Genomic DNA, 144,179 nt, shown 5'->3' on the forward strand with positions numbered 1-144,179 from the left:
ACACCAACTTTCTTTATTTTTTCCTGTGGGAAATTTGCAAATATGATGCTATACACTGAAAATCAATCACTCACATTTTCCACTAAATACTGAGAAATAGTAAAGCAGCCATTAGAATTTTTAAGGTTATTTCCAAGCATGTATGTATGGGTGTATAGGTATAATACAGCCTTCAAAAGTACCCTTAGTTCTTAATATTTAATATTTGAGAGAAACTAAAAAATGTTATCATGATGGCTTTAATCTATAAAAAATTATTGGTAAAACTAACAGGTGGACGACTTTACTTGTATTCTCCTACTCTAATGAGCACTGAGGGAACATGGCTATTATTCTGCTTTTGACTGATCAAAAAGAGTGCAAAACATCTACACTTTATACTTTATTTAAAATTAATAAAACAAACACAGTTATAGGTAAATGACAACTCAGTACATTTAGCTGTATAATATAAAAATTTACATATTCACAAGCACATAGCTCCTTCACTGACACCAAACATTTTAGTCTACGTAGTCAAAGTCTTCTGGAATTCCAAAATTTTTATCAATTTTATTTTCTTCGAACCCAAATTTTCTTTTGGCCCAAGATTTTATTGCAAATATGTTATCTATAAAGAAAATTGAGAAATATTTTTAAGAATTGAAAACATAATCACAAAACATTTCAAATGTAATTACATTCAGTTTTTTTTTTACTTCTATTACTTTTAGAAGTATCAAAATAAGGAGTTTTCTGTATCTTCAAGAGTAGCAGCAATTAACTTCAGAAGAAAGAAAAGATTTAATGATTATTTTGAATAAACAGATTTCATATTAAAAAATTCAGTAAATTAGTTGCCACTAAAGAATACCTGACTTAAAGAATAATCCAAAGCTAGGGAGAGGTTAATGGTGCCTCTTCCACATTTCCACAGCAGAGGCAGGATTCTGTTACCTCAGGAATTAGAGTTGCTCCTGTTCCCAAATGGAACCCCTTTCCCTCCCCGACAGAGAGAAGGGCTTCCAGAGAATCAGGCCAGGGAGAAGGGGTGAGGAGGAGGGAAGGGATTCTCTTAAGACTAAAAGAGGAACAGATATATCCTGAATGTCTTCTAGGGAATTTAAATGCAGTTTACCACTGAAAAAAATGTTACATCTATATAAAGGGATTTATCCCAAGGAAATAAATTGTGTACAAAGATTTATGAGCAAATCTTCATCCCAGTGTAACAAAAGAAAAAAATAAAAGCAATCTAAATGTCTAATCAAGTAGAAGGGTGTCAATGCATAGGCAGTGAAGGATGCAAGGCAGTACCAACGTGCTCACAATGGCTGCACTGAGGGAATGCGAATGACGGTGAGTTTTCTTTTTTTAATTTTACACATTCTCTTTAATGTACATATACCATCTTTATAATGAATATGTATTATAAATACAGAAAAATAATGGTATACAGTTTTCTGGTTCAGATTTCTATAAAACATTAAGCACTGTGTTAGTTGTGATAATGAAATGAAGGGTTAAAGTAGGTTCGTTTGTTGTGTTATTGGCCGAATTATCACCTCCCCCTAATTCATATGTTGTAGTCCTAAACCCCACTACCTCAGAATATGAGGTATGTATTTGGAAATTAGGTCTTTAAAGAGATGATTAAGTTAAAATGAGCCCACTGGGGTGGGCCCTAATCCAATCTAACTGGTGTCCTTACAAGAAAAGGAAATGTGGATACACTGAGACACCAGGGCCAGGCATTGGAAAGACCCCGTCAGGACACAAGGAGAAGAAGCCAAGGAGAGAGAGGCCTCAGAAAAAACCAAACCTGCCTACACCTTGAGTTTGGACTTCCATCCTCCAGAACTGTGAGAAAATCAATTCCTTTATTTATACCACCTGGTCTGAAGTATATTGTTATGGTACCATTAGGAAATTAATATATGAAGTTCGATCACTCTTAAAAATATTGTTTTAGGAAGTTTAATTCCAAGTATCAAATATTGATAACTAAATGTTTAGAATGAACATTTAGTTATGTTTGCTGAGGTGAATACTACTATATCAAATAGAATAATGTTAACAAAATATCCTCATTTCTTTAAATAAAGAGTTATAGGATATCAACCGGTATTAAAATAAATATTTATGTAATGATCTAAACCAAACCTCTACTTTGCAGAAGAACCTAAGAGAGAATACTAATAGCATGAGGTACTCTAGAATAATCTGTTTAATTTGATTAGTGTCTGCACAACCTGTGCAATCTTGACAGTCACAACCAAATATTTATAGAGGGCCCATTGCTACATAAGACAGCTATTAAGTGTATTACAGGTATTCCAGAACATAAAGAGCCTATGCCTTCAAACTGACACAAGAGTAGAGAGAGAAAAATCAATTTATCACTAAACAATTCCAAAGTGATATGTATGTTAGAGAGAAAAGATCAAGTGTTATGTGTACAGCTTGCAGAATAGGCTCCAAGAATACAGAAAGATTTCCAGAAAACAAGAGGACAGATGCAATGCTGTAGGAGCCTTGGAGGAATGTACTTCAACCCGGGATCAGGAGGGAAGAAAACAAGGCACCATAGTAAGACTAGAGCCTCTGCAGGAAGGAGTTCCTGGTTCATGTGAGGGCAAGGAATCATTTTATTATAAACCTTCAAAGATTCAGAACAAACAAAAGAATAAACAGGGCTTCCCTGGTGGCGCAGTGGTTGAGAGTCCGCCTGCTGATGCAGGGGACACGGGTTCGTGCCCCGGTCCAGGAAGATCCCACATGCCGCGGAGCGGCAAGGCCCGTGAGCCATGGCCGCTGAGCCTGCGCGTCCGGAGCTTGTACTCCGCAACGGGAGAGGCCACAACAGTGAGAGGGCCGCGTAGCGCAAAAAAAAAAGGAATAAACAAATGAAAAGCCTCTTTATACAATGCTTAATGGACCAATTCAAAAAGACTCTGATTAAATATGTCCTTGGGCCACTCGATATCTGCCTTCAAGACAAAGTTACCCGCAATCTTGATAGTTCATCCCTGTCAATTAATTTTTCTATTATGTGGAAATGTTTATGAATGGATAAAAAAATACTTTTTTTTTTAAAGAAACAACCTTAAGACTGGTAGAATTCATATTAATTTATATGGTGGCAAACCCAAGATATATACAGGAATAGGATGGGCAATATCACATGCATGAGTCTACATTAGGACCTCACAACATCTTTCCCCCTTCACTCATTAAGATGCCTCTCACACAAAGTCGTGAAAACTCCACTATCTTAGTTATTAGGCAAGGTTTTATATAATTTGATAAATCACTTTTAAAGTTACTTAATGTCACAAAACATTTAGATGTTATATTTCTAGTTATATTTATACCCTGAGGTAACTTCTCATTCTATAAAATTGAAATACTGAATTACTGAACAGTAACTATGCTCAATTTAAAATACATTTTAGGGACCTTTTCAGTATAAAGAAACCAAATCTTAACTAATAATTACATAGCGATCTTTAGTTATAAGTACTATTGATGTTTTCTTTTTGTTTGTTTTGAAAACAGGAAGGTTTTCTGAAGTGTAATTCGTTTTAACTCCATGATTTTTTCATAACACTTTTATGTTGGAAGGAGCAAGTTGTAAACTTAAATGGAAATATGGCTCTTAACAGCTGTTTCTACTGTTCTGAAAATATCATCCTTCCTATATGATTTTAAAAGTTTCAGGTTCGGGGCTTCCCTGGTGGAGCAGTGGTTGAGAGTCCGCCTGCTGATGCAGGGGACATGGGTTCATGCCCCGGTCCGGGAAGATCCCACATGCCGCGGAGCGGCTAGGCTCGTGAGCCATGGCCGCTGAGCCTGCGTGTCCGGAGCCTGTGCTCCGCAACGGGAGAGGCCACAACAGTGAGAGGCCCACGTACTGCCAAAAAGAAAAAATAAATAAAAGGGCTTCCCTGGTGGCGCAGTGGTTGAGAGTCCGCCTGCCGATGCAGGGGACACGGGTTCGTGCCCCGGTCCGGGAGGATCTCACATGCCGCAGAGCGGCTGGGCCTGTGAGCCATGGCTGCTGAGCCTGCGTCCGGAGCCTGTGCTCCGCAGCGGAAGAGGCCACAACAGTGAGAGGCCCACGTACCGCAAAAAAAAAAAAAAAAAAAAGTTTCAGGTTTTTTCTCAGCTAATAACACAAGGGAAAAAAAAGTTGTTCACATTTTTTTCATTATAATTTTCGAAGTTTATGATCAACTGGAAAACATGAAAGGATTTTTTTAAGAGACAGGGAAAAGAGGAGTATTTGTTTATCAATGTGTCTAATGGTGTGCTAAACGGCTTACAAACTGTTTTATTTAATCCTCCCAAAATGTGAGGTAGATATTATCCACATTGAACAGATGAAGAAGCAGGGTCAGAGAGGTTCAATAAATCACACAGCAAATAAGGAGAACAACCTGGATTCCTTTGAAAGTCAAGTTCCTCCCACTATATACACAGGCTGCCTGTGCCTACTGTTTGCTAAGCTGCTTTGTTAATTAGGGGAAATCACTTTCTGACTCGTCTTATTTTTAACCTAAAAATCCACTTGCCTTTTTTCTTACTCAAAATTTTATATTTCTCAAACCTATATATCACTGTATTTATTATTTATTTATACTTTATTGGACACACATTTCATTATTCTCTTTTATTTAATGTTAGTTTGCTGTTTTTACCCTCCTCTGTTCTTATCACTAAAGCATTACACTATTTAGGAAATAACTGTAATAAATAAGACTGCAATTTTATAGGAAACAAAGGCCAGTTATATTGATTTTATCAGTGTACTTAATTCTAAAATAGACAAGGAAAAATGATTCTTAAGTTTTCTGTGAAATACAGAGGTCTGGACATGGAATCAGGGAACTCTGGCTCTAATCCCTGTTCTTCCAGCGACAAATCACCTTTGACTTAAGGCAGCTACTTCAAGCTTTCTCCATCTCTGTGTCAATGCAATCTTATCCATACTGTCCCACAGAAACAGAATAAGGGTAACACATATAAAGGCATTAAAGACTCTTACCAGGATGGAAATGTTCAATTACCATTATTTTATAATTAAATACTGAAAAAACATCAGTGTAACTTCCAGACAGGTTTTAACAATAATCATACTTGTATATAATTCACAACAATCATTATTTATTAACCTTCTTCTAAATTTTAAGACACATAGATAATGCCTCATTAGTTCCCATTTCTTAGAATATACCTGGTATAGACCAGAGGGTGTATCCATTGGCAAATGGATTAATGAGGCATTTACATGAAAGCAGGTACACAGAGAAGACTACCCCGTGTGGTGGGTGAGAGCTTGGACTCTGAAATCTAATTCCTGTTCCACTGACTAGCACCTGTGTGACTGTGGGTTCCTAGTGGCCTCAGCTTCATCTCTAAAATTAGGGATAATAATCCTATCTACCTCATAAGATTGTTGTGGAGATAAAATGAGAATGCACCACAGACACGCTTTAAAATGCCTGGCTCATAATCAGCCCTTGACAAATGTTTGCGATTATTATTATGAGCAAGAAGACAAATCTTTAGGATTGCATGAAACTCTTAAAAGTTGTATCATGAATTAATATATAAGAAGGTTAAGTGATTAGCCCAAGTGATTTATCTGGGAAAAGTTACACAAAACTTAAAGTAATCATTGGTTTTACAAAAATGCCTTGCACTTTACAAAATGACTCATAATAAGACTTTAAAAATTCCTTAAGTAAATGAAATGATTTAAGATATAAAAACTTGATTAATACATACACTGTCAGAAATGTCTTTTCTTGAACTTAACCGGGCACAATAGCTCCTGTATTTCATATCATAGTAAGTGTACAAGGGTTTGACTAGTTTATCAGGGCCACTGTAATACATACCAGTCCATCTGTTAGCAGCTTCCTTGGCCACTTCATTTGCTTGACCTGAAAAAAACCCAACCATATATATATAGATTCATCTTTTTTGGAAAAAAAAGCTCAAATAGTGACACTGTATCTCACAAACCTGCTCAACTTCCCAAGGAAATTTTAGATAGTTGCAGTTATATTAGTCATGAATAGAAAGTCAATGTGAACAATTTCCCTTTCCTAAATGTCCACTATTATTGTACATCCTGTTTAAAAACATGTTTAACCGATATGTTTCTCAAATAATTTATGCCAGAAGAAGATAAACTAATTTAAGTTTAATGATAAGCATTTTAGTGTATACATATTAGACAACAATAAACTTGACAATACAATTTTAATGGCCATACAGTAGCCCTGAAGGAGGAAATATTTACTTTATATTTAATTATACTTCTTGCTATTAAATGTTATCTGTAGCTATATGATGTCGTTCAAGTTAACCTACACAGCACATAACAATGCCATGATCACCTGGGCATAAATAGTATTCATAATGATAGCATTTATTTATTTATTGAAATACAAGTTATATACCACAGAATTCACCATATTAAAGTGTATTATTCAGCGGTTTTTAGTATATTTACAAGGTTGTACAACCATCGTCACTACCTAATTCTAGAACATTCTCATCACCCAAAAGGAAATCCCATTTGGAGTCACTCCACTTCCCCTTACCCCCAGCCCCTGGAGACCACTTATCTACTTTCTGTCTCTATGGATTTGCCTAGTCTGGACATTTCATATAAATGAAATCATATATGTCTGGCTTCTTTTCACTTGGCACAATGTTTTCAAGGTCTGTCAACTGTAGCATAAATACTTCATTCCTTTTTACTGCCAAATAATATTCCATTGTATGGATACACCACATGTCGCTTAGTCACTCATCAGTTGATGGACATTTGGGCTGTTATTACTAATATGAATAATTTAACAATTTTTGTGTGAACATGTTTTCAGTTCTTTTGGGTACATACCTAGGGGTGGAATTGCCGGCTCAAATGGTAACTATACATACAACATTTTGGGGAACAGATAACTTGTTTTCCAAAGTGGTTGCATCAACACACCATTGTAAAGCAATTATACTCCAATAAAGATGTTAAAAAACAAAACAAAACAAAAAACAAAGTGGCTGCATCATTTTCACAATCCCACCAGCAATCTAAGAGTTCCAACTTCTCCACATACTCACCAATAATTATTTTGCCTTCTTTTTATTACAGCCATCCTAATGGGTATCTCATTGTGCTGTGATTTGCATTTCCCTAATGACTAATGATGTTGAGCATCTTTCCATATGCTCATTGGCCATTTGTATATTCTCCTTGGAAAAATGTCTATTCAAATCCTTTGTCTGTGTTTAAATTTTTTTTTTATTGTTGAGTCATAAGAGTTTTTTTAATGTATATTTTTGATATTGGACACTCGTCAGATACAGGATTTGCAACTATTTTCTCCTATTCTATGGGTTTTCTTTCCACTTTCTTGACAATGTACTTTGACACACAAAAGTTGTTAATTTTGATGAAGTTAAATTTATCTACTTTTTCTTTGGTTGCTTGAGCTTTTGATGTCATATCTAAGAAAACTAGGCTACAGAGACACACATCTATGTTTTTTTCTAAGAGTTTTATAGGTTTAGTTCTTACATTTAGGTCTTTGCTCTACTTGAGTTAATTTTTGTATACAGTGTGAGGTGGGAGGCCGGGTTGATTCATTTGCATGTGGATAACCAGTTGTGCCCAGCGTCCTTGGTTGAAAACACTATTTTGTTCTGATTGAATGGTCTTGGTACCCTTGTTCAAAACCTTGTTTACTTCTGGATGCTCAATTCCATTTCATTAACCTGTATGTCTATTCTTATACCAGTACCAAATTGCCTTGATTACTCAAGTTTTGTAGTAAGTTTTGAAATAGGGAAATTTGAGTCTTCCAACTTTTTTTTTCCCCAAGGTTCTTTTGGCTGTTCTGGGTCCCCTACATTTTCATATGAATTTTAGGACTAATATCAATTTCTGCAGAAAAGAAATTGGAATTTTGGAGGTTTTACAGTTAATCGGTAGACCAATTGGGGGATATTTCCAACATGACAACATTTAGGTCATTCAATTCATGAACACAGGATGTCTTTCTATTTATATAGGTCTTTAATTTCATTAAATGTTTTTCAGTTTTCAGTACAAGCCTTGCACTTCTTTGATTAATTTTACTCCTAAGTATTTTACTCATTTTGATGCTACTGTAAGTGGAATTCTCTCTTAATTTCATTTTCAGGCTGTTTATTGATAGTTTATAAAATACAAGTGTTTTTTATATATTGATTTTCTATCTTGCAATCAGCTGACCTCACTTGTGAACTCTAATAGTTGTATCTTGCTGTTGTTGTTGTTGTTTTGTGGATTGTTTAGGGGTATCTATCTAAGATCATGTCAACTGCAAATAGAGATAGTTTTCCTTTTTTCTTTTCAATATGGATGCTTTTTATTTCTCTTTCTTACCTAATTGCCCTGGCTTGCATTTCCAGTACAGTGTTGAACAGAAGAGGTGAGAGTGCTTTGGGGAAAGCATGCAGCATTTCACCATTCAATATGTTAGCTGTTCTATTTACGATAGGCAGGACATGGAAGCAACCTAAGTGTCTATTGACAGATGAATGTTTAAAGAAGATGTGGCACATATATACAATGGAATATTACTCAGCCATAAAAAGAAATGAAATTGAGTTATTTGCAGTGAGGTGGATGGACCTAGAGACTGTCATACAGAGTGAAGTAAGTCAGAAAGAGAAAACTAAATACCGTATGCTAACACATACATATGGAATCTAAAAAAAAGGTTCTGAAGAACATTGGGGCAGGACAGGAATAAAGACGCAGACGTAGATCATGGATTTGGGGACACGAGGAGGGGGAAGGGTAAGCTGGGACGAAGTGAGAGAGTGGCATGGACTTATACACACTACCAAATGTAAAATAGATAGCTAGTGGGAAGCAGCTGCATAGCGCAGGGAGATCAGCTCTGTACTTTGTGACCACCTAGAGGGGTGGGAGGGAGACACAAGAAGGAGGAGATATGGGGATATATGTATATGTATAGCTGACTCACTTTATTATAAAGCAGAAACTACCACAATATTGTAAAGCAATTATACACCAATAAAGATGTTAAAAAAAAAAGTTAGATGTGCATTTTTTTTTTGGCTGCACCACGTGGCACGTGGGATCTTAGTTCCCCAACCAGGGATGGAACCTGTGCCCCCGGCATTGGAAGCGCACAGTCTTAACCACTGGGCCGCCAGGGAAGTCCCAGCTGTGCATTTTTTACAGATACACTCTTATTAGACTGAGGAAATTCACTTCTTTTCCCAGTTTGTTGAGTGTTTTTTATTACGAAAGGGTGTTGGATTTTATCAAATACTTTTTTATTGAGACAATTATGTGGGGTTACCTCCACATTTATTCTATAAATGGGCTGCATTAGATTGATTTTTGTGCTTTGAACCAACCTTTCATCCCTGAGATAAATGTCACTTAATCAGGGTGTATAATCCTTTTTATATACTGCTGGATTTGATTTGCTAGAGCTTCATTGAGAATACTTACATCTATATTTGTAAGCAATACTTAACTATAGTTTTTTTTTCTTATGAAGTCTTTGGTTTGGGTATCAAGATAATACTGACTTCAAAGAATGAGTTAGGAAGTGTTCTCTCTTTTCTAATTTTTTTTTAATTGAAAAGTTACTTCTTTAAACTGACAGAATTCACCAGTGTAGACTTGGCTTTTCATTGTAAGAAGTTTTTAATTTCTAACTCAGTCTTTTAACATGTTATACATCTATTTACAGAGTTCATTTCTGCTTGAGATAGTTTTGGTAACTTGTATCCTTCTAGAAATTTGTTCACTTCATATAACTTATCAAATTCATTGACATACCACTGCTCATAGTATTCCTTTATAGTCCTTTTTATATCTGTAAGGTCAACAATGATCCTTCTCTTTCATTCCTGATTTTAGTAATTTGAATCTTCCTTTTTTCCTGGTCAGTCTAGCCAAAGTTTGTCAATTTTGTTGATCTGCTTAAAGAACCAACTTTTGGTTTTATTGACTTTCTCTTGTTTTTCGATTCTCTAGCTCTTTTATTTCTGTTCTAGTCATTTTATTTCCTTTCTTATATCTGCTTTGGGTTTAGTTTGCTCTTCTTTTTCTAGTTTATTAAGATAGAAGGCTAGGTTTTTGTTTTGAGAATTTTCTCTATTTTTTAACATAGGCATTAAAATATTAATAAATTTCTCACTGAGCAATGCCTTCATTGCACCCAAAAAGTTTCTGTATGTTTTCATTTTCACTATCTCATAGTATATCCTAATTTCCCTTGTGATTTTGTTTGAGCCATCCCTTTTGGGAGTGTGTTGATTAATTTCAACATATTTGTGAATTTCCCAAATTTCCTTCTGTAATTTATCTCATAACATTCCACTGTCATCAGAAAACATACTTTGTATTATCAATCCATTTAAATTTATTGGGACTTAAGCTTAACATGTGGTCTACCTTGAAAAATATTTCATGTGCACTTGAGAAGAATGTGTCCCCTGCTGTTGTTGAATGTTCTATAGAGATTTAGTTGGTTTGTAGCATTAAGTCTTCTAATTTCTTGCTTATGTTCCATCTTGCTATTCCATTCTTTATAGAAAATGGAGTATTTAAATTTTAAACTATTATTGTTGAATTGTCTATCCCTTCAATTCTTTTGGTTTTTGCTTATGTATTTTGGTTCTCTATTGTTAAGTGTATATATGTTTGTAATTGTCATATCTTCTTGAAGAGTTGATCCTTTTATCATTACAATTATAAACTGTACTTCTTTGTCTCTAGTAACAAGTTTTGTCTTAAAATCTATTTTCTCTGGTATTGGTTTAGCCACTCTAGCTTGCTTTTGGTTATTGTTTTCATGGAATATCTTTTTCCAGCTTTTACTTTTACTGTATTTGTGTCCTTGAGTCAAATGTGATTCTTCTGTAGATAGTATATAGTTTATGTGTTTTTAAAGTATTCTGCCAATCCCTGCCTTCTAATTGGAGAGTTTAATCCATTTACATTTAATACATTTACTGACAAAGTAGGATTTACATCTGCCATTTGTTATTTATTTTCTATAAGTCATATGAATTTTTGTTCCTCAATTCTTCCACAGTTGCTTCATTTTATGTTAAACAGATATTTTAGTGTATCAGTTTAATTCCCTTATTTCTTTTACCAAATATTTTGGGGATGTTTTCTTAGTGATTGGCCTGGGGATTACTATTAACATCTTAATTAGAATGAATACCAATAGTACACAAAAGTTTTGCTCCTATGTAGCTCCATTCCCCTCCCCACTTTTATACTGTTATTGTCACAAAATATATTTTATACATTGTGTGCCCAACAACATGTTTATCAGTATTGCTTTATGCAGCTGTAATTTAAATCAGATAGAACATAACAGATACAAACAAAACTACACATATACTGTCCTTCAGATTTACCTATGTAAATCTATTTTATCGCTTCATGTTGATCAAGTTACTGTCTAGTGTGCTTTCACTCCAATGAGAAGGACTTCCTTTTTTTTTTTTAAGGGCAGGTCTGCTAATGACAAACTCTTTCACTTATTTACCTCAGACTATCTTACTTTGCCCTTCATTTTTTAAGGAAAATACTTCTGTATATAGAATTCTTGGTTGACAGTTTTTTCTTGCAGCACTTTGAATATGTCATCTCAATGTCTCTGGCTTCTATGGCTTCTAATAAGAAAAAAGCTGTTAATCTGACTGAAGATCCCTTATATATAATGAGTTGCTTCTTTCTTATTGCTTTCAAGCTTCTTTTTATCTTCTGACAATTTGATTATGGTGAGCCTATGTGTGGATCTCTTTGAGGTTGTCCTAATTGGAGTTTATTAAGCTTTTTGGATGTGTAAATTAATGTTTTTCATCAAATTTGGGACATTTTCAGCCTTATTCTTTTGGCCCTTTCTCTCTCATCACTTTCTGGGACTACCATTGTGAGTATGTTGGCATTCCTGATGCCACACCACAGGTCTCTGAGACTCTGTTAATGTTTCTTCACTCTTTTTGATTTCTCTTCCTCAGATTGGATTATCTCTATTGAACTATCTTCAAGTTACTGATTCTTTCTTCTGCCTGCTCAAATCTGCTGTTAACCCTTCCAGTGAATGTTTTACTTAATTACTATAGTTTTCAGCTCCAGAATTTTTATTTTGTGCCTTCTTAATAATTTCTACCTCTTTATTGATATTCTCTACAGTAAACCCCCTACATATGAAACTTCAAGTTGTGCACTTTCAAAGATGTGAACATGTGTTTGCATGTCCAATCAAGTAAGTTAGTTCACATATCTGGCGTACACTGTCACGTGCATGCATCCTCTACAAGTGGTTGTGCTTTTGTGTACTTTACTTACAGTACTATATAGAGTAAAATAGTACAGTATCTTTATTTCAAGCCAAGGATGCCCAGAAGCAAGCGTAAAAGCAGCAGTGATGTAGCTGGTACAGCTAAGAACTGCCAAGCGATAACAATGGAAACAATAGTGAAAATAATTGAGAGAGTGGAATGAGGCAAAATGATGGAATTGGAGGCCCAGAGAAAGGATGAAGAGAGACAAGAGGAAGAAGAAGTAACTGAAGAACTGTAGAGATTCATGACGCAGGATATGGCAAGGGGATTTTCTTTATTTGAGGAGGCACTGTTAGTTTTTGAGGCACAGGACCCGAATGTTAAAGCAGCCATTCAGAATCCAATCCAGTGCTACTGTGTCAACTATGATGAGAAAAAAAGAGCTATGACCCAGACATCACTGGATCGCTTTTTCAAGAAGGTAGACAGAATTGAATCCAGCAAGGAACCAGAAACTGTGCCATCAACTTCAGGCGTGAGTGAAATTGCAGCTCGCCCTCCGTCTCCTATTGCTGACGATCCTTCAGCTCTACCAGCTCCCTCCTCCTCTCTCCCTCATCCAGTCAGTAACTCTTCTTGCCTGTTCACTCGATGCCAGCCCCTGTATGCCAGCTGTTGTACTGTACTACTGAACTTTTCAAGTACTGTAAGATTAAAAATGTTTTATTTTTTGTGTTTGTTTTTTATGTATTATTTGTGTGAAAAGTATTATAAACCTATTACAGTACAGTACTTTATAGCTGATAGTGTTAGTTGGGTACCCAGGCTAACTTTGTTGGACTTAGACCAAACTGGACTTACGAACATGCTCTCAGAACAGAACTTGTTCGTATGTAGGGGACTTACTGTATGTGGTGAGATATCATTCTCAGACTTTCCTTTAGCTCCTTAGACATATTTTTCTTTAGCTCTTTTAACATATTTAAAATAGCTGATTTAAAGTCCAAAATCATGCATGAGCCATATTTTCTTGTTTCTTTTCATGTCTTGCAATTTTTTGTTGAAAACTGGACATTTAAACTAATAGAATGTTGCAACTCTGGAAATCAGATTCTTCCCATCTTCCCAGGGTTGCTGTTGCTGCTACCTGTAGTTATTGATAATTTAGTGATTTCTCTGCACTAATTCTGTAAAGTCTATATTCTTTGTTATGTGTGGCTACTGAAGCCTCTAGTCAGTTTGCTTACTGATCAGCCAATGACTGAACAGAAGTTTCCTTAAACACCTGGACTAAATCTTCAAGTCTTTGCTGAGAGTCTGTGTGTGTGTGCTGGGGCAGGTTTCAACAATACTCAGGCAATTTACAACTCTGCTTTAGCCTCCACTTCTGTACAGAGTGTCAAGGTCAGCGAGCAGTGGGAGATTAGGACCATCTCAGGTCTTTTCTGAGAATGTGCACAGCCCAAGGTGTGCATGTGGCATTCTAGATTTCCAGGAATATACTGATTTCAAGGCACCTATGAATATCTCTTTTGGCCTCTCCTTTTAAACTTTTTGGTTAGTGTACTCTTTTCTTTAACTGCTATTCATCACCCAAGACAGCTATGAAGTTAAAACTCTTGCCTGTAATTGTTTTAGACAAATACTCCCCAGGAAGACGCTGTTAGTGATGGCATACTCCAAGTCAGGTCAAAAAAAAAAACCAATCCTTTCTATTGGTGGCTTTTAGGGAAGCACCAGAGACGCCAAATAATGACAATTCTTTGGAGTGAGGGTCTTAAAGAGCTCCAGGTCCATTCTATTCCCTTGATGCCAAGAAGGCAAGGCCATTATTTTTCAAGATTATTGTTGAGCTGGAGAGTAGGAGAGGAGAATAGGTCAAGTTAAACACCACAAAGCTTGCTCTTCATGCAGAGATCAGGCCATTTTTCTTGAACAGACAATTCTTCATTCAGTTTCTAAAATTCTGGAAAAGTTGTAACAATGGAATGGAAGTATACATTTTCAAAGGTCCTCACTCCACCATTTTCATTGTCATCTGGGCACTTATTTCTAAGAAAATCTCTTAAGTACTTCTAAGATTTACTCTCCAAACCCTTTATTGTGAGAATTCAGTTTTTACTACAACTTATTTTACCTGTTCTCACTTAAATAATGTTCAGAGTAGCTAAAATAAAAATTTATTATTGCTTTTACTTCTCATTTCTTGGATATTTGCAACTAATCTTGTTAATACTTGTTTAGTGATATCAATAATTCAATTGACATGATGAAATATAAATATTTCCTGCAGGAATTATTGAGAAATAAGAGATAATACATAGTTCTAGCTACATGAACATAAGGGTTACAGCTATTATCAGCAGAAAACTTGTTTCAAAATAAGCGATGACGGACTTAGAGATAAGCCTGATTATTATAATTTGGGTACTATAGCCATATTATTAAGAACCGAATCCTATTAAATTTGTGAAACTCATAATCCTTTAATATAGTATAATCTGTTCTGCAATAACACATGGCCAAATCCTATGAAGCCCATCAGTATCAAAAAGCACATTTTAATAAAAACAATAATCTTGGGGGGAACCTTCAAGATGGCAACGAGTAAGACATGGAGATCACCTTCCTCCCCACAAATACATCAAAAATACATCTACACGTGAAACAACTCCTACAGAACACCTACTGAATGCTGGCAGAAGACCTCAGACTTCCCAAAAGGCAAGAAATTTAAGGGTAAAGATGGAGACCAGAATTCAGGCAACCAGTATAAAATTATAGTTGCAACTTCTATCTCAACTATGCTATTCTACTCTCCAGAAAACACACCATCCTTAACATACTTGAAACGTCTTCCTTCAAGTTTTATTACCTTTCTAAGAGGTGATGCACTTGCCAAAATTGCCGCATGATTCAGAGGTACAAGGAATATCAACATCTGAAGTTACATGCTTGAAATGAGTTTTCCCACTTCATGAATTAGTCTGGCATAATTCTCTACTCTTAGTGATTTTCAGTACCTCAAGATGATCCACTGGCTTACGATCACAATCAGTATATTTCAGAATAGTTTTGTAAGTCTAAATAAGAGGTTTTAGTCATTTCTGTGTGGACAGAAATCATCAAATTGTGAAAAGGACTAACAATGAGAGGTCACAAGTGGAGGTGGTATCAGTCAGGGTCATCTGCCCAGGGAAAGAGCTGTGGAAATACAATGGGGACCACAAAGTGAAAAAGCAGAAGCCTTCACTGGGTATGGCTAAGAGCTATGGGTCCCTAGACAGAAAAGGGAATGAGGCGGGTAAGCAAAGAGTTGGTACTTCAAGAAAAAAGTCCAAGAATTGCACAAAACTAAAATCAGGAAGGAAGGTAGAACCAAGTAAAAGTGATAAATGAAGGATCATATTTGGTTACTGTGAAAACAGAATTTCCATGATCAACTGCTAGAGGGCATAGCTATGCTGATCCGGAAAATAAACCACCTGAAGGTATTAAAAATCTGGGTAAGAAAACTGTTCTTAAAATGCTCTTTCACAAGAAAATGCTCTAGATAGGATACACACCATTTGATGTCCTCTTTAACAAGCAGTCTGTGTCTCCTTTTAAAGGTGAATCATGAGCAGCCCTCACTTCCTAGTAGTGAACTCCTAACTTGTCTCCTGCTGCTTTGATGTGCTTGTGTTCACTGAGGGTCATTTGATATTAGTTAAAACTTTAAAAGAGATTAAAGTGCTTAATTTTGTAGCACATTCAGTTAGTACTTTCTTCTGCAGGAAGATGATAAATGAAATGAATCCATGGGCAGCACGAAAGAGCTCACATGTCTCCCCAAGTACTTAATTCACAGACAATGACTGGCTCAGAGGGTTCTTCTGCCTCCACTTTGCTTTGAAAATCACCCTGGGTAATCAGCTGAACCAGGGCTACTACATATTATCTAGGCCGTGCATGGACTACACGTACTTGCATGGCATCTCCTGGAGTTGTGCAAAGCGGAACCTGTCTCTAAAATTAAGTTTAACTTTAGATTATACTAACTGAACTGCTTAAATTTTTTTGTAATTGTAAAGAATACCATCAAACTTAATTGTAACCAAACTGTTCTCAGGTTAATTTAAAAATACCAAATATTTTCAATTTCTCTCAAAGTCTTCAATCCCATACTATAATATCAGTTTTTCTAGATGTTTCACTTGATAAAGTTTCCTAAATGAAAAGACGGGCTAAAACAGAAGAATATGAGGAAAGTTATGCATCCTTTTCTAAGCAATTAAATGCAGTATCTTTCATTTCCTCAAATATTCAAAATTCTATCTTTACATAAATGTAAAAAATATACTGAAAATGAAGCTTTGGGGACTCTGTTTTAAAAGTAAGGAAAAACATCATTGGAATATTTAAAAAGCAAGTCAACACACAGACTACTTTTCTGCAACCTGTAAACTCGTATTTTTTGGTATTACTTTTCCTAGAAGATAATGGTGGATTTCTTTCCGGAGTCAAGGTACTTGAGGCCAACTTGTTCTCTGACTTCTCGGTTTCCTAAGCCAATATTTTATGTCTTTATCCTGCTACCCCACTGACCGTCCTTAGTCTGGAAATGCTCATAATTTCAAAGTTGTCACTGTTCAGTGCTTTAACATTAAGGCTCCTTAATGCAAATATTAATGCAATATTAATATTATTAAGGGCTTTATTTTCTCATATACATGGAGAATGGTTACCAGGCAACCAGAAGTATAAAGTATCTTTGTTAGCAAAGTTAAAAACCCTCAAGGTGTAATACAAACTTACGTATTTCTTCCACAACTTGCGGGTCACATTCTTTGTATTTTTCTACTTCGGCCTTTAGCTGTTCCCTTTGGTCTCGAAGTGAAGAAAGCTCTTTTGCTAGCAAGGTTCGCTCTTCCTGTATTCAAAATAACATTATGTACAATTAAGACAAACAAAATGCCATAAGTTTATACATTTTATAAACATTTGATTTTCTCATAACTGACACGCATTAGGTTTTGATGATATTATATATACATATACATATATATTTATAGTATAAGAACGAACTCAATTCTCATTTTTCTCTGCAATCTCAATTATCTTATATATATGTTAACTGAATGGAAATTAATATGTAGAATGGAATGCTCATAAATAGATGAGAGGTTACCAACTATGTGTGAACTCAAAAGAGGACTGTCATCACATTAGGAAAAAAATTATACCACTTCTTGGGTAGTTTCGCAAGATTGTATCTATATATATGTAAGTAATATTTTATGGCAACATCAATTATTATAAAATTTTCCTCGAAAGTGTTCTAGATAATTTTCCAGACTTCAAGGATGATTAACCTTTAAAAATATCACAAATAACAGAACTGTAGCTTGTGACCTCCCATCACTTTCCTTTAAAGGTAAACCAGAATAAAGCTTTTACACAAAATGATCCAATAAACACCATTTGAAATTTCTAGCCACAGTTTTCACTAACAGGTAGAAGTAATAGTGCTATCGGTATTCAGTTCATATGTGTGAAAAATAAGTCCAAATAAAAACCAAATACTGGAAAAGGTTACGGTACAGAATTACAGGAAAAGTCTGAGGCAAAACCAAATAAGAGTTCAAACTGCCTGATGGGACTTGTTTAAGGTTCCTTGCTAGCTTGTATTTTTGTACTTGTATTTTTCTACTTTTGCCTTAAGCTATTCTTCTTGGTTCCAAGTGAAGAAAGCTACTTTTGCTAGCAGTTATATAACAGAATGCATGTACAGACCTCCGAAGTAGCAGAGTCCAACAGAACTGTGCAATGATAGAAATGTTCTAGATTAGTGTTCTCCAATGCAGGAAACTACATAGGGATACTACATAGAGATACTGAGTACATGAAATGTGACTGTTACTGAGAAACTGAATTTAATCGTATTTAATTTTAATTCAAATGTAAATTGTTACATATGATTAGTGTATACCACATTAGCATAGCATAGGAGAGATTTAAAAATAACTGCAATATAAGATGATCATTATTTGCTATTAACACCCAAATTATACATACTCCACAGTGAAAAACAAGAGGAGAAAAAGCTAATGAAGACAGGAGAAGCAGGGTGGTGACTATCTGTGTGAATTCAATGACAGCTCTCCAGATACCCTGAGTTGGGAGCCTGGTTATTAGCACCAAGACCTTTGCCAAATTACTTAACCTTTTTTTGCTTTCAGTTCCTCAAATGTAAAAATGCACATAGTAATAGTAGCTACCTCCTTAGACTGTTGGCAGGATTCAATATAGAAAATGCGTTTGGAACAGTACCTGCCTGGCTCATAGTAAGCAGAATATATATGTTAGCTATTTCTTTTTCTTCATTACCATCATCAGCAGTATCATCATCACCATGAATAATATCTAGTAGATAGAAAAAGCTTTCAGATATTTCTGAAAACTTGTGACTAGTGAACTCAGGAACACAAGAGTTCATCTTTCTCAGGAGTCTTTCTGAACTACTATAATCTGATAGCTGTAGGTACCAACTGGGTTTGCTAGTGGGTTTTTTTTCCTAGTTTCAGTGGTTACAGTGGACTGGGCAACCTTCAGCAGACTGGCTGACTACTTTGGGGCATGAACATGTCACCATTAGTTGAAGGTGCTTCTACAAGTTATTGCCAAATCAAAGGAAAAAAAACAGGATCAGATAAAGAGGTGGTAATTGCTGTCAACTGAAGAAGAAATAGAACCGTTTCAGGTTACGCCCAGAACTTACCTTCCCTTAAATATTCTTCAGCAATTACCATTCTCCAATTCCTATCTGTCACTGTCCTGACTATTCACATGAAAGAATGTATGTAAAATAACTCTGAAAAGCATAAAGCCATGTAAACCTGTGATGTATTCTTTTCTATTGGGTTGGCCAAAAAGTTCGTTTGGGTTTTTCTGTAAGATGTTACGGAAAAACCCAAACGAACTTTTTGGCCAACCCAATACAATGTGACAAGTTTTTGAGTCTCTTTCACAAGTGGTACAAATAGAGGTTGAGATGAAATGCTTAGAGGTTCATGTTGATCTTCAACATTTTTTCAAGTCATAAGTCCATACCTGAGATAATGATAAAACTAAAAAGTAAAGTGAATTTTTAAAAACCCCTAACATTTTAAAAAATAAAATAGTAGGTCAAAATTCATGTAAATAATTTAGAAATATTACAAGGCCATGAAGACACTGTATTGATAGTTTTCTTTCTTTCTTTAAATTTATCTATCTATCTATCTATCTATCTATGGCTGCATTGGGTCTTCGTTGCTGTGCCTGGGCTTCCTCTAGTTCCCGCGAGTGGAGGCTAATCTTCATTGTGGTGCTCTCATTGCGGTGGCTTCTCTTGTTGCAGAGCACGGGCTCTAGGCATGCGGGTTTCAGTAGTCGTGGTGCGCAGGCTCAGTAGTTGTGGCTCTGGGGCTCTAGTACTCAGGCTCAGTAGTTGTGGCACATGGACTTAGCTGCTCCGTGGCATGGGGAAGAGCATTGGCAGGCGGATTCTTAACCACTGCACCACCAGGGAAGTCCGATAGTTTTCAATTTATTCAGTGCCAAGACTCTTAAAAAGCTGACTCTTAAAAATTTACATAAACATTTATATAAGGCTTACTTTGTGCCAGGCTCTCTTCTAAGTGCTTTGCAAATATTAGCTAGTTTAATCACACAATAACCCCGGGACATAGATTTTATTATTCCCCATTTTACAACTGAGAAAACCAAGAAGAAAGAGTTTAGGAGACTTTCAAACCCAGGCAGTCTGGCTCCAGGGTTTATGCTTCTATGCTACACTGCTATACACAATATAATACAATAATAATAAATCTAGATTCACAATTAGGGAATCCTACCGGGTCAAATGTTCACAGCCTTTGCTGTGACTCACTTCTTTTCTAGTGGGAACAGCATCCTCCTCACAGGAAGCTCGATGCTTTTATTCTTCTATTTAGAATTGACATTATTAAAGAATCTACAGATACAAACTTACCGTTTCATGTCGGCCAATTTTAGCTTTCTCGATGCTTTTCTGCAGGTTTGCGTGCTTTTGGTTTCCCTCAGATAACTAGAAAATTGAAACAAATAAAATGGTTTGCTAAGATAAACTTGCTTAACATAAAGTTTATGAATCAAGAAGACAAAATGAGATTTGTCTTCAGCCCAAGTCAGTATAACAAAAATGTCAAAGACTACGTTGGGAACTAAGTTCTCTAATTTGAAGAAAACCAAGTACCATGAATCATTAGGGCAGACTGAAAAAAAAAGGTTTAAAATATTTCTTTTTATACTATACAAAAAAATGTACAATATGCTTTCAATCTTTTCTACAGTCTTGATTTATTAGGTTCCCCGCCCCCAACACAAATAACTTGAGGTATATTATTTAGTTAAAAACTTAACTTGAAAGTTAAAAAAAAAATCTGTTTTATATAAATTCTCTCTTCACATTTCATTTCACTTCTGACGAAAGTCTTGTTTGAAACACTCTATACTGTTTCTTATAGGCTGGTAGTACTGTGACCTGTTTCACTAGCATAGAATCAAAAATGAACACATCACTGTATACTAAGTTCTTAGAGAAGAAAAAATCTATTAGATTGTTGCCAATTTTAGGCATGTTTTACATACGTTAAAAGTGAGCAGTTTAAGCATTTTATGAAGCTTAGAAAGTAGTAAGTTATATTGTAAAAGGATTAAATAATACAAGCCTAAAGAGACCTTAGATACAGAATATTCATTAGCATGTGGTTGGGCCCACACCAAAAAGGACTGGTTAACTTCAGAACATTGCCTCCCCATCTCAATTTTATTAATCTCACCTGGGCCCAAGATTAAATAAATAATCACAGGAAATTCTCAATACTAAATTCTCCATCACATTTTTTGCTACATAAACTAGTTAGAAATTTTAGACTCATTTGATTGGGTAAGGGCTTTTTAAAAATATATTCCACTCCTCACTCACTCTTGAGTTATGAGCATTTGGGAAATAATTAACGAACGGATGAGTAATTTCCTTTGGCTGATTCTAAGAAACTGACGTTTCACCATATGACCTTGTTATATGTAGAGGGTGAATTATATTTAGATACCCTTTTTTTCTTAAAAATCACAAACAGTAACTTCAAAAAGTTTGTAGCTTTACCCTGACTTTGGGAAATGTTCCACTTCTCAATATGCACAAAGGGAACATTGTCAGTTTTCCTTTAATGGCTCTCTAGTCCCTGATTCTAATCCATAGCATGAACAAGATCCATCTATGATGCCAAGAAGACACCACCACCAAACCAGTTATACCTCTTCTTGAGAGTAATTATCTTCCTAAGTTAAAAAAACAAAAATCTGCTGTAGAGTTAAGAGCCAAAATAAGCTTTAAAGCCCTAAATTTAGCAAAGAGATCTTGTTCTTTAAAACAAGGGTTCTCACTTATAAAATAACACTCTGTTTAAAAGGTTAATATTCTACCCTGAATGACCCACCCGAAGTAATTAATAAATGCATGTAACATCTGAATTCAGGAGTAGAGAATTTTCCAATGAAAAAATACACACATACATTAGCATAACACTTTTCCATTACAAATGTTTTTAAAATAAACAAGTAGGCAGATGTTACCCAAAAAATGAAGAACTATGTAAAAATTAGCCAATAATTAATGGACATATATCTTAATTCTATTAATGAAGTGTCTTCCAGGTATTGTATGTCTGCTTGTAATTATTTACAACTTAAAAGCATTTGAAAGAGCTAATTCAGGAATTCCTTAACTCTGAAGATAACCTTATGTATTTTAAATGTGATTTCATGACTCTCATTTTAAGTATCTTGGTAATGGAGGGAGGCACAATCTAAATGAAATTATCAAATGAGAAGCTTCTGCTAGTTATCCTAAGTACTGAAACAATTTGCTTCAACTCAATAGTGAAGGCTTCTTGGCTCTGTTTAGTTCTTAAAACCTCAACTACTGGAAACAATGAAAGCAACTCTTCTGAGGCAGCCCATGCTACCAGTTTTTCATCTACATATCGCTTAGAAGCAATACTGCTATAGTTCCTAACACATACCTTGGAATTAAACCAAATCCAGCCCTCAAGTGATTAAGAGCTGAAATTTTCAGCCACTCTATAGGTATTATCTAAACCACAAGTTCTAAACTTTAGCACACATCAGAATCACCTGAACGGCTTGTTAAAACACAGGTTGCTGGGCTCCACCTCTCAGGTTTTGAACAGTAGAGGTCTGGGATAGAGCCTAATAATTTGCATTTCTAACATGCTTCTGGTTAGGGGCACCACACTTTTGAGAACTACTGGACTACACAAAAACCTGTTTTCTTGCAGTAACAAACCCAACTAAAACACACAAGATATTAATATATGGGAGAATATTACCTAGTTCATCAGCAAAAATGAATTATTGCTAAATACTGTAGTCTGAACTAGAAACAAAATATCTCAATATTTCTGTCACTGAAAGAAATACAAAAGTTCACATTTACAAAAATAGAAAAAGAAGTGATACTCTATAGTTAAGAAAAGTATTCACCACAGGATTCCTTTAAAGAGCAAACTCTCTTGACACATTTCTATAACATAAAACAAGAACCAACTATATATTAACACTGTAACAAATCCATTTCCAACTTTCACTAAACAAATAATAATTTTTAAAACCAAGTAACTCAGAAAAAACAGCAGCAGCAACAACAACAAAAATGTCTTGTAATTAGTAAGAACAGGATTTCATCTTTAGACTTGAGGAAGGATCTGACACAATGCTTCTCTTTAATGCATTCCAGACCACCTATACAGATACTCAGGGTTCAGAAACATAATGCCAATGTTTTCTAAAGAGCTAATTCACTGCCTGGAGGAACTGCCTATTCAGAAGAGGAACAGGAAGATTGATTCAAGCTGGCTGCACTGGAATTCTGATTTGCTCCTTTTCAGAAATAAAACAAATTTCAAAGCATTATGAAAAAAATATAGAGTTTTCATAGGTGGGAAAGAATGTCAAGGAACAGAGGATGGGGAAAAGAGGTAATAGCAAGAGAAACTGAATCAGTCTACTGCTTTATCAAAACCCATGTACGGTATGTTATGGAAAAAAAAGGTTCTATGTCTTGTTTTTCCTTAAAAAAAAAAAAAAAAAAGCAAGGCAGTATAATTTAAGATTTCATATGTTTAAAAACTCTTATTAGTGTATCTACAATTTTAAAATTTATTTTTTAAGGCAATATTCCATTTAGGAATCAATCATAAGGAAACAATGGACACTATAAAGATGTATTTATATATAAAGATGGGAGCTATATAATTGTCTTAACAATAGAGAAATGTTAAATCATTATTTCATAGTATGGATGTGTCACAATTATGTAGCCAAAGGAAACGTTTTAAAAGAACTTTTAATGACACAGATACAGAACAGAGTTTTTAAAAAGCTGGAAACAAAAATGTCAATACATTTGAGAGCCTATCTATCGCCAAAAAAACTCAACCCCCCCAAAAAACTGCAAGAAAGTGCACAAAACTTAACAAATGGTTACCTCTGTATTGTAGAACATACTTATAAATTTTCTATATTATGAGCATAGATAACTACTATTTAAAAAATCCTTTTCCTGGGAAAGGGGGTGGGGGAGGAAAGGAATAGGTGAGGGAGATTAAGAGGTAAAAATTTCCAACTGCAGAATAAATGAGTCATGGGTATGAAATGTACAGCGTGGGGAATATAGTCAATAATTATGTAATATCTTTGTACGGTGATGTATCACAACTAGAGTTATCATGGTGATCAGTTTGAAATGTACAGAAAAACAGAATCACTATGTTGTGTAATAGGAGCTAACAAAGTATAGTAACTTACGGAAAAAGAGATCAAATTTGTGGTTACCAGAGACAGGGGTTGGGGGGATTGGATGAGGGCAGTCACAAGGTACAAACTTACAGATATAAGATAAATAAGTACTAGGGATGTAATGTACTACATGATAAATATAATTAACACTGCTATATGTTATATATGAAAGTTAAGACAGTAAATCCTAGTTATGACAAGAAAAAAAATTTTTTTTCTATTTCTTTCATTTTTTATCTATATGAGATGATGGGTGTTCCCTAAACTTACTGTGGTAATCACGGCATGACGTATGTAAATCAAATCATGCTGTACACCTTAAATTTATACAGTGCTGTATGTCAATTATATCTCAATAAAACTTGAAGAAAAAATTATTTTCCCATTATAAGCAATATATGAATATATTTTCAAGAGATTAAAATGAGTACATTTTTGTTTTAAAAGACTCAAACAATGCAGAAGTATTTAAACAAATTCCCCTTTGCTCTCCACCTCTGCACCATCACCACTACCCCCCTCCTAGGGAGGGACCCCTATAAAGTCTAGGGGGCATCCTTCTTGTCCCAATTGCTTTGCTTCATATACTGATATGATCAATGTGGAGAACATGTCAAAACACACATGGAATTATCCTTTATGTTTCATGTCAACATATTTTCTAAGGTCTACTTCATTTTCTAAAAAATAGATTTTATTTTTTAGAGCAGTTTTAGGTTCACAGCAAAATTGAGTGGAAGTTAGAGAGAGCTCCCATATAACCCTTGCCTCCACATCCACACAGGCTCCCCCAATCATAATTCCCCAGAGTGGTACATTTGTTACAACTGATGAACCTATACTGACACATCGCTATCACCCAAAGTCCATAGTTTTCATTAGGGTTCACCCTCGGGGTTGTACATTCAATGGGTTGTAACAAATGTATAATGACATGTATTCATCATTATGGTATCATAGAATATTTTCACTGCCCTGAACATCTTCTGTGCCCTGCCTATTAATGCCTGTCTCCCCCCAACCTCTGGCAACCACTATCTATATAGTTTTGCCTTTCTAGAATGTCATGTAGTTGGAATCATACATTACATAACCTTTTCAGATTGGCTTCTTTCATTTAGTAATATGCATTTAAGGTTCCTCCATGTCTTTTCATGGCTTGATAGCTGATTTCTTTTAATCATTGAATGATATTCCATTGTCTGAATGTACCACAGTTTTTTTATGCATTTACCTACTGAAGGACATCTTGGTTGCTTCCAAGTTTTGGCGATCATGAATAAAACTGTTATAAACATTCGTATGCACATGTTTTCCACCCATCTGGGTAAATCTCAAGGAACGCAATTGGCTTCTCTGTACTGCTACACTTATCTGTCTATTCTTACACAACTAGCAAGTTTTAATTACTGTAGCATTATATTTTGATATCTGATAGGGAAAATCCTACCCCATTGTTCTTCCTTTTTAAATACTTCCTTGGTCTTTCTTGTAGTTTCTCTACTACATGAACTTGAGAATTATCCATAAAAATCCAGTGGGATTTTGGTTAGCATAACATATAAATGACATAAATTGATGTTTTTATAGTTGAGTTTACTCATTCATGAATATGTTGCTCCATTTACTTAAGAGTTCTTTCATGTCCTTCAGTAGAGTTTTGCAATTTTCTTCATGTTTGCCTTGCCCATTTCTTGTTAGGGTTTAATACTGGTTTTGGTGCTGAGGGATAGGCAACGACCCCAGGCCTAAGCCTATCACTGTATGAATGCTCTTCTTCACAGTGGTTGATTTCAAGTGTTGAATCAGGATAAGATCAAAGTCTTTTGTTCAATGGTTGTGGGAAACAACTTTCTCCTGCCCTCTGGATTGTAAACTGTATAGCTACAGGGAAGCAAACAAACCAAATTACTGCTGGCAGCCATCTTAGAACCATGAGGAAAGCCAACTTGAGGACAAAGGCATTACACAAAAGGCAAAACCAAGAGAAACAGAGTCAGAATCTTGATTAAAGTATGCCTGAAGCATGCTCTACTTTTGAAATATTTTAATTTAAATGAGCCATTAAATCAATCTCACCTTTATCATTCATACCAAGTAAACTCAGTTTTTCTACCTTTACCACAGTAAACACTGTAACTGTTACAATGGATAAAGCTTTAACAATAGTCTATTTCATACAGTGCTGGCCAGCTATGAAAGCTGTGAAATATTTTGGAAGACATCAAATTTAAAAGATTCTTATTCCTCTATATTGGGTTATAGAACTAAGTCTTCAAGAATAGGAATGAGTAAAGTAATATATACCAGAAGGCTCTTCATTCAATAAACATTTATGAAGTGCTCACTATACACACAGTTACAATACTATTGGCTCAAACCTTTTCACTAAATAAATATAGTAACAAATAACTCAAGACATGTATGAGCACTGAATGTCTGTTGAGTATTTTTGAAATATTTTCCTTATGCTACAAGACAATGCTCATTAAAAGATAACACTCCATGAAGCTAGTAAAAATATAGCATATTAATATTCCATTTAACCAGGAGATCAAATTTCCAGCAAGCCAGCCCTGTGGAACACACTTAAGAACCTGAGAAAAGTATATCAGGAATGCTAAATAATGGACACAGGAAAAACATGGGAATCCCATCAGGAAAGCAACATAAAGGGAAAGTGAAGCCACTCAGTAAGTGCACACTTGAGGAGAATTCAAACACCCACACATAATAACTGCTGAAGATGAGATCATGGTAATCAAACGTTACAGTGTAAAGAAACAAACTGTTAGAGCAGTGCACGACAAACAAGAGATTAGCATTCCTTCAACTAGAAATATCAGGAATATGTTCAATAAGGTTCAAGTGATAAAAGGAGAAACAGAAAGCTAAAGAAATTACAAGAAGAAAAAAGCAAGATTTGAAAATCAACTATCTGAAAATGAACTATTGTAGATGAACTATTTTTAATTTCTAGGAAGCAGTAAAAAATATTAAGAAGTAGTTAAGAGATAAGGAAGATATAAAAAGAAGTTCCAACAGAAGCCTTCTGGTATCGTGAGAATGAAGTTAGAAGTTGTGACTATAGTCAAAGCCTTATGCAGAATCCAATTAGAAGTCATTCAGATATTTTGAAAGCCAAAGCCATGCAAAATCCAAATGATACTGGGAGGGAAGTTAGATACAAAGTTATGGAGGAACAGACTCGTCAGACATGAGAACAGGGTTCTAATATGACAAACTCAGAAATGAGGGCTAAGTAGTAGGGGCTACGAATTGTCTGCCAACTTCCATTTTTTCTTAGTAATAGGACCTCAAACAATAGTGAAAATAAATAGGAATTACTATCTTTCAGTGCTGTGGGCAAGAATATGTCCTAGATAGGGAGTCTGTTAAGAAATCCATCTGAGAAGAAAACCCAAAATCCACTTGGTGGAAGGGCAACCCTGAAATTATTTGGAAGACAGAAGTGTTTAACAAGTAAACTTTTTTTTTTTTTAAGACCATACTTCATTCAGATTTCTTTTCCTTTTTTTTTCCCCTAATTTTATTTATTTATTTATGGCTGTGTTGGGTCTTCGTTTTTGTGCGAGGGCTTTCTCTAGTTGCGGCAAGTGGGGGCCACTCCTCATCGCAGTGCGCGGGCCTCTCATTATCGCGGCCTCTCTTGTTGCAGAGCACAGGCTCCAGACGCGCAGGCTCAGTAATTGTGGCTCACGGGGCTAGCTGTTCCGCGGCATGTGGGATCTTCCCAGACCAGGGCTCGAACCCATGTCCCCTGCATTGGCAGGCAGATTCTCAACCACTGCACCACCAGGGAAGCCCCAACAAGTAAACTTTTTTAAATCAAGGGGAGATTTAAAATTAATTATAAAGATGAACAGATCTGTATTATTAATATCTTTGTGTTAAGAAATAACCTATACATATTTTGCACTGTACTCATAGGGTAAAACCATAGGAGCAACTTAATTCCTCCCCCCACATCTGCCATTTTAGAAACAGCTCAGTGAGGGAAGTACTTCCTCTGCCACTAAATGAAGAGTTGGGAGTCCCATGACGTTTTTCATCACTCTAAATCAAGATCTACAATTATTTTAAGTTGCCAAACAAAGCCTTAATTCAGAAATTAGAATGTCTAACATAATAATCAATACTTCAAATCTTGATTTAAAGGTAAGACTTCTCTCCTTTTCAGCAACTGCTGGCTGCCGGTGGGTTTTGCTGGAAAGGGTGCATCGTCCTTTTCTCTTTCCTGGCCTAGAGTTTCTGTCCTCCCTTTAGTCCACTGACTGAAGTTTCTGCCTCCTGTTCCCCACCTCTACCAAGCCTGGAGAAGGGGAGAGAGAACAGAACAAGTAAAGGGGACCCAAAATATCTTACTGTTAAGATGTCTCAGCGCTCTCTGGGCCTGACACGTTTGCTGAATTCTTGCATGGCTGTGCTCCTAGGTTCTTTGTAGTAAGAACCCAGGGTTCCACTATCTGTAATCTCCATGATGCAGAAGACATATTTTATTGCTCTGAGGGCTACACAGCATTCCCGCTCACCGTCCCCCTTCCCTAGCTTGCCTTCTACCCACTTCCAGCCTGGTTTTTCAGATTCATTACACACACACACACACACACACACACACACACACACACACACACCACTCTGTGTTAGGTTTCAATGCCCTCTGGAACAGAATGTAACGTGCCTCCAGATGGGCTCTTTTTCTCTCACTTTTGAGTGTTGGCTCACATGTAGTCCACAGGGGCATTCATGTATGCAAAAAACTCCAGGATTGCTGACCCATTCCTTACTTTTATGTATTGTAATAATTGACAGAATCTACCAATAGATCTACATAGATGCTAAAATCAGCAAAATTACTTTTACATAAGGAATTGCTTGTTTTCCTATTGTCTCTCAAGAGCACTGGGAAATGATATGCTCACATTTCACTCCTAACGTTTATGAATACTTCTTGTGAGAATTAAGACTGTCCACTATTGAAATTTCTAATACAAATGTTAACTTAAATACTACTTAAAATGTTTTGATCCAATAAGTTATTCAGTTTAAGTAATTTAGTTTCATTAGAATCTACTCACTGAAAATACAACAAATTATTTGCTAAGAAGCATCAGTTAAAGAGCTAAAGTTAAGCTCAAATATACGTTATAATAAACTTCACCTTAAATTTATAAAGCCAAAGAAAAAGTCATAGAGACAACAGTGCTGAGAAATAGTGGCTGAATAAAGTAGCTGCCTTTAAAGGGTTCTTTTTAAGAGAATGATGCTCTTCTTTTTTTTTTTTTTTTTTTCCTATTTCTGCCTCTTATAGTGAAAAGATTCAAGAGAACTTGGATTTTAAAGAATTAAGAAAGCAAACGAAGGCCTTTTCTTCCACAGCCTAAGCAGCTTTAGCAGAATGAAGAAAGCAACCTAACACATTTGGATGGTATAAACCAACTCAAGAGCTGAGAGCAGCCAACCAAACTAAGATTTGTGGCAAGTTTAAGTGTTAGAAATTACTGAAAAGGTAAAAATGTATTTAACTTTAAAAACTATAATAATTAACAAAAATTTTAATTGAGGTTTCTTTGTATCCAATCGAAATTTTTAAAAAAGTTATAGACTAGGAAATTTATGGTTATAAATAAATATAAATACTAGGGAACCTGAACAAAGCCCTATATTTGAATCTGATGAAATGCAGGCCTGGAAGTTCAGACCCATGCCCTTTGGTCAAGTAAGAACCATACTTTAAACAAAAAAAGCACCCAACTAATAGGGTTATTTTTGTGAAACTTCTAAATATATAAAACAGCCAGAGACATTATGGACACTGAAGTATTAAAATGTACAAAATACTGATATACTTTTTGAGGGCAAAACAAGACAAATGAAATTAGGGCTATCCCAGGAAGCTAAGGATATATATGACGTTGACACTGCCACCACTTGGTGGCATGACACGAAAATTGTAGGTTCAGTTTTTTGTGAAATAAGTCTTTCCAGGTTGGCTGATTTGGGGAGAAAATAGTTATGAATGAGAATAGCTGTCACAAACCTGTAATCCATATGAAGCACAGAAGAATGTTTTGGGTATGGTATTAGGGAATTCTATATCTCTGGAGTCAGGTTTCTCAAACTCATCCAGCAAGTAAATCCAACAGCAAAGGAGAATAATTACTGGGGGAAGGTTCAGAAGCCTAGCCCAAAGCTACCTACTACAAAAGCAAAACAAACAAATATAAAAAATAAATCACTGAAATCTTAAGTTCTATGGTAAAAATTCCTGCAAGTTTCAAGTTGTAATATTAACTATTATAATTTTTATTATTTAAAATTATTTACTAATAAAAATCCTGTCTACATACTTCCCCCACCTACCTACAATTTTTGAGTCACTCAACCTCAACAAATATATTTAATTCTTGATTATCTGAGATGGTGGAGAGAATAAAAACATTCAATTTAAAAGACATGACTTTTAAGTGTTTAAAGATATAATTTTGCAGATCTTTTTAGTTGCCTGTCTAAAGCCTTTTGTTCTTTGTAAACAGAACTCCAACTTTGTTCAGATTGGGATGGCAGTGTGCTCAGAGAGAATGGGTCCCCTCCCATTTAACAGGTCCCAGAGGTTAAACTATGATGGCTTACCCTTCCAGCATGAGCATGTATCTCAGACTTGGCCAATGAGACAGTAAAGGGAAGCCTATTAGGGAAAGGGGGCATTCTGGGATTTTCCTCCTGGATAAAAAGAGAGAGATGTGTAAGAAGAAAGCCCATCATTATTCCTGCTTTGGACACTGTCATGGGAAGATATAGCTGCTGTAGTAGCTATGTGCATCCAAAAAGGGAAAGCCAAAAACCATCAGAGAAGCCAGTCCAGTCCTCTGATATCAATGTGTTTGGGGGGAAGGCTCCTAGACCAAGTATACAATAGTTAGGACTGAGACTAGGCAGTGCTGTATTGATTTACTCATTCATTCAATAACATGTATTTTGTTTCTGTGTGTCTCAGTAACTGCATTCCATGCTGGGGATAAAACATGGTTAAAATATCCCTGCTCTCAGAATGTCTGCCGTGGTAATACGGCACATAAATACTTCACCCTATAAAAGAAATATATGTAAGAGAGACAAAGCACAAAGTAGTACTGAACTTGCTGAGGAGGGGGTAAAAACTTCCCAGAAGAAAAAACTTCTGACGTAGGTCTTAAATATCTCTGGTTAATGGACAGGCTGGAATTTGTTAGGTGGACAAGTAAAAAGAGCCAGCCAGGTGCAGCATGTGAAAACACAGAAATGAACAGCATTCAGGAAACAGTGTAAACAATTTGGTTAAACTGATGCGTAGGGTTGTAGAAGGGTAACAACAGGTTATTAGTCTGGCCAGTGGCAGGAGCTAGATTACAGAGAGCCTTAAAGTCAGGTTGAGGAATCTGGACTTGTTATTCAGGAACAGGAAACCATCCAAATGGCATTAAAAGACACTACTACAGCAGATGGAAGAAAGTGAAGACTGGAGACAGGGAGTTCAGTAAAGACACTAATTCAAAGTTCTGAGCCAGAGATAATGAGAGTCTAAGCCAAGACAGTAGCAGTGAAGATGGAGAGGAAGGGAGAGATTTGAGAGATATAACTATGTTGAATCAGAAGAGTTTGGAACCCACTGGGTGTGGAGAAAAGGGAGAGAAAAAAAAAATCTAAGGTAACTACCAGGTTTCTGGTTGGGGCGACTAAAGGGATAGTAGTTTCAGAGTCTATAAGACACCGAGGAGCAGGTTTGGGTAAAGAACTGAGTTTTGAACGAACTGAATGTGAGTTGCCTGCCAGCCATTCAAGTAGGGATGTGTAGTGAGTAGCTGAATACACAGGTGTGGAGTTCAGTGCAGAGGTATAGGCAGGAGATAAAACCAGGGAATCAGAAGTATACAGGTGGCAATGGAATCCACAGGAGTAGGTGAGACCTCCCAGAAGAGTGTGCAGAGCTAGGGAAAGGAAGTGAGGATATAAGGCTCTGGTCCAGTCTGTGGGTCCTTAGTATGTCAAGACTGGCTGCCTGGCTTTGAGCGCTTTCCCCCCCATTTCAAAAATGTTAACAGAAGACATGTATTTACTTAAGATGGGGCTACAAAGGCTAGCTAAAATCTCAGGATTTAAATTCTTCTAAATGGTAATTCTTCAAAAATGAGACTCTAATGGAAAGAATAAACTCAATTAGGGAGACTGGAGTATTATTTTAAAGCCTAGATTTATATCAACTAAGTATGTTAGCACTAGTTATTTCACATCAATTTTGAAAAGCTTTCATTGGTGTCATATGTATCTCTAGTTTAAAAAAATGGGAAAAAAATAACTTAAAATGCAATGGGGAGCAGAAATAAATAAAACAGAGACTAAGCAAAATAGAAAAGATCAATAAAACTAAGAGCTGGTTCATTGAAAAGATAAACAAAATGGATAAACCTTTAACCAGACTCATCCAGAGAAACAGAGAGAGGATTCAAATAAATAAATTCAGAAATGAAAAAGGGGAAGTTACAGACACCACACAAGTACAAAGGATCATAAGAGATTACTATGAATAATTGTATGCCAATAAAATGGACAACCAAGAAGAAATAGATAAATTCCTAGAAACACACAATCTCCCAAGACTGAACCAGGAAGAAATAGAAAATATAAATAGACCAATTACCAGAAATAAAATTAAATCAGTAAAAAGAAAGAAAAAAGCTTCCAACAAACAAAAGTCCAGGGCCAGACAGCTTCACTAGGGAATTCAACCAAACATACAAAGAAGAATTAATGCCTATACTTCTCAAATTAATCTAAAAAATTGAAGAGGAAGGAACACTTTTGAACTCATTCTATGAAGCCAGGATCACCCTGATACCAAAACCAGACAAAGACACCACAAAAAAAGAAAATTATAGGCCACTATCATTGATGAACATAGGCACAAAAATCCTCAATAAAATATTAGCAAAACGAACTCAACAACACATTAAAAGGATCATAAACCATGATCAAGTGGGAGTTATCCCAGGAATGCAAGGATGGCTCAATATCCACAAATCAGTCAATGTGATACACCACATTAACAAATTTTTTATTTTAGTTTTTTAAAAATTTATTTTAATTTTTAAATTTTTGGCTGCATTGGGTCTTCGTTGCCGTGTGTGGGCTTTCTCTAGTTGCAGCGAGCGGAGGCTACTCTTTGTTGCGGTGCATGGGCTTCTCATTGTGGTGGCTTCTCTTACTGCAGAGCACAGTCTCTAGGCATGTGGACTTCAGTAGTCATGGCACGTGGGCTTCATTAGTTGTAGCATGCAGGCTCTAGAGCGCAGGCTCAGTAGTTGTGGCGCAAGGGCTTAGTTCCTCCACAGCATGTGGGATCTTCCCAGACCAGGGCTTGAACCTGTCTCCTGCATTGGCAGCTGGATTCTTAACCACTGTGCCACCAGGGAAGCCCCACATTAACAAATTGAATAAAAATCATATGATCATCTAAACAGATGGAAAAACAAAAGCTTTTGACGAATTCAACATCCATTTATGATAAAAAATCCTCTCAACAAAGTGGGTATAGCGGAAACATACTTCAACATAATATAGGCCGTATATGACAAACCTACAGACAACATTATACTCAATGGTTATAAGCTGAAAGCATTTCCTTCAAGATCAGGAACAAGACAACAATGCTCACTCTCACAGTTTTCATTCCACCAAAAAATTGTTAGAGCTAATAAAATAATTCAGTAAAGCTGTAGGATACAAAGCTAATATAAAGTATCTGTTGCGTTTCTATACACTAATAATGAACTATCAGAAAGAGAAATTAAGAAAACATTACCATTTACAGTTGCATCAAAAAGTGTAAAACATCTAGGAATAAATCTAACTAAGGAGATAAAGACCTTTACTTGGAAAACTATAAAACACTGACAAAAGAAATTAAATGCAAAATATACCATGCTCATGCATTGGAAGAATACTGTTAAAACGACCATTCTACCCAAGGCAATCTACAGATTCAAAACAATGACTATCAAAATACCAATGGCAATTTTCACAAAACTAGAACAAATAATTCCAAAATTTGTGTGGAAACACAGAAGACCCCAAATAACCAAAACAATCTAAAGAAAGAAGAACGGGGCTTCCCTGGTGGCACAGTGGTTAAGAATCTGCCTGCCAATGCAGGGAACACGGGTTCAAGCTCTGGTCTGGGAATATCCCACATGCCGCGGAGCAACTAAATCCTTGAGCCACAACTACTAAGCCTGCACGTCTGGAGCCTGTGCTCCACAACGGAAGAGGCCACGACAGTGAGAGGCCCACGCACCGCAATGAAGAGTGGCCCCTGCTCGCCGCAACTGGAGAAAGCTCTTGCACAGAAACGAAGACTCAACATAGCCAAAAATAAATATAAATAAATAAATAATTTTATTAAAAAAAAAAAAAGAACGAAGCTAGAGGTATCATGTGCCCTGATTTCAAACTATACTACAAAGCTACAGTAATCAAAACAGTATGGTACTGGCACAAAAACAGACACACAGATCAATGGAACAGAATAGAGAGCTCAGAAATGAATCCACACACTTATGGTCAATTAATCTACAACAAAAGGGGCAAGAATATACAATGCAGAAAAGCCAACTCCTCAATAAATGGTGCTGGGAAAATCGGACAGCCACATGTACAAGAATCAAACTAGAACTTTCTCACACCATATACAAAAATAAACTCAAAATGGACTAAAGACTTAGATGTAAGACCTGATATCATACACCTATCAAAAGAAAACACAGACAATATGCTCTTTGACATGGATCTTAGCAAGATATTTTTTTGGGTATGTCTCCTCAGGCAAGGGAAACAAAAGCAAAAGTAAACAAACAGGACTACATCAAACTGAGAAGCTTTTGCACAGTGAAGGAAACCATCAACAGAAAAGGCCACCTATTGAATGGGACAAGATATTTACAAATGATATATTTGATAAGGGGTTACTATCCAAAATATACAAAGAATTCATACAATCCAACATCAAAAAACAAACAACTCGATTAAAAAATGGGCAGAGGATCTGAACAGATATTTTTTCCAAAGAAGATATACAGATGGCCAACAGACACATGAAATGATGTTCAGTATCACTAATCATTAGAGAAATGCAGATCAAAGCCGCAATGAGATATCACCTCAGACCTGTCAGAATGGCTATCATCAAAAAGACAAGAAATAACAAGTGTTGGTGAGGATGCAGAGAAAAGAGAACCCTTGTATACTGTTGGGGGAAATGTAAATTGGGGCAGCCACTATGGAAAAGGGTATGGAGGTTCCTCAAAAAATTAAAACTAGAACTACCATATGATCTAGCAATTTTGCTTCTGGGTATTTTTCCAAAGAAAACAAAATCACTAATTCAAAAAGATATATACATTCCTATGCTCTTTGCAGCAATAGTCACAATAGGCAAGGTACGAAACAACCTAAGTGCCCACCACCGCTAGATGAATGAATACAGAAGATGATACATACACACACACACACACACACACACACACACACACACACACAGGAATATTACTCACCCACAAAAAAGAATGAAATCTTGCCATTTGCAATGACACGGATGGATCTAGATGGTATACTAAATGAAATAAGTCAGAGAAAGGCAAATACCATATAATTTCACTTCTATGTGGAATCTAAAAAACAAAACAAATGAACAAATATAACAAAACAAAAAAGAGTCATAGATACAGAGAAGAAACATGTGATTGCCAGAGGGGAGCGGGTGAGGGACGAGTGAAATATGTGAGGGAAATGAAGAGGTACCAACTTCCAGTTACAAAATAAATGAGTCATGGGGATGAAATGTACAGCATGGGGAATTTAGTCAATAAAAATAAAGATAAAATGGGGCGCTTCCCTGGTCGTGCACTGGTTAAGAGTCTGCCTGCCAATGCAGGGGACATGGGTTCAAGCCCTGGTCCAGGAGGATCCCACATGCTGCAGAGCAACTGGGCCCGTGTGCCACACTACTGAGCTCACGTGCCACAGCTACTGAAGGCTGTGTGCCTGTAGCCCATGCCCTGCAACAGCGGAGGCCACTGCAATGAGAAGCTTGCGCACTGCAACAAAGAGTAGACCCCACTCACCACAACTAGAGAAAGCCCACGCACAGCAATGAAGACCCAATGCAGACAAAAATAAATAAATTAAAAAAAATTTTTTTAATAAAATGGGAATAAAGCAATAGAGTCATGAATCTAAAACATAGCCTAGATCAGTGGTCCCCAACCTTCTTGGCACCAGGGACCAGTTTTGTGGAAGACAATTTTTCCACAGACCAGGTGAAGGGGGGATCATTTTGGGATGATTCAAGTGCATTACATTTATTGTGCATTTTATTTCTATTATTATTACATTGTAATATATAATGAAATAATTACACAGCTCACCATAATGTAGAATCAGTAGGATCCCTGAGCTTGTTTTCACTTGCCACTCACTGATAGGGTTTTGATATGTGTGCAAGCAACTGATTTATTATGGCCTCTGTGCAGTCAAACCTCTCTGCTAATGATAATCTGTATTTGCAGCCACTCCCCAGCGCTAGCATCACCCCCTCAGCTCCACCTCAGATCATCCAACATTAGATTCTCATAAGGAGCATGCAACCTAGATCCTTCACACGCGCAGTTCACAGTAGGTTCCTATGAGAATCTAATGCCACTGCTGATCTGACAGAAGGTGGAGCTCAGGAGGTAATGCGAGCGATGGAGAGTGGCTGTAAACACAGACGAAGCATCGCTTGCTCGCCCGCTGCTCACCTCCTGCTGTGCTGCCTGGTTCCTAACAGGCCATGGACCAGTACTGGTCCGTGGTCTGGGGGTTGGGGACCCCTGATCTAAGGGAGTAAGTATGGAGAAGAAAACATCCTTTAGAATGATTCTTGAAGAACATGAAGTGGAGAGAAGAAAACAGTAGGTAACGAAAGCAGAATGGTCAGAGAAAGATTAATTATCAAGAGTAAAGAGCTCTAAGAGACAGTCAACCTCATCAAAACTGTTAGAAGGAAGGGGTTACGAAGAGAGTCAGGCAGAAGAATAGCACTGAAGGCATTAAGTGTTGGCACTAAAAGTGCGAAATTCCAGAGACGAAACTGAGGCAGCAGGCGTCAAAAGCAAGACAGAATTTGATACCTCTTCTCCATTCTATAATAGTGCCTGCTCGGTTCTCTTTTGCTGAACACGCGTTAATTAATTCAATTTATTTACAGTCTAGTCTTTGCACTAAAATATGAATTCACCGAGGACAGGGCTATGTCTTAATCTTTTTATTTCTAGCACCTAGCATGGTGCCACAGTACATGCTGAAGGATGGTGTGTACTTCACAAGAACTTGCTGAAGGACCGAATGGCTCCCCATTTTACTCGGGATAAAAACCACGTGATAGTATGGATGGCCTTACATTGCCTGGCCACCTTCCCACTTTATCTCTCTGCTCTGAGGTCTACGACTCCCTTTCACTTATACTCACTCTATCCAGACTGGCCTCTTTGACGTTTCTTAAACTTACTGGGTATGCTGGTGTCTTGAGGCCTTTGTGTTGGCTGTTTTCTCTGTCCAAACGTTGTCTCTCTCTGGATGTTTCTCCCCAAGATATAGTCACAGGTTAACTCCCTCTCCTCCTTCAAATCTCGCTTTCTCAAGGTCTACTCTGACTACTCTATGTTAAATCTGCACCCCACCCCCCAACTCTAGTACTATTTAAAAATTTTTTTCATATACCCACCACTTTTTCATACAATACATAGTTTGCTTAGTGATGTTTATTGTTTGATGTCTGTCTCCCTCCACTAGAATGTGAGCTTCACAAAGGTAGGGATCTTTGTCTGTTTTGCTCACTGATGCATGACCCAAGCACCCTGAATGGTGCCTGGCCCAGAGTCTGCTCGATAAATAAACACATGAGTCACAGTGACAGACAGAAAATGAGAGTCTGCCAGAAGGTGTGGTGATGCTTTCTCAGCACTGTGAGTATCTGAGGATATTTCAAATTCAGATACTGGAAAAATCGAGGAAAGGAAGAGAAAGCTGGTAAGAAAGAAGCGACGGAAAACACATAGACTTGCCATAGGTGTGACCAAGCACAGGTGGCCTTGGTGAAGAAAGTAGGGATAGGGGAAGTAGAAAAATAAATGAACATCTGTATGTGAGAAAGTTTGAAAAGCTGACGCTCTCAGTCTTTTCCATCAAGTAGAATGCAATATCAAAATTCCAAAAAGAACTGGTAATTTTACTTAAGAACTACAAACAGGAAGTAGCTTTGTAATTTAGCTTATTAAAAGGAGAAATGAAAAGTTGCCAACTGTTTACCATTTTTATATATATGTGAACATTGTGATATCAAATGCTACAAAAATAAAAGTTCCTTCTTATCTGGAAGAGATACTAAAAATTATAAATCAAGAATGGAGTCATTAAAATGTCTAGTGGTGACTTGTAATCCTTACTGAAAATTATTTGAAGAGGTAATATCCGATACAATAAAGATAGAAAGAACTTCCACTGAGAAAAACTGGCTTGATTTTGATGTATATTACTTCCCACAGTTTTATTTCCTAAGAAAAGTCCATTTTGGAACATTAGTTAAGCATAATTATGGAAGTTTATAATGTGATTATGCCATTAGGTGATGAGCCTCTGGCTTACTACACAAAAACAATGGAATTCTTGTCTCATTAACAAAGGGATATGGAGCTTTGACATGGGAGAGGTAAATATAAAACTTTTTTTGAGAGAGAAAGTTGCACTATCTTCTATGAAACAAATCAGTTTATTTTAATAAACTGAACATAACCTGATAATCCTAACTAAAGAAGCAAGTAATGTCACTTCAAAAAACTGTCACATTCTTCTTCATTTTCTTTTTTCTTTCTTTATGTAAATAAAAACAATGACGAGCAACAAACTACAAATGAAACAAGCCATACAGTCTCTGTGTACTCTCCACTGTCAAGAGTCACTTACCTGTTATAATAGCTACCAATGACTGCCTTTAGAGTGCCAGGCCTGTAGAGGATGCAGTATATACACGACCTCATTGGAGGTTTTGATATTGCCATTTTACAGATTAAGGAACTGAGATCCAGAGAGATTAGGTAATTTGACCAGGTAGTAAATGGCAATATTGCTGGTTTCATCCAGGTCATCTGGATACCAAAGCCTATGTTTTTCACAGAGAATCCTGTTCCTCTGGGCATCATACTAATATATTAAATTTGTTAACTTTCTAAATACAAATACACAATGTCCAGAACAATTTCAAGGGAGGCATCTCCAAGGGGAAAAAAAAAACTATATTTTGAGCTATAAAGCATATACTTAGCTAATACTAATCCTTTGTTTTGTTTTGCTTTTGGCCGTGCCGTGCGGCATGTGGGATCTTAGTTCCTCGACCAGGGATCAAACCTGCGCCCCCTGCATTGGAAGCACAGAGTCTTAACCCCTGGACCACCAAGGAAGTCCCCTAATACTAATACTTTGAAACAAGGGATTAGAATAAAATGGTATTTTTGATCAAGAAGAACCTTTCAATGTAGAAACTAAAATTTCTAAAATAAATAAGAGCCTCTGATATTTAAAAAAATCTCAGCAGACAAAATGTGAACACATATCAATGAAAATATATTTGTACATCAAAAATAGCAAGAGATTATCTATACAACAAATAAGATACTGGCCAAGTATCTCCCTATTTCAAGGATATATAAAAACACAAATATTATTTTGTTGATGCCCTGCATCACCCCTACAACCAAACGGGAAAAAATCAACGATAAAGCAGAGCATTTTCTGTATAACCCATGTATTCACAGGGAATAGGCTGCATAACCATTAAACACTTTTATCTGATCAATCGTGCTGCAGTTACAGAATTTATACTCTCACAAAATAACATCCTATTTATAACACTATGCCTGCAGCCAACCCTTTTGGTTGACTGACTCATCTAAGCCATCCCCAACCTCCTTCCTCCCTTTTACCCACTTCCACTCCTAGTCTCCTCTACAGAGAGATGTGACACTGTTTCGCTCTATAGATGTAAGCCAAAGTCTGTTGGAGAGCTCTGAGAAAGCTTTTGTTTTCCTGCTAAGAGAGACAGACATTCCAGCAGCTTCCCTTTCCCCTCTTCCATACCATCCCTCAGATATGACAAGAGGAGCCGTGGCAGCCATCTCATGACCATGATGGAAAGGCCAAGAGGACCACAAAGATGCGGACATACCACTAAGCCACCGATCAACATTAACAGATACCTACCTCTAGACTATATGTGAGAAAAATAAACTTCCATTTATTTAAGCCACTGTTAGTCAGATATTTCATTATTTTTAGACAAAAGCATTCTTGATCAAACATACGACTTTCAGGCTAACAAGAACATGGTTTAGAAGCTGGTCAGTTGTCTGATGTGTTCATTCATTCATTTGTTTACATGGTTAAATGCCTACTTTACATCAGGATTTAGTAGTAGGTTTTGGGGACAGAAAGTTGAATACGGCTTTTAGCTTGAGACACTCACACTCAATACAAGAGGGAGATGTGTAAATAAGACAAGTGTGATAAATGCTCTAACAGAGCATGAACAAACTTCAACTACAGCACAAAGAGGAACCACGAGATTTTTTTCTTATTGTTGTTTCAAAAGTCAAAGTCTAGGTTTAAGTCAGAAAAATATAAGACCAGCCAGAACCAGTCCTGTACTGTCCTCTTCAAATGAAAAACTGAAGGCAGGAGAGTCTAAGAGGAAAGGAAGAACATTAGACACTGTTGAGGGTTTCTCATAAGGGCCCTTAGCTACCCTCTCTGGCATTGTAAGATTAGCTACAAATACAGAGAGAGGAGTACAACTAGAAAACCTGGAGGGTATAGGAACAGAGAAAACCTACCACTTCCTGTCTGGAACCCTGGGAAGAAGCAGCCTCACAGGTACTGTCCACACCATCATGGCACAGGAGGTGCAAAGAAGCACTCTTGCCTCTGTTTTCTGGGGCAGAGTGGGCCTGGGACGACGACCAGCTGGGCAATTTCACAGTGCACACGCCTTATGTGGCCTCCATACTGCCAGTGGAAGCATCTTTCTAAAATAAGGTTCTGACGGTCTCACTTCCTACTCAGAATTCTTCAGCTTAGATACACAGAGCCCTTCATTATCAGGATCTGCCTACCAGTTTAGCTTTGGCTCATGCATCCCTCACGCACAACTGAGTGGTACAAAACAACTCAAGATTCTCTCATACATTATGTAGTCTATACACATCTATCTGGTCTTGGCATATAATAACAAAAGCTAAAGCACTTACTATGGATTAGTCATTGTTGTAGGCAGTTATATACAACACATTTAATTGTCACAACTACCCTGTGAAGTAGGAAATACTACGACCACTTTATAGATGAGAAAACAGAGGCACAAGAGGTTTCTAGTAAATGGAAGAAGTTGGATTTGAATCTGCAGAGTCTGGGTCTAGAGTCCACTCTCTTAAACCACTGTGCTACACTGCCTTAACATACAGGTCTCTGTACTCAGAATGCCCTCACCCTCAACTCCCTTATGGACTCCCATACATCTTTCCAGAATGAACTTAAATGTCTCCTTCCTTAAAGCCTTAAAGCCTGTAAAGCCTTTCCTCAGCAGAACTAACCTTCACCCTCGGCCATCCTCTTCCATGTTGTACATTATCACACCATATTGCAGAGATTTGTTGACATGTGTGTCTCCTCACTAGACTGAAGTCCTGGAGGACAGGAACTACCTAATTTATCATTATATCCCTCTCATTAGTCCCAATGCCTGCCATAGCAAGCATTCACTAAACATTTACTGAATTGAATGAATTTCAATAGAGGTAATGCCTGTTTTTATTCAAAACCATTTCAAGCTGTCCACACAGCCCAAGAGTGGACTTGCTCTTTATCCACTCAGTTTTACCAATAAAGAATTCCATATACTGATGGTTCCCAACTTGTGATGGTCTGACTTACAATTTTACAACTTCATGATGGTGCAAAAGCAATCCACATTCAGTAGAAATTGTATTTGGAATTTTTATCTTGTCCCAGCTAGTGACAGGCAGTACATACTCCCCGTGATGCTGCATGCTGGGCAGCAGTGAGCAGCAGCTGCCCGGCAGCCACGCCATCACCAGGGTAAACAACCAACATGCTTACAACCATTCTGTACCCAGACAATACTTCTGTTTTTCACTTTCAGTATTCATAAATTACATGAGATATTCAACACTTTACTATAAAATAGGCTTTGTGTCAGATGATTTTGCCCAACTGTAGGCTAATGTAGGTGTTCTGAGCCCTTATAAGGTAGGCTAGGCTAAGCTATGATGTTCGGTGGGTTAGGTGTATTAAATGCATTTTTGACTTGCCATAGTTTCAACTTCCCATGGGGTTACTGGACGTAAGCCCACTGTAAGTGGAGGAGGATCTGTACTCATTTCTAAAAACTGGTAAAAAGGGTTTTTTTTTAATTATCCTGAGAATCTATTAGTGTCTCCCAAAACCCATACACTGTGTCTGAAATCCGACTCAGTGTGGATTTCAAAATGTATCATAACCCGACTCCTAGAACATCTGTCCCCCAAACTATCTTCCACTAGTAATAAATAGGTTGCAAACCAGAACTTGGTGAAGAACTAAGGAAGACCTCAGCAGAGCAAGAAAACAAAGAGTATGATTTCCGTAATTCTGACCCTTTAAATTTAAAAAATCAGTTAAAAACTGCTACAAAGACTTGCTGCAGCACTAATGAAACTCTCTGAATCAGTGGACTGCTATCAAGACTAACTTCATATCTTTTGTTTCCTCTAATTCTCATTCACTTCCAGCCTTCAGAGCCATAAGAAATAAATGTCTGTTGTTTATAAGCCACCAAATCTGTGGTATTTTGTTACAGCAGCCTGAATGGACTAAGATAAACTCTTAAAACTGTCCCTGGCTGACTGTTCAGTAAATTCTGGCTACCGTTACCAACAACAGCATCAGTGGCTCCCTCTGTTCCCCTCAGTAATCTCCTCCATCCATCTAAATCTAGGCAACTTTCAGCTCAAAATAATCATTTCTAAGAAGTCTCCCTTAACTATATACACTTTTTTTCATAAAAGCCAATTAACGTCTTTTCATTAAAACTTAATTAACTATATAAGGTATTTATCTTGCCTTACCAAGTAAAGTATAAATTATCTAAATTCTGTCCATATTCTATTATTTTTATATTGCTCAAAGAACTTAGCACCAAGCATGTACAGAGGCACACAGTGAATATCTGTAGAAGCAGTTAATAAAATCCACACACAGTTGATGGTTTATTTGCTATCTTAGAAAATGTTAAAGAGAAACATAAATTATAACCATGAGGCTTTTTAGACTGTCTTTAATAATGATCAACATATACAACCTAAAGGCAAGAGAGAAAAAAAAATGTTTCTTGATTTAATTTTCAGACTTGCTACAAGAATGCCCATTCTCAAGAGACAAGAACATTCCTGTACATAATTGGAATCACTGGCAGAAGCAAAGCAGAACAGAATGATAGGAAAAAAAAAAGTAAGACCTCCCTCTCTCTAATCTGGAAGTAATTAACAAGAAACTCAAAAGAAGTTAACATTTTACTTTGGCAATATGTTGACCAAACTGATCTTTCAGTGCACTTGAATTTGGAATCTGCTTCAATTCAAAATTAACTGAGTGACTTCTATCTTTATATAAATCCCACCATCTCTTGCAGCGTTTTTAATCTCTATCACTCGTTCAGGCAGTCAGCCATATAACACTTTCCACTCTTCATTTTACTATTTCATGTGTATATATCTTATCTTCAGCACAGGTTACAGGTTCTTTCTTAATAAAGCATGGATCTTGATTTCTACTTTTTTGAATTACCTCCAGTACCTGGTAAAATATTTTGCACATAGTGGACCCTCAAATATTTGTTCTAACTGAACAAATAAACTTACAGTGTATACTCCTGGGTGAGTACTGATTTAGTCAAATCTCCAGCCACTACATAACTGAGTGCCTATGTACACCGGCACTTTACATATACCACTTAATCCACTCAACCCTTTGAAGGAGATATAAACATTTTTTTACAAATTGGGAAACTTTAAAGGTTTCAAAGAGCTTAAGAAATTTTTCCAAGATCCTTACAACTAGTAAAAAGTGAAACTGTGATTTCAATCCATGTTTGATTTCTAACTACTTCTCTTCCCATTAAGCCATATTGCTTCTTTAAAATGATGAGCACCCTTCAAAGCCATGGTTGAGGGGCATAGTATGATACTGACATTCCCTCTCAAATTTCAGTGAGAGAATAAAGTAGGTTTAGGCTGGTGAAATGGTACTGAGTTTCTTTTTGAATTTTTGAATTTTACTTTATTTTTTATACAGCAGGTCCTTATTAGTCATCCATTTTATACACATCAGTGTATACATGTCAATCCCAATTGCCCAAATCAGCACACCACCACCACCACCACCACCACTGCTTTCCCCCCTTGCTGTCCATACGTTTGTTCTCTGCATCTGTGTCTCAATTTCTGCCCTGCAAAATGGTTCATCTGTACCATTTTTCTAGGTTCCACATATATGCATTAATATATGATATTTGTTTTTCTTTCTGACTTACTTCACTCTGTATGACAGTCTCTAGATCCATCCACGTCTCAACAAATGACCAAATTTCGTTCCTTTTTATGGCTGAGTAATATTCCATTCTACGTATGTACCACAACTTCTTTATCCATTCATCTGTCGATGGGCATTTAGGTTGCTTCCATAACCTGGCTGCAATGAACATTGGGGTGCATGTGTCTTTTTGAATTATGGTTTTCTGTGGGTATATGCCCAGTAGTGGGATTGCTGGATCATATGGTAATTCTATTTTTAGTCTGTGAAGGAAATTCCATACTGTTCTTCATAGTGGCTGTATCAATTTACATTCCAACCAACAGTGCAAGAGGGTTTCCTTTTCTCCACACCCTCTCCAGCATTTGTTGTTTTCAGATTTTCTGATGATGCCCATTCAAACTGGTGTGAGGTGATACCTCATTGTAGTTTTTTCTTTTTTTCATTGTAGTTTTGATTTGCATTTCTCTAATAATTAGTGATGTTGAGAAGCTTTTCATGTGCTTCTTGGCCAACTGTATGTCTTCTTTGGAGAAATGTCTATTTAGTTCTTCTGCCCATTTTTGGATTGGGTTCTTTGTTTTTTTAATATTGAGCTGCATGAGCTGTTAATATATTTTGGAGATTAACCCTTTGTCCATTGATTCGTTTGCAAATATTTTCTCCCATTCTGAGGGTTGACTTTTCGTCTTGTCTATGGTTTCCTTTGCTGTGCAAAAGCTTTGAAGTTTCATTAGGTCCCATTTGTTTATTTTTGGTTTTATTTCCATTACTCTAGGAGGTGGATCAAAAAAGATCTTGCTGTGGTTTATGTCAAAGAGTGTTCTTCCTATATTTTCCTCTAAGAATTTTATAGTGTCCAGCCTTACATTTAGGTCTCAAATCCGTTTTGAGTTTATTTTTGTGTATGGTGCTAGAGAGTGTTCTAATTTCATTCTTTTATATGTAGCCATCCAGTTTTGCCAGCACCACTTATTGAAGAGACTGCCTTCTCTCCATTGTATATCCTTGCCTCCTTTGTCATAGATTAGTTGACCACAGGTGCATGGGTTTATCCCTGGGCTTTCTATCTTGTTGCATTTATCTCTGTTTCTGTTTTCGTGCCAGTACCATATTGTCTTGATCACTGTAGCATTGTAGTATAGTCTGAAGTCAGGGAGTCTGATTCCTCCAGATCCGTTTTTTTTCCCTCAAGACTACTTTGGCTATTCGGGGTCTTTTGTGTCTCCATACAAATTTTAAGATTTTTTGTGTTAGTTCTGTAAAAAATTCCACTGGCAATTTGATAGCGATTGCACTGAATCTGTAGATTGCTTTGGGTAGTATAGTCATTTTCACAATGTTGATTCTTCCAATCCAAGAACATGGTATATCTCTCCATCTGTTTGTATCATCTTTAATTTCTTTCATCAGTGATTTATAGTTTCCTGCATACAGGTCTTTTGTCTCCCTGGGTAGGTTTATTCCTAGGTATTTTATTCTTTTTGTTGCAATGGTAAATGGGAGTGTTTCCTTAATTTCTCTTTCGGATTTTTCATCATCAGTGTACAGGAATGCAAGAGATTTCTATGCATTAATTTTGTATCCTGCAACTTTACCAAATTCATTGATTACCTCTAGTAGTTTTCTGGTGGCATCTTTAGGATTCTCTATGTATAGTACCATATCATCTGCAAACAGTGACAGTTTTACTTCTTCTTTTCCAATTTGTATTCCTTTTATTTCTTTTCCTTCTCTGATTGCTGTGGCTAGGACTTCCAAAACTATGTTGAATAAGAGTGGTGAGAGTGGACATCCTTGTCTTGTTCCAGATCTTAGAGTAAATGCTTTCCGTTTTTCACCATTGAGAATGATGTTTGCTGTGGGTTTGTCGTATATGGCCTTTATTATGTTGAGATAGGTTCCCTCTATGCCCACTTTCTGGAGAGTTTGTATCATAAATGGGTGTTGAATTTTGTCAAAAGCTTTTTCTGCACCTTTTGAGATGATCATATGGTTTTTAGTCTTCAATTTGTTAATATGGTTTATCACATTCATTGATTTGCATAGATTGAAGAATCCTTGCATCCCTGGGATAAATCTCACTTTATCATGGTATATGATCCTTTTAATATGTTGTTGGATTCTGTTTGCTAGTATTTTGTTGAGGATTTTTGCATCTATATTCATCAGTGATATTGGTCTGTAATTTTCTTTTTTTGTAGTATCTTTTTCTGGTTTTGGTCTCAGGGTGATGGTAGCCTCATAGTGAGTTTGGGAGTGTTCCTTCCTCTGCAATTTTTTAGAAGAGTTTGAGAAGGATGGGTGTTAGCTCTTCTCTAAATGTTTGATAGAATTCGCCTGTGAAGCCATCTGGTCCTGGACTTTTGTTTGTTGGAAGATTTTTAATCACAATTTCAATTTCATTACTTGTGATTGGTCTGTTCATATTTTCTGTTTCTTCCTGGTTCAGTCTTGGAAGGTTATACCTTTCTCAGAATTTGTCCATTTCTTCCAGGTTGTCCATTTTATTGGCATAGAGTTGCTTGAAGTAGTCTCTTAGGATGCTTTGTATTTCTGCGGTGTCTGTTGTAACTTCTCCTTTTTCATTTCTAATTTTATTGATTTGAGTCCTCTCCCTTTTTCTTGATGAGTCTGGCTAACGGTTTATCAATTTTGTTTATCTTCTCAAAGAACCAGCTTTTAGTTTTATTGATCTTTGCTATTGTTTTCTTTGTTTCTATTTCATTTATTTCTGCTCTGATCTTTATGATTTCTTTCCTTCTACTTTGGTTTTGTTCTTCTTTCTCTAGTTCCTCTAGGTGTAAGGTTAGATTGTTTACTTGAGATTTTTCTTGTTTCTTGAAGTAAGCTTGTATAGCTATAAACTTCCCTCTTAGAACTGCTTTTGCTGCATCGCATAGGTTTTGGATCGTCGTGTTTTCATTGTCATTTGTCTCTAGGTATTTTTTGATTTCCTCTTTGATTTCTTCAGTGATCTCTTGGTTATTTAATAACGTATTTTTTAGCCTCCATGTGTTTGTGTTTTTCAAGTTTTTTTCCCTGTAATTCATTTCTAATCTCATAGCGTTGTGGTCAGAAAACATGCTTGATATGATTTCAATTTTCTTAAATTTACTGAGGCTTGATTTGTCACCCAAGATGTGATCTATCCTGGAGAATGTTCTGTGCGCACTTGAGAAGAAAGTGTAATCTCCTGTTTTTGGATGGAATGTCCTATAAATAACAATTAAATCTATCTGGTCTACTGTGTCATTTAAAGCTTCTGTTTCCTTATTTTCATTTTGGATGATCTGTCCATCGGTGTAAGTGAGGTGTTAAAGTCCCCCACTATTATTGTGTTACTGTCCATTTCCTCTTTTATAGCTGTTAACAGTTGCCTTATGTATTGAGGTGCTCCTATGTTGGGTGCATATATATTTATAATTGTTATATCTTCTTCTTGGATTGATCCCTTGATCATTATGTAGTGGCCTTCCTTGTCTGTTGTAACATTGTTTATTTTAAAGTCTGTTTTATCTGATATGAGTATTGCTATTCCAGCATTCTTTGATTTCCATTTGCATGGAACATCTTTTTCCATCCCCTCATTTTCAGTCTGTATGTGTCCCTAGGTCTGAAGTGGGTCTCTTGTAGAAAGCATATAGATGGGTCTTGTTTTTGTATCCATTCAGCAAGCCTGTGTCTTTTGGTTGGAGCATTTAATCCATACATGTTTAAGGTAATTATCATATGTATGTTCCTATGACCATTTCTTAATTGTTTTGAGTATTTTTTGTAGGTCCTTTTCTTCTCTTGTGTTTCCCACTTAGAGAAGTTACTTCAGCATTTGCTGTAGAGCTGGTTTGGTGGTGCTGAATTCTGTTAGCTTTTGCTTGTCTGTAAAGCTTTTGATTTCTCCATCGAATCTGAATGAGATCCTTGCCGGGTAGAGTAATCTTGGTTGTAGGTTCTTCCCTTTCATCACTTTAAGTATATCATGCCACTCCCTTCTGGTTTGTAGAATTTCTGCTGAGAAATCAGCTGTTAACCTTATGGGAGTTCCCTTGTATGTTATTTGTTGTTTTTCCCTTGCTGCTTTCAATAATTTTTCTTTGTCTTTAATTTTTGCCAATTTGATTCCTATGTGTCTCGGCATGTTTCTCCTTGGGTTTATCCTGTATGGGACTCGCTGCGCTTCCTGGACTTGGGTGGCTATTTCCTTTCCCATGTTAGGGAAGTTTTCAACTATAATCTCTTCAAAGATCTTCTCGGGTCCTTTCTCTCTCTCTTCTCCTTCTGGGACCCCTATAATGTGAATATTGTTAAGTTTAATGTTGTCCCAGATGTCTCTTAGGCTGTCTTCATTTCTTTTCGTTCTTTTTTCTTTATTCTGTTCCACAGCAGTGAATTCCACCATTCTGTATTCCAGGCCACTTATCCGTTCTTCTGCCTCAGTTATTCTGCTATTGATTCCTTCTAGTGTAGTTTTCATTTCAGTTATTGTATTGTTCATCTGTTTGTTTGTTCTTTAATTCTTCTAGGTCTTTGTTAAACATTTCTTGCATCTTCTCGATCTCTGTCTCCATTATTTTTCCAAGGTCCTGGATCATCTTCACTATCATTTTTCTGAATTCTTTTTCTGGAAGGTTGCCTATCTCCACTTCATTTAGTTGCTTTTCTGGGGTTTTATCTCGTTCCTTCATGTGGTACGTAGCTCTCTGCCTTTTCATCTTGTCTATCTTTCTGTGAATGTGGTTTTTGTTCCACAGGCTGCAGGATTGTAGTTCTTCTTGCTTCTCGGTACTGAGTTTTTGTGTGTGTTTGTGTTTTTTAATATTTATAGCAAATGCCAAGTGATATCAATCTTTTATGAATGACATATCAAAATCTCACTCTGCAGTGCTGAGAACAGAAGGTATAGCACCTACTGCCTATGACTTTAACTGTGACTTCTGAGCAAGTGTGTGAGATTAAGCTTTGACCTCCAGCTTGTACATGGGGCTGCGAGGATAGGAGTATGTCACAAAACACACTGGAAGCCAACTCTCAGACCAGTAGGGAAAGGAGTATATTGACAGCAACTAATTAGAACATCTTATCCCTCATTCAGGATAAACAATGATATTAAGTTCACTTATTAAAAATAGATTCACTACACTAGCAAGAATCTCTTGCTTACTTTTTATGCCAAACTCCTTCACTTGCTAAATAGAGATTATGTTAAATCCAGAGGCTAAGAAATGAAAAGCATACATTTGGCCATATTATCTCTGGTTTACAAAGTCAAAAAAGAAATGCTTAATCAGCACCTGTTATGGCTAGTTTCAGGCATGAATAACTGTCTGGAAGAAGGTAAAAAACAATACCAGAGCCGGAGGAAGATGGCGGAAGAGTAAGACACGGAGATCACCTTCCTCCCCACAGATACATCAGAAATTCATCTACACGTGGAACAACTCCAACAGAACACCTACTGAATGCTGACAGAAGACCTCAGACCCCCCAAAAGGCAAGAAACTCCCCACATACCTGGTTATTCTGAGCCGGGTGGATGAAAGGCTCTTGGTGCTGCAGCCAGGAGTTAGTGCTGTGCCTCTGAAGTGGGAGAGCCAACTTCAGGACACGGGTCCACAAGAGACCTCCCAGCTCCACATAATATCAAGCAGCGAAAATCTCCCAGGGATCTCCATCTCAACACCAGCACCCAGCTTCAGTCAACGACCAGCAAACTACAGTGCTGGTCACCCTATGCCAAGCAATTAGCAAGGCAGGAACACAACCCCACCCATTAGCAGAGAGGATACCTAAAAACATAATAAGGCCACAGGCACCCCAAAACACACCACCAGACGTGGACCTGTCCACCAGAGAGACAAGATCGAGCTTCAACCACCAGAACACAGGCATTAGTCCCCCCCACCAGGAAGCCTACACAACCTACTGAAACAACCTTAGCCACGGGGGACAGACACCAAAAACAACGGGAACTACAAATCTGCAGCCTGCAAAAAGGAGACCCCAAACACAGTAACATAAGCAAAATGAGAAAGCAGAAAAACACACAGCAGGTGAAGGAGCAAGATAAAAACCTACCAGACCTAACAAATGAAGAGGTAATAGGCAGTCTACCTGAAAAAGAATTCAGAATAATGATAGTAAAGCTGATCCAAGATTCTATTTCCCAGATCCAAAATCTTGGAAATAGAATAGACAATATGCAAGAAACAGTTAACAAGGACCTAGAAGAACTAAAGATGAATCAAGCATCGATTAAAAACACAATAAATGAAATGAAAAATACTCTAGATGGGATCAATAGCAGAATAACTGAGGCAGAAGAACGGATAAGTGAGGTGGAAGATAAAATAGTGGAAATAACTGATGCAGAGAAAAATAAAGAAAAAAGAATGAAAAGAACAGAGGACAGTCTCAGAGACCTCTGGGACAACATTAAACGCACCAACATTCGAATTATAGGGGTTCCAGAAGAAGAAGAGAAAAAGAAAGGGACTGAGAAAATATTTGAAGAGATTATAGTTGAAAACTTCCCTAATATGGGAAAGGAAATAGTTAATCAAGTCCAGGAGGCACAGAGAGTCCCATACAGAATAAATCCAAGAAGAAATACGCCAAGACACATATTAATCAAACTGTCAAAAATTAAACACAAAGAAATCATATTAAAAGCAGCAAGGGAAAAACAACAAATAACACACAAGGGAATCCCCATCAGGTTAACAGCTGATCTCTCAGCAGAAACTCTACAAGCCAGAAGGGGGTGGCAGGACATAATTAAAGTGATGAAGGAGAGAAACCTGCAACCAAGATTACTCTACCCAGCAAGGATCTCATTCAGATTTGATGGAGAAATTAAAACGTTTACAGACAAGCAAAAGCTGAGAGAGTTCAGCACCACCAAACCAGCTTTACAACAAATGCTAAAGGAACTTCTCTAGGCAAGAAACACAACAGAAGGACTATACCTACAATAACGAACCCAAAGCCATTAAGGAAATGGGAATAGGAACATACATATCAATAATTACCTTAAATGTAAATGGACTAAATGCTCCCACCAAAAGACACAGAGTGGCTGAATGGATACAAAAACAAGACCCATATATATGCTGTCTACAAGAGACCCACTTCAGACCTAGAGACACATACAGATTGAAAGTAAGGGGATGGAAAAAGATATTCCATGCAAATGGAAATCAAAAGAAAGCTGGAGTAGCAATTCTTATATCAGACAAAATAGACTTTAAAATAAAGACTATTAGAAGAGACAAAGAAGGACACTACATAACGATAAAGGGATCGATCCAAGAAGAAGATATAACAATTGTAAATATTTATGCACCCAACATAGGAGCACCTCAATACATAAGGCAAATACTAACAGCCATAAAAGGGGAAATCGACAGTAACACAATCATAGTAGGGGACTTTAACACCCCACTTTCACCAATGGACAGATCATCCAAAATGAAAATAAATAAGGAAACACAAGCTTTAAATGATACATTAAACAAGATGGACTTAGTTGATATTTATAGGACATTCCATCCAAAAACAACAGAATACACATTTTTCTGAAGTGCTCATGGAACATTCTCCAGGATAGATCATATCTTGGGTCACAAATCAAGCCTTGGTAAATTTAAGAAAATTGAAATTGTATCAAGTATCTTTTCCGACCACAATGCTATGAGACTAGACATCAATTACAGGAAAAGATCTGTAAAAAATACAAACACATGGAGGCTAAACAATACACTACTCAATAATGAAGTGATCACTGAAGAAATCAAAGAGGAAATTAAGAAATACTTAGAAACAAATGACAATGGAGACACGACGACCCAAAACCTATGGGACGCAGCAAAAGCAGTTCTAAGGGGGAAGTTTATAGCAATACAATCCCACCTTAAGAAACAGGAAACATTTCGAGTAAACAACCTGACCCTGCACCTAAAGCAATTAGAGAAAGAAGAACAAAAAACCCCCAAAGTTAGCAGCAGGAAAGAAATCATAAAGATCAGATCAGAAATAAATGAAAAAGAAATGAAGGAAACGATAGCAAAGATCAACCAAACTAAAAGCTGGTTCTTTGAGAAGATAAACAAAATTGACAAACCATTAGCCAGACTCATCAAGAAAAGAAGGGAGAAGACTCAAATCAGTAGAATTAGAAATGAAAAAGGAGAAGTAACAACTGACACTGCAGAAATACAAAAGATCATGAGAGATTACTATAAGCAACTCTATGCCAATAAAATGGACAACCTGGAAGAAATGGACAAATTCTTAGAAATGCACAACCTACCAAGACTGACTCCGGAAGAAATAGAAAATATGAATAGACCAATCACAAGCACTGAAATTGAAACTGTGATTAAAAATCTTCCATCAAACAAAAGCCCAGGACCAGATGGCTTCACAGGCGAATTCTATCAAACATTTAGAGAAGAGCTAACACCCATCCTTCTCAAACTCTTCCAAACAATATCAGAGGAAGGAACACTCCCAAACTCATTCTACAAGGCCACCATCACCTTGATACCAAAACCAGGCAAGGATGTCACAAAGAAAGAAAACTACAGGCCAATATCACTGATGAACATAGATGCAAAAATCCTCAACAAAATACTAGCAAACAGAATCCAACAGCACATTAAAAGGATCATACACCATGATCAAGTGGGGTTTATTCCAGGAATGCAAGGATTCTTCAATATACGCAAATCAATCAATGTGATACACCATATTAACAAGTTGAAGGAGAAAAACCATATGATCATCTCAATAGATGCAGAGAAAGCTTTCGACAAAATTCAACACCCATTTATGATAAAAACCCTGCAGAAAGTAGGCATAGAGGGAACTTTCCTCAACATAATAAAGGCCATATATGACAAACCCACAGCCAACATTGTCCTCAATGGTGAAAAACTGAAACCATTTCCACTAAGATCAGGAACAAGACAAGGCTGCCCACTCTCACCACTCTTATTCAACATAGTTTTGGAAGTTTTAGCCACAGCAATCAGAGAAGAAAAGGAAATAAAAGGAATCCAAATTGGAAAAGAAGAAGTAAAGCTGTCACTGTTTGCAGATGACATGATACTATACATAGAGAATCCTAAAGATGCTACCGAAAAACTACTAGAGCTAATCAATGAATTTGGTAAAGTAGCAGGATACAAAATTAATGCACAGAAATCTCTGGCATTCCTGTACACTAATGATGAAAAATCTGAAAATGAAATCAAGAAAACACTCCCATTTACCATTGCAACAAAAAGAATAAAATATCTAGGAATAAACCTACCTAAGGAGACAAAAGACCTGTATGCAGAAAATTATAAGACACTGATGAAAGAAATTAAAGATGATATAAATAGATGGAGAGATATACCATGCTCCTGGATTGGAAGAATCAATATTGTGAAAATGACTCTACTACCCAAAGCAATCTACAGATTCAATGCAATCCCTATCAAACTACCACTGGCATTTTTCACAGAAGTAGAACAAAAAATTTCAAAATTTGTTTGGAAAAACAAAAGACCCCGAATAGCCAAAGCAATCTTGAGAACGAAAAACGGAGCTGGAGGAATCAGGCTGCCTGACTTCAGACTATACTACAAAGCTACAGTAATTAAGACAGTGTGGTACTGGCATAAAAACAGAAAGATAGATCAGTGGATCAGGATAGAAAGCCCAGAGATAAACCCACGCACATATGGCCAACTTATCTTTGATAAAGGAGGCAGGAATGTACAGTGGAGAAAGGACAGCCTCTTCAATAAGTGGTGCTGGGAAAACTGGACAGGGACATGTAAAAGTATGAGATTAGATCATTCCCTAACACCATACACAAAAATAAGCTCAAAATGGATTAAAGACCTAAATGTAAGGCCAGAAACTATCAAACTCCTAGAGGAAAACATAGGCAGAACACTCTATGACATAAATCACAGCAAGATCCTTTTGGACCCACCTCCTAGAGAAATGGAACTAAAAACAAAGATAAACAAATGGGACCTAATGAAACTTCAAAGCTTTTGCACAGCAAAGGAAACCATAAACAAGACCAAAAGACAACCCTCAGAATGGGAGAAAATATTTGCAAATGAAGCAACTGACAAAGGATTAATCTCCAAAATTTATAAACAGCTCATGCAGCTCAATAGCAAAAAAACAAACAACCCAATCCAAAAATGGGCAGAAGACTTAAATAGGCATTTCTCCAAAGAAGATATACAGACTGCCAACAAACACATGAAAGAATGCTCAACATCATTAATCATTAGAGAAATGCAAATCAAAACTACAATGAGATATCATCTCACACCAGTCAGAATGGCCATCATCAAGAAATCTAGAAACAATAAATGCTGGAGAGGGTGTGGAGAAAAGGGAACACTCTTGCACTGCTGGTGGGAATGTGAATTGGTACAGCCACTATGGAGAACAGTATGCAGGTTCCTTAAAAAACTAAAAATAGAACTACCATATGACCCAGCAATACCACTACTAGGCATATACCCTGAGAAAACCATAATTCAAAAAGAGACATGTACCAAAATGTTCATTGCAGCTCTATTCACAATAGCCCGGAGCTGGAAACAACCTAAGTGTCCATCATCGGATGAATGGATAAAGAAGATGTGGCACATATATACAATGGAATATTACTCAGCCATAAAAAGAAACGAAACTGAGCTATTTGTAATGAGGTGGATAGACCTAGAGTCTGTCATACAGAGTGAAGTAAGTCAGAAAGAGAAAGACAAATACCGTATGCTAACACATATAAATGGAATTTAAAAAAAAAAAAAAATGTCATGAAGAACCTAGGGGTAAAACGGGAATAAAGACACAGACCTACTTGAGAATGGACTTGAGGATATGGGGAAGGGGAAGGGGAAGCTGTGACAAAGGGAAAGAGAGGCATGGACATATATACACTACCAAACGTAAGGTAGATAGATAGTGGGAAGCAGCCGCAGAGCACAGGGAGATCAGCTCGGTGCTTTGTGACCGCCTGGAGGGGTGGGATGGGGAGGGTGGGAGGGAGGGAGATGCATGAGGGAGGGGATGTGGGAACAGATGTATATGTATGACTGATTCACTTTGTTATAAAGCAGAAACTAATAAAAAAAAAAAAAAAGAAACAATACCAGAAATACCAACCATAAAGAAACAAGTTAATAAACTGGACTTCCCTAAAACTTAAAACTTCAACTCTCCTAAACACAGCTAAGAAAATGAAAAAACGAATCACTGACTGGGAAAAAACATTTGGAAAGCATTTATCTGATAAAGGATTTGTACCCAGGACGTGCAAAGAACTATCTAAACTTAATAATAAAAACAAACATATAGATTTTAAAAAAGGCAAAAGATCTGTATACAGACACTTCATCTATGAAGATATATGTATGACAAACGAACACATGCAAAATACTCAACAATTTTAGTCACCGGGGAAATGGAAACTAAAACCACAAGATATCACTACATACTTATTAGAATGGGTACCATACCAAGTATTAATGAGGATGTGGAGAGACCAGAACTCTCATACACTGTTGGTAGGAATCTAAAATGGCACAGGCACTTTGGAAAACAGTCTTGGCAATCTCTTAAAAAGTTATACATACACCTACCATATGATCCAGCCATTCCGTCCCCAGGTATTTACACAATATAAATGAAAACATATGTTCATACAAAGACATATATGAATATTCATAGAAGCTTTATTTATAATAACTCCAAATTAAAACAAACAAAACCCCCAAATGTCCATGAACAGGTAAACAACTGTTGTATATCTATACAACGAAATACCACTCAGCAATAAAAATGCATGATAATATATACAGCAACATGGATACATCTTAGTTATGCTAAGTATAAGAAGCCAGGAAATAGAGTATATACTGCATGATTCCCTTAATATAAAATTCTAGGAAATATAAACTAATGTATAATGGCAGAAGGCAAATCAGTGGTTGCCTGGGGATGGGGGCAAGGGAAGCAGTGTGTGTGTGTGTGTGTGTGTGTGTGTGTGTGTGTGTGTGTGTGTGTGTGTGTGTGTGTGTGTTGGGCGGTGGGGGAGGGTGGTGGGCAGGAGACAAAGATTAAAAAGGGGAATGAAGAAAATTTTAGGGGTGATGGGTATGCTCCTTATCTTGATGGTGGTGATGGTTCCATGGATGTATATATATGTCAAAACTTATCAGTATATAAACTTTAAATATGAGCAATTTTGGTATGTCAATTATTCCTCAATAAAGCTATTTTTTAAAATAATCAAAAAGATAAGATTTATACATTTGGGAAGTAAAAAGAATGAAAAACCTGTGATATGTATCCTCTAAGATGGTTCCAATGATCCTTGCCTCTTGGTATTTATGCCCATGTATAATCTTTCCTTGAATATGAACTAAATTTAATGATTTGTTGCTAGGGAATGGAATGAGGCAGAGGTGATGGGATGTCATTTCCAAGATTAAGATACAAAAAACCCTGTGGCTTCTGTCTTGGACTCTCCACACACACTTCCTCTGAGGAAAGGCAGCTGCCACATTGTGAGCTGTCCTGTGGAGAAGCCCATGATATAAGGAACGAGGGAGGCAGCTGGCTAAAAGCTATCAAGGAATTAAGGCCATCAGTCCAATAGCCTTCCAGGAACTGAAAACCTCAGCCCCATAGCCTGTAGGGAACTAAATTCAATAACCATTAAGATTGAGTTCAGAAGTAAATCTTCTCCCAGATGAGCCTCCTGATGAGAATGCAGCCCTGGCTAACAGTTTGACTACAGCCTCATGTGAGACTCTGAGCCTAACTAAACTACAGCCTCATGTGAGACTTTGAGCCTAACTAAACCTGATCCACAGAAACTGTGAGATATGAATGTTTGTTTCTTTAAGCCATGAAGTTTTGGGGTATGCAGTCCTGTTCCAGCAATAGATAACTAATACAAGATCTAAGTCACATTTATATAAAAAAAGTCTTGAAAGCAAATTTATCCATTTTGGATATATACTTTTAGAATACAAAGAGAGTATTTGACTAAAACTACATTAAACAGGGGCTTAATTTTCTTATGCAATATGAAGTCCAGAGGTAAGGCAGTCCAAGGCTAGTGCAGTGTGTCAAAATGCCACCAGAGACCCAAGCCCTTTTAATCCAGGCCCTGCCATTCTTAGGGAATGTCTTCATCCTAACACTTGTTACCTTAGGGTCACAATATGATCTCATGTCCATATCACAGATAAGAAGAAGGGGTTCTGCCTTTATCAGGAAAGTGAACATTTTCTCAGAAACCTCAAGCTAGTCTTCCACTTACATCTCATTCATCAAAAGTGTTTCCCACTGCCATTCTTAGATGCAAGGGAATATGGGAAGATAAACATTTTTTAGCAAGACACACTGTTCCCTCAGCATAGTAAATGTTTTGTTAGTAATGAAGAGGGGGGCAATGTTTATTAGACAGGCAACCAGCAGTATTTGCCAAAGTCATATATTTTATTTATGGTAAAACCAAAAATATTGCAGGAGTTTATAGAAGGGCAAGAACACAGTAAGCTATGGGAGCTTGAGAAGGTTTCTGAGGGGAGATGTTTAGAACTGGCTAGGTAGAAAGGAAAGACAAGGGAATTCTCAAAGGGGATAAAAGCAAGAACAAAAAGTCATGAAGTCATGAAGACAGGAAAATGTAACAAGGCCTAAAACTAAATTACCCTGTATAAAGTTTTTAATTAACTAAGTTTAACTAAGTTTAAAAAAAATCCTGAGCGATGAATATGCATGTTGTTTCCTAGCAAGGAAAAAAAATGCATCATCATAGATATGCAACAAGCTCCTACTGTATAGCACAGGGAACTATATTCAATAACTTATAATAAACTGTAATGGAAAAGAATCTGAAAAAGAATACACACACACACAAACACACACACACACATATAACTGAATCACTTTGCTGTATACCTGAAACTAACAGAACATTATAAATCAACGATACTCTAATAATAATTTTAAAAATGCAGCATCATGTTTGATGAGACATGGGCAAAGGATCTGAATGGGCATTTCTCTAAGGAAGATATACAAATGGCCAGTAAACATATGAAAAGATGCTCATGATTAGTCATAAGGGAAATGAAAGTCATATGAATGAAAGTCATAATCAGATACCACTTCAAACCCACTAGGATGGCTGGAATCAAAAAGTCAAATTTTGGTGAGGATGTGATGAAACTGGAAGCCTCATACACTACTGGTAGGAATGCAAAATGGTGCAGCCACTTTAGAAAACAGTCTGGAAGTTCTTCAATCAATGAAATATAATGTTATCATATGACCCAGAAATTCCCAAGAGAAATAAAAACATGTCCACATAAAAACTTGTACATGAAATTTTATAGCAGCATTATTCATAACAGTCAAAAGGTGGAAATAACATAAACGGCCATCAACTGATGAGGAGACAAACAAAATGTGGTATATCCAAATAATGGAATATTATTTGGCCATAAAAGGGAATGAAATAGGGATACATATTACAGCATGGATGAACCATGAAAACACTATGCCAAATGAAAGAAGCAAGTCAAGAAAGACACATGTTATGTGATTCCATTCATATGAAATGTCCAGAACAAGGAAATCTACAGACAGAAAGTAAATTAGTGCTTGCCTAGGGCTGAGGGGGTGTAGGTGGGCTGCTATGACCTTGGTTCAAACCAACATTACTTCATAGCTGGATGATTCCAAGAACGTAACTACCTGGTTTCCTGCTTCCATTCTTTGTTTGCTAATGGATTCCAAATGCCTAGAACAGTACCTGGCACACAGAGGAAAGTAAGTATCCAATAAATCTGTTGTTGTTATTTTGACTTCAAATCCTGTGTTCTTTTTCATTTTTTTCTCTTGATTTATTCTGTGGGTATGTATCTATCATGGGAGCGTCCAAACCCCCTTCCTACTTTGGCAAATTGCAGGCACCAAAAGGAGGCAGCTACCTCCCACCATAGAAACTAGAAACCCCAATTATTTACTTCCCCAGTTCCCCTGATAACTAGAGTGTGGGCACATGGCCGAGGCTTGGCCAGTCTCATGTACCTCCAGAACTGTGAGCTGGTACAGAAGTTTCTTGGTGGTTTTTTGTTTGTTTGCTTTATTTTGGTGGCAGCAACATCTGGTTCTTCAGCCAGGAGTGCCAGTGGAGTTATCTTCTGAGGTCAGCAATGTCAATAGAGTTCAGTGCAGGGTCTGAGGCACCAGTATCCTCACCAGAAAGGCTTCGTGGTGTGTTCTGGCTGTGGTCTGGCCGTGTACCTTCCCTCAGTTCCTGCCTACTTTTAGAACTGTGTGTCCACCCTTCCCCATGATTCTGCAAGTCTATCTTATATCTTTCAATAAATTTCTTTTCTGCTAATGTCAGCCAGAGTTAGTTTGTGTTGCTTGTAATTAAGAACACTGACTGAAAGAAGGCTCCCCATAAAGTTGAACCTTCTTAAACCCAGGAGCATCATTTTAAAAAGTGGTGTTTCAGGAGGATTTTCCTGTGAAGAAACACAATCTCACATAACCTCTAAACAGAGAGAAATTAATTTACTTTACTATTGTTGATTAACTTTTCCTGTTCTTGTTATCTTCCAGAAAAATCGGGATTCTTTCTCCCTTCACCCCAAAACAAGTCCACAGCCCCTTTCCCTAAAGTTTCATTCCTTGCCTATATAGTAGTCCCCTCATATCTGTGCTTTTCAGATTCCATGGTTTCAGTTACCTGTGGTCAATCACAGTCTGAGAATATTAGATGGAAAATTCCAGAAATAAACAATTCATAAGTTTTAAATTGCATGCCATTCTGAGCAGCGTGATGAAACGTTGCACCTTCCTGCTTCATACCACATGGGACATGAGTCATCCCTTTGTCCAGTGTATCCTGCCCATTAGTCACTTAGTAGCCACCTTTACAAACCAAATCTATTATTTTAAATTGTGGTGGTGTACCTGAGATTCCAGAACCTCCAGCTTACGTTTCCTGGCGTGAAGAGCTTTACTTGGAAAAGCCCAATAATAATTAGATGTTCCAATTCTCTCACAGTCAACCATACCATCATCAACCAAGCTTTGAAGGACTTCTTTTACTGACATAGCAGCTAGGAGAGAGAATTTTTTAAAGACTTCATATTAAGACACATCATAAATCAAATTAAAAGGCCAATAACTGGGGAAACACTTGCAATAAATATTATAGATTGAGTCAATAAGTTAATAAATAAGGAGCTTTTAAAAATAATAACAAAAGAAGACAAATACTCCAACAGAAAAATAAAATACATCAATGGGCATCTATAAAATATGTATGGTCAGGGACTTCCCTGGTGGTCCAGTGGTAAAGAATCCGCCTTCCAATGCAGGGGGGACGTGGGTTCAATCCCTGGTTGGGGAACTAAGATCCCACATGCTGGGGGCAACTAAGCCCGTGCCACAACTACTGAGTTCGCGTGCCTCAACTAGAGAGCCTGCGTGCCGCAAACTAGAGCCCATGCGCCCTGAAGCCCACGCACCACAACTAGAGAGAGAAAACCTGCATGCCACACTAGAGAGAAGCCCACGCACCACAACAAAGAGCCCACATGCTGCAACTAAGACCCGACACAGCCAAAAAAATAAATAAAATAAATAAGTATTTTTTAAAATGTATGATATTTGTTTCTTTTTTTTTGTTTTTTGCGGTACGCAGGCCTCTCACCGCTGTGGCCTCTCCCGTTGCGGAGCACAGGCTCCGGACGCATAGGCTCAGCGGCCATGGCTCACGGGCCCAGCCGCCCCGTGGCATGTGGGATCTTCCCGGATCGGGGCACGAACCCATGTCCCCTGCATCGGCAGGCAGACTCTCAACCACTGCACCCCAGGGAAGCCCCAATATTTGTAATAATATCATCAATAAACAAGAAAAATGTTCAAACCCACTAATAATTGAAGAAATGCAAAATAAAGCATGAGATATGATTTCTTGACTACCAAATTTAAAACACTAAATATTTTAATAAAGGATTCAGGGAAATGGGTACTCTCAACATGGGTGGAAAAATGTAGCAATATGTACCTAAAACCTTAGGTTTATGCATATGTCTTAGGCAGAAATTTCACTTTTATAAATTCAGCTAAAGAAAATAATGATGGATATGTATAAGGATGCTTGTCAAAGCACTGTTTTCAATAGCAAAACCCTGGAAATCAGTACAATAACGGGACTCAAAAGTATTTTTTTTGTTATGATATACAATCCATCATTAAATTTATGTTGTAAAATATTTAATGGCCTGGATATATATACATCCAAAATGTATTATATAGAAAAGTAAGTTAAAAGACAGTATGCACTTATGTGACAGTAGTTATCTTGAATTAAGGTTAAGAGGCAATTTTTATTTCCTTCTTCTTGCTTATTTTTCGTATTTTTTTCCAACAATGAACATGTATTACCTTTCTTGCTAAGGAAACTAAAACAAAACCACTATGTAAAATTAAACAATAAATAAATAAATATATTGGATGTTATGGTTAGGGGTAAGATTAAAAATCAGAAAAGAGTTTTTAAAATAGCCTGTAAAAATACAAAGTTATATTTCACGAATGTCTGAAATTATAAACCATTCTTACTTTCTATTATATACCAAGAAATTATCCATATTTTAAAGTCCATTTTAATTTTTCCTAGAGCAGATCCCCCAATTTAATAAAATCTATTAAATATTTAAAGATTTAATAAATAAAACAATAAAGTCTACACCAAATGCAAAACATTCAACCTCATTTATAAAGAAGTACAAACTGAAATGAAATGTCAAAGAATTCTAAAAATGAAAATAGTTCTGAGAAACGAATGTGGGTATAATAGCCTTTCCTGAAGGCAATTTGAGAACACACATAAAAAGCTGAAAACTAGACAAGTCTCTTTTTCTATTCTATTTCTGGGGACATTTCCTAATGAAGTAATATGAGATGTGGGAAACAGTTTATAGCAGGGGGAGAGGAAGGGGTGACTAGGTGGAGGAGCCCAGAGGATTTTTAGGGCAGTGAAAATATGCCGTAGGATACCATAATGACACCGTAATGATGGATCCGTGTCATTACATGTGTTTGTCCAAACCCATAGAATGTACAACACGAAGAGTGAATACTAATGTAAATTATGGACTTAGTATGATTATGATGTGTCCATGCAGGTTTGTCAACTGTAACAAATGTACGATGGTAAATGGTGTTGATAATAGGGGAAGTTATGCATGTGTGGGGGCAGGAGGTATAGGAGAAATACTGTGCCTTCCTCTCAATTTTGCTGTGAACCTAAAAGTACTCTAAAAAATAAGTCTTAGAAAAAATTTATGGATGGCATGTTAATTACACATTAATTTTAGCAGCAAAATTTGGTAACAACCTAGATGGTCAACAATAGCTAATGGGCTAAGCAAATTATGGCACAGTGGGTGGCCACAGAATGAAACATTAGGAGATGCAGATGTTGTAAATCATTTTTTTAAAAGCAAATGACATAGGAAAGTGTAGGTGATATGATGGTATATGAAAAAATACACGAACACAAAACTGTATATGCAGCATGGTTCCCTCTCAGAGAAATGGACAGATACATACAAACACAGATAAACAGAACCTAAGAATAAGATATCAAAATACACCAAAATGTTAACAGTGGTGATCTCAGAATAGAGGGATTATGAACAACTTTTATTTTTATTATATTCTTTATAATTTCCAAATCTGTTAAAATAACATGTATAGCTTATATAATCAGAAAGTAAGGTTTAAAAAAATATATATCATATGTAGTGACCCCTCAAAAGATAACCTCCAGAACCTGTGAATGTGACCTTATTTTGGAAAGGGTTCTATAGAGAGGTAATTAAGGACCTCATGATAAAATCATCCTGGATTTAGGGTGGGTCCCAAATCCAATGACACGTGTCCTTATAAGACACAGAAGAGGAGGAAAAAAAAATGGGGAAGGCCATATGAAGGCAGAGGCAGAGATTAGAATGATGTGTCTATAAGCCAAGCACTGTGGGCAGCTACCAGAAGCTAGGAGAGAAGCATAAAATGGATTCTCCCTCAGAGATTCCAGAAGGAACCAACCCTGCCAACACCTTGATTTTAGACTTCTGGCCTCCAGAACTATGAGAAAATAAATTTCTACTGTGTTAAGTAGAAATTAAGTTTATGGTAATTTGTTACAGCAGCTGTAGAAAACTAATACACTACATAAATCACATTTAACAAATACCAGAACATACATGAAGAAGTTTTTACTTCTTCTGAAGTAAATTATACCCATAAATAAATAAATGTGTATAATTGTGTGTATGTATACGTATGTGTGTTAACACACAGGCATGATGCATATTCCACTGTAGTTTCCCTAGAGAAGATACTTCAAACACAAGAATCATGGTCATGGCCCAGAAACATTATATTGGGATGTTTATAAACATTCTTCATCTCTAGAAATTTACGTTTCCATGAAGTGAAAGACTGTTGCAGGAAAGATGATGGGTATTTACCAAAACATTCTGGCACATTTTTGATACTTACTAATGCCTTTTTCTTTGGGAGCAATCTTCTCCATGTCTTTTAATTGAAATACATCTTTCTGTTTAAAAGAGTTGAAAGATGAAAAACATGCATTTATTTTCTACTATATATTTATATTTACCATAATTATGTTTATAAAATATTGTACTCAAAAACTATGACTGGAAGTGAATAGTGCAATAGAATCGAGAATTTTAGAGCTAGAAGAAAGTGTAATTATCTTGTTCAATACCTTCAACAGAACCTAAAATGGACAGATTTTGCATGAACATACAATTCTTTAAAGTAACTGGAGGGCAGAATGCAAAGAACATCTTCCCAATGAAGTATAAAATCTAGTTATGATGAATCATTTGTTAACATGAGATAATCAGCTTCTCTGACACTTTGATTTGAAGAAAACACAAATAGTGCTTTGCTTAGCATATACCATACATCACAGATTAGCAGTTCTAACTAAAAGCAAAACAGACAGCTGTCAAGATTTATTCACATTTAAGGTTTCATGGAAGAGCCACACCTAAGTAAGAAAAACATACAATTTATGGCTGTCTATCAATCATTCACCTATACGTGCTGCATGTCCACCACATGCAAAGCAAAACATTATGGGAAGATATACACAGAGAATATTTAATCTTATGGTTGGAAAAAAAAATCTATGCAGAATACTCTGTTCTTCTTGTAATAAGCTGTGGCTGAACTGGTAAAAAGAACTTGGATAATAAAAGTGAAATATTTGAAAAGACTGAAGTATTCAGTAATTAGAACAGAATTATTGTGATTATTGTTATGGAAATCTGGGATCTATTTCTTCCAACATAAACTTGAAAAGGTAACTTCAATAGGATGAAAATTAGACATCATAAAAATTTAAAACTTCTGCTCATCCAAGTGCACTGTTAAGAAACTGAAAAGACTGACTGGAAGACAATATTCACAAAACATACCAGACAAAAGACCAGTAGCCCAGATATACAACCCCCTGCAAAAAAGATGAATTGATAGATGGATAAAGGAATGGATAGATAAATATATATATATATATATGATAAAGCAAGTAGAGTATAAAATGTTAACGGTAGAATCTAAGCTGGGCATATAGGTATTCACAGTGAAATTCTTTCATCTTTAATAATAAAATGTTGAAAAAAGTAACTTCATCTCAGTACACTTAAGATCTAGTAAATTAAGGAAAATACTAAGTCATTGGTCCTAGAGTGTGAAATAAATTTTTGCACATCTGGGAATAAACTGTTAAAAGAGAATTCTGTAGGGTCTCAGAGAACAAGTAGTAAATTACTAATTTCAGGCCTCTAATGCGTTTAAAAGAACCCAATTAATCAAACCTATTCTCAAATACCTTAGGAAAAAGAACATGAACTCATTGAGACATCTGCCTAGATGTGGTTATCAAGGAAAAGCCCCAGACATACTGGCTGCCCCAGTGGGGTTGCTATGTAAATAAATGGGCTTGCAAAGAATTAGCCTCAAGACTAAAGTGTGGTCATTTAAGTGGACAGAGAAAATGGTCTCAAGTAAATATTGGTTCTCCCCTACATTAAACAGAGATAAAAGAGGAGAGATGAACACAATGGTTCTAGATCTCAAAAACAAAAAACTATGTGTAAAGATACCATGGAAGACACACAGTTATAAAGTTAGATAACTTTTAATTAAGCATTTATGACCTGAGCATTATGTTTTACACAGATTATTTCATTTAATCCTCATACCAACTTTGTGAACTAGGTACAATTATTATTAGCCTTTTTAATAGATGAAGAAACTGAGACTTAGGTCAAGTAACTTGCTTAACGTCACAAAGCTATTAGGTAAAACAGACTTCAGGTACAAGTTCTCTATCTTTGAGCTGTACTGTGGCCATGTTCTTCCTAAGTGTAACAGGCAAAGAATTAGTAACTTCAAATAAATCTATGTATGTATTCATATGAATTGATATGTATAGGAATATATGAACTGAAATCAATCAATTAATACAATTAATTCCTATCTTTACCTAAAAACTCATTGACTATTGAACTTCTTTAACCTCTAATACTCATTATAGTCATGGTACCTTAGTCATTAGTGTCTTAATGTCATTGAGAGCAGCGTTGAAAAAATTTTAATCAAAAACAGCCAACAATATCATAAAGAACAAATTAACTCCCCGCACCACTCTCCCCAGCTTTCCACTGCCTGCTAGGAATTAAATCTACTTTTCTTGCTCTAAGACCATAGGAAAAATATTTCAACTCAGCAGAATAAATAGTCATAATCTTTACCTACAAATGTAATCAATTTATCGTCCTAATCATATCATCATTATTAATATGATACTCTGTTCTGAATTGCCAATGACTTTTAGTAAGTCATTATATGTAAGTAAGACTAGTAAGATTTTGCTTAAAGGGCAAACAGTTAAAAAAAAAAGCACCCACAATATTTCACTTGTTTCACTGAGAATCTGCATTATCAAAATGAAAATGTCAAGTATTATCATTACTTATTAATTTTACATTCTGTTTTGCCATTTTCCCCGCCTTCTTCATATTGATATTTGTAAATAATGAAAATAGCCAGTAGGTTAGGGCCAAACCAGACTTTGAAGGTCCTGTCAATAGGTAAGACGTAAGAAATTAATATTTTTGTAGGTCAAAAGTTTGGATTTTAACCTGGAAGCAAGAAAAGCCATTGTACAGCAACGTGGTGAAGAAAACAGGCTCTAGAGCCAGGTGACTGGGTTTGAATCCTGGTTCTGCCACTTAGGAGCAGAAACTTCAAACATATTTCCTGTTAGTGGCAGGCACGAATAACTGGAATAAATTAAGAAGGCTATGTACCATCACATATGTGTTATACCATATGCAGGCTTATAAATGTAAAGAGGCTGTATTCAGCACTATCTCTATAATCAGATGATGCCCCCTGGGTTTTTATCCTAGTACTATCACTTCTTGTTTTGAGATCCAGGGCTGGTATCTTAGGCTGTGTCTCAGATGTCCAGATCTGTAGAATGAGGATCTCAGAGGGTTAAAAAGGATAAAATCAGATAACTACACCAAGTGCTTAGAATAGTGAATGGCACCTAGGAAGCACTCAGTAGATGTGAGCTATTATCATTATTATTTTCAGGTAAAAGGGGACACAATCAAATATATGCTTCAGAAGGTTAATTATGGTGCCAGAGTATAGGGCAGTCTGGATAGAAGAGACTCTACAAACCCTGGGATAGGATTCTTTCATGCTCCACAGCTCACAGGAACCACAAGTGTTTGTAGAATTTTATTCATTCTTTAGGAAATTGGTCACTATTGATTTCTAATTAAAAAAAGGTACAGTTAAGACTGGATGGGGCTTCCCTGGTGGCGCAGTGGTTGAGAGTCCGCCTGCCGATGCAGGGGATACGGGTTCGTGCCCCGCTCTGGGAGGATCCCACGTGCCGCGGAGCGGCTGGGCCCGTGAGCCATGGCCGCTGAGCCTGCGCATCCGGAGCCTGTGCTCTGCAACGGGAGTGGCCACAGCAGTGAGAGGCCCGCATACCGCAAAAAAAAAAAAAAAAAAAAAAAAAGACTGGATGACATAAACTTAAGGAGAAAATTACACAAAATACTAAAAATCTTAAGGAAAACGACTTACCGTCTCAAAAAATATTTCCATCATGCGGGCTCTCTTTTCCTCTGCACTTAGTCCTTTTTTCTTCGACTAAAGCACAAAAGTTAAAAAGTAAACAGTGCAATTAAAAAAAAATGCTTTTTAAGACAACTTGGTTCAAAACATTATCAGAAATAATGCATGGTCCCATCTGAGACCAAGAGGTTTAATAACTCTCAGAGCGAGGCCTCAAGATGGATTTTAACAACTCTACTACTTTATGCCAAGCCTTGTGGTAGGTGCTGCCAGTATAATAATAAGAACTGTGACTGAGACAGTGCCTGGCATTTTGTAGAAGTTCAATATTTATGAAATGATCCAATAAGTCACTGTATTTACCTTCAAAAGACTTAATCTCTCAAGGAAAATAAATAGACATAACTACTTATAATTAATGAACAGGTACATGTACAAATTGCTACCCAGGAAAGAATAAATTAATTCCACCCTGAAAAGGGAGGAGGGTTAGCTAGGAAGGCTAGAGATAAACAAGATTTTGGCAAGTTGAGAAATGGTGAGAAGGGTGCCCTGGACAGATCACACACAGGCACAGTGTTACAGAAGTACATGGAATGCTCCAGAAAGACAAACACTCAGGGACGATTATTATACAAGTGGAGTATGTAGATGGAGTGGCAGATGAGACGAGAAAGGTCGTCTGGGGCCAGATTATGGAAGGCTGACTGTCCAGCCAAAGAGAGCAGACTTTACTTCAGGCCACGAGGAGCTACTGAGCAATTTCTAAAGCAGGGAGTGACAAGGTAAGAGTTAGGTAGCATTGTGGAGGGCAGGCTGGAGGAAGGAAAACCATGTCCAAGTAGAAAATGAAAGCCTACTTCAGGTTATTATTATCCTGTCACTACCTTTTAGCTAACTTGAAATTAAGATAATTAAGATGTAACTGAGGGACTTCCCCAGTGGTCCAGTGGTAAAGAATTTGCCTCCCAATGCCAGGGATGCAGGTTCGATCCCTGGTCAGGGAACTAAGATCCCACATGCCACGGGGCAACTAAGCCCACGCACCACAACTACTGAGCTCGCGTGCCTCAATGAGAGAGACTGCGTGCTGCAAACTACAGAGCCCACGTGCTCTGGAGCCTGCGTGCCACAACTAGAGAGAGAAAACCTGCAGGGCACAATGAAGAGCCCATGCACCGCAATGAAAAAGATCTCACGTGCTGCAACAAAGACCCAACGCAGCCAAAAATATAAAGAAAATAAACAATAAAATTAAATAAATTTTTTAAAAAGATGTAACTGAAATGTATTTTAATAATAAAATTTACCATATATTTTATATAGGGTATATACCTAAAGCTAAAGGCTGAATTTTCAAAACGCCAAATTTCCTCAATGCAAATATTCACAGAAAATAACAAAAGAGAACGAGAACCATAATCTCTAGTACTCTCACGGAGGATTCCACCCTAATGTTTCTGAAGTAATCTGCATCTTTCTTAAAAATTGCATGGGATTATAGAGGAACATAAATTGTTTAGTAAGAACTTTAAAATACTTTATACCACGTAAAAAGCAGACATAAATAAACCAACAATAATAAACCTATCCAACCATAAACTCCATCAGAAATGAGAGCCTACACTAGACAGGGAAAGGAATTTGGAATTGCCGTTCTGAATGCATTCCAGAGTGCATGGTCTAGAAACCCATTAACTCCTTTTCACAGCAAATTATCCAGTGTTCCTTGATGAGTTGCACAGGTAAAATAAGTAGCCTCAAAGTTTATCTCTTTTCCCTCTGTCCACAATTTTAAATACTGCAGTTCCCCAGGGTTCTTTCTCTACTGATGCCCTCTCTCCTCGCACCTTTTCTTTGATCTCACCTGCTTTCATGGTTTTAACAAACACCTATGCTGAGAACTCAAATCTTTTACATCATTAGATTTAGTGGGGGCCTGAGCTCCAATCTCACGTACCTACCTGTCTGCTGAATAGACGTCAAACTCAGGAGGTCTAAACTGACCTCTCCTCTCCCACATCTACTCCCCAAACCTGCTGTTCTGGATTTTGAGTTCAGCTAGATTCTACCTTGTTACCCGAGCCAGAGGCCTGCCAGTCACCCTAGGTTCCTTCATCTCTCTCACTCCACATCCAACCAATCGCCAAGTTCTGCCAATTTCAGAGCTAAACTGTTTCTCAAATCGATCCTGTCTGCTCCATCCCTACTACCTCCACCTTAGTTCAGGTCTTCATTATCTGTTCCCTACTACATACCTGCAGTCCGCTAACCATGCTTTGTCCCACCCTCCAGCCACATTCCACGCTGCCAAAAAGCAAACCTCTCCTTTGCCATGCCTACCCATGCCTCTCCCTTGCTTAAAACTCTTCAGTGGCTCTCAGCCATCCAGAAGTATCCAATCACCCTAGAATGACATACAAGGCCTTCTGTCACCTGACCCCAACCTACCTCTCACAGGTACCACTCCCCACCTCAAATTTACCATAACAACATGAAGAACTAAGCAATTTAAGCTGTAATACAAAAACTACTTGTAATTCTCCACTTGCAGCATGCTCTTTCCCATTTCTGTGCCTTTTTTAAAATGTTGTTCTATCTAAAACACCTTCCTCTCATGCAAATCAAAACTGCAATGAGGACTTCTCTGGTGACCCAGTGGTTAAGAATCCGCCTGCCAGTGCAGGGGACACGGGTTCAAGCCCTGGTCCGGGAAGATCCCACATGCTGCGGAGCAACTAAGCCCATGCACCACAACTACTGAGCCTGCGCTCTACAGCCCGTGAGCCACAACTACTGAGCCCGCAATCCACAACTACTGAGCCCTCGAGCCGCAACTAATGAAGCCCGCACGCCTAGAGCCCGTGCTCTGCAACAAGAGAAGCCACCACAATGAGAAGCCCACACAACGCAATGAAGAGTAGCCCCTGCTTGCTGCAACTAGAGAAAGCCCGCGTGCAGCAACAGAGACCCAACGCAGCCAAAAAAAAAAAAAAACAAAACCCAAAAACAAACAAAACAAAATGAAACAAACAAACAAACAAACAACACAGTGAGATATCACCTCACACCTGTCAGAATGGCCATCATCAAAAAGACCACAAATAACAAACTGGTGACAATGTGGAGAAAAGGGAACCCTCGTACACTTTGGGGGGAATGTAAATTGGTGCAGCCACTGTGGAAAACAATGCGGAGTTTTCTCAAAAAACTAAAAATAGAACCACCACATAACCCAGAAATCCCACTCCTTTGTGTATATATCCCAAAGAAACAAAAACACTAATTCAAAAAGACACATGCACCCCAGTGTTCATAGTAGCATTATTTACATTTGCCAAGATATGGTAGCAACCTAAGTGTCCATCAACAGATGAATGGATAAAGAAAATGTGGTATATGTATAATACACATATACATATATACTTATATACATATGTACATATACACACACACACACACACACACACACAATGGATTTTTATGACTCAGTCATAAAAAAGTGGCAACATGGATGGACTTGGAGGGCTAAGTGAAATAAGTCAGAGAAAGACAAACAATGTATCATATCACTTATATGTGGAACCTTAAAAATACAACAAACTAGTAATAAAACAAAAAAGAAGCAAACTCACAGATATAGAGAACAAACTAGTGGTTACCAGTGGGGAGAAGGATGGGGGGAAGGGCAAAATAGGGGTGGGGTGAGAAAAGGGTTATTATGGGATTATATGAAATCATGTGTGAAACTTGAAAACTGTAAAGTACTATAGAATTTAAAGACTCTTTCATTCAATAAAACAAAGCAAAACAAAACAAAAAGAGTTCTTCAGAAGCCTTTGCCTTCTTAGAGGTTAGTGCCAGGTTAGAAGAGCAGTTGTAAAGACCAGCCCTCAATTTCAGGACCATGTATCTAAAATTTGAGGCCGTTCAGATTCCCAAATCCCACAACACCCCTCTACACTCCCATAAATACATTTCAGGGTGAACTGGTAATAAGGAAGTCTGTGATAACCATTTATTGCCTTACTTGGAGAGATAAACCAGAGGAATCTCAGTTCCAAGAAACCATACACTATGAAGACACGTTCACTAAACCTAGGGTAGGAGGTAGAGTTCAGTACTACGTTATTAGCCTCCCTTCACACTGGCTTCTGCAGTATCTGAATAAAGTAAGATATCCACACTCAGTTAGAAGGCCCATTCAGCTATTTCTCTAGTCCAGTTGGTCTCAAACTGCCATACACAGAGATTAGAATCACCCCAGGAGCTTTTAAAACTACTGATGCCCAGGCACATCCCATAAGAAATAAATCAGAATCTCTGAAATGGGGCCCCTTGGCCTCATATTTTAAAAATCTTGTGGTGCTTTAATTGTGCCCGAGGATTGAAAACACTGTTTCTCTCAGCCCAGAATCGGAGGTTAACTTAGGGGCACTGTGGGGCATTGAGAATCCCTTTAGGACTTTAGTCTGTGGCTGCATCAGTGGAAAATAGAGCCAAAGTTTTAGAAAAGGCTCCTAATAATTTATTATAAACTGCTCCCTGAGAGACCCTGGACTCCGCAAGAATCTGCCACGCAGAGGCAGGCAATGTGGAGAATCTAATGTCCTGAGGGCACACTGTTTTAGGAAAGCTCTTATCACTCAGCTCAACAGCTTATGAAAGTCACTCAAGAAATATGGATGGAATCAGGAAGAAATAGAAAATATGAACAGACCAATCACAAGCACTGAAATTGAAACTGTGATGAAAAATCTTCCAACAAACAAAAGCCCAGGACCAGATGGCTTCACAGGCGAATTCTTTCAAACATTTAGAGAAGAGCTAACACCTATCCTTCTCAAACTCTTCCAAAATATAGCAGAGGGAGGAACACTCCCAAACTCATTCTACAAGGCCACCATCACCTTCATACCAAAACCAGACAAGGATGTCACAAGAAAGAAAACTACAGGCCAATATCACTGATGAACATAAATGCAAAAATCCTCAACAAAATACTAGCAAACAGAATCCAACAGCACATTAAAAGAATCATACACCATGATCAAGTGGGGTTTATTCCAGGAATGCAAGGATTCTTCAATATACGCAAATTAATCAATGTGATACACCATATTAACAAATTGAAGGAGAAAAACCATATGGTCATCTCAATAGATGCAGAGAAAGCTTTCGACAAAATTCAACACCCATTTATGATAAAAACCCTGCAGAAAGTAGGCATAGAGGGAACTTTCCTCAACATAATAAAGGCCATATATGACAAACCCACAGCCAACATCATCCTCAATGGTGAAAAACTGAAACCATTTCCACTAAGATCAGGAACAAGACAAGGTTGCCCATTCTCACCACTCTTATTCAACCTAGTTTTGGAAGTTTTAGCCACAGCAATCAGAGAAGAAAAGGAAATAAAAGAAATCCAAATCGGAAAAGAAGAAGTAAAGCTGTCACTGTTTGCAGATGACATGATAGTATACATAGAGAATCCTAAAGATGCTACCAGAAAACTACTACAGCTAATCAATGAATTTGGTAAAGTAGCAGGATACAAAATTAATGCACAGAAATCTCTGGCATTCCTATACACTAATGATGAAAAATCTGAAAGTGAAATTAAGAAAACACTCCCATTTACCATTGCAACAAAAAGAATAAAATATCTAGGAATAAACCTACCTAAGGAGACAAAAGACCTGTATGCAGAAAATTATAAGACACTGATGAAAGAAATTAAAGATGATACAAACAGATGGAGAGATATACCATGTTCTTGGATTGGAAGAATCAACATTGTGAAAAGGACTCTACTACCCAAAGCAATCTACAGATTCAATGCAATCCCTATCAAATTACCACTGGCATGTTTCACAGAACTAGGACAAAAAAATTCACAATTGGTATGGAAACACAAAAGACCCCGAATAGCCAAAGCAATCTTGAGAACAAAAAACGGAGCTGGAGGAATCAGGCTCCCTGACTTCAGACTATACTACAAAGCTAGAGTAATCAAGACAGTATGGTACTGGCACAAAAACAGAAATATAGATCAGTGGAACAGGATACAAAGCCCAGAGATAAACCCACGCACATATGGTCACCTTATCTTTGATAAAGGAGGCAGGAATGTACAGTGGAGAAAGGAAAGCCTCTTCAATAAATGGTGCTGGGAAAACTGGACAGGTACATGTAAAAGTATGAGATTAGATCATTCCCTAACACCATACACAAAAATAAGCTCAAAATGGATTAAAGACCTAAATGTAAGGCCAGAAACTATCAAACTCTTAGTGGAAAACATAGGCAGAATACTCTATAACATAAATCACAGCAAGATCCTTTTTGACCCACCTCCTAGAGAAATGGAAATAAAAACAAAAATAAACAAATGGGGCTCCCCTTGTGGCACAGTGGTTGAGAGTCTGCCTGCCGATGCAGGGGACACGGGTTCGTGCCCCGGTCCGGGAAGATCCCACATGCCGCAGAGCAGCTGGGCCTGTGAGCCATGGCCGCTGAGCCTGCGCGTCCGGAGACTGTGCTCCGCAACAGGAGAGGCCACAACAGTGAGGCCCACATACCGCAAAAAAAATAATAAAATAAAATAAATAATAATAATAATAAACAAATGGGACCTAATGAAACTTCAAAGGTTTTACACAGCAAAGGAAACCATAAACAAGACCAAAAGACAACCCTCAGAATGGGAGAAAATATTTGCAAATGAAGCAACTGACAAAGGATTAATCTCCAAAATTTACAAGCAGCTCATGCAGCTCAATAACAAAAAAACAAACAACCCAATCCAAAAATGGGCAGAAGACCTAAACAGACATTTCTCCAAAGAAGATATACAGACTGCCAACAAACACATGAAAGAATGCTCAACATCATTAATCATTAGAGAAATGCAAATCAAAACTACAATGAGATATCATCTCACACCAGTCAGAATGGCCATCATCAAAAAATCTAGAAACAATAAATGCTGGAGAGGGTCTGGAGAAAAGGCAACACTCTTGCACTGCTGGTGGGAATGTGAATTGATACAGCCAGTATGGAGAACAGTATGGAGTTTCCTCAAAAAACTACAAATAGAACTACCATATGACCCAGCAATCCCACTATTGGGCATATACCCTGAGAAAACCATAATTCAAAAAGAGTCACGTACCAAAATGTTCACTGCAGCTTTATTTACAATGGCCAGGAGCTGGAAACAACCTAAGTGTCCATCATCGGATGAATGGATAAAGAAGATGTGGCACATATATATAATGGAATATTACTCAGCCATAAAAAGAAACGAAATTGAGCTATTTGTAATGAGGTGGATGGACCTAGAGTCCGTCATACGGAGTGAAGTAAGTCAGAAAGAGAAAGACAAATACCGTATGCTAACACATATATATGGAATTTAGGGGGGAAAAAATGTCATGAAGAACCTAGGGGTAAGACAGGAATAAAGACACAGACCTACTAGAGAATGGACTTGAGGATATGGGGAGGGGGAAGGGTAAGCTGGGACAAAGTGAGAGAGTGGCATGGACATATATACACTACCAAACGTAAAATAGCTAGCTAGTGGGAAGCAGCCGCATAGCACAGGGAGATGAGCTCGGGCCTTTGTGACCACCTAGAGGGGTGGGATAGGGAGGGTGGGAGGGAGGGAGACGCAAGAGGGAAGAGATATGGGAACAGATGTATATGTATAACTGATTCACTTTGTTATAAAGCAGAAACTAACACACCATTGTAAAGCAATTATACTCCAATAAAGATGTAAAAAAAAAAAAAAGAAAGAAATATGGATGAGCTGTATCATCCATTAACACTGATTTCAGGCTAATTTATTCATCAGTCTCCTTCACCACTACAAAGAGCTTTCATTACTAACCACCGTGGGAGAGTATCATGGCCTTTTACAAGTAACTAATGTAAAAGGATGCCATATTACTTCATATTTAGAAATTTCTCCAAAAAATCAACAAGGACTCATGTAATACTTAGGATTAAAGAAAATCTCCTCGTAGTATAAGTTAGAGATACACTCAAATTAGTAAGTAAGGGGGCTTAAAATTTGACTTGAGGACAACGAAGGAAACTTCTCCAACTAGGAGTTAAAGAAATCCTAAGTGGTCCAGTGGTTAGGACTCTGTGCTTCCACTTCAGGGGGCACGGGTTCGATCCCTGGTCGGGGAACTAAGTTTCCACAAAAAAATGTCCTAAAGTCAGCCCTGTTGATCACTAATACAATTTTGAAAAATTAAAAGTAGACATTTCTCCAATTCCAAAAATATGCTTGGACTTATAACAACTGTTTACCCAGTAAGCGCAACCAAAATTGAAACAAACAGCTATTAATTCACAATCAGGAAAAGAACAAAAGTTATCTTTGATCAACATAACACTAAACTTAGTTCTTAATAATATATGAAAAATAGGAAGTATGTCTCACAAAAATTTTATTCTAACTTGTTCCATGTTTCTCCAATACTAGAAGTAAACATCAGAAAAGAGTTAATACCACATTAAACCATTTAGTATTAGAAGGTGATGTAGGTGTAGAGAGATATTAGGTAAAAAAGACAAAAACCAAAAAATTAATACATATGGGCTGCATAGTACTCAGTAGTCAGTTCTATCAGGCCAGTAACCCTATAAAGGAGAAATATGGTATCACGGAACACTGGTACCAGATTTAAGTGTGGGCCTGTTTGGCTTCCTACACCATTTTATGCCCAGGTGGCTGGGTTGTTAGTTTAACCACAAAGAAACCGTTATCAGTTTTGATTACATCTGGACAAGTATCTTCAAACAAACATCGTACAACCTATATCTCCGTCCACCACCAGCTTGGCAAAATAACGGCCACTTAATTAAGATATTAAAATCTTAGATCCACTTCATGAGACGGTGATTCTCTGCCAACAGAAGGGCGTGGGGGGTGAAACTCTGAAGGTTTATGAAAATGATTTCATGAGCAGAAAGCCATTAAATTCACAAAGAGAAAGAGACGATTTGGAATCTCACCAGGACTTAACCCATCAGGCAATGCAAGGAAGACGAAGTCGGCACGGTGCTTCCCTAATAAAGCGACTCCGAAAGCACAGAAGGGCAGCCCTGCCCTTCGTAAAAACCAACGCATTTTCACAGAAATCCTCTAACTGGCATAAGATGAAGATTTGTTAGGTCACTTTGGAAACTGTGAGCAATACTGAAATGTGCTCTAAATGCTACAACGCCCCAAACCACTCAATCTTCAAAAATCAAGCAAGCTCCTCGGGCCCCCGGAACTCCCCGGCGCTGCCCGCCGACACCCGTTCCCTGTTCTCCACCGGGGGCGGCGCCTTGGTGGCCGGAAGCGGGGAGCCTGGGCACCGCTTCTGAAGTGACTCGTGGCCTTGCTAACAGACTGCTGAGTTCCTGAGACACTCGGGGCACGTTCCCGAACGCCCGTATTTAACCTGACCCGCCCGGGAGGGAGCCGGGGGGCACAAGGACGGGGATCCCAGCGCGGCGCCTCAGCCTAGGGGCTCAGGCGGCGGGAGCCGAAAAGCGCCGGGCGGCCGGGGCGTCGACCTGGCGGGGGAGCCGGCCTCTGCAGCCCACCCGGGGGCCAACGCCGGGCCCGGGTGGCACGCAGCCGAGGGGCTCTGCAGCCGGGCCACTGTGGAGGAAGGGGACCGGGGAGCTCCCCCCTTGCTCTTACCATTGCGCGGGCGGCGCGTCTTCCGGCGGCGGGGCCTGAGCGCGGCGAGGGGAGGGGCGGGCCCAGGCGGGTTTGATTTTGGCGCCGACACCGCCCCGGGGGCGGAGCAGCGAAAGGGAGGCGGGGAAGAGAGACCGGCTGTCGCCCAGACGGCGCGCAGCGACCCCTGGTGGCTCCGCGGAGCGGCCGGCCGGCCGGGGTGGGGCGAGGCCTGTCCTGGGGGCGGGGCCTGGTTGCCTGCTGGTCCGTCCTTTTCGATTCAAGATGCTGGCGAGCAGGATCTCCCAGCTGCATCCGCCTCTTCGGTCCTGCGTGCTGACTGTGACTCCTTTTTTTTTTTTTTTTTTTTCCAGAAAGTCGAGCCCTCGCCTTGACTTCTTTCTTCGCTCAGCGGAAACGCGGCCTAAGTTTGCCTTAAAAAACAGAGGCAGTTTGGCTGCTGGAGAAGGAAATGCTGCCTCCATCCATGCGGATTTGCCTGGTCTGGGGCGGACTTTCTTCCCTCTTCTAATTTTACGCCTCATCTTCTCTCCCACCGGTATCCACTGCTTTTCCAGCTTTTAAAAATCCCTTTGTTTGTCTGCCTTTGCTTTAGGTTTTTTGTTTGTTTTGTTTTCTTAATACAAGAGAATGAATTTCAAATCAAAACGGTCGAAAGTATGCTGCCTCATTACTTGATGGGGATTCAGATCAAAAGCTCGGGCCCCTTTACCTCAAGGTGCCAGAAAATTAACTCAGACTTTTCCGTTACTTTGAAGATTATTGTACGTTATTTTGAACCATTTTAAAGTATAGTAATTCTACTAGGAAAAAAAGTGGCATCTAAAACGAATTATCTCCTGTTGCAGGGTAAGGGGTATATTAAATTAAACAAGAGTTCCATTTTGTTCTTCCTACAGTTCGATACAATTCAATTGATGAGATGATTTTAAGAGAGTAAAAGGGTATCCATTTAGTAAGTGTTTTAATATTAGTACTAGCAAATGTATAATTAACACACCATACCCTAGATTTCTCATGTATTGCTTAAGATACAGCTGAAGTAGGTATGTCAGTAAAAATTTTTTTAAAATTAAAGTGATATTTAAGAAAAATATTAAGTTATTACTGGTGCTATGTAGAGTTGTCAAAACCATAAAAGTGGCATTTGTGGGAAGCCTTGCCTTTATCTCCTCGCAGACTGCCATACTCATCAGCTCGTCAAGAACAGTTTTTCTTCACCTGGGTAACTCTTACACATCCTTTCAACAGCTCAGGGGTAGCCTCCAGGAGTCTTTTTCTCTCTGCTTCCTCATGCCACCCATGACAAGAAGAAAGGGTCTCTGTAGTTTTATCACAGCATCCCAGATTCATTTTGTAATCATTAACTTGGACAACTTCCCTATAATATCAAACTCCTTTCTGTAGCAGAGACTAAGCCAACCATTTGGTATCACCAAGGCCTAGCACAGTGCCTGACACGTAATAAACACTCAATAAGTGTGTATTAAATAAATGTACCAGGTTTTCAAGAATACCATCTCGTCATTTACTTAGGGACATCTAGATATGGTTTTCAGGTGAGAAAAACAAAGGATATTTTACTTTGAAAAATCTTTACTTGCATCAAGTAGTGCTTTCACATTTACTATTTTCACCAATAGAATTCTGAAATTATCTGATATGCCATTCAGATGTCTTGAGATGCTCCAAGTTTTGCAATATTATGGGGCAGGCAGATGTAGTATATGAGTTAAGTATGAAAGCAAATAAATATTTGTAGCATCATACATTTGGATCATGAATCTGCAATTTAGCATTTGTCATAGTACCTAAATGGCATTTGTTTATTGAACAAATTCATGTTTTACAAAAACCTTAAGCACACATTAATTTCATTTTAAAAAATTTGAATATCTGCTGTTGGCCAAATATGTGAGGATGAAGCAGACAGGCCACACCCATCAGCAGTTTATGTTCCAGTCAGTGCTGCCCCTCCATCTGGGCAACGGGCCCTTGCCCTAGACCTTGCTCTGGGGCTATGTTGGCCCCGCTCCAGCCTCATCACTCCCCATATCCAAGGAGTCTGCAGGGCAAAAGGGACATGCCCATCTGTAACCCACTACCTTCTTTCTAGACCAGGAACCCGGGAACCCGGTATCCTCTGCCTTAGTTTGAGTTCGTGGAATGACAACACCTGAGGCAAAGATGTGCTGGTACAGGCATACCTCGTTTTCTCGTGCTTCACTTTACTGCACTTAGCAGCTATGGCGTTTTGTACGAATGGAAGGTTTGGGTCGAGCAAGTCGATCAGCGCCATTTTTCCAACAGCATTTGCTCATTTTGTGTCTCTGTGTCACATTCTGGTAATTCTTACAATATTTCATACTTTTTCATCATTATTATATCTGTTATGGGGATCTGCGATCAGTAATCTTTGATGTTACTATTGAAATTGTTTGGGGGCACCATGAACCAGGCCCATGTAAGACAGAGAACTGAATTGATACGTGTTGTGTGTGTTCTGACTGCTCCACCGACCATCCGGCCATTTCCCTGTCTCTCTACCTCCCCTTGGGGCTCCCTATTCCCTCAGACAAAACAATGTTGAAGCTAGGCCAGTTAATAACCCTACAATGGCTTCTAAGTGTTCAAGTGAAAGGAAGAGTCACACATCTCTCACTTTAAATCAAAAGCTAGAAATGATTAAGCTTAGTGAGGAAGGCATGTCGAGAGCAGAGACGGGGTGAAAGCTAAACGCTTTCACTGAACAACCAAGTTGTAAATGCAAAGGAAAGTTCTTGAAGGAAATTAAAAGTTCTATTCCAGTGAACACATGAATGATAAGAAAGCAAAACAGCCTTATTGCTGATATGGAGGAAGTCTGAGTGGTCTGGATAGCAGATCAAAGCACCCACAACATTCCCTGAAGCCAAAGCCTATTCCAGAGAAGGCCCTCACTCTCTTCAATTCTGTGAAGGCTGAGAGAGGTGAGGAAGCTGCAGAAGAAAAGTTTGAAGGTAGCAGAGGTTGGTTCATGAGGTTTCAGGAAAGAAGCCGTCTCCATAAAAGTGCAAGGTGAAGCAGCAATGCTGATGTGGAAGTTTCAGCAAGTTATCCAGAAGATCTAACTAAGATGATTAATGAAGGTGGCTTCACTAAACAAACAGATATTTAATGTAGACAAAACAGCCTTCTATTGGAAGATGCCATGTAGGACTTTCACAGCTAGAGAGGAGAAGTCAATGCCTGGCTTCAAGACTTCAGAGGACAGGCTGACTCTCTTACTGGGGCTAATGCAGCTGGTGACCTTAAGTCGAAGCCAACGCTCATTTAACATTCTGAAAATCCTAGGGCCCTTTAAAATTATGCTCAATCTACTCTGACTCTGCTGTATAAATGGAACAACAAAGCCTGGATAACAGCACATCTGTTTGCAGCATGGTTTACTGACTATTTTAAAGCCACTGTTGAGACCTACTGCTCAGAAAATAGATTCTTTTCAAGATATTACTGCTCATTGACAATGCACCTGGTCACCCAAGAACTCTGATGGAGATGTAAAATGAGATTAATGTTTTTATGCCTGCTAACACAACATCCATTCTGCAGCCCATGGATCACGGAGTAATTTCTACTTTCAAGTCTTATTAAGAAATATATTTTGTAAGGCTCTAGTTGCCATAGATAGTGATTTCTCTGATGTATCTGGGCAAAGTCAATTGAAAACCTGGAAAGGATTTGCCATTCTAGATGCCACTAAGAGCATTTGTGGTTTATGGGAAGAGGTCAAAATATCAACATTAACAGGAGTTTGAGAGAGGTTGATTCCAACTGTCTTGTATGACTTTGAGGGGGTCAAGGCTTCAACACAGGAAGTAACTACAGATGTGGTGGAAATACCAAGAGAACTAGAGTTTGATGTGGAGCCTGAAGATGTGACCAAATTGCTGCAATCTCCTGATAAAATTTGAACAAATGAGGAATTGCTTCATATGGATGAGCAAAGAAAGTGGTTTCTTGAGATGGAAACTTCTCCTGGTGAAGATGCTGTGAAGACTGTTCAAATGATAACAAAGGATTTGGAATATTACATAAACTCAGTTGATAAAGCAGCAGCAAGGGTGTGAGAGGACTGACTCCAATTTTGAAAGAAGTTCTATGTGGGTAAAATGCTATCAAACAGCACCACATGCTGCAGAGAAATCGTCCATGAAAGAAAGAGTCAATTGATGTGGCAGACTTCGCTGTCTTATTTTAAGAAATAGTCACAGCAGCCCCAGCTTTCAGTGACCACCACCCTGATCAGTCAGCAGCCACCAACATGGAGGCGAGACCCTCCGCCACCAACAAGATTACACCTTGCTGAAGGCTCAGATGACGGTTAGCATTTTTTAGCAATAAAGTACTTTTAAATTATGTACATTTTTTTAGACATAATTCTATCGTACACTTAATAGGCTACAGTACAGGGTAAACATAACTTTTATAGGCACTGGGAAACCAAAACATTCGTGTGACTTTATTGCAATATCATACTTTATTGCAATATCTCTGATGAATGCCTATAGTTTATGTGGGAGTGAGGGAGCAGTGAGGATGAGACAGGAGGGAGGAGAAGCCACTGAAGATGTGTGCCCTTCTCAGTTTGGGCATTTAAACATCTTTACAAACCCATCTTCTTTCGCCCAAGAGAATGGAAGTTTGTGGAAGTCTCGAGAGAACACAGGAGAGACAAGACCTGAGGACAGAACTTCACTGGACAGGATGTGCTGAAGCTCCAGGTGCCTCCCAGGCCCTTGGCTGCTTTCTGAGTTTCTAAACCCCCAGCATTCTTCCTGCTGAGAGCTGTGCTTCTTGCCGCATCTACCCAATGAACTCTCTGCCAGCTGGGCCGTGCCTGTCTAGACCAGGGCTAGGTGCCCAAGCCAAAGGTTACATGTGTAGGATGAACATAAGGCAGGCCACTTGCCTCTGAGGTGTCCAACGTGGCGCTGATCAGTGATAAATTGACCCCACTGGATCTTCTCTTGGGAATGATGAGTGCTAAGCGCACCTAGAGAAGGTTGGTCAGTGCGGTTGCAACTGTATCCCAAATGTCACTGAGCCAATATTACCATTCTCTGAGATTTCTGGTGTGCACCCCAGTCTTGGAATATCAAACTCAGAATGACCACCACCAAGGAGAAGAGACACATTCTACGGCCTGTGTTTCCCTTGAATTTTCAGGAATGCACCCCAGACTGAAGACAATCTTCTCATGCCCCTTCCTTGAAATTCTGAAAAGCAGGACCTATAGAAGATCCTTCTTTATTAAGGAAGTAGGAAAAGAAAGTAACATCATTTGAAAGAGACAGAGAAAAGTCTACAGGGTAGAAAAAGGAGTAGGAGAATGAAAAACCAAGAGGAGAAAATTTCAAGGAAGAAATAGTAAACATTATTGACCTCTCAGTCACACCTCATCTCCTGAGTTAGAAATGACAATACTACTATGTCATTTGTGCAGAGCATCAGTCTCAATGGGGGCAATATCAAAACTGGTTCCTGGGGGATGAAAAAATCTTGGATGGTTTGTGGTACAGTGGTTTATGGGCCGCCAAAGGGCTGTAGCACATAAACAGATATAAAGTATACCTCCGGCATTAAAGCGTCATGGGGTGGGGGCAAGGGGTGATTAGGGAAAAGACATCTAAAAAAGCTCCTTAGTGGGATGATAATGGGGAAAAAGGCTGAGAAACACTGGTGTAGCGAGAAAATATAATTTCTCATCCAAACTGGGACGCTCCTGAGAAAGAAAGAAAGACTGCTCTTTACAATTATGCTGGAACAATATGCATAAAGCAGACTGTCCCCATCAATTATGTGATAACTTGGATTTTCCATCATGTTTTTTTTTTTTTTTTTTTTTGCAGTACACGGGCCTCTCACTGCTGTGGCCTCTCCTGTTGCGGAGCACAGGCTCCGGACGCGCAGGCTCAGCGGCCATGGCTCACAGGCCCAGCTGCTCCGCAGCATGTGGGATCTTCCTGGACCGGGGCACGAACCCGTGTCCCCTGCATCGGCAGGCGGACTCTCAACCACTGTGCCACCAGGGAAGCCCCCATCATGCTTTATTGACACTTCTTTTATGGCTCTTCTCTTAAATTGCTCTGTATTATAGGTACCGATGCTTTTTTAATCTTTCCATCTGGGATGTAAACTCCTTGAGAACAGGCACAGTAACTCTTTGGTGTAACCCTGCCTCATCTCTCATCATTTCTTCTTGAGCATTGTCTGGCCTCGATATACTGAACTATTTGTTCTTTCCTGGACGACTCATGCTCTCTTGCCCTCTTTTAGCAAGCCTTGGCGATGCCCCTTAACACCACCTCTTTGCCTTCTCCCCGGGTGAGTTAACAGCTGCCAGCATCCCTGGTCCCACTCAGCAACCCCTGCCACGCTCCACTCCTGGCGGGGGGCTGGGCACAGGCATGGGGCGAGTCTGAGTCATGGTGTGGGGCCTCAGGTATATGTGAGAGTCTGCACTCACTGGGCAAACATCCCTATGCCCAAGGGAGTGTGACATTAAGTAGCAAATAAACACCACCACAGGTTGAAAGAGAGACCACAGAAGGAAGGAAAAAGTCTTTTTCATTCTTTTTATCGTGAATTATGTAGCCAGCCCTGTATATATTCATTTAAGTCTCATCCCACTAGAATAAAGCTCCATGAGAACAGGGACTTTTTTGCGGGGGAGGAAGGTGTTTACTGCTATTCCCTAGTAGCTAGAGCAGGACACTAGATTCAGTAAATATTTGCAAATGAAGGTATATAAAAGCAGCTCATGGTGTAATCACCTGGTCCGGTACATTAACCATACTGTAAGCTCTTAGAGGTTACAGGCTTTATTATTCGTCCTAACAGCCCTTACACATAGCCCAAAGCCTGGTATATACCACAGGTGCTCAGACATTTGTTGAAAGACTATGGAAGAAAAAAAAGAGGCAGCAAGGTGGGGCTGAGCACAGAATGTCACCTGCCCTACCTGCCTCTTAACCTAGGCGATAACAAACTGCAGCTTTAGTTAAACCCTTTGTCTGCTCTGGAAAGGGGTGCCTTCGGCTTTACATGAACCGAGTTCCTAAAAAGCAACCTGAGATATGCTATAACCTGGCACAAGGGCCTCACTCTCAATCTGACTCTAAAAACCTCCAAAGAGCCCATGATGGCAATGGTGCCTGCTTGGTTAAAAGAAAAAAATAAGTGAGGAATGGAATCAGGTGTCAATAATACTAATGTTCGCATTAACTAGTTAGCAGTGTCATGTTTGGTCTTTTTCTCATTTTTGTTTCAACTCTCCTTCCAAGACTTCCACCTCTTTCAGACTTTCAATCTGTTATAGAATTTTAATCCTCCAAAAAACAAAACAAAGAAATTTCTGTAGTGTCCCTCCACTTTTAACAAAGGCTATTCTAATTATGATAACTTTTAGTGTTCACTTCATCACACAAAATATAGATCACAGATTTAATGAATAACCCAAAAGTGTTATAATGACTTGTTTACAATCAACTAAGGAGGACAAGAGTCCTTTACAAGAAAACAAACAAATAATCATCAAGTCCATACACCACTCAAGATTGAGCGCTTACTTATCCTCAAGACCTATGGGGTACCATCGGATGGGAGGGAGTCCCCAACGAGGAGTAGAAAGACCCTGAGTTCACCTCTTCTCAAGGGCACACCAAAATTATAACTCTGTAAGTAGTAACCACTATCGATGAAAAGACTGAAACCTACTAGAAAAGCTCTTCTACAACTAAAGATATAAAGAAGGAACTGTGAGACAGGTAGAAGGGCCAGAGTTGCGATACAGTCGAGACCCTTACCCCTGGGTGGGTGACCTACACACGAGAGAATAGGTACAGTTGCAGAGGTTCTCCCAAAGGAGTGAGAGGTTCAAGCCCCAGGTTGGGCTTATCAGCCCAGAGGTCCTGCAAAAACCCCCAGAGTATTTGGCCTTGAAAGCCAGCAGGGTTTACTTCTGAGGGACCCAGAGGGCGGAGGGAAATAGAAACTCCACTCTCAAAGGGGGCACACAAAATCTCACACACTCCAGGATCCATGGAAGAAGCAGTAATTTGAAAGGAGCCTGGGTCAGACCCACCTGCTGATCTTGGAGAGCCTCCTGGAGAGGCAGGAGGCAGCTGGAGTTCACCCTGGAGACACAGACACTGGGGGCAGCCATTTTGGGGAGCCTGTTCTACCACAAGGACAATGGTGCTGGCAAGCGCCATTTTGGAATTCTCCCTCTAGCTTATTAGTCTCAACACCCAGCCCCACCACCACCCACCAGCCTGGAGGCACCAGTACTGGGACAACAAAGGCCAAGCAATAACTGGCAGGGACACAGCCCCACACACCAGCAGATAGGCAATCTTAAGAATCCCTGAGCGGGACTTCCCTGGTGGCACAGTGGTTAAGAATCCACTGGCCAACGCAGGGGACATGGGTTCGAGCCCTGGTCCGGGAAGATCCCACATGCCACGGAGCAACTAAGCCCGTGTGCCACAACTACTGAGCCACGTGCCACAACTACTGAGCCCAAGTGCCACAACTACTGAGGCCCGCATGCCTAGAGCCCATGCTCCACAAGAGAAGCCACTGCAATGAGAAGCCTATGCACCACAAGAAAGAGTAGCCCCTGCTAGCCACAACTAGAGAAAGCCAGCGCACAGCAACGAAGACCCATCACAGCCATACATAAATAAATAAATAAATAAATAAATAAAATAACTTAAAAAAAAAAAAGTCAATGTATTTCCCAAAGGCAGTAGTAAATACTGAGTATCTTAAAAAAAAAAAAAAAAGAATCTCTGAGCCATCCCTGGACATGGCCTTGCCCACAGGAAGGCCCAGGACCCAGCACCACACACCAGTATACAGGCATTAGACCTGGGATCCCCAGGGCCCTGCAGCCAGAGAACCCTAGGACCAAGCCTGCCCACCAGTAGGCAGACACCAGCCTCAGAATCTGCTGGGCTCTGGGCCCACCCACCAGTGAGCCTCCTCTAGCCGTCAGACCAGCAACACCCACCAGAGGAGGGACACCAGCCCTAGGACAACTACAGCCATGCAGCCTGCCATGACAGGACCCAGCCCTGCCCACCAGCAGGCCAACACAAGCTTTGGAATACCCAGACCCCATAGCCAGTTGTGTCAAGAACTGGTCCCACCCACCAGTGGTCCAACACCAGCTCCAGGACCCCTGGGTCCTACAGCCAGACACCAGGACCTGGCTCACCCACCAGTGGTCAGGCACCAGTCCCAGAGTCTCCTGGGTCACGACTCTGTCCAACAGTGAGCCAGTGCTATCCCCAGGGCCCCCCAAGGTTCCAAAGCCAGCCACCTCATGACCCAGCCCCATCAACCAGTGGCTGGCAGCCTCCACACAAGGCAGGGCCTGGCAACTAACTGACCCAGGGCCAGCTACACCTACCAGACCACCCACAATAGTCAGCCCACCACAACAGAAGGACCCATGCAGCCCATGTAGGGGGCACCCCTAGAGCTTATAGCTCTGGTAACCAGAGGGGAGTGCACTGCTGGGATGCATAGGACCTCTTGAAAAGGCCGCTTCTCCAAGGTGTGGAAACGTAACCAACCTACCAGATAGATAGAAATAAAAAAGGAAGCGAGGCAAAATGAGTCAACAGAAGACCATGTTCCAAATGAAGGAACAAGATAAAACCCTGGAGATAGGCAAGCTACCCTAGAAAGAGTTCAAGCTAATGATAGCTACTGATTAAAGAACTGGAGGGAAGAATGGATGCACAGAATGAGAAGTTAGAAGTTTTTAACAAAGAGTTAGAAAATATACAGAACAACCAGAGATGAAGAATACAGTAACTGAAATTTTAAAATGCATTAGAAGGAATTAACAATAGACCAAATGATACAGAAGAATGGATCAGTGAGATGGAAGACAGAGTAGTGGATATCGCTAAAGATGAATAGAAAAAAAAGAATGGAAAGAAACGAGGACAGTTTAAGAGACTTCTGGGACAACATCAAGGGTACTAACATCCACACTATAGGGGTCCCAGAGGAAGAGAGGAAGGGGCGGAGATCATATCTGAAGACATAATAGCTGAAAAGTGCCCTAACTGGGGACAAGAAACAGACGTCCAAGTCCAGGAAGCACACAAAGTCCCAAAGAGGATCACACGAAGACACTTTGTCATTAAAAAGAAAAGATAGGGCTTCCCTGGTGGCGCAGTGGTTGAGAGTCCGCCTGCCGATGCAGGGGACACGGGTTCGTGCCCCAGTCCAGGAAGATCCCACATGCCGCGGAGCGGCTGGGCCCGTGAGCCATGGCTGCTGAGCCTGCGCGTCCGGAGCCTGTGCTCCACAACGGGAGAGGCCACAACGGTGAGAGGCTCGCGTACCGCAAAAAAAAAAAAAAAAAGAAAAGATAAAGAGAGAATATTAAAAGCAACAAGGGAAAAGCAACAAGCTACATACAAGGGAACTCCCATAAGGCTATCAGCTGACTTTTCAGCAGAAACTCTGCAGGCCAGAAGGGAGCGGCACAATATATTTAAAGTGATGAAATGGAAAAACCTACTATCAAGAATAACTGCCAAGGCTCTCAATTCAGATTTGATGGAGAAATCAAAAGTTTTACCCACAAGCAAAAGCTAAAAGAGTTCAGCACCACCAAACGAGCTTTAAAGAAATGTTAAAGAGACTTCTCTAAGCAAAAAAGGTCACAACTAGAAATATGAAGATTATGAAAGGAAAAAGCTCATTGGTAAAGACAAACATACAGTAAAGGTAGTAAGTCAACCATGTACAAAGCTAGCAGGGTTAAAAGACAAAAGCAGTAAAATCATCTATATCCACATTATGCAGTTAAGGGATACACGAAACAAATAGATGTAAAATATGTCAAAAACAGTAATCATGAGGGGAGGAGAGTAAAAGTGTAGAGCTGTTAAAATGTGTTTGAAATTAAGAGAGCAGCAACTTAAAATAATCATCTATCTATTTATAGATTGCTATATATAAACCTCATGGTAACCACAAACCAAAAATCTATTATACATACACACACAAAAGAGAAAGAAATCCAAACTCTAAGTACAGTCATCAAATCTTAAGGGAAGAGAACAAAAGAAGAAGAAATGAACAAAAAAGAACTACAAAAACATCCCCAAACCAATTAACAAAATGACAATAAGGATTTACATACATATCAACGATTACTTTAAGTGTAAATGCACTAAATGCTCTAATCAAAAGACACAGAGTGGGGACTTCCCTGGTGGCACAGTGGTTAAGAATCTGCCTTCCAATGCAGGGGTCCCAGGTTCAATCCCTGGTCAGGGAACTAGATCCCACATGCATGCCACAACTAAGAGTTCGTATGCCACAACTAAGGAGTCCGTGAGCCGCAACTAAGGAGCACATGTGCCGCAACTAAGGAGCCTGTGAGCCACAACTAAGACATGGTGCAACCAAAATAAATAAATTTTAAAAAAAAGACATAGAGTGGTTGAATGGATACAAAAATAAGACCTGTATATATGCTACGCACAAGACACTCACTTCAGATCTAAAGACACACACAGATTGAAAGTGAGGGCATGGAAAAAGGTATTCCATGCAAATGTAGATCAAAAGCAAGCCAGAGTTGCATTACTAGTACCAGATAAAATAGACTTTAAAACAAAGACTGTTACAGGAGACAAAGAAGGATTACATAATGATCAAGAGATCAATCCAAGAAGAAGATATAACAATTGTAAATATATATGTACCCAACATAGGACCACCTAAATACATAAAGCATACAGACATTAGGGAGAAACTGACAGTAAATAATAGTAGGGGACTTTTAATATCTCACATCAATGGGCAGATGGCCTTAAATAACACATTAGACCAGATGGACTTACTAGATAAACATAGAACATTCCATTCAAAAGCAACAGAATATATCTCCTTTTCAAATACACATGGAATATTCTCCAGGACCTAGGCCACAAAACAAGCCTCTGTAAATTGAAGAATATTGAAATCATATCAAGCATCTTTTCTGACCACAATGCTATGAGACTAGAAACTACAAGAAAAAAACTGCAAAAACACAAACAGGTGGAGGCTAAACAATATGCTATTAAATGACCAATGAATCACTGAAGAAATCAAAGAAGAAATTAAAAAATACCTAGAGACAAATGAAAATGAAAACACAACAATCCAAAATCTAAGGGATGCAACAAAAGCAGTTCTAAGAGGGAAGTTTATAGCATTACAAGACCAAGACCAGATGGCTTCACAGGAGACTTCCACCAGACATTTAGAGAAGAGTTAACATCTATTTTTCTTAAACTATTCCAAAAAATTGCAGAGGGAGGAACACTTCTGAACTCATTTTACAAGGCCAGCAGCACCCTAATACCAAAAGCTGACAAAGATATCACAAAAAAAGAAAATGACATCAATATCACTGATGAACATAGATGGAAAAAAACTCAACAAAATATTCAATTCAAACTGAACTGAACAGTACATTAAATGGATCATATACCACGATCAAGTGGGACTTATCCCAGGGATGCAAGGATGTTTCAATGACAAAATTCAGCGTCCATTTATGATAAAAACTCTCAACAAAGTGGTATAGGGGGATATACCTCAACATATTAAAGACTATATATAATAAGCCCACAGCTAACAGTATACTCAACATACTCCTCGATGAAAAGCTGAAAGCATTTCTTCTAAGATCAGGAATAAGACAAGGATGCCCACGCTAATCACTTTTATTCAACATAGTATTGGAAGCCCTAGCCACAGCAGTCAGAGGAGAAAAAGGAATAAAAGGAATCCAAATTGGAAAGAAGTAATTAAAACTGTCACTGTTTGCCGATGACATGATACTATACATAGAAAATCCTCAAGATGCCACCAAAATCTATTAGAACTAATTAATATTAGAATTAATAAATTAATTCAGTAAATTTTCAGGGTACAAAATTAATATATAGAAATTTCTTGCATTTCTGTATATAAACAACAAATTATCAGAAAGAGAAATTACGAAAACAATCCCATTAACTAAACTTTTTCTCCCTAGTACAAACAGTTTGGTTGAGGTATTGATATCTTCCACATATTCTAGAACATACCTTCATTTATTCCCTCACTAAGAAAGAGGACAATATATAGCTTAAATGTTTAAATAAATAAACATTCACCCTGGAAATGGAGAAAACAAACTTTATTATGATGATTTGAGATTTTGTGCATGGTAAAGATATACACATGAATCTTGTTTCTCCTATGTTTCAAGACAGAATTAATTTAAAGATTTATTGTAGACTAAAGCATCCAAAATACTGTGGTACATAGGTAGCTATGAACATACAAACACTTTAATGCACAGCGTTCATTCTTTTCTTCAAATAGGCAGTCAGCATTTTTATTCATAAAAGAACAAATGATGAGAATATTATCAGTATCAATGTCAGAGAGCGCAAGACTTAGTGTTCTATACACAAAACATATGAAACAGACCTATAAAGGCGGAATGTACAAAATTTAAAAAGAAAAAAAAGCAAGTGAAAACCCCTCATACTCATACATAGGATTGAAAGGCTATAGAATTGAGAATGATATAAAGAATTCTAAGAATACACTCTGCTCATGACAGAACATTCCCATGTCATAAAGCAAAAACATTGAGTTTAAGGCTGTGTTGCTTTCAAAAGTTATTGGAAGTGCTGTACATTCATTGGAACAACATAGCCAATTTATTCATCTGTTTTAGAATATTAATAGCTTTCATACATTCTCCACAAATAGACCACGCAATCACTGCCACACAATTCATCTTCAGAAAGTTTAAGATTAACATCATGATTTGTGGCTTACTGTCATTTAAAACAAAAAAAATTATTTATTTATACCAAATTTTTGATGGGCACTTCATTTCCTTTATGGCAATGCTAGATTCCTAGTTATCAAAAATATTAAAATAATTTTAAAGTTTAAAACCCTGCAACATTTACAGAATGCAACAGTATTACAACTTTTGATTTTAAGCAAAATTAGACAATGTTTGCAGCAAATAACTTCAATTTTATCCTACCTGGAAATGTCTTATTTTTAAATTATACTAAAAATATTCCTCCTTTTTCAGAAGCTGGTGAATAGGGAGGATAAGATACAGTCCAAATGTACATAAAGATTTTTCCCATCTGAAGTAATCTTCAGATTACCTGATGCTTATTTGCTATTTTCTCCAATTAACTCAATAGGTATTACCAAAGCATTTATGTGAACCCTTCAGTGTTAAGGATCCATAGACACTTGCTAGCGTACTGCTTTTCCAGTTAACTCCGTTAGGACATACCCTGTATATTTAGTAGTAGAATCAAGTGTGTTCTAGTTCCATGGACCTCTTAGTATTTATTTGCTTCAAATCTAGTCAAAGAGTAAATTAAAAGAAGGAAACTTGGGGACTTTAGTTACCAGAGATTAAAGTTTGATCAAGATACTAAGAACCATTTTTTTAAAAATGGCTAACAGTCATAAAGGCTTTTTATTCATGTGTTTCTAGGTGGTGAAGTGACTCTCCACCCACCTCCCTGTGTCCAGCAGGGGAGGTCTGTGTCACAGATATAGTTACTAATATCTATAAGCGGGGAGGGAATGCACTGTCACCTACCTTTACATTCTAACTGGCAACATTTTGCCATAAGTGCCCAGGGGAAATCTGAATGGGTAATTTTTCAGTGCTACTTATCGTGAATGTATGACAGGTTCTGTACACTTGACAAAGAGAAATCAAACAATAATGGTAGCCCAGAAAAAAAGTCACTTATTTACTATCCTTCTCAGTTTACTAGAAACCATTTTTCAAAGAATGTGACAAAGTTTCATTTAAATCTTGTCTATTCCTATCTTATCAGCAGCACTTTTCCCCCTAAAATATGCTTACTAATACAGTAAATGCACATATGTATCCAAATTTGAAATGTTATCTATACTTTAACATATATGATTACACATATTTGGGGGATATATAGTGTTTCCTGGAGTGCCCATAGCATGTGTTTTAGTAACAGACAGTGGAACAGGTCTGAATCAAAGTATCTCTTCTTTCATTCCAGTTTCATTCCAATATTGACATGTAAAGAAAGTAGCTTTGTATTCAATCTACTATCGGGATATCCAGTCTCATATGGTATGATGGCTGGTTAATTTCTAAATTCACAAGTATAATTTAAACGTGCAAAAAAACCTGTTTAAGTAAACTAGTCTTAAGATCAATGGCCTATGACAGAATCTACATAGGAAGCCATTTTTACTTGTGAAAATAAACTGAAATTCATTTAACCAATTTAAAAAGTTTCCTTTTAAACATTCCAGGAGTTATCAAGGGTCTAGCTTATCTTTTATGCAGAATGTTAATAAACGGTAAAATGAAATTCCCTCACTAGAGTGTAAGCTCCAAGGGGGCAGGGATTTTTGTCTGTTTTATCCATTACTTTATCCCCAGTGCCTAGAATAGCTTCTGGCACCCAGTAAGCGCTCATTAAATATGAATGTTTAAATTCAAAGACTTATTTCACTGACATTAGGAAACAGTGTCTTAGTTTAACATTCTAAAAATGTCATTGATTTATTTAACTTTACCACGGACAGTCTCAAATATTTTGAAAATTCTACTTAACTAAAAAAATACTAAACCTAAATGTAAATCTTCCTGAAAAAAACTTTTTTCAGAGGTTGATTTGGGCATAATAAATTTGATAGATAATTGGAAGATTTCCCTTCTAAATTTAAAAAAGTCCTATATAAGAGAATGGCTGAATTATAAATTAATAAGCAAGAAACATCACATTCATATAGTTATATATGTGGGAAATGTTTTCTTATAGTACAGTTCTAAGGTGCTTTCAGTGAAAAAGGTCCCAAAGTCCTTACTGAAAATGCCAAACATGATACCCTGTTTGGTAGAACTGAGTAGAAAATTAAACAGTGGAAATAGACCACATCTTACTTTACAGTATTAGATTGACTAAATTATTCTTAACATTTTTCAAAATGCATTTATACTTAAAGTTAAATGTAACTCAAGTTGAACTTTTTTTTCTTTTGACCTGTTTTTTGTTTTGTTTTTGAAAGCACAGAGGCCATTTTCTGACTAAAAGTCAGCCGATACAAGCATTCCTGGAAAATGGCAAAAATTACATCTGCTTTAGGGCTTGCTCTACTAGGACGGCTTTAAACTGTGCAGTTAAGGAATGTGCTGAAGATGCTTTTGTCTTTCAGAGTGCTGCCTATTTCAAAACACCAAAGATTCAGCTATATATATCTATATATGATACATTCTACCCTACCCTAATCATGTATATATAGTCCTTTAATGCCTCTACTAGTCATTAGACAATGATAAATAACCATAACATGCCCTTACCTGTAATGCTTTTGAGATAACACAACTTTGGTAACACTTGTTTCTAAAAGGAAACCATTGATCAATCACATGCCTTTGGTTGACACCATCAGTCCTCCAAAGGGCTGCTTATGGCTCTCTGTCCTAGGATACTGGTGTCCTACTACATGTGCTGACATTTTGCAGGAGGTAAAGCTTTCGCATTCGTGAAGTGGAAAAGGAGAGACACATGTGAGAATGTGGCACAGAAAATGTGACTGACTTTTTCTTCATTACATTCCAGTGCATTAATCTGGAGTTAATGGGGCTGGTGTAATATGCTTTTCAAAGTATTAGGAATTTCAGGATTCCCTGAAAATGAACTTTGTTTTTTGATACAAGGTGAGCAGGAGAGAGATGAGAAGAACACATGAAGAACATCTTTGCTCTAACTCAGAAAGGATGTGAAATTTCCATTGATTTTTTTAAGTGCTAAACTCAAGACGCTTGCTAATCCCAGCTGGGAGGATTTTGCAAGACAGTTTCCGTTTTTCCCAAAGTAATTTATATGTAGCTACTAATAACCAAAAAAAAGTCACAAGGGTAATACCTACTGTAAAAGTGAGGTTAGAAGATCCCCTGGGTCTTGTGACCGAGGTTAAATAAAGTATATAACTATAACAGATTTTGTTTTTGTTTTGTTTTTGGAAGCTCTGCGCAAAAGCTACCACTCACAGGATTAACAAATACCTTTACATATTCTAGTTGCTTTTTAATGCTTATTTGATTTGCAAAATTAGTTTAACTACATAAATCCCTGTCCTATAAGCCATAGTTCACAGGTGTAAAACTCTGCAGTTTTTATAGATTCAGTAGAAGAGATTTCTTTTTTTCAACCCTAAATGTGGATTATGGAAATCAGATATGCAGTTTTTAAGGAAATCGTTACATTCAGAAATAACCTTGGAAAGTTCACCGATGATTCCTTCTAGCATGAAAAGTCTAGTATAATCTGGTCCTGCGTTGAGAAATCCATTCCAGTTTATGTGTAAGATCTTTGTAAGGGGGTGTCCAGTTGCCCACTGTTACTGTAAGTACCGATACACCTTGAAACAGTGGTTTCCAGAGTCTGCAACCACCACGTGGCCGTCTGAAGTTAGGGCCAGGCCTTGGGGGCCATAGAGTGGGTCAGCAGATGTGTTAATGTAGGACAGAAACGATCCACTTCCATCAAAAACCTGTAAATATAAAGTCAGAGTGTAATAGGAAAAGTTACAGTAATAGGATGAAATAGGGGTTAGAAAACCCTTAATGCTGATGCTTTTAGTATAGAAGCATGTGTGCAACCCCCCAGGTTTGTTCAGGTCACTATCACGGAAAACCCTGCCCTCCACTTACCTCGCTCTCCCTCCCCTCACTCTCTATGCCCCCCAGTCACTGACAAGCGATGTGCCATTGGCCATAGGATCTCACTCATACTCCTGCAGTGGTCACATGTGAGGGGAATGGACCTGGATGCTGCCTGAAGAAGAAAAGATCCTTATTTCTCACTCTAAGCTTATTCCCAATCATAAGAGAGAAAAATCAGCAACTAGACCACACAAGAATGTCCTGAGTCACAATGTGCAATGAGAAAATAGAAATTACTTTTTTCCTTTTCAGAAAAGACTAAGTTATATGAAGTCAAGGGTTCCACATGTACGTTTCGATAGAAAGTGGTCTTTTTTGGTCTGTAAGCTTCTGCTATGAGGAAATAAGAGGAACACTCCTCCTTCCCAGGCCCAGGCTGGTTTCTTTCAACCATTCTGGCTGGCCCGTAGGGTGTTTCAAAAGGCAGGTGTGATGAGGGCCTCAATATAAACAGCTTAGCATCTGTGGTCCTATACAGAACTGCTTTGTAAACTCCGTTTCCTGTCTGCTTCTGGCTTCCCATCAGATATACACACCTCTTCCAAATGTAGAGGTCCACTGCGATAATTAAGCAAGATAAATATACTAGAGAAATTAAAGCATACAGTGTTACGTTTAAAGTGTCAACCCTTTTCCTGAGAAGTGGATACCTATAGCAGATTCAACTGCTCAGCTGTTGTCCTCACAGTAACATCAGAATGCTCCTAGATTTACCCAGAGCACCCTGTGGTCCCAGGTGCACTGCACAGACCCACACAGGCGAGGATGAATTGCCCTGTCTGTAAATGCATGTTTAGATACATGCAGGTGACTACACAAGAGACATGGGAGAAAAGAAAAGTCTTTCTTCAGTGAGGACTGAAAAGCTTGGCTCTTAATTTAGAGGAAAAGCAAAATTTTGTGTCATGGTCCCCTCTGGTAGTCTGACAAAGACTATAGAGCCCATCTCAAAATAGTGTTTTAATAGCTTTTTTTCCAGAATGTAACCAGTTTTATTACTATTTATATTCAATCAAAATGCCAAATGCCATTCAAGATACCATTATTCCTAAACCATGGAAACATACTTGAATTAATTATTGTTACTCTCTTTTTTGGTTCACTTTTTATTTTGAAATAGTTATAGATTCATAAGAAAGTTGCAAAGATAGTACAGAGAGATTCTGCGTACCCTCCATCCAGTTTCTCCCAATGCTTACATCTTCTATACCTGTAGTACAATATTAAACCCAGCAAACTGACATTGGAATGTGTGTGTATAGTTGTACATTTTATCACAAGTATAGATTAATGTAGCCACTGCAACCAACATACAGAACTATTCCATCATCACAAAGATCCGCCTCATGCTGCCTCTTTATAGTCACACCCACTCCCCTTCTCCCAACATCTCTAACTCTCGCCAGCCACTACATGTTTTCCTTCTCTATAATTGTCATTTTGAGAATGTTACCTAAATGCAGTCATACAGCATGTGATCTTTTGAAAGCAGCTTTTTTTCACTCAACATGATGCCCTTGACATGCATCTAAGTTGTTGAGGGTATCATCACTCTGTTCCTTTTAACTGCTGAGTATTATTCCATAGTGTGGATATACCAGTTTGTTTGTCCATTAGCCTACTGAAAGACATCTTGGTTATTTTAAATTTTTGGCTATAATAAATAAAGTTTCTATGAACAACAATGTAGAAGTTTTTCTGTGGGCATAATTTCTCATTTCTCTGGGATAAATACCCAGGAGTGCAATTACTGAGTTGTATGGTACGTGTATGCTTAATTTTTTAAGAACCTGCCAAGCTATTTTCAAGGCTGACTGTCATTTTACATTCACACTAGCAATGTATGAGAAATCTAGTTTTTCTGCATGCTCACCAGCATTTGGTATCATCAATATTTTTAATTTTAGCTATTCTAATAAGTGTGTAGTAGTATCTCATCATGGTCTTAATTTGCACTTCCCTAATGTCTAGTGATATAGAATATCTTTTCATGTTTATAACCTCTTCAGTGAAACTCTTCATGTCTTTTGCCCATTTTCTAATTGGACTGTTTGGTTCTTTTATGTCGAATTCTGAAAATCATTATATATTCCATGTATAAGTCCTCTGTCAGATAGTGTGGTTTATAAATATTTTCTCCCCGTTTGTTGCTTATCTTTTGATCCTCTTAACAGAGTCTTTCACTGAACAAAAGTTTTTAATTTTGATAAAGTCCAGTTTATTGATTTTGGTTTTTTATGGATCATACTCTCAGTATCATGTCTAAAAATTCTTTAGCAAGCCATGTCCCAGAGATTTTCTCTTAGAACCTTCTAAAAGTTTTATAGTTTTACACTTTTCATTTAAATCTATAATCTTTTTTGAGTTAACTTTTACATAAGATGAGGTTCATTTTCTTTCCTTTATGGAGATCTTAATTGTTCTAGCACCTTTTGTTGAAAAGGTTACCATTCCTCCATTAAATTGCTTTTGTACCTTTGTCAAAAAGTCAGTTGGCTGCACACATGTGGGTCTATTTCTGGATTCTCTATGCTGTTCCCTTGACCTATGTGCCTATCCCTCCACTAATATCACACAGTCTTGATTACTGCAGCTATAGAATAGCTATATAATAAGTCATGAACTCAGGTACAGGGATTCCTCTCTCTTCTTTTTCAAAATTGTTTTAGCTATTCTAGTCCCTTTACTTTTCCACATACATTTTAAAATAATCTTGTCTATATCTACAAGAATTCCTGCTGGGATTCTGTGTTAAACCTGTATGTCAGTTTGGGGAGAACAGACTTTTTTCTTGAGTCTTGCAATCCATGAACACAGTATGTCTCTCCACTTATTTAGATCTTCTTTTCTTTTTTTCATTAGCATGTGAGCTTTCAGATACACATACTAGACATGCTTTGTTATTATATCTAGATATTTCCATTTTTTCAGCAATTTTAAGTGGTATTGTATTTAGAATTTTGGTTTCCACATGTTCGTTGCTACTATATAGAAATACAATTGAGTTTTGTATGCTGATCTTGTATCCTGTGACCTTGCTGAACTCTTATTAGTTCTAAGAACTGTTTTGTAGATTCCTTGATATTTTTTTATGTAAACAGTCATGTTCTCTCCAAATAGGGATAGTTTCTTTCTTTCTTTCTAATTTGTAATCTTCTTATTTCCCTTTCTTTCCTTATTGTATTGGTTGGAACTTCCAGCACTAATGTTGAACAAGAATGGTGAGAGCAAACATCCTTGCCTTGTTCCTGATCTTAGAGGAAAAGTTCTCATTCTTTCACCATTAAGTATGGTGTTAGCAGTAGGTTTTCATAGACATTCTTTATCAAATTGAGAAAGTTCCTTATATTCCTAGTTTTCTGAGATTTTTAAATGATGAATAGGTATTGAATCTTATCAAATGCTTTTTTCTGCATAAACTGATATGATCATATTATTTTTATCCCTTGGCCTTTTAATGGAGTGGATTACATTGATTTTTTAAAAACTCTCCCTTTATTACATTGATTTCTAAATAATGAATCAGCCTTGCGTTCTTGGAAAAAAAAAACACTTGGCCATGGAAAGATTTTCACATATTGTTGAATTCTATTTCCTAACATTTTAAGGAATATTAAAATATTCCTCATCTATAATCATGAGGAATATGGTCTGTACTTTTCTTTTTTGTACTGTCTTAGTCTGATTTTGGTATCATGGTATCAGAAGCTGAGTTGGAAAGTGAACTGTAAAGTGTTCCCCTGTCTTCTATTTTCTAGAAGAAACTGAACTGCTGCTAACTCTTCTTTAAATATTTGGTAGAATTCTCCAGTGAAATTTTCTGAGTCTGGAGGTTTCATTTGGGGGAGTTTTTAAATTTCCTTAATAGCTGTAGAGCTATTCAAATTATTTACTTTATATTGGGTGAGTTGAGGTGTTTGTACTTTTTGAGAAATTGGTCCATTTCATATAAGTTGCCAAATTGATGCATGTAGAGTTGTTCACAGAATTCCTTACTATTCTTTTGATGTCTGCAGGGTCTGTAGTGATACTAGCATTTTCTGTCTTTTTTCCTTTTCGGTCTTGCTAGAGGTTTGTCAGCTTTACTAATCTTTTCAAAGAATAACTGTTTCATTGATTTCCTCTTGAAGGTAAATGATTTCTGATACTATCTTCACTATTTCCTTCCTTGAGCTTGCTTTCCGTTTTTCCTCTTCTCCTTCTAGCTTCTTGAGGTGGAAGCTTGGGTTCTTAATTAGAGACATATTCTCTTTTCTAATGGAAGCATTTAGTGTTATTAGTTTCCCTTGCAGGTAGAATGGTGGTTACCAGAGGGTAGGGATAGGGGAGAAATTGGTCAAAGTGTACAGACTTCCAGTTAGAAGATGAACACGTCCTAGGGAGCTAATGTGCAGGGTTCTGATTACAGTTATAATACTGTGTTATGTACTGGAAAGTTGCTAAGAGAGTACATCTAAGTGTTCTTACCACAAAAAAAGAAATAGTAATTATGTGATGTGATTTTGAAATATATAAGTGTATCAAATCAACATGCTGTATACCTTAAACTTATACAGTGTTCTATGTCAATTACATCTCAATAGAGCTGGGGGAAAAGAATTCCCTCTCGGCAATGTTTTAGCTGCATTCCACAAACTCTGATATGCAATATTTGCATTTGCATTCACTCCAATATATTTTTAACTTTTCCTTGAGACCTCCTCTTTGACTCATGGGTTATTTAGCAAAATAATGTTTTTAAATGCATAAGACAAAATACATGGGATTATAAAGGAAAACAATTACATTAAAATAGAGTTATCAAAGTGCTACAGAACTGTGATATAGTAATATGGGTGCTTTTTAAATTAACACATTAAATAACAAGGAACAACGATAGGTCTAATGATGACTGTAATTTTTAAGTAGTGATCAGTATAAATGATAATTCGAGATGTCTACAATTGTAATACAAAAATTTCTGTAATTTCTCTTGGTGACAAAGTTATAGGTATTACTATAAGTACTGTGATTATTGCCTATATTCATAATTAAAGGAAATTATAATTTTCAGTTAGAAGTTAGTAAAAATAATGATGTAATATTTTTGTTCAGTGGATCTCTTAAATTCTAGCTACAAATGCTTTTGGGGTGTGTGGGATACACGCTAAGAATCCCTGATTTAGAGGGTTTCACTATGGTAATATGTTGACTTTTTTCTACTCCACCTTCTTTAGTTGGATTATTTACAGTCTAATTACCTAATCAATGAACAAATGGAAAACATTCCAGTCTGGGGTACAGACAATTCTCCACTTTCAACAAACACCAATCACTCTAAACAAATGAATCCGTATTTTAATCTACCTGGATCCTGCTGTTTCCCCAGTCTGCTACAATGATGTTTCCATTTGAATCCACTGCTACACCCGTTGGAGCATTAAACTGCCCATTTCCTTCTCCATTTGAGCCAAACTTCAACATGAATTCTCCTTCCTGATTGAACACCTGTATGAAATATTTTAAGTTTATTTTATTTTAAATTAAAATAGTTAAGCAAACATTATGGCTTTTAAAAATATCTGAGCAGGTTATTTAAGACATTCTTAAAAAAGAGGGGGGAAGTCTATAAGCTAGACTTCTATTCACTTGTGGTTCCCCAATTTACGGTCTAAATCTGATTTAGCCTTTGTTAACCACTTCTTTTTCTAGCTTATATCTGGTTATATTACTATGTGAAAAGACTTTTGTTATAAATTATAAAATATATACAAACATAAGCTAATACGAGTAAGTAGAGCTGTAATTTCCAACATTATTCTTTCTGCATTTAAATAAACAGCTAATTTCAAGAACAGGCATTGTATTTCTAACAGGATGGATGATCACTCAAAGTTGAATCGGAAAGTAAGAGCTTTTTGTTAAGCCAGATACTCAGAATTTACTACCATTTTACTAAGTCAACATAACAAGAAAGGGTGGTAGGCTGGACCACACATTTATAATAAGGAAAATTCATCGAATGAGTGAGTGCATATGTGCGTGTATGTGTGTGGGATGGCAGCCGGTGAGGAATAAGAAAAGGACTTTTTAAAATAGACTTTCTCAGAACATATTTTAGTTAGAATAGAGAGTTTACACGACCCTAAGGCTTTGTTGAATAGAGCCTACAAGAGAGGGAGGCTGACAGAAGTCGGGGCTAAACAGAACTCTTAAAAACTCTCCAAGTCTCTAATATCTGATATGGTCAAGCACTGGGCTGTTGTGCTTAATTAAATATTCTTATTAATAGAGTGTTACTGTATATGTATCAACTGCAGATTACCCAGATTACTAATCTTGAGAGAGTTAAAATTTTAATATGTGCTTAATGATAAGTCTATAGTAAGCATGATTTTATCTCGATGATTCTGGTGATACTTTGAAAAGTCTTCGGGAATTATTTTAAGCTTCCGTTATCATGCAACATATGTAGAAGTACTCATTAATGAATCAGAAAATGTTACATACAAGGCACCCATGAGGGTAAGGTTCCTAAGATATGGACCTGAGAGAGGTCACTATGTCTGAGCACAGATCTAATCTGAAGATGATCTCAGGACCTTTTAGAGATTCTCCTATTGCCATCTCTGTGGTTATAAAAGATTAAAATGATGCTATTTCTTTTAGTTTCTTTTTTTGTCTTTTTGTTTTTGGTTTTTGGGTTTTTTTCCGCCGCACCACACAGCATGCGGGATCTTAGTTCCCTGACCGGGGATCGAACCCACATGCCCTGCAGCAGAGGCATGGAGTCTTAACCACTGGACCACCAGGGAAGTCCCTCTTTTCGTTTCTCATGATGGGAAAGTGGGACACTTCCATCTCTAAAGCTTAAACTTTCTTTAAGGTAAAAAAATGTCATGACCACTTCCTGAATTAATTACATACCTGCCAAGTAAGTAAGCTGCCTCTTTGGTTCTTTGGAAAGGACAGAGACGGGAACCAGCTTTTCCTAAAATATCATTTAAAATCTTTCCTGATTCTTTTTATCTCCTTCACATAAACATTCTACTTTTAAAGACCAAAAGGAGTATTTGTACGCTGGCGAGGACACGACTGATTATTCTCTGATCTTTCCCTTATTAAGTTGTACGGGGGAGGCATAAATTAGGAGTTTGGAATTAATATATACACACTACTATAAATAAAATAGACAATCGACAAGGACCTATTCAATAGCACAGGGAACTCTACTCAATAGTCTGTAATAACCTAAGTGGGAAAAGAATCCGAAAAAGAATAGGTAGATATATACATACATGTATAACCAAATCAGTCTGTTGTATACCTGAAAACTAACACGACGTTGTAAATCAACTGTACTCCAATACAAAATAAATATGAAAAAAGAAGTTGTACAAATAATTTTTTTGTGTTTATCTTTCTGAGTTAGTATGTTTTCCTTGGCATAATTCAAACAGCTTACATGCTTCTGCTCCATTGTGAAATACTGGAGAAGGCCAAATTTAGTCTTAACTGTTTTGCAATGAGAAAAAGGTCTAAAGTGAAGGTAGCTGAAGAACTAGCTAGCCCACTCATTAGCCCTGACCTATAGGTCTGGTTTTTACATTTACCAACAGAGAAGTGACTTGAATACTAGAACTCTTGTTAACTGCCCTGAGTTATATAGGAAACAAAAGCCCAACTATTCCATAAAAGCTATATGACAACAACTGTCAAAGAGAAGAGAAAAAACAAAATGACTGGGTTTTTTCCCTCTAAATAAGAGGAAAATTGAGTTTAAATAACTAAACTGCCTCTACACTACTGAAAACTTAAAGTGTTTTCATAATCTTAATAATGATGTCACATATTTTCTATTTTTCCCATCTAAAAATGTCATTCCATTATTTATAAATTATTCAGATGAAAACATATTAAGAGGCAGAAGTATGAGCTGAAATCTTTTTTATAGCTTTGCTTTTGGATAACAGATTTTTATAGCAAGTTTTTATAAGTTGGACGATAATCCTTTTCTGATTTCAAAATTCTGCTCACCTCAATACCACCTCCACTTGGAAGTCTTCCCTGACGATCTTAGCAATGGACATGTATTTTCTTCTGGATACCTCTAGGACTTTATATGTACCTATTTTTTAAAAGTCATTCATTGCTCCTGCCTTGCATTCTGGTCACTCACATGTTTTATTTCCTCCTCCAGCACCCGTCAGGGCTGGTAAACAGGAGCACTCCCACATACCAACACTAGGTGGTTCAGAGAGCTGCCTGGGGCATTGGGACGGGGAAGGCTCTGAGGCCACAGGTGTGCTTAGTAGAAAAGAGCAAGCTGATTAACATCACTGTCTTCTGGTGGGGGTGGGCAGCACCTATGCCAGGCTTTGCTGGCCTTTGACACTGTTAAGATCTATATGCATTTTCTTCTCGTTGAATGCGCTACAGTTAAATGAAGGATTCTTCTATAAAGAGAGTGAAGGGCGGGAAGCCAAGTTATCCTTTTATAGTTATGTTCATCACACAGGACCGCCACAGCCCCCTGGGAGGACCCTCACAAGCCCAGGCCCTGCTGCCTCTTTGCTCTCTGTTCCTCTCCTCCTCCAAAGATTTTCCCACTGTCCTCTTCCTCTTACCAAGGCTGGGCATTGAGGGAGGCGGGGGAGATGAGGATGGAGCCCCACCACTATGGTAGCAACTCTGGAGAGACTACATGGCAGGAAGCAGCCTTACAAGTAAGCAGCAGCGGGCACCATCTCCCCTCGTCCTGCCCCGTCACCATGGCCCACTGTGCTCTCCTCTTTGCACAGGGACTTGACACCCATCTCAAAAGCTCAAGGCCTTCCCATTTACTCAGGTTCAAAGTACCTTCTTCCAGGAAGAGCTGGGGAAACGAAGCAGTGAAGAGAGAGTACCTTAGGGGGTTAAAATCCTATCCCCATCTAGCTATTCTTGCCGTCAACAATGGCAAATTGTTTTTAAAGTTTGGTTGCTCAATGGTTGTCTCTAAGTGCAAACTTTAGTCATTGGCTTTTACCACCTATGCTGTTGTCTTATCCTCCCTCACATTTGAAATGCCTCACTTTAAAAAATTTAAATGAATTTCCTTACAAGGAAAACTTCGTATCACTTCTATAAGTGCAAACCAGTATGACTTGATGTAAACAGAAGGTTACTCTAAAAATATATACACAACTCTTAAAAGAAAAATGTCTGCCAGTGCACTGCCCAGGACCACTTGGACTCCCTTTCAATGGAACACACATCACACTTTGAGAAGCTTGGTCTAGAATGTTATTAAACATTTTCTCTTTTCGGTAAGTGAGACACTGGTTTCCAGTCACTTTAGTATTTCCTGGTTTGCTCATAATAAAGGTCAAATCTCTCTTCTCTCCTCTACCTAGTAAGAAAGATGTACTACACTACTTGGTAGAGGGGGTGGGCATTGTTTTCTCAGGAACACCAAGCGTGTGAAAGGATTCTAAGATGTATGAAATATACTACATGAACGCATGCCAGGGCTATTTCCCTCCCCACATCTGTTGCTGTAGCAGAGTTCTGATATCTAATTTTCTTTGAAAGGTCTTATAATGCAGAAAATTGAAGACAGTGATCCATTTTAATTTCCTGAATAGCCACGAAACGTTAAGCTTCAGAAAGTTCTGCCTCTCTCAGTTCAAGCAATCGCTTTTTTTTTTTTTTTGCCGTATGTCGGCCTCTCACTGTTGTGGCCTCTCCCGTTGAGGAGCACAGGCTCCGGACGCGCAGGCTCAGAGGCCATGGCTCACGGACCCAGCCGCTCCGCGGCATGTGGGATCCTCCCGGACCGGGGCACGAACCCATGTCCCCTGCATCGGCAGGTGGACTCTCAACCACTGCGCCACCAGGGAAGCCCCCAAGCAATTGCTTTTTTGAATTTCATTTTCAAGTTATCTCCATTTACACGTTTCAAATTAAGAAACTTATTGCCACCATATTTTGTTCACTTTTCTGACTCTCCAAAGTCTGTATGTCCAAATTAAAACCCGCATCTTTAAGGAGAAACAAAAATCTACTCTTTTCGGCTACCTCCCCTAGGTCCTGTGTGTATATATGAGTGTTATGTTTTCTCCCAGACTGAGTCCTCAATAAAAGCAGTTAAAAGTTAACAACAATTGATGTGTTTATGGTACCTTGACAGAATGATTATGGAAATCTGTAACAATAATCTCATTATTGCTATTTACAGCTGCGAAATGGGGACCTGAAATAAAGATAGGAAAAAATATGTGATGACCATAACAACTAAAATGATTACAACAACACAGTAGTTACGAAACTTCATATATTAACTTAGTTATTTAAGAAAGAACAAAGAATCGTAAATTCAGCCCTTGAAAGGTCATTCAGCCTGACCTCTGGCTCCAGATAACACGAATTCGATAGCATTCTACACTTGTGACTGTCTACGCTGCCTTCTTCCAGATCAAGCTAAGAGTTCCAGCAGCCCTCATGAAGTGGAATGAGCAATAAGCATCAGGATTCATTCTCCGCACCACCGTCTGAAAGTCACATCTGCCAGCTTCCCTGGTAGTCACATAGGACCCTCAGCTCTCAACGAGGAGAGACGTGGTAACTCTTAGCACCAATATGTAACATTTTTTACAAGTAGAGCAGAAACCCCCACTTTATAATTTTGGGTGACATTCAGAGCCTGGCAGAACTGGAGACAAAGCATAAAGAAAGGTTATGCAAATTAACACGAATGGCCGAAAGCATCCTTTCCCAAAGAAAAGTAATCAACTGTTTTCAGCCTCTTCTTGCAGATGTAAAAAACGAAGTGATTGCAAAGTGGCACACCAGAAAAAGAAGGAAAAGAGACCACCCTTCCTGTGCTTGGCAAATGTTCTAAATTCCTGCTCGCTTATAATCACCTAGACAGGTGAAAAGTATTCTCATTCAGAAGCTCTTCAAATAAAGCTATAGCTAGGTGGAACCCGGAGGTTCTCCGTGGTTCCTTAAACATTTTTATTTAAAAAATATTTTGTTAAAGCTTATATTTTATTTAATGTTAATATTCGAAGGTTAGACTTCTGAGTTGTAAACTGCCACCAATAAAAGCCACACACGGGCTGCAGTTGAACTTACTGTGGGCGGAGTCACTGAGCAGCATCTAACCATGCTTTCGCTTAGATTCCATCCCCAGTGTCTTTCCCAAAGCCAGCAAAAACACTGGGGATGAGGCGTCTTCAACATGCTCCAACATCATGCAAATGTGAGCAGAAGAGGCATAAAAAAGGGGGTTTACATATTACCATCGAGTGTACCTGCAAACTGCCTGTCCCCATTTCCTCGGCTACCAAACCTGGTGACTATTTTCCCGTTTGGCTGGAAGATAAACACGCAGCACGCCTTGTTATCCACCACGATGATGTGCCCGTTGCGGTCCACAGAAACTCCTTTGGGCCCCATCAACTTTCCTGATCCGATTTTTGTCTGTTAGAAACAAGTGCAGAAATGAAGTTGAAAGCACTACAGAACATGAAGACAGACACTGGTGTCAGCAAACATTTACTTGACTGTTCAAACAGAGGTGCACAGTGCCACGATGAGCGTCTGCCTTGGAAAACTGTCTTTGTCACATCCATTATCTGTTACCGATATTTATAGGAAATCATTTTTTTAAGGAATCACTACCAAAATTGTTCTAGAATCTCCTTAACTAGGGCCACAGTTCCCTTGTAAAGAGGCAGTGTGGTATAGCAAGAGATCACCGGGTGAGGAGTAGGAAGACCGTCCCACACCTGTCACTTGCTTCGGACACACCTGATATAGTACAAATGGATTTAATTTCCTTAAGATTCAGACTCCTTATATATTAAAAATGTCAAAAAATGACTTCAGTCACTTCCATTGATATTTCTGGAATATGTATTAAGTAAAATAAAGTAGGTAAAGTGTTTAGTGTAGAGCATAATAGCACATGTCAAGCAGTCATTAAAGGAAAGCAGTCACTGTCATTATTATATGTCGTAATTAATATCGAAATTGCGAGGCATCTGCCATTGAACTTTACTACAATTAAGTTCCACACGGGTGGGAATCGTGTCTGTTTTATCCAGCACTGTGTACTCAGAGCCTAGCACACTTCTTGGCGCCTAACAGGTACTCAACAAATATTTGTTCAATATATTAACTTCCAGTCTAGCATTGTTACAGGGTAATAATGATGATTCCAGTTTTCACAGTATTTTAAAATGACAAAAAGCATTAGGTTTCTATTAAACATATACCATATGCATCTAAAATCTTACTCATTTTTCTGAATAGACTATAGTATGCATATAGGTGTCTGTTTGTTGCAAGATACATGTCTTATACCTTTACTTTTCTACCTCCATTTTCTAGAGTATTTATCAAGTAGTACCTTACTCATTCACCCATTTATTCACTAATTCTACAAACACTGACAGAGCACCCACTACATGGCACCTGGTAGACAAAGATGAGTTAGACACAGCGCCTACCCTCAACAACATCTCAGTTGCACGGTCTACTGTGCCGTTTTTAAAGTGACTGGTGTCAAATGTTCAATTTGGTAGATTTGGGAGAATTCAATAGGCCATCTCAGAAGCCATGTGGAACAACAACCTGATGAGACAGGTCAAGGAAGGAGAAGGAGCACCCAAGGCGAGGGAGCGGTGGGCCAGAGGGACTGGGAGGTGACAGGGACGGCAAGGACGGCAGTCCTCCCCGGCACCAGGACGGAAAAGGTCAGGGCGAAACAGATCTCTCTGTGCTTTTTTTTTTTTTTTTGCGGTACACGGGCCTCTCACTGCTGTGGCCTCTCCCGCTGTGGAGCACAGGCTCCGGACGCGCAGGCTCAGCGGCCATGGCTCACTGGCCCAGCCTCTCCACGGCATGTGGGATCTTCCCGGACCGGGGCACGAACCCGTGTCCCCTGCATCGGCAGGCGGACTCTAAACCACTGCGCCACCAGGGAAGCCCTCTCTGTGCTTTTATGAAGGACCTTCAGACATATTACTGAACAAAGCAAGGTACAGAACAGTGAGTAGTCTGAGCCCATCTGTATTAAATATGTGTTTGTATGTGTACATATTCCTGGAAGAGAAAGTAAGAAACCAAATAGTGTTTATATCTTCCAAAGTGATATTAGTGACGGTAGGAAAAACTCTTATTTTATACTTCTCTGTAGGCTTATTTGAAAAACCTATTTGCATGTGTTACTTTCTAACTTAAAATTTTTAACTTTAAAAAAATTACATTCTCAAAGGTTCTGTTTTAGTTCCCTTATTTTCCCTCTCTCTGTTAATGCTGTCTGATAGGAATGTAATGTAAGCTACATATGTAACTTAAAGTTTGCTAGTAGCCACAACAAAAAACAGAAAAAGAAACAGAAAATTCATTTTAGTTATGTATTTATTTAACCCAATATAACAAAAAGGTACCATTTCAATATGTAGTCAATATAAAAATTATTAATGAACTATTTTACATTCTTTTTAGGGGACTAAATCTTTGAAATCCAGTGTGTATTTTACACTCATGGCACATCTCAATTCAGACCAGCCCCCTTTCAAGAACTCAGTATCCACATGTGGCTTGTGGCTACCATATTGGACAGCACAACTCTACACACTTCTAAAATCTCATTTATGCTATGGCATCAACTTTCACCTCCATGTGTAAGATTCTCAAATCCATATCTTTAGTCATGGCCTATTTTACAGGTTATCACCTCAAACTCAACCAATGTCAAACCAAAAAACCAAAAAAAAACGATAAAAAAAGAAACCCCAAACTAGCACCTCCTGATTTCCTAATTACTTTTATGACACCACAGTTAGTCCAGTCGACCAGGATCAAAATTTCAGAGTAAAACTCATCCTTTCTTTCACCAGTTTGAACCTCAGTTTCCTCATCTATAAACTGGCAGCTATGCTATTTACCTCCTGGGTCGTGCAGATTCTGAAGGATAAATGAGACTGTCAAGCACCATCTCCTTCTCTCCCACCCTATCCAGCTGACATTATACTTGACTGGCAGGATTACCTTCTTTCCCCCAAACACATGAAGATACATGCAGAGAGAGTATGGAGAGAAGGATGGGGACCTTTCCACAGTGGAGGTTCAGACTTTGTAGGATCTTGTAAGTTTATAAATGACTGAGATTCAGATTTGATCTCTTTAAAATAAAGAGGTACATTTACTTAGGAAGGAAACACTGGCATTCTTGCAAGGGAATCTGTTGGTTAATTTAATTCTGATTTTGCAATCTAGCCCAAAGATCAGAGCTTATAATAGCTTGCAAAAAAATTATATACTTTCTTTCATGTCAGAATGGAAGATATGTCAGTAGAGATCAAAAGGAAAAGAGGAAACTCTTGAGTATTAACAAGAATATTAACACTACCTAATATTATGAACAGTGTTTGTTACTTAGAATGACTCAGCCATAAAATACCAAGTGGATGATAACTATGTAGCATAAAAACAGAAAATAAGGGACCAGTGCCATTCTATTATACGAGAACTAGTGCACGTCTAAAAGAAAAAACTTAAATGTTGAACCAAAACCTCCTTTCCTTCCATTTCCTTTCATCACTCCCCATTTAGCTGCACTAGATTCTACCAAGTGAAATAAGACAATGTGTCCTGACAATGTGCCCGCCATCTTAAACAGAACAATAAGCAAGGATATTTTAGACCCGGGCTTTGGAAAAGTTAAATGAAAGTATTTAACTCAACAAATAGGTCCTTAAATTGAAGAGCGAAGAGATGAGATATTTTAGAATATGTGGTGGCCAGGGGTCTCTGCATCTGTTCTGGGGTCACAAAAGTTTCCTAGATGGAGGGAAGATGGAAAGGAAAAAATTCGAAGCAGAGAGGAATGAAAATCAGGGCTAAGAAGTTGGTGAGTAAAAGAAAGAAAAGGAGATAAGAAATTATATCCCTAGAACTACTAGGAATAAATACAGAGAATCCACATTTGTGTTAAAAGTTTGTCTTTCTGAGCACCTGTTTAATTTTACTGAATTCCACTGAAGAAGAAAATAAGTCTCTCTCTGTTTATGGTCATGGCCATCAGACTTGGAGGAGATCCCATTAAACTACAAAAGTGTTTTCACTTGCTATCCTTTTACCCTTTGGGTTTTGATCAGTATCTACTAAAAAAAGGGAATATGATGAAACTACACCATATCCATTCCCCCAATCCTCTAGGGGGCATGAGTGTTCTTTCGTGTTTATTCCAATTATTACCAACAGTATTCCAACTATCAGAATCCAGTTCTTCCAAGAAGAAAGCCTATTACATTTAGAACACTGAATCACTGAGTGAAAAATACTTAATTTAGGAAACACTTCTCTCTTAAATATAAAACCTTTGTTTCAATTTAATATATTAGATATAAAATATTTCAATAAACTAGATATAGAACTGTTTCAATAACTATTTTAGTGTTAGTTTCTAAATTTGAAAAGACAGGTCATAGTTTTGCTAGGGTATGAAACCAGAACAAATGGGTTGTCTCCAAACTAAAAGGGTATTTTCAAGAGGTCGCTAAACAGTGTTCATGCTATTGATGTTAAAGCTGTCATATTTTGGTATGTCTTACCACAAATACGATTATGAAAACAGAAAAGAAGGGGAGGAAGTTAGAGATGCAGAAAGGGAAGAGAACTTCCTGTGTATATGGCCACCATACGGAGTCATCACATCTCTAGTGGAACAGAACACATCAATGACAATGGAAGATTCGTGTGCAATACGGTGGAATTAGAGATGACAGTTTTTATTCCCCTAGATTGAAAACATGCTGCCCCATGCAAAACAGAGGCTCCAACTGGAGGGTGAATAATTGCATAAGTAACTTCTTTTAATACAAATGATGAGGTGACTGTGGTGATCCAATGACTTTAAAAAGGAAAATATAAATTCCTCCAATAAGAGACTAATGAGTGAACTTCGTGTATCTTCTGAATTCCAGAATCGATGATGAAGAGCGTCATCTCTGTAAGGTTGGACAAAGAAGGAGTGACCACCAGGAGGTGGTATGAGGTCATGAAGCCAAAATCACAGCTGATCAAACAGACGTCATGTTTTGGGCAGGGTCATTAAAGGCACTGGAAAAGAACTCTTCTTCGATGCCTATTTCATACAAGGCACATATACAATCCAGAAATAAAATCTCATGTAACCCTTACCCAAATCCTGTAAGACAGATTTTTTAAATCCAAATTTGAAATATGAGGCTATTGAGGCTCAAGGAAGTCATATAATTTGCCAAAGGCCAAACAGTTAATAAACCGTAGAGCTGGGATTCCAATGGTTTGAACTGACTTAAAGCTCATGTTGTCAACAGAAAGAGAAGTCTGGATGGGGGAATGTGGAAGGCATAGTGAACATGGCCTTCAAAACACCTGTGACAAAGTGTTTCATAATCTTCTTGTGAACAAATGTAGAAAATGGGCTGGATGACAATATTCTTTGATGACACCTTAGAAGAGAGATTTCTGTTGTCATCATCAAAGGGCTCTCTACTCTTCAGTGACTGACTGGATGAAGAAACAGAGGATGATGCTGGGAGTAACAGCAAGTGCGTCAAATGATGGGATCCCTCCAAGTGTAGCCCACTCACATTTCCTCCATGAAGCTGGCCCCCGTTTTCTTTTCCCTCCAATTCCTATATCATATACTATAACACTATGGTTCTAGATTGTACCAAACAATTTATGATTGCTTAAAGGCTGACTGAATTGTTTTCTGTTATCTCTTGTGTATGTCTTTTTTCCTCAAAAGGCTTCTACATTTTTAAAAGGTAGGGACCATGTCTTATTAATTCTGTTTCTCCCATATCATCTATCACAGAAAGTACTGATAGATAGGAACTGAGAAAGTAGAAGGAACTTCATAAATGACAACTTGCAGGCTAATTTGGGAAATATAAATTGCCTCTTAATAACCTTTTCTAAAGGTTGTTGTTTTTCATTGAATTGAGGTAAACCTGACAGTATTTTTTAAAAAAAAGCATTATCCATGACATTTTCCACAGAACTAAAACAAATAATCCAAAACTTTATATGGAACCATAAAAGACCCAGAATTGCCAAAGCAATCCTGAGGAAAAAAACAAAGCAGGATGCATAACTCTCCCAGACTTCAGACAATACTACAAAGCTACAGTAATCAAGACAGTGTGGTATTGGTACAAAAAGAGACATACGGATCAATGGAACAGAATAGAGAGCCCAGAAATAAACCCACACACCTACAGTCAATTAATCTTCAACAAAGGAGGCAAGAGTATAAAATGGGAAAAAGTCTCTTCAGCAAGTGGTGCTGGGAAAGTTGGACAGTCACATGTAAGTCAATGAAGTTAGAACACACCCTCACACCATACACAAAAAAAACCTCAAAATGGCTTAAAGATTTAAATGTAAGACATGACACCATAAAACTCCTAGAAGAGAGCACAGGCAAAACATTGTCTGACATAAATCGTACCAATGTTTTCTTAGGTCAGTCTCCCAAGCAATAGAAATAAAAACAGAAATAAACAAATGGGACCTAATCAAACTTACAAGCTGTTTGCAGAGCAAAGGAAACTATAAAAAAAAACAAAAAACAAAAAGACAACCTACAGAATGGGAGAAAATATCAATATTTGCAAATAATGTGACTGACAAGGGCTTAATCTCCAAAATATACAAACAACTCATACAGCTCAACAACAAAAAAACAAACAACCCAATTGAAAAATGCACAGAAGAACTTAATAGACATTTCTCCAAAGAAGACACACACATGGCCAGTAGGCACATGAAAAGACGCTTAACGTCACTAATTATTAGAGAAATGCAAATTAAAACTGCAATGAGGTACCACCTCACACTGGTCAGAACGGCCATCATTAAAAAGTCTACAAATAACAAATGCTGGAGAGGGTGTGGAGAAAAAGGAACCCTCCTACACTGTTGGTGGGAATGTAAATTGGTGCAGCCACTATGGAAAACAGTATGGAGGTTCCTCAGAAAAGTAAAAATAGAACTACCATATGATCCTGCAATCCCACTCCTGGGCATATACTCGGACAAAACTATAATTCAAAAAGATACATGCACCCCTATGTTCATAGCAGCACTATTCACAATAGCCAAGACATGGAAACAAACTAAATGTCCATCGACAGATGAATGGATAAAGAAGATGTGGTACATATATACAATAAAATACCACTCAGCCATTAAAAAGAACAAAATAATGCCATCTGCAGCAACATGGATGTAATTAGAGATTATCATACTAAGTGAAGTAATTCAGAAAGAGAAAGACAAATACCATATGATATCACTTATATATGGAATCTGAAATATGGCACAAATGAACCTATCTATGAAACAGAAACAGACTCACAGACATAGAGAACAGACTTCCGGTTGCCAAGAAGGAGCGGGGGAGGGAGAGGGATGTACTGGGAGTTTGGAGTTAGTAGATGCAAACTATTACATTTAGAATGGATAAACAACAAGGTCATACTGCATAGCACAAGGAACTATATCTAATCCCCTGGGATAAACTATAATGGAAAAGAATATTTTAAAAAATGTATAAAAGAAAGCAACTGAGCAAACTAATTGCTTTATAAAATGAAGCCACATTTAGGTCATACATGAGTAGATTTATGACAATGTCATTGTGACTCTCACTTCATTAAACTTAGATGTAACGAAGTCAAGATGTCTTTACATATGAACAACTGAATATTTTATTGGATCTGTATCCAAAGAAAAAGACAATTTCACCTTGTATTTCCTATCCCTTCTCTCGACTGGCCAGTTGTAGTTAAGCTTACCTTAAACTTCCCATCTGATGAGAAGATGCTAACCCATTTATTATCATAATCTGCAATGATTATGTCCCCACTGGGATGCACAGCTACTCCTGTGGGCCGCTGCAGCTGCCCGGGAGAGCGTCCTCGTATGCCAAAACGACTCTTGAACTGTCCATCATTGGAAAATATCTGGAAGACAAATTACATTCATTGGAATGTGAACTAGCATAGAAATGAGTGGGAAAGACAGGCAAGAACATCTGTCATGAGTACTACAGGTCAGAACATGCAAACTCTATCTGAAGAAAAGCCTATATACACATCATAAGCTTCCCTTTCTTTCCTTGCATCTTAAGTCTTAAGTAGGAAACTATGCAGGTCTATTTATCAGTGTAAGTGGTTAAAGGTATACAATTAGGGGCCATACCTGCACGCACTGGTTGTTACTGTCTGCAATTAATATCTTCCCATTTGTAGATGCTGCTACCCCTTGAAGATTTGTAAATTCCCCTTTATTTCTTCCTTTGGTTCCTAAAAATAAACGATAAAACCACAGAAAATTAAACAATAGAGAGTTAGATTTCTCAGTTTCGGCAAGAGAACATTGAGTCTTCTATAGGTAGCCTGAGAATGCAATGTTTTTTTAAATTACACTTAAAAAAAAAGAGGAACCCCTCCCCTGACTCAATCCATATTCTACTAAACTTCTCTTCCAGACCAATTCTGTAAAGTCTTTGCAAAATCACCTTTTGGGGGGCAAATACCAATCTTCTCTTATTAAACTATAGCTGCATATTAACATGATTAAAATATATTTAGATTTCACAAAGACACAATTATAAAAACTAATGTTACAATTGAGGACACTTTATAGGAGCGGGCCTTATTTGGGAGCTGTGCCAAAATCCCACCCTCTCACTCAGCAGCTCTTAGACACCTGGACACTTGACTTTCAGCACTTTAAACAAACCATAAGGTCAGAGATGTTATAAAACTAGCGGGCTGATTTTCATACACTGGAGTGATTTATTTTCAAAGACTTGGTGTCTCATAAGTGTATCTTTCCTGTAAAAGATATCCTGACCATGTTTTCTAGATTAAATAAATAAGAAAGGCAAAAGAAAATTAATTAATCCAAGGCATACTCTCATCCTACTAGAACTTCTTATGGAAGAGATGAAGCAGGAGAAAAAATAAAGCTAAGGTGACTACAGTTAACAGATGTTTGTTTTTGTTTCAAATGAAGTGTTTATAACTTATTTTAATAAGACCATGCAAATATTAACAGAAGGAACTTTGCTCAGAGACGACCAGGAAGGAGGTTTAAATTTTCATAGCTGGAGAGAGAGCGCTACGCCTCAGTTTTATCATTTCATTCATATTCAAAATAGCAACTTGATATTTGTTTTTAGACGTCAATGCAGGGCCTCAGGAAAGAGTAGAAAACATATGCTGCCGATGGCCAATGTCAAGCCTGTGCTTAGACTGCTTAGGAACAGGTAGATTCTTCTGAAACTGGTTTTTGCATTTAGGAAGTAAAACTGCGATATAATTAAACTCAGAACAAAATCAACAACAGAACTGCTGGGTGAACCATCTTATCACCTGGTTCTCACCAGACCCACAGGGTAGTTGCTTTATTGAGATCCTGGACCCTAACAAGATGACTCACCGCCTCTCTATCTCTTCCTAACATGAAACAAAACTCTGAGATCCAGATCCTCAAAAGAATGTCTTCTAGGTTGTAGGGCAAATGATTCTACTTTATTTCAGATGTTTCAGCAGAGATGATCTTTGTACCTGATCTGCACAGAATCCCTATAGTATTCAAGTCCATGGGATCAGCTAACACTCTAAAAATGGTGTGTTGGCATCTGTTGGTGGGTGGCAGGGAAAGGAGTTGTTGGCCCCTGAAGGAGGTATGTGCCCACTTTGTATTAGCTGTTGGTCATTCCTTCTGATGTCTGAGTAACACCTGGTTAACAGGTACAGCAAAACCGAAGGACCAGGAAAAGAAACAATTCTTCTAAAATGCTCAGTTTATAAATACTTTTTAAAAGGTAGTGGGGGCAAGGCCAGGGTCTCTCAAGAATAAAAACTTAATTAATCAAAAACGTTGATAAAAGGCTTCCCTGGTGGCGCAGTGGTTAAGAACCCACCTGCCAATGCAGGGGACATGGGTTCGAGCCCTGGTCCGGGAAGATCCCACATGCCGCGGAGTAACTAAGCCCATGTGCCACAGCTGCTGAGCCTGTGCTCTAGAGCACGTGAGCCACAGTTACCGAAGCCCGCGCGCCTAGAGCCCGTGCTCAGCAACAAGAGAAGCCACCACAGTGAGAAGCCCATGTACCACAACGAAGAGTAGCCCCCACCCGCTACAACTGGAAAAAGCCTGCATGCAGCAACAAAGACCCAACACAGCCAAAAAAAAAAAAAAAGGTTGATAAATAGAAGCATGGAAATTATTAGCGGGATGAAGAACTGAGGCCCAAATAAAGAAACATAATAAAAAAGAGTCCTACCAGTGAGACTGGAGAATTGACTGTACAGAAAAACCCAGGCTGTTTTAGATCCTGCTTTTGTAAAATTGGAAGTGCACCCATGGCTCAGAGGACATACAGGCAGGGGAAAGAAATACTGAAAACGGGGAGGGGAGTAAGAAGCACCTGCACAGAGTACATGAGCGTTGGTTTGCGGTCCTTAAACCTGCCTGCTGCCCTCTTCCATTTAAACGTTGGTCCATCCTGCTAAGGACAAAGCCTATTCTATTCAGAGAAGGCTCTGCAGGCAGCAGCAGTTGAGTTTTGAAATGAAAGGAAAAATGGAGACACGTGCTTTAGTAGAAGTTCAGGGGTGCCTTAGCCAAAAAGATTTAATTGTCCTTTGGAAAAAATAGAGGTGATGCTGAAGGAGAATATATGAGCAAAAAATACTAGCACGTTTTTCTTCTCTGCAGAAATAAACACACATTTTTGAGTGTCAGTATAAATGGGAAAGAATTGTACTTGGGGGTATAATTTTAAAACTTGGGAAGACATTTAATTGGACTCTGTATCAGTACCATTTGGACCAAGGAGAAGGAAGATTCTGCCCAGTTTGAAATGAATGTGAGGATGCTCAGTACCTGCCATGAGAGCAACACATCTACACTGCAGAGGACCACACGGCTGGCGGGAGGTTCTCCAACCCCCTCCAAGCTCCAGGCCGATGCGTAGGCCCCCCTGTTATTCTTGGTCTCAAGTTAACTAGAGCTTGAGTCTGCTGCCCCACGTGTAAATAAAAAAATCACAGGGTTGGAGGCACATCTGTTAGTCCCAGATTGCTTACATACTTTTGAAAGAGTTAGATGCAACAGGCATTGCCATTTAAATTTTATATTTGTTTTAAAAAATCTTTCTCTTTAAGCCACAGGGCTCGGTTTCCAAATAGCTGGGGTTGGCATTTTCGTAACAACACTTGATTCTTATGAGCATCTTTTGTCCTGTCAGAGCTATTGATCATCACTTTTCTTTTTTTTTTTACAAAAAACTCTATTTGTGGGGGCTTCCCTGGTGGCGCAGTGGTTGAGAGTCCACCTGCCGATGCAGGGGACACGGGTTCGTGCCCTGGTCCGGGAGGATCCCACATGCCGCGGAGCGGCTGGGCCCGTGAGCCATGGCCGCTGAGCCTGCGCGTCCGAAGCCTGTGCTCCGCAATGGGAGAGGCCACAACAGTGAGAGGCCAGCGTACCCGCCCCCCAAAAAAACCCAAAAAAACTCTACTTTTGTTTTTTTAAGTACAGCAGGAACATAGTGTTACTCCCAAGGATTAAAGGAAATCCACCAGCATACTCTTGAGGGACAATTAATGCTGACTATTTTTACTAGCAGTTAAACTAGAAAAATCTTAATGTTGAGTAATGATGCAGAACTACAGCATAGTATCATTACGCTGAAATGCCCAAAGTCCAAGTGTTTGTAAAGTGTCTTGGAACCAAAATAAAAGTGTCTCGCGACCAAAATAAAATAACAGAAATTCCAGAAGTTAGAAATAATTTGGGGTCATGCGTCCCTCTTCAAAATATTTAGTAAATACTATTTAGTCTATAGAAAATTTCCCCACCCTCCACAAAGTACTCTAAATTATGAAAACTAGTTCTTTCATAACAAATATAAATGTAACATAAAACATATACAGTAGTTATAAAATCTTTTCCTGTCTACTCTGGTGTAAAAGATTTCACTTGATGGTTAGATTTTGGCTAGTAAAGTGAGTAATATGAGTTTTAAAAGTAATTATAAACCATTTGACAACAATTCCATAAGATAATTACCCTTGTTTTCCCCAGACTTCCCAGATTTTAAACTAGCCTATGAAGCACAGAATGAATTTTCAAACCAACAGCTTCTCGTCTGTGCTCCTGCCCTTGCCTCCAGAAAGATGACAGAAGTCAGGTAATAAGTCCCTGGATTGAAGCAGGGGATCAAGAACTGTACATTTCCTCTCACCCCCACTCCCACTTAGTAAGAAAATTAATGCTCAGTGAAACTAGGTACTTAGAATGGGATAATGCAAGAGGATGAAATTGAGCCAAACATAGGGTCTAACACAGGATCTTTAACCAAGTACGTGTTTAACGTATGTTTGCTGAATGAATGGGTCCCTAAATGAATTATTAATGACTGAGTAGATTACAACCCACATTACATCATGGGAGAAGGAAGTGTCCAGTAATATTTACAGCACTTTCATATACATTCTCTTGTGCACTCCCTGTAACAACCCCAAGAGTCAGCAGGATAAATATTATCATTCCATTTTATAGATGAGAAATTGGAGGTAAGCACATCACAAAGGTAGGGAAGAGACAGCGCAAAGAATAAAAGCTGGTTCTCCCGACGCTTTATATACGTTTTAAATACACACATTGCTTCTAATGGACATTAGGATATCAGGTTTCTGAGGTGAGGATAATCACCCTTTGGGTTCACATGGGTCATGCTTTCTCCATTAAATCTTTCAGAAAACTCCATTTTAACTGGTTCACTGTCTCCCTCACTAAACTATGAGCTCCCTGGGGGACGAGGCAACATCTGTCCTGTTCTCTGTTGCACCCTACAACACAGCGCAGTGCCTGACACTCGGTAAATAACAGTGGCATCTTTTTACATTTGAAATCCAAGAGGAGTTTCCAAGGATGAGATTCTCAAGGGGTGGGGGAAGGGTTCCTATAATGACCTCAGATGCCAAATTAGCATGCTCTCCCTTCCTTTTAGGGAGGGAAGGTGATGGTTTGCAGAGGTGAGGCAGAGAAGAGGGGCATAAGATATCATACCTTCCTGTAAAGCCTCTGAACTCATGCTAAGTGATTTTACACATCCATTTGATATGACAAGAGAGCACACTGATCTAGAGTACAAATGAACGGTTCATTCAACACATCCCAAGGATTCATTAAGGTATGGTGGATGAACTGCATAATTTGAAACAATTCATCTGTAATTCTTTCACTCCCTCCCACCTCTTCAGGCTTCCCCTTTGTTCAGTGATTTTTTTTAGTAGCTGACAAAACCAGCTCATGGCTTCTAGTCAGCAAACTCTGACAGTGCAGGGAAAAATAATCCCCGCGTTTCAAGGAATCAACAGATGTTCTAAGCCACTTACCTACACTCCTTCAGGACTGTTTTGCAATTCAATCTTAGAGTAAGACAATAACTCATTCACAGTGGGCATGCATTATGTTTTCAGGTGTGGGAGATGTCATATATCTCAACTTTGGAAAACCACAGTAGTTAAAGGACATTTTAGATGAAGAGGAATCGTCGTGCAATTGAAAAGGCAGGGGCATCAGAGTCACAGGTGGCTTGGGTTCCTTCCTGGGCTCTCCTGAGCCTCCATTCCTTCAAAGCTACGGATGATTATACGTTGTCCTGGTAATTTGGCTCTTGAGGGGCAGGGGCTGTAGGGCTGGGGGAGGAGTTCTGATTTGTAGCATTGGCCTGTTTCTATTGCGTAAATACTACCATCACGGCTGACTTCAATGAATTCAGTAACGATGCAGATACAAAATTAACATACAAAGTTCAGTACTGTTTCTATACACTAACAACGAATTTTCTGAAAAAGAAACAAAGATGTTGATCTTCCTGATAATAGCATCAAAAACAACAAAATACTTAAGAATACATTTAACCAAGGAGTTTGTGAAAGATCTCTACTCTGAAAACTACAAGATACTGATGAAAGAAATTGAAAAAGACACAAATAAGTGGAAAGGTATTCTGTGTTCATGGACTGGAAGAATTAATATTGTTTAAAATGTTAAAATGTTAATACTACCAAAAGCCATCTATAGATTCAATGAAATTCCTATCAAGATTCCAATGGCAATCTTTACAGAAGTAGAAATAACATTCCTAAAATTTATATGGAACCACAAAAGACCCTGAATAGCCAAAGAAATTCTGAGAAAGAACAAAGCAGGGAGGCATCACACTCCATGATTTTAAGCTATAATATAAGGCTATAGTAATCAAAACAGTATGGTACTGGCATAAAAACAAACAGACCCATGGAACAGAATCAATCAAAATTACCCAAATATATACCGTCAACTAATATTTTGACAAGGGAGCCTAGAATACTCAAGAGAGAAAAAACTTCGTGCTAGGATAATTGAATATTCACATAAAAGAACGAAACTGGGGGCTTCCCTGGTGGCGCAGTGGTTGAGAGTCCGCCTGCTGATGCAGGGGACACGGCTTCGTGTCCCGGTCTGGGAAGATCCCACATGCCACATGCCGCGGAGCGGCTAGGCCCGTGAGCCATGGCGGCTGAGCTTGAGCGTCTGGAGCCTGTGCTCTGCAATGGGAGAGGCCACAACAGTGAGAGGCCCACGTACTGCAAAAAAAAAAAAAAAAAAGAAAGAAAGAAAAAGAACGAAACTGGACCCCTGTCTTACACTATTGACAAAAATTAACTTGAAATGGATTAAATATAAGACCTGAAACCAGGTCTAATTTCTTCCTAGAAGAAAACAGGAATAGAGTTCCCTGACTCAAGCTTTAGTAACGATTTTTTGGATATGACACCTAAAGCACAAACAAGGAAAGCAAAAATAAACAAGTGGAACTATACCAAACTAAAACACTTCTGTCAATGAGCAAAGAAACCATCAATAATGTGAAAAGGACTTCCCTGGTGGTGCAGTGGTTAAGAATCCACCTGCCAATGCAGGGGACATGGGTTCGATCCCTGGTCCAGGAAGATCCCACATGCCGTGGAGCAACTAAGCCCGTGCACCACAACTACTGAGCCCGTGCACTAGAGCCCACGAGCCACAGCTACTGAAGCCCACGTGCCTAGATCCTGTGCTCCAAACAAGAGAAGCTACCGCACGAGAAGCCTGCACACCGCAACAAAGAGTAGTCCCAGCTCACCACAACTAGAGAAAGCCTGTGCAGCAACGAAGACCCAACTCAGCCAAAAATAAAATAAAATAAATTTATAAAAATAATGTGAAAAGACAACCTACAGGATGGGTAAAGATATTTGCACACCATATATCTGATAAGGGGTAAATATCTAAAATACATAAAGAATGTAATACAATTCAGTAGCAGAAAACTAAATAACCCAATTAAAAAATGGGAAAAGGACCAGAATAGACATTTTTCCAAAGAAGATTCACCAAAGTCCACATGAAAAGATGCTCAACGTCACTAGTCATTAGGGAAATGCAAATTAAAAACACAACAAGATACCACCTCATGCCTGTGAGAATGGCCATCAACAAAAAGACAAGAGATAAAAAATGCTGGCATGGATGTGGACTGTTGGTCCTTGTGCACTGTTGGTGGGATGGTAAACTGGTACAGCCGCTATGGAAAACAGTATAAAGGACCTTTGAAAATTAAAAATACAGCTACCATATGATCCAGCTATTCCACTTCTGGGTATTTTTGCACAGGAAACAAAAACCCTAACTCGAAAAGATACATGCACCCCCATGTTCACAGCAGCACTATTTACAACAGCCAAGACATGGAAACAACCTAAGTGTCCATCGATGGATGAATGGATAAAGAAGTTGTGGGCCGTGTGTGTGTGTGCGTGTATGAACATTATTCAGCCATAAAAGGGAGAAAAATCCTTTGCAACAACATGGGTGGACCTTGAATGTATTATGCTAAGTGAAATAAGTCAGACAAAAAATGACAAATACTGTATGATCTCACTTATATGTGGAGTCTAAAAAAAACCAAAAACCAAAAAACCAAACTCAGAAAAGAGATCAGACTTGGGGTTCAGAGGCAGAGGGCTGGAGAGGGGCAACTGGAGGTGAAGTAACTTCCCCAACTGCATGGGTAGGAAAGTGGCAGTGTTGGGGCTGGAACCCAAGGCTGTGTAGCCTCCGAGGCCACAGCTTTAACCATTCACTCTTCTACCTCACGCCCCTACATCACTCAAGTCAAACAGCTGGAAGTTCAATTTGGTCCTCAAGTCCTGCGCTCTCCCTCCTAAGCGTGCTATAAATCTGCCACGTCCTCTCTACTCCACCGCATCACTCTTAATTCTGGCACTTGTAGCAGCTCACATGGACTACTGCAACAGGAAGCAGCTCTCTGCTTCCCGGGGGACATTGTCAGTAGATCCCTTATAATGTCCCCAGCCTCTCTATAAATCAATGTGTCAGCAAGTCACTACATTACATTACACTGTTCAGTGCCTCCCCATCACCCACATGGTTCTCAAATCTCAGTGTGCAGAAGCATCGTGGAGCTGGTAGAATGCAGATTCCTGGTCCCTCCCCCAGAGATTCTGATTCTGTAAATGCAGTATGGAATTCAGGAATTCTCATTTTTACCAAGCACCCCAAGGAATTCAAGTGCTTTATGGGAAACACAGGTATACAGAACAAAGTCTCAGCTCCTTTGCAAGGAAACAGAACCTCTTCTCTGCTATCTTACTTCGTTTAACACTCCAGGTAATGGAATCATTTACAGTTCCTCGAAACTACTTAGTTTCTCGTCTTCTTTCCCTCCATCTAAAACTCCCTTTTCCTCCTTTCATCTGACAGACTCTTTCTCTTTCAAAGCCAGCTGAGGCTTAGATGTCATCTCTAGATCCTTCCTTAACTCCCTGCTGCTTGCCAGCCTCCTCCCCCACCCCACCCCAGCCTCTGAAGGTACGCATACTGAAGGTACCACATTTGTCACACGCCTGTCCCCTTCCAGACTATGGTCTCCTCTAGGTCAGGGTCAGAAGCTCACCCCTCCCTTTATACCAGGACCCAGCCACGTATGAGGCACATAGTAGGAGCTCAAACAGCAGGGGCCCATCTAACTACGGTGCTGGATAATCAGGGAGGAAGGTGAAAATGTGAGTCAAAATTACCCCTGAAAATCCTTTATATAGCCCAGAAAGTGATGGTTCCCTTTCACAAATACACAAAATTAACACACGTTATTTAGGGTTGTTAAATGAATCCTAATACATGTTTATGAAAACAATGTAGCTTATGACAAGAAATCAGTGCCTCAAGAAGCTCAGTATGTGGGACCAGTTGAGGGAACAGCAGAACCCCAGTTGCCAGCTTATGTGTGTAGTTGGATTTGAATGAATTCTGACTTCAATACATGCAGAGGGGGAACTGCTCTAATCATGAATGTTCCAGTATCATGGAACAACCACCTAACAACCTGACTGTACAGTACAGACAAGCTTAGAGTCCTAAAACAAAGCTATAACTGTAAAAGAAAGTTGAACTCTTCTAATTATTTATATAAACTCTCCCCCTATGTAGCCAACAGTATAGATTTTGAAAAGACAGGTTCTTAGAAGGCCAATACTCTTTGTCTAATACTGCCTAGCACAGCTCTGTGTGTGGGAATACATGAGATGATTGCCCTTGAGCTTAGTGCTTTGTTGCCTGGTCTGTGTGTCCCTGGGCTTCAAAACTGGAATCTGACAGTGGTGAGCAGGAAGTTAAATCATGCGGTGAGTCATGACTTGATTCGATTCAAATAGGCAAAGTACTTAGGCAAAGTGTTCTTGTGGGTTGGGGATTATAAATGGTTAAAGATGTCATCTTTGACCTCAAGTAATGCGTAATATCATCAGGAAATACGACCTCAGCAGAAATAATAATCCACCACAGTGGATTCTAAAAGAGAAGGTGGGATTTGAGGAAAGGATAAGATTGGGGACAGAATTCATGGATGGAGGAGCCCAGGTGTGAAAGCACAGAGGGTGTTCAAGGAGCTGCGGACTCCAACGCTCACCTGTCCAGCTCCTCTCCCCAGTGCCCCCCCCGACTTTCCACCCCTCTGACCTTTGTTCCCCCGCATCTTCTCATAGACGTGTCCCCCCTAAAACGTTAATCACGTTCACTCCTCTTCCCCTTGCCTTTGTCCTCCACACCGGTCCCTGGCCCAGGATGCCATTTCAACTTGGGTAAGTTGTATTGGCCCTTCACGTCTGGTTTAAATTCCTTCTCCTAATCCATGCTATGAGTAGATCACACATCTGTCACCCCAAACCTCTGTTAAGTGCCTAGAGGGAAAAGATCTCATTTCTTTCATCTCTGTATTCCCAACACCCAGCAATGTTTTATGAGCTATATTACTGCATAATGGTGGTGTCTTTTGGCTAGACTCTGGATTAGATTCATAAAGTTAAAGAGGAATGGATAAGTAAGACCCATCTCCCTTGCTGCCCTTACATACCTGAGGTGTATAGCATCTGTTATAAGCTGAACTGTATCTCCACAAAATTCATACATTGAAGTCCAGTCCCAACCTCCAGTACCTCAGAATGTAACTGTATTTGGAGTTAAGATACTTTTTTTTTTTTTTTTTTTTTTTGCAGTACGCGGGCCTCTCACTGCTGTGGCCTCTCCCGTTGCGGAGCACAGGCTCTGGATGCGCAGGCTCAGTGGCCATGGCTCACGGGCCCAGCCGCTCCGCGGCATGTGGGATCTTCCCGGACTGGGGCACGAACCCGTGTCCCCTGCATCGGCAGGCGGACTCTCAACCTCTGCGCCACCAGGGAAGCCCTGGAGTTAAGATCTTTAAAGGTGACTAACTTAAAATGAGGCCCTAACCCAATATGACTGGTGTCTTTCTAAGAAGAGGAAGAAACAGCAGGGGTGTGCGTGCACAGAGGGACAACCATGGGGGGACAAAGCAGCCAGAAGGTGGCCGTCTGCAAGCCAAGAAGAGAGACCTCCCAAGAAACCAACCTTGCCGCCACCTTGAGCTTGGACTTCCAGCCTCCAGAACTGTGAGAAAATAAATTTCTGTTGTTTAAGTCAGCCAGTCTGTGGTATTTTGTTATGGCACCTCCAGCATTAATAAACCTGGACCTAGTGCCGTATGCCAGGTACTGTTCTAAGCATTTTACAAATGCTTCAACATTTAAACACCTTCCCACCAGTGCCAGTGAATCACTACGGCTGCATTTCTCAATGGGTAGGAGGGGAGAAGAGTGTATCCTCTTCCCTCTAGGGTGGGAGCTGGGCACTCAGAATAAATATAGTTGGGGGAAAAACACCCTAAGAGATATATCTCTTTTCTCAGGTGAGAATCACGGGTGGAAGGGTGATGATTGATAATTATAACAATAGTAAAATGATTGCCACCATTAACTGAGCAGTTACTGTACACAGGCAAGTACCAGCCGTATTATAAGAATTCCTTCTCATTTCACCCCCACAGCAGCCTTAAGAATTAGGTAATATTTCATTCCCTTTATTTTACAGAGGAAGAAACCAGGTTAAGAAGGGGCAAGCCAGTTGTCAGCTGGCAAGGAGAATCAGAATCAGACCCAGATCTGGGCCTTTTTCCACTCCGCACACTGCCTGGGAAGTGGACTGGGGTCCCTTGGCTGGGGGAGGGGAGATTCTAAATGCGAGACAGAATTTGTTCTTAATGCAGATCAATGGGGAGCAGCAAGGTCAATTGTTTTAGAAGAAAAGGCAGCCGGGAACACCTAACAGCCTTAATAGCATGTGCAAAAACAATCATTCTCTTTATTTAGCTCCTCCTACATGCCAGGCATTAAGCTTGGAACTGAGTCCTGAGAAGCTGATATTTTTATCTTTTCTTTTTATGGACATGGAAACTGAAGGCCAGGGAAGCTGAGAGACCTGGCCAAGGTTGAAATAAGTGGTAGAACCAGAGTGGTAGGCCTATGAGGCTCCAATCCTGCGCCTGTCCCGGCCCACCCACTCTGCTTTGGCAGGTATCTCAATGGCTTCTGTAACCACACCGCATAAATGGCCAGTGAATGCACGAGGGCCTCCATGCCCTGAATGGAGAGTTTACTTGCCATATCATGGTCTTTACCAAGATTCACCCTAAAGAATAATAAATAATATAGAATACTAAATAATAAAGAGAAATGAATAATAATGGAGTAGCTTTTGCCCAAGAATGCTCTAAGGAGCCTTATTTTCCCAAGATGTTCCATGGAAAAAATTCTATGGTCAGACAAGTTTGGAAGTGCTGCCTGTTATCCCTCCACTGCCTTTGAGACTGCCAGTGTGGCAGTAAAAAAACAAACAAAAAACTGTGCACATCAACAGATTCTAAAGGTACTACAGTAAAAAAAAAAAAAAAAAAAATCTGATTCCTTCACTTAAGCTAAGCTTTCTCCAATCTTTCTGAACCACAAAATTGTTTTTCTACATGTGTCAGTGAACATACCTCGCAGCGTCCTTTTAGAGATACTGCGTTGTAGGACTGAAGAAGCAGAAAGAGAAGCAGGCTGGAGCCACTTTTGGATATGGTAGCTAACATGCAGACTTTTTTCTTAAGAATGATCAAATTGTGGGGACTTCCCTGGCAGTCCAGTGGTTAAGACTCCATGCTTCCACTGCAGGGGACATGGGTTCGATCCCTGGTCAGGGAACTAAGATCCCACATGCCGTGTGGAACAGCCAAAAAATAAATTAATTAAAAAAAAGAATTATCAAATTGTTGTTTGTTTATGTTTAGTTTGCTTTCTATTGAGAAAATAAACAGCTTCAAAAAATCTGACGCAATAAATCTGACAAGGGAAGGGCTATTTGCTTTCCCAAATCTCGTGGCTCATCCTAAGCCTTCTTGTTTCCGCCCCAACCCCATTCCATTCTCCAGGTTCCCACCCACCCCTTCCTCTTCGGGGGCTGCTCTCCAGCTACAGGCGACTGGACATGACAACGTGCAATGCACCCTGTCCCTCACCCCCAGCCCTTACAATGAGGAGGCAGTGACAGGGAGGCATCAGACCCTCTGCCCACAGTTATAGCCCACGCTGGCAGATTCCAGAGAGATGCGTGAACTTATGTGGTAGAAGTATCTCTCTGCCGTGGGGTTAGGCAGGAGTACTGTAGACATTCCCACGGCGGGGCGGAGGGGAAGGTTGCCAACAGTTCCTTTAAAATGTCCAGATTATGTACACGGTGCTATATTTAAAATAGCACAGGGAACTCAACTCAGTATTAGGTAACAACCTAAATGCGAAAAGAATTTGAAAAACAATAGACAGGCGTATATGTATAACTTTGCTGTACACTTGAAACTAACACAACATTGTTAATCGCCTATGCTCCAATATAAAGTAAAAAGTTTTTTTAAAAAACCTGCTACCAAAAAAAAAGTCCAGATTATGAGTGCTGTGATTTTTCTAATTCTTTTTGCTTATTTTCAGTTTCTAATTTTCCATAATGAATGTGCAGCGCTTGTGTGTTAAGGAGGAGGAGGAAGAGGGGGAAAGAACGGGAGAGAGGCGGGGTGGGGGAGGGGGAAGGAAGGAGGGAGGGAGGAGGGAGGAGGAGGGGAAAATAAGTCATAAAATCTCCGGAGAAGGAGACGGCGTGAGCTCACCTAATCAAATACCCGCGTATCTCCCAGCACCGTCAGCCTCAGTTGTGACCTGCAAAGCTGCAATTTGCAACACCTTCCCAGTCACCCCTTAACCAAAGCAAAGCTCAGGATTCAGGTGCAGCGCCGCCTCCCCCTTACCGACGCGGAAGATCAGATCGTCTTCGATGGGATTCTCTTTTCGTTTCCCGGTGCTGTACATGCTAGCGGGTCTCTTCACAGCCTTCTGCTTCACGTGGCCGCTCCCCGGGGACTTCACGCGCCTCTTCACGCCCTCGGTGGTGGGGGACACGTCCGCCGACCGGATCACCTTCAGCTTAAACGGGCTGCCGCGGATGTGCTGGTCGTAGAGCCGCAGGGACAGGGTGAAGTCGCCCTCCTTCTGTACTGTGTACAGGAACTCGTACGTGCCGTTCTTGTTGTCCAGGATCTCCCCGTCCGCCACGCTGCCGTCGGGCGTGCTCAGCTCCGCCGTGATGTAGGCGTTGCCCGTTTTGCACAGCTCGCCGTCTTTGTCCTTGGTTGTTATGGTGACGGACATGGGCTGCCCGATGATGGTCTGCCGCAGCCCCTCGCCCGTGGCCACCGTCTCGGAGGCGACGGCGTTGGTGGTTAAAATCGTCCCGAGGTTGTGGATGGACTTCTTGAGCCCCTCGGTCTCCACGATGAAGTCCAGCTGGTCGTTTTCTCGCGGGTGCAGCGGGAAATCCTGGTCCGCCAGTTCGTTCAGCTTCTCGCTCATTTGCTTCTTCACAAGCAGCACCTCCGTCTCCGTGCCGTGGTTGAGGGCCTGCGCCGTGAAGCTGCTGCAGCTCTTGATCCTCTCCTGCCCCTCAAGCAGAGTATCCAGCTGCGACTGGAGGACCTGCGGGGAAACCAAGCCGGGTGAGCTCTTCCCAGGGCGCCCGCGCCCGCACCTGCCCGCGCTCTTGGCCCCCGGCAGGGGGGGTTCAGTTTAACCCAGGGAGCCCCGTTCTCACGCTGAATCCTAAATCGCCTTACCAGTCCCTTCTCTTTCCCTTCCTCCTCGCCTGTCTCTCCCACACACATATTTATGGGGTCATGTGTCTTGGATAGGCACAAGCAGAAACGTCACCGACAGCTTGGCAGCCAGATTGCTACGCCTGACATCTGAAATTTTATTCATTATTCAGTATCTTTGTCTAATGTCCAAAGCTTCCCTGTCACCACCTAAAGGAACAGAAACCAGACGAACGAAAACTCCACACCTGAATATCGGAAGCTTTCATCCCTGGTTTTGTGATGGGATGTGCAGAGTTAAACAAAGGCTGAAGTCTGGGCTCACTCTGAAGTTGACTAACAGGTTGGTGTGGGTGAGAGAGCAATTAAGAGACTATTAGACATTATAATTAAGGAAGGAAAACAATCCAGTTTAACCCTAAATCCTGAAAGCATTACTTTATATTCAACTTTGCCTTGTGTCAAGTTATCAAGTGGTACTTAAGGCCACAGAATCATAGTTTTGCTGAAAACAGGAAGGAAGAAATAGATGGATAAGCCACTAAATAAAAACTGATGTTTACTGAACAACAGTGCCACTTAACCCATTAGAGTCCCCTTTACTGCTGGTAGAACACAGTAAGCTAGCGCCAGGGAGGCCCCGGATAATGCACCTCTCCCAGGATGTCTGTAGGAAAGGGTGGAGTCTTACTTTGTGTTTGAGACCATAGTTGACTTCCAGCTCCATAAGCAGCACGCTCTTGCGCACATTTAAAGTCTTCTGGAGTTCATCAAAGGTAGAATGGATGTCATCCACAATGCTGGCCTTTTGGTCGGTTAACTGATGGATGATTTCTGAGATGAACTGAAGAGCAGAATCTATTTCTGGGAGCCTGGAAGACAGTTATCAGAGGTCGTTATTATAATAAGATCCACACGGAAATAGTAAAAAAAAAAAAAAAAAAATCTATCCAAACACTATATTTTGTCAAGAAACATCTTCTGTGCCTTTCATCATCTTTACAAAGTAATAACTGAAGAACAGAGTGAATAAGACATGACATAATTACTGCCTTTGAGAGAAGAGATTTTCAGGGTCCACGTCTACTTCAATCTACCTCAGTCATTTAATTTTAAAAATTGATGGTACAAAGCTCTCAGAACCCCATGGCTTTTTCTCACACTCTAAATCAGCTGTTCTCTACAATGGATAAACAACAAGGTCCTACTGTAGAGCATAGAGAACTATATTCAATATCCCGTGATAAACCACAATGGAAAGGAATTTTTTTAAAAAGAATGTATATATATATATATATATATATATATATATGTATAACTGAATCACTTTGCTGTACAGCAGCAATTAACACAACATTGTAAATCAACTGTACTTCAATAAAAAAATAAGAAGAAAAAGAAAAAATAAATAAATCAGGCGTTCTCTAACTTGACATATTGATATTTTGGGCCAGATAATTCTTTGTTGCAGGCGGCTGTCCTGTGAATTGTAGGATGTTTAACAGCATCCTTTCCTCTACCCCTCCCCCACACACAGTTGTGACACCAAATTGTCTCCAGGCATTGCCAAATGTCCCTTGGGGGGTGTCATCGCCCTTGGTTGAGGACCACTGGTCTAAATATATAGCTGTATCCTTTTACCCAATCACATGAAAAACTTATCCAAACTCAGAGTTTCCTGGGAATTCCTTGCAAGTTTCCAAGTTCTTTTAATTAGTACAGAATAGCCACACTTTTCTCACTTCAACTTTTGGTAAAGAGATTTATTTTCATTTTGCTGTTTATTTGCTCTCTTTGGTCTTTCTCATGCATCACACAGCTACTCTGTTTCTTCATTTCCAAATAAAGAGCCTGGAAGCGGGGAAGGAGAAGGAAAATTGAGCACTTGCTGCTCAGGACCATTTTGCTCAGACAGAGATGAGCCAGTCACGGTCTGCACAGTGGCTTCTAAGTGTGTCAAGAACAGCAGCTAAGAAAGGCTCTTCAGACAGCCTGGTTTCAGGCACAAATTTCAGAGATCTCCTGAGAGTGTATTTTCCTCGAGTATATTTTGTTCATTTAATCATACTAAGGTACTAAAAGGAAAACCACCACTCATAACAAAAAGGGGCTGGAATTTTACCAAGGGGCAGGGGATGACCCTCATCACTCACTAGTTTATGACTACAGCCCTATGATCAAAGGACAATTTATTTAGGTGACATGAATCTTCTATCCCACTGGGACACGAGACCCTGAGGCCACAGGCGGCCAGTCAGGAGCCAGGCGGAGGTATGCACACCTTTTGTTGACGGCGTCCAGCTGGACCTGGAGTGAGGCCTTGTGCTGCTCCACCACGTCCTTGAGGGGGACTGTGGGGTGTTCCGCGTGCTCCCCCTCCGTGCACTCCCGACACATGGCCGTCTCGCAGGACTGGCAGTAAAAGTCCATCACCTGCGGGTGACACAAGAGCAATTCCAGGTTTGGTGCCAGTGACTGAGTGCTGACCATGCACTAAGCCTTCACTTGCACCCTCTCAGTTAATTCTCACAGCCTCCCCAGGATGTGGGCAGTATTATATCCAGTTTCACAGGAGAAAAGGAAAGATAAACTTTTATGTTCCAGGTCCCGAACAGAGGTGGATTGGACGCCAAAGCTGTTGCTATGGCCACAAAACCAGCTTTTCTTGGCCACTCCCCTAAGGCAGAACAGTATAGGGCTTTGGTGCTCAAACTTTTTGGTCTCAGGACCCCTTTCCACTCTTTATACATGATTGAGGATTCCGAATGCTTTGTGTTTATATGAGTTATATCTATAGCTATTTATTATGTTAAAAATGGAAACTGAGAAACATTCAAAATATTGATTAATTTATCAAAAGCAAAAATAAATGTTTAATAATATAATTTATGAAAAGTATATTTTGAAAAACAAAAATTTTGTGAGGAGAATGGCATTGCTTTTCATATCTGTAAATCTCTTCAGTGTCTGGCTTCATAGAAGACAGCTGGATTCTCATATCTGCTTCTGCATTCAATCTGTTTTGCTAGCACACATAGTAGAGTCTCTGGAAAATGCCACTGAATACTCTTGAGAGGTTGAGAGTAAAAAAGGTAAATAGGGCTTCCCTGGTGGCATAGTCGTTGAGAGTCTGCCTGCCGATGCAGGGGACGTGGGTTCGTGCCCCAGTCCAGGAAGATCCCACATGCCACGGAGCGGCTGGGCCCGTGAGCCATGGCCACTGAGCCTGTGCGTCCGGAGCCTGTGCTCCGCAACGGGAGAGGCCACAACAGTAAGAGGCCCGCGCAAAAAAAAAAAAAAAAAAAAAAAAGGTAAATAATGTTTTCGTATTATTGCAAATATAGTTTTGACCTTGTGGGTCCCCTGAAAAGGGTCTGGAGACCCATGAGAGTTCCTGGATTGCACCTTGAGAATGGCTACTGTTTGGATAAGAGATGAGCTGGATGCAACAGTTTGCATCCTGGCTCCACCACTTACGTGACCTCACCGTGTCTCAATTTTCGCTTTGGCAAATGGAGACGGTCGTGTAACGTACTAATCTATTTCATAGGGCTGCTATGAGGATTTGGTAGATTAATATGCACAAAGAACTCAGATGATGCCTGGCACTGGCACGTAGTAAGTTCTTAATAAGTAGTAGCAGTGATGATGGCGCTGACGATATCATTTGCTTACCTGAAAATAAAACCACCTTACCCTGACTGTGGTGAACTCACGGTATCAATATAACAAAAAGCCTGAAGGTTAGTTTCTTTGTGAAGGCATTCCCCTTATTCTCTCAGCTGGAAATAACTTCTTCCAATATTGAATTCCGAAAGCACTTGGGGCGGGGGGAATCTTTTTCTTGAAGTATAACCCACATAAAAAAAGGGCATAAATCCTAACACAGATTGATGGATTTTCACAAAGTGAATGCACCCACTAAAGCAATTTTATTCATACCCCTTTTATGAAATATTTATAAGATTTTAAGTTACTGAGCACTGAAACTCTCTCACCCAGAGCCTAGATAATTCCCTGCACATAGTACGTCTATAATAACATTGCTGAATGTGTGAACTCTATGCTGTTTATAAGAGACTCACATTAGGTTGAAAGTAAAAGGATGGAAAAAGATATTCCATGCAAAGAGTAACCAAAAGAGAGCTGGAGTAGCTATTCTAATATTAGACAAAACAGGTTTTAAGACCAAAGTTGTTATAACAGACAGAAAAGGACATTATCAACTATACTTCAATTAAAAAAGGACATTATATAATAATAAAATGGTAAATCCATCAAGACGATATAACAATTATTAATAAATATGTAACCAACAACAGAGTCCCAATATATATGAAGCAAAAACTGACAGAATTGAAGGGAGAAATGGAGAGTTCAATAATAATAGTTGGAGATTTCAATATTCCACTTTCAATAATGATATAACTATTAGAAGATCAGTAAAGAAATAGAGAACTTGAACAACATTATAAATCAACTAGGCCTAACACACACATGTGGAACACTCTGTTCAATAACAGAAGACACATTTTTGTCAAGTACACATGGAACATCTTCCAGAAGAAACCATACACTAGGTCACAAAAGTCTCAATAAATTTAAAAACACTGAAGTCATATAAAGTATCTTCTCTGGCTACAGTAGAATGAAATTAGAAATCAATAACAGAAGGAAATCTGGAAAATTAACAAATATGTGGAAATTAAATAACACAAACAAATAATGGGTCAAAGAAGAAATTATAAGGGAGAGTACAAAATATTTTGAGATGAATAAAAACACAACATATCAAAACTTATGACAGTGCTCAGAGTAAAATTTATAGCTGTAAATGTCTACATGAAAAAGAAGATCTCAAATCAATAACCTAGGCTTCCACCTTAGAGAACTAGAAAAAGAAGAACAAACTAAACCCAAAGCAAGCGGAAGAAAGGAAATAAAGATTAGTGTGGAGATCAATAAAATGGAGAACAGAAAAACAATATAGAGAATCAATGAGCCAAAAGTTGGTTCTTTGTAAGAATCAACAAAATTGACAAACAGGATACTATGGACTGTTGTATGTCAATAAATCAAATAACCTAGATAAAACGGATAAATTCCTAGAAACACACAAACTACCAAAACTAACTCAGAGAAGAAATAGAACATATGAATAGACCTACAATAAGTAAAGAGATCAATCAATATTCAAAAAACCTCCAACAAAGAAAAGTCCAAGGCGAGACGGCTTCACTGGTGAGTTCTACCAAACATTTCAAGAAGAATTAACACCAATCCCCAAACTCTTCAAAAATAGAAGAGAAGGGAACATTTCCTAATTCATTAGGCCAGTAATATACTGACACCAAAGTCAAAGACATCACACAAGAAAAGAAAATTAAAGACTAATAATCCCTATGAATATAGGTGCAAAAATCCTTAACAAAATACTAGTAAACTGAACCCAGCTGCATATTAAAAAGATTAAACACCATGACCACGTGGGATTTATTCCAGGAATGCAAGGGTGGTCCACATACAATAATCAATATTTGTAATACACCACGCTAATAAGATGGAGAAGAATTCCACATGATCAGATCAGTAAATACAGAAATAGGATTTGACAATACCCAACACCCTTTCATGATAAAAAAAACAAAACAAAAAACACATCAAATTAGAAATAGAAGGAAAATTCCTCAACTTGAAAAACGGCATCTGTAAAAACCCCACAGCTTACTTAATGGTGACTCCCTCCTAAGATCAGGAATATGACAAGGATGTCCACTTTTGCCACTTCTATTCAACAATGTACTGGAAGTTTTAGCCAGAGCATATAGGCAAGAAAAATAAAATGCATCCAAACTGGAAAAGAAGAAGTAAGAATTTCTCTATTCAGAGATGACTTATATATGGAAAATCCCAAAGAATGTACACATGTGCACGTGCACACACACACACTATTAGAACTAACAAATGAATTCAGCAAAGTTTTAGGATACAACATGAACAAACAAAAATCAGTTGTATTTCTATACACTAGCAATGAACAATCCAAAAATGAAATTAAGAAAATTCCATTTATAATAGCATCCAAAAGAATATAAAATACTTAAAGAATAAATTTAACAGAGAAGGTACAAGACTTGTACACTGAAAGCTACAAAATATTGTTGAAAGAAATTAAAGAATACCTAAATAATGGAAATAAATGGAAAGATATCCCATGCTCATGAATTGGAAGACTTAATATTGTTAAGAGGGCAATATTCCCAAACTGATCTACAGATTCAATGAAATATCTATCAAAACTCCAACTTCTTTTTTCACAGAAGTGAACAAGCTGTTCCTAAAATTTATATAAAATTACACTGGTACCCTGAATAGCCAAAACAACCTTCCAAAGAAGAACAAAATTGGAAGCCTCACACTTCCCTATTTCAAAACTTACTACCAAGCTAGAGTAATAAAAATTGTGTGTTACCAGCATAAGGATAGGCATATAGATCAATGGAATAGAATTGAGAGTCCAGAAATAAAACCATACATTTATGGTCAACTGATTCTTGAAAAGGGTGCCAAGACCACTCAATGGGGGAAAAGAGTCTTTTCAACAAGGGATGTCAAGACCACTGGATATCTATGTGTAAAAGAACAAAGTTGAAACCTTACCTCACTCCATATACAAAAATTAACTCAAAATAGATTAACAACCTAAATGTAAGAGCTAAAACTATAAAAATCCTAGAAAAAAAACCATAGGGTTAAATTTTCATGACCTTGGACTTGGCAATAGATTCCTAGATATGATAGCAAAAACACAAGCAAAAAAAGAAAAAGTAGATAAATTGGACTTCATCAAATTAAAAACCTGTGTATCAAAGGGCAGTACCAGGAAAGTAAAAAGAATGGGAAAAATATTTCCTAGTTATATATCTGATAAGGATGTAGTATCCAGAACATACAAAGAACCCCTGCAACTCAAGAACCCAATTCAAAAATTGTCAAAGGAATTAAATAGACATTTCTAAAAAGGGTAAACAAATGGCCAGTTTTCACAGGAAAATACTCTAACATCATTAGTTACTAGGAAAATGCAAATCAAAACCACAGTGAGACACCACTTCACACCAGCTAGGAGGGCTAGACTCAAAAAAATCAGATAATAGGTGTTGGTGAGAATGTGAAAAAATCAGAACTCTCATACTTTGCTGGTGGGAATGTAAAATGGTGTAATTCTATGAAAACAGTTGGTGGTTCCTCAAAGGTTAAACATTACCATATGACCCAGCAATTCCACTCTCCTAGGTATCTACCCAAGAGAACTGAAAACGTATGTCCACACAAAAACTGTACATGAATGTTCATAGCAGCATTATTCATAATAGTCAAAAAGTGGAAACAACCCAAATATCCATCAACTCATGAATGGATAAACAAATTATGGTATAATATTTAGCCATAAAAGAGGAATGAAGTTCTGATATACGCCTCAATATAGATGAACCTTGAAAACATTATGCTAAGTGATAGAAGCCAGACTCAAAAGGCCACATATTGTAGAATTCCATTTATATCAAATGTCCACAATGGAAAAATCCTTAGAGACAGAAAGCAGGCTGGTGGGTGCCAGGGGTTGGGGTGTCGGGGAGGGGATGAGGAATGGCTGCTTAACAGGTATGGAGTTTCTTTGGGGGATAACGAAAAACTTCTGGAATTAGATAGTGGTGATGTTTGGACAACCTTTTAAATATGCTAAAAGCCATTGAATTGTACACTTTAAAGGGGTTAAAATGTTGAGCTTTATGTTAAGTGATTTTAACCTCCATTTTAAGAAACTGATTCCATCTTTGAAGAGATAGCAACAGACCTGAGTAGTTGTCCCTGGTTCTGTATCTTGCATGTTTCTTGGGAAGTAAAGGCCCTGAAATCATTTTGAAGAGTCTACAACTAGTCATTCTCTAATGCTTGTGCTCAGGTTCTGACAGCTTTGACTCAAGCTGAGACTTCATTGTGGGAGGTGAGCAACTCAGTTGAACTCATCCATCTTGGGTGAGAGGACACTGGTGCTCCCAAGGGTGGGTGGGCCAGAGCCCAGGATGAGCTTGTTGTTGACAAGTAGTCACCATTTGTGTTCATTAGAAGAGGAGATGGCAGGACTATATGCATAATAACGTGCTGAAAAGGATGGTCAGGGCCTTGCAGCCACCCCCCACCCCGCCAGGCTTCTGGAAGTGGGGGCTGATTAGTAGCAGGGCATTCTTAATGAGGATCTCTCCTTTGCACCTCTTAACATGCTTGTTAGGAAGGCACCTAAGCCAGCAACAACAGGGCTTAAGGATCATTTGTGTTCTGGGACTTTGAGGCATGAGCTCAAATGTCTGCTTTAAGTGCAAAGAACCTCTTAAATCACTGACCATTATTCCCATTTTTCTTTGTATTTGAACAATGCAGCCATGGCAGTTTAATTAGAAGACAGATAGTGTCACAGCACTTAAAGTAAATGACAGGCTTTCATCCACATGTGCTAATCAGCACCAGGCAGTTTATGAGGGCAACATCCTGCTTCATTGTTAATTACCCAATTTTATGAATCATTTGAATTGTTTTTAAAGATTTACCCATGGCAATTAACTGCAGCCATTTATCTGTAATATTGCATGCATTTGACTTGAATATGCAGGGAGGACCCCCGTTTCGGAGCATCAGCAGAGAACTCCTACAATCTATGGTGGAACAATAGAATGATTCAAGACACACAGTAAATTTTCCAAGGCTTCTTGCTAGTTTATATGTTTTATGATTCCAAAGACTCATAATGACCCAGCATAGAAAAAGTGCTCAAAACACACTTTAAATAGCTTCATTCACCTCCAGGAGGATCCATTTCTTTAGAGTTAATTTTTAATGTGATTTGATGTGATATGTTTCATAGAGAAACAGGGAACGTTTCAACCTAAAGGCTTCTTTACCTTTGCTGGAATTAGCATCTCTGTGACTGTTTCTCCTTAGCAGCCTATGGCATCCAAGGGTCTCTATTGCTCAGGCATGCTCAGGAAATACATCTTTAGGAATTCTTTGTGAAGTTTAATATTTATTTTCTCCTATGATTATTAACCGTTTATAGATTTGTGAATTTTTCAAGTTCTAGGCTCATTTTCTTTTGTGATATTCAATATTTTTCTTAATTAGTAAGTAAGTGCTCTTACACGGTAAAAGTTTGCTGGGGTATTTTATTTTATTTATTTATTTTTTTAAAAATTATTTATTTTGGCTGCGCCGTGTCTTTCTTGCAGCACGCGGGATCTTCTTTGCGGAATGCGGACTCTTAGTTTCGGTATTCACGCGGGATCTAGTTTCCCGATCAGGGATCAAAACTGGGTCCCCTACCTTGGGAGAGTGAAGTCCCACCCACTGGACCACCAAGGAAGTCCCTGCTCAGGTATTATAAATAAGAATTTTACAGCTACTTTCATAAACGGAATGATTCATAGTTTTCTTCTTGTTCTGTCTTCACTAGATTTTGGTGTCAGAGTTAATGAGTATATCATAGGTGAATTTGGTAGCTTCCTATCTTTTCTTATGATCCAGAAGTATAGATACTAGGAATCATATCTGTTTTATACAGGTTTGAAGGCATTCAGTTTTAAATGAACTTTCACCAGTTTTCTTCAAGATTATAGGTCTATTTGGGTTTTCTTGATCATTTGTAGTTTCCTAGATAATCATCCACTTCATTCAAACTTTCACTATATTAGCCTTTAGCACAGAGAATTGATCTACTAATTTTAAAATCTTCTTTTTATCTATACTGATATCTCTTTATTAGTCCCAATTTGATTTATTTATATTTATCCTTTGGTGCTTTATCAGATGTCAGATTATTTCATTAATTAAAAAAATTCAGCTCTTGGATTTATTCATCAACACAATTGTTTCTTTTTTTTTTGCGGTATGCGGGCCTCTCGCTGTTGTGGCCTCTCCCGTTGAGGAGCACAGGCTCCGGACGCGTAGGCCCAGCGGCCATGGCTCACGGGCCCAGCCGCTCCGCGGCATGTGGGATCTTGCCGGACCGGGGCACGAACCCGTGTCCCCTGCATTGGCAGGCAGACTCTCAACCACTGCGCCACCAGGGAAGCCCTGTTTCATTATTTTCAAACTCTCCAAGGTTATCGTTACTATTTTCTTTTTTTCGTGTGCCATATATTTATTTTAATGTTCTTTTCCTAACTTCTTGAAATGAACTCTTTTTAAATAAAATACTTAAACAAATAAAATTTCCTGAGTATAGATAATGACTTTATCTTATACATTTAATAGATAAAGCTTACACTTTCGATATTTTGTAAATAGTCTAATTTTGCTATTTTTTCTTTGATTAAATAATTACAAACTTTTAAAAAAGATTTGGGGTTTCTTCTGAAACATATGTTACTAGTGTAATTTTATTGCATTGTGGTGCAGGAACTTGGTCTACACAATGGAAAAATACAGTGATTTTTTTAAAATGACCTATTATATGATCAATTTGAATCGCTCAAATTCTCACAGTCTTAATAGCTTAGTTGAACAGATTTTCGTATATGCCTTTTTCTTAGTGGGAGGCAGATTCTCGAGTGAAAGAATACTCTCTTCTCTGAAATTCATCCTTCCCTCTCCAAGTCCATGGATGCTTTTCTTGTTCTACCCCTTATCATCTCGCATTTGGACAACTCAGTACTAAACTCAACTGGTGGTGCAGCCTCCCGTCTCTGCTATGCTCTTCCTCCACAATGCCATTAACATACCCATCTCCTGTTTAAAAGGTTTTAATGCTTCTCCACTGCTTATGGAATTTAGGTCAAACCTTTCCTCTATGACATTCTTAGCTCGTCACAGTTTCTCCCCTCTACTTTTCTAGACTCATCCTGTATTCTCCGGCCCGCCTCTGTTCCCACCACCACTGGGCATCTCCGTGCTCCAGCTGTGCTGGGCTGCAGCTCATCCCTGAATTCCACGACGCTCCTGCCTTTACTTACTGATGTAATCTTTCCAGTTGCCGTTATTTCTCATCCCACATGACTGTCCTTTACACCCCAAATTTGGACCAGTGTCTATAGTAGATCTCCTAAAGTTTCTAAAACTTTACTCCCCTATCAAGTCAGATCTCCAGAGAGCTCCACCTGGACTACTCTTGAAGGGGACTCAGGTACCTGATGGAAATGCCTTCCCAGACGAGTATTTAGAATGTGAGCCCCAGGGGGAGACAGCCTTAGCATTCACTAAGAGCCAGTGTGAGAAGCCATCATAAGAGGGCACCCTTTAAAGTTCCTTTTGCAAAACTTACATGGTAACTCTCCCTTGGAGTACAGTGCGCAGAAAATCTACAGTTATCGATAGCCTGGTGTGCTTTCGATTAAATAATTAAGGATATGTAATCCACGATGTCTCTATTGTTTTGGCTAGCAAAACGCTCAGGATGCTATTTCCTCCTGGTCTAGCTTTTATGATGTGTCAACTAGCTATGTTACTTAAACTGTTCAAGTCTCAGTTTCTTTATCTAGAAAATGAAGGTAACCATTACGAATTTACACAGAGTTGTGTGTGAGACGCCTAGCATGGTGTCTGGCCATTTGTTTAAAAATATGTACTACTGACTTTTGAGAGACTGAATATAAAAATGCACACGGGGGCTTCCCTGGTGGCGCAGTGGTTGAGAGTCCACCTGCCGATGCAGGGGACACGGGTTCGTGCCCCGGTCCGGGAAGATCCCACATGCCGCGGAGCGGCTAGGCCCATGAGCCACGACCGCTGAGCCTGCGCGTCCGGAGCCTGTGCTCCGCAACGGGAGAGGCCACAACAGTGAGAGGCCCACGTACCACAAAAAAAAAAAAAAAATGCACACGGACCATACAAAAATAAAACTCTGACCCACAACCTGCCCAAGAAACCAACCCCCTTATCCACAATGAAACAAACCAGGAAGCCAGCCTGCTCTAAGTCAGACTGCTATCTCTGTTAACAATCCAAAAAGCTAAATAATAACTTCTGTACCAATTGACCCCAAATGGCTAGGACTTGATAATTAACAGCTCCTATAATTTTTGTCCCTCTTCCAACTTAGGACTGACCAGAGAAAGCCAAATCTGCACCCCTAAGAAGTTACATAGGATGTCCCCCTTCTAATTAGTTGGCCCCCAGCTTCCCCATGCCAACCACTCCCAATCAGGGCATAGCTGAAGCCTCCCCTTTTTTCCACTACAGAGCTGTCCCGCTCCTCTGCCTGACTCTGAGTCTCTGACGAAACACAAGTGATGGTCTGACTCCTTGTTACAGCAAGTGCTGAGTAAATAGCCTTTGCTTTTCCTCATTTGGTTGGTCTCTGTTTATATGTACACTTCCATGTGTAAGATGCTGTGCTGAGTGCTAGGGGTATAATGATGAACATGGTCCCTCTCTCTTGGAGCTCACTTTCTACAAGGAAAGCCAGCAGATACACAGCTGGAGGCAGGCAGAACATGGCAAATGTCATGAAGGAAATCAAGACATGGTATGATGGCAGGAAACCGGGTGTCAGAGGCGGTCTGCCCTAGAGAGTGAGCTAGAGAGGACTGCCTGGTGTAGAAATTTGAGCTGAGACATGGAGGATGAGAATGAGCTAGCCACATAAAGAGGGAACGAAGAGCATTCCAGGCATGAGGAACAGACAGCAACCAGGGCCGAAGGTGGGAAACCACTTGGCAAGTTCTAGGAGGCCAGTGGGGCTGCAGCACAGTGGGTCTATAAGAGGTAGATCAACAGTTATTAGTTACGGCTAATAATTATTGCCTTGCCCTAAGAACCTCATGTTACTTCAGTGGTTTGATTATAGCAGTTTCAAACACTTTTGAAGTGGCCACTACATAAAGAAAAAAATGAAATAAGCCACTAATTAGAAATAATTTTAATAGCTAATATTTATAGAGAGCTTACAGTATGCTTTCTATGACTAAAATATTTAATTCTCCAAATAATGACTAAAATATTTAATTCTCCAAATATTTAATTCTATGACTAAAATATTTAATTCTCCAAATAATCCTGTATGGGAGACTGTTCTTTCTGCAGATGAGGAAGTGAGACAGAGAGTTTAGTAAATTTCCCAAAGCTGACACAGGAAATGAGTTTGAAGAGCAGGATTTGAATCAGGCAGTCTGACTCCAAAGCTGGCAGTGAGCTGCTATGCAATGCTGCCTCTTCAGGCCACATAGCTGCAGTGAATCCATCGTTTGATGGTACACACCGGTCCTCCCGAGTTTATAATGGTTACTGTGTTTGCTGGCAGCAGGAAGTATGTCTGGAATCTACAGGCTATAATCTCTGATCAGGGATTCACATAACTTCAGAGTATTTATGATTAAGGAATAGGGTCTAATGGAGCATGAGAAAACTTTCCCTCACAAGAAAAATAAAACACTGTAAATAACATTTTAATAATCATTCTCAATTTGCAGAACTTATCTACTATTAAATCTTTCTCCATAATTTATTACACAGATGTTTGTGGGTCAAAGTATGCCCAGCTCGCAAAGAGTTGTCAGTTTGCTCTCTTGGGGAAACCAACAATTTGTGCTAAGTTGGCACAATGAAGATTGATCTTATTATTTAAATAAATTGGGTCAGAGAAAGGAGGCAGGCAAAATAGTCTGAGGACAGGTAAAAAGTGTTTTCAATCACTCATTTTCCAGGTGGAGTTCTGTTTCAGTGTATATACCCTCTGATTGACCAAAGCCTCCCCAAATCAAGCAGCCCCTCAGCCAGGCAGTGCCTGCAATCCGCTCACTTACATTCCCATCGTGGTTTGGGCAAGAGAGAGGCTTCCCCGCAGCCACAGCGGTGACTGTCTCCAGGATGGAGGACTCCTCAGCATTGTTGCCTGGAGTTCGCTGCAGCACGTCCATCAGGTTTGTGATGAAGAAGTTGTTCTGGAGCGCGGCCACCCCCTTCTCGGGCAGGATGGAGGTCTGGCGGCACACGGGGCAGGAGAGGGTTAGACTGTGGGCGGGAATGTAGTTCTGCAGGCACCTGTCGCAGAAACAGAAGCGGGGCGGTCAGCACAGTGGGGCTCCTGCAGGGGCTACCAGACAGGTTCTCGGTGACTACAGGGCTACTTTGCATAACTTCCGTTGTGGTCTGCTTCACTAGGAAAAGATTAGTTCTGAAGTCAGTAGGTCACCTCACATTGCACCAGCCAACTGATCAGATAATCTCATTGACTTTGGTACTGTTTCCTCGAGCTTTGCCACACAGGCAAAGTGTGGTCCACAGGTGAGCATCACTGGCCTCAACGGGGAGCTTGGAAGAAACGCAGACTCACGGGACCCACTCCAGGCCTGATGAATCAGATTCCCAGGCGATGTGTATGCACATTTAAGATTGAGAAGCACTGGCCTAGAATGCCTAGTATGGCGTTCACGAATTTGTGGACTTTTACACGAATTGGAAGAAACATGTCACGTTTTCTATTAGCGCTGAAACTCTTTTTACATACAAAATCATAAGCAGATTTCAGATGTTAAAAACACATCGAAGTGGAAATGTTTGTTTGAAACAGGGATGGAACACCCAGATTCCCACCAACACCATATCTTCTTAAGAGCCTCTCAAGAGCCATCAACTTAATTCATTTAATTAGCGAAATGTATGGCTAATACAGTTGACCCTTGAACAACGCGCGAGTTAGGGGCGCCGACCCTTGGTGCAGTGGAAAATCCGAAAATCCACGTATAACTCAGAGCCAGCCCTCCAATTACCCAGCTCCTCCACATCCGGGGTTTTACACCTGCAGATTCAACCAACCGCAGGTCTTGTCATCCTGTAAT

At 38.8% G+C, this 144,179-nt stretch overlaps 2 protein-coding genes across 6 annotated transcripts in view; both read right to left on the minus strand.

Moving 5' to 3' along the window:
* Positions 1 to 369: 369 nt before the first annotated feature.
* On the minus strand, positions 370 to 70,466 carry MND1 (meiotic nuclear divisions 1; the record flags this gene model as incomplete). Its single annotated transcript, XM_079728562.1, has 8 exons — positions 370 to 610; positions 5,883 to 5,927; positions 17,122 to 17,236; positions 20,339 to 20,413; positions 60,952 to 61,100; positions 64,558 to 64,615; positions 68,200 to 68,265; positions 70,449 to 70,466. The coding sequence occupies 8 exons, from the start codon at positions 70,464 to 70,466 to the stop codon at positions 504 to 506; spliced, it is 633 nt and encodes a 210-aa protein (XP_079584688.1). The 3' UTR covers positions 370 to 503.
* A 24,932-nt stretch (positions 70,467 to 95,398) lies between these two features.
* The window catches only part of TRIM2 (tripartite motif containing 2), a gene marked incomplete at its 3' end in the record, with an annotated part of 52,587 nt that continues 3,806 nt past the window's right edge, over positions 95,399 to 144,179 (minus strand). Inside the window, exons 2-11 of one of the 5 annotated variants that reach the window (XM_079698142.1) lie at positions 143,145 to 143,382; positions 131,633 to 131,784; positions 130,100 to 130,223; positions 128,512 to 129,235; positions 114,954 to 115,057; positions 114,548 to 114,715; positions 107,000 to 107,168; positions 105,866 to 105,936; positions 101,070 to 101,210; positions 95,399 to 95,551 (exon numbers count right to left, since the gene is read on the minus strand). In XM_079698142.1, coding sequence (XP_079554268.1) covers positions 95,399 to 95,551; positions 101,070 to 101,210; positions 105,866 to 105,936; positions 107,000 to 107,168; positions 114,548 to 114,715; positions 114,954 to 115,057; positions 128,512 to 129,235; positions 130,100 to 130,223; positions 131,633 to 131,784; positions 143,145 to 143,382 — 2,044 coding nt within the window. Of the gene's footprint in view, positions 95,552 to 101,069; positions 101,211 to 105,865; positions 105,937 to 106,987; positions 107,169 to 114,547; positions 114,716 to 114,953; positions 115,058 to 128,511; positions 129,236 to 130,042; positions 130,224 to 131,632; positions 131,834 to 143,115; positions 143,383 to 144,179 lie in introns of all 5 variants that reach the window. The other 4 variants (XM_079698141.1, XM_079698140.1, XM_079698139.1 and 1 more) reach the window with 4 other exon arrangements.

Source organism: Hyperoodon ampullatus (assembly GCF_949752795.1).
Source record: "Hyperoodon ampullatus genome assembly, chromosome: 1".
NCBI lineage: Eukaryota > Metazoa > Chordata > Mammalia > Artiodactyla > Ziphiidae > Hyperoodon > Hyperoodon ampullatus.